The sequence below is a fragment of the Elephas maximus genome, chromosome 7 (assembly GCF_024166365.1).
Source record: "Elephas maximus indicus isolate mEleMax1 chromosome 7, mEleMax1 primary haplotype, whole genome shotgun sequence".
In the NCBI taxonomy this organism is placed as follows: Eukaryota; Metazoa; Chordata; class Mammalia; order Proboscidea; family Elephantidae; genus Elephas; species Elephas maximus.
The window spans coordinates 33,435,205-33,579,383 of NC_064825.1; the positions used below are offsets into that span (position 1 = coordinate 33,435,205).

Sequence of the window (144,179 nt, forward strand, 5' to 3'; positions counted from 1 at the left end):
TTTCCTCTTTGAAATAACATTTTAGAAATGCATTCTGAGAAGCTTGGTTACACAGTCAAAAAGAAGTCCACAATGCTAAAAAACTTCAAGCACTTTCAGAAATAGGGAAACAGCATCTTGTAATGTTTTATTTTTTACTTGTGAAAATATATAAAATATATATTACAAGTACAGAAGAGCCCCACAGCTTGAGTCAGAGGAAGCTGACAGAAGGGCATATGGGGGGGCAGGCATTTCCACACAGCTTTCAGTTAAGCCAACATTCAGGGCACACAAGTGACAAAGAAAGCAACAAAAGCACAGGGAGCCTGTGTACATGACACTGAAGAGCTAAGTCAGAGATGACTCTTAGGGCTGTTGAGAATAGAGGTCATCTCTGGAGCAAATGCCGTTTTCACTGTCAGACCATCTGGAAGAAGGTACCATGGGCACAGTGAAAGCCAATGCTTAACCTGACAGCTAGTCTGTTCTCCCCACTTCTCTTTGAGGTCTGAGGTCTTTACTGATTTAAAGAAACGAATAACAAGACTGGTTCTGGCCCTGCAGAATTTTGGTCAGCGGATAATTGTAACAGATTAAATATTTCAAAAGCTTGTAAACACTGTGCTGATGGTGGGGGAAAACATCAAAAACAGTTGCTTTTTCTCTCTTATAGGAGAGATACAGGCACAGATCTCTGGCATGCCACTTATATCCCTCTCCTGACATTTACCTGAAGTGGTAAAAATCAAGGCACAGTGGATGGGGTGATGCAGTTACTTCCATCATTTACCAAGAAAGGAGGCCACTAGGATCTGGCACAGCTGGAGCAGTTGACAACCCTGGATGAGGTGAGATGGGGCTTCACGATGTCCGGTTCAATAGACTCCATGAGGTCACACTCGTTTGCCAGTATGTGTTTCACCAGGCATCTGGAGGCTTCATCAATGTTTATATTTTCCTAAGGGGGGAAAAAAGCTTTTCTTATTCAATATTCTAAAATAACTCTGGAGCAGAGTCCTATGTGTAAAGGAAGGACAGTATTTTTGACAATTCATTTAAATATCCTTTGCTATACCCAAATAGTATTAAAAAAAAAAAAAAAAAAAAAAGCTGGACAATGAATAAGGAAGACGAAGAAGAATTGACACCTTTGAATTGTGGTATTGGCGAAGAATATTGAATATACCACAGACTACCCAAAGAACGAACAAATCTATCTTAGAAGTACAACCAGAATGGTCCTTAGAAGCAAGGATGACGAGACTGCATCTTACATAGTTTGGGCATGTTGTCAGGAGGGATCAGTCCCTGGAGAAGGACATCATGCTTGGCAGGGTACAGGGTCAGCGGAAAAGAGGAAGACCCTCAACGAGGTGGACTGACACAGTGGCTGCAACAGTGAGCTCAAGCATAACAACAATTGTAAGGATGGCTCAGGACCGGGCAGTGTTTTCTTCTGTTGTACACAGGGTCGCTATGAGTCGCAACTGACTCAACGGCACCTAACAACAACAACAACATACCCAAATGGAGCCCTAGTGGCACGCTGGTTAAGAGCTTTGCTGCTAACCAAAAGGTCTGTAGTTCAGATCCACCAGCCTCTCCTTGGAAACACTATGGGGCAGTTCTACTCTGTCCTATAGGGTCACTGAGTCAGAATCAACTCAACAGCAACGAGTTTGTTTGCTTGTTTTTTATACCCTGAACACGCATTTTCTATCTCCTGCACTCTTACTTATTCCTTTCAAAGAACTCTACCTTTTAGGCCTTCACAAATGTAAAAAGATTAATCTTGTTTTATCATATAGGAAGAACAGTGTTTGCTGGACTCACTTCTTGTTGTCTGGGGCCGTCAAGTCAATTTCAACTCATAGTGAACCTATATGACAGAGTGGAATATCCCCATAGGATTTTCTAGGCTGCAAGCTTTACAGGAGCAGATCACCAGGTATTTCTCCCGAAGAGCCACTATCCAGTGCCGTCGAGCCGATTCCAACTCATAGCGACCCTATAGATGAGGTGAAGAGCCACTGGGTGCACTCAAATTGCCAACCTTTGAGTTAGTAGCTGAGTGCTTAGCCATTGCATCACCAGGGCTCCTTTGGACTCACTCAGCAGGGTCAATTTAAGTTAGACATCAATTTGCTTATTTTTACCTACTCTTACACTATAGTATAATATTGCATAGTAACTATAACTTAGGATCGCTATGAGTCGGAATCGACTAGAGGGCACTGGGATTTTTAGTATATAATTACCCTTTGCCATATATTATTTGGTATGAAATACAAATAAGGTGCTTTCATATATATTTCCCACTCTCTTACAGTCAAATGGTAGGAGTGCACTGTTTGACCTCTTTGGACATGTGACTTTCATTGGCCAATAAAATGTGAGAAGTAATGTGTGTCATGTTCATATAAAAGCAATGAGCCAGTGCTCGATTCACAACGTTCTTTTCTCCCTGATTCTGCAATCATGGAGCTGGAACTTCCCTTGGCCTGGGTCCATAAGTCAGGATCAAGTAGAGCCAAGTACCCCAGTAAGCATGTGATAAACCGGCAGCTTGAGTGAGAATTAAGCCTTTGTTGTTTTAAGTCACTGAGATTTGGGCATTGTTTACTACTGTGGCAGAACCTAGATAATCCAGATGGATTCTTTTTAAGGAGGGAAGTATAAAATCACAAATATGAACCTAGTTTCAAGAAAAAAAATAAGCTTTAATTTGGGGAAAATATAGAGCAAGCTTTCGGACCTAAAACATATTGTTTATTCAGTTACTACAGATTTAATTTGTTTTTTCTGCTAGTCAGAAAGCTGAAAGATACAGAATATTTACTATAAAGAGAAGATGACCGGTCAAGTTAGACTTGACTGTTTTTATCACAATTTGCAGAACCTTTCTAATGTTTCCTCATAATTAATATAAAGAGAAAAAAGACCAACTTGTTAAACTGTTTAACTATAAAATCTTGTTTTCCAAACTCAAGTGTAACTACCCATCGCTGGTTTTTGTATGTTATGTCAAGGTTGTTGACATATTTTGAGATCATGAAGTCATATCACAAGGCAAATGTAAGAGGTCGGAATGGCTTCCGAGTGGCATCTCTGCCTAATGACATCAGGTGTAAATATTCATTAGCATGTTCCTCACCCTTCACACCCCACCCTGAGTTTGCCTACTAAGAAGGCTTAAGATAACTCTTGGAGTTCCAGACAACAAGCCCACGTATTTATCTCCCCTGTCTAGAGCTTCGCCTGGCAATCTACTTCCAAAAAATCAGTCACTGAAAACCCTATGGAGCACAGTTCTATTGTGACACGCTGGTGGTGGCGGTGGTGTAAACCTGTTGCCTTTGAGACGATTCTGACTCATAGCGGCCATACAGGACAGAGTAGAACTGCCCCAAAGGGTTTCCAAGGCTGTAATCTTTAACAGAAGCAGACTGCCAGGCCGTTCTCCTGAGGAGGGGCTGGTAGATTCGAATCTCCAACCCTTCAGTTAACAGCCAAGCACTTTAACCACCGAGCCACCGTGGTTCCTTAGGTAGTGGTATACAGCCTTAATAAAAATGCTTTTTAGAATTTCTAAACCTAAAACATGAATTGAAGTTCTGAAGTTGTTCCTTCACTTGCTTGCTTTTTTGTTACGCTGTTGTTACTGGTTTTTATACCAGAAGACTCCATGTCTCTGAGCCTCCCTTTCCTCATCTATAAAATGGTGTTAAGATAATACTGTAAAAGCTGTGAAAGCTGGAACCTGCGTACGGCAGAAACCTGTCAGAGAAGGAAAACTCTAATATTTTCCATTAATAGGGAGCAATAGAAAAGTGGCAAAGCTGCACCCTGCCAAAGGTGGAAAACTTGCAAGACCTGAAAAAATAAGGCAGCCCCATCCAGTTCCAGCTCTCACAGGTTTCACTGTACTTTCCTAATAAAAAATTGATTCTCTTTATATGGTGTAGCAGTCTTTGGTGCCCTCACAATGTAAAAGTGTGAGGGCTAGGTACTTTATACCCAAAAACCCAGTGCTGTCCAGTCGTATACATAATCTTACTTAATCTAAACTAAAGGTAAGGTTAGTTTTTAATTCTTACCGATTTTTGTTGTAGTTGCTGGGGGAGGAGGATGGCATTTCTACTTTCCGCTCAAGTGTCTGCCTCAGTCCACGGAAGCCAGTTCATAGAGAACAGCAGTGCTTCTGGCCCTCTCCCCTGCTGGGCAGGGTTATTGTACCTTAAAGTCATTACTCAGATTGGTATGCCTTCCCCCACTCTTCCTCTTCCTGGCATCATGCTCAGGGGCCACACTTGAGCTACCAGGTCCCATGCAGTAATCTGAACTAGACAGGGCCTGGATCTTTGGGACAGACCCAGCTCAGTTTAACTCTTGAGTCCAACCTCTTGTTTATATGACTGACTAGAAGCCTAATCCATAGGGCTGTGCTCTCTCAGGAAACCCTGATGGCGTAGTGGTTAAGTGCTATGGCTGCTAACCAAAAGGTCGGCAGTTAGAATCCACCAGGTGCTCCTTGGAAACTCTATGGGGCAGTTCTACTCTGTCCTATAGGGTTGCTATGAGTCAGAATCGACTTGATGGCAAAGGGCAAGGGTACTCTTTCAGATTCAGGGAAAGTAAGGATGGGTAGCCTCACTTAGCCTTCCAAACCTTGGCCTCATGAACTAGCACATTTCACTAAAGAAGCCCTGCATTTGGGTAGTTTTAAGAAAATTGCCCAGCCATTAATAAACCAATACTTTGATACCCATTTGGCTATTGCTTTTTCACTGGAGAAGAAGCAACAAAATCGTACTTCAAATAACAAACATGGGATATTATCATATCTATTTACAGATTGAAAATGCAGGTTTAGAAAGATTAAGAAATTTCCGCAGGATCACATGGTGGGTGAGTTGGAGGGCCAGATCTCACATGCAGGTTTTTTTGATTCCAAAGCCGGGCTTACTAAACTATATTCATTTTCAAGACTGTTTTAAAGACCAAGTACAATAACACGTAAAAGTTTTTAGCCCTGTTAGTGCAACGGTTAAATACTCAACTGCTAGGCAAAAGATCGGTGGTTCGAACTCACCAGTCACTCTGTGGGAGAAAAGACCTGGCAATTTGCCCTAGGAGGCAGTTCTGCTCTGTCCTGTAGGGCCACTATGAGTCAGAACCAACCCGATGGCACACAACAATGCAGGCCCAGTAGGTACTAAATAAATCTTAGTTCCTTTCCAAATCCCACTGCCTAGCTGATTCCAATTCATAGCGACCTTGTAGGACAGAGCAGACCTGCCCCACAGGGTTTCCAAGACTGTAATCTTTCGTTCTGTTGTACATAGGGTCATTATGAGTCAGAGCCGACTCAAAGGTACATGAGAACAACAAAATCTTCACAGGAGTAGGCTGCCACATCTTCCTCCCACGGAGTGGCTGGTGGGTTTGAAGTGCTGACCTTATGTTTAGCATCTGAGTGCTTAATCACTGTACCACCAGGGCCCCTTCTTAGTTCCTTTATTTTTCACATATTATAATAAAAATATGCTTATATGACAGGCAAAGTAAGTTCTAAACATTTAAAAGTTCCCTTCTTCACACCCAGTGTAACTTAGATTTGCCAACAGTATTTTTAAACCTCCACTCATATGCTAATGTTCAAGTTAAGAAGGATTTTCTTTTAATAATGTGCAACTTGGCAAAATCTACTAGTAAGGAGACTTAAATGCTAGTGCAGACAAATCAATGAAAATCCGTCATCATGATGTGACAAACAACTAAAACTTAAGCCCAACTGGTGTCAGCCTAATAGCATTATTTTGGTAAAACATAATATGATGCTGGTGAAAGATTACTTGTGAAGTTTAACACATTAAACAAAATTTTACACCTAACTGGTGTAAGTGCTAGGATATGAGACCATGGGGGAAGAGATTCTAGACCACGGAAATGGGAGGAACAAAGGAACATTTGTTACTTGCCATCAAGTCCATTCTGACTCATAGAGATCCAATATGTGCAGAGCAGAATTAATCCATAAGGTTTTCATGGCTCTGATCTTTTGGAAGCAGATTGCCAAGTCAGTCTTTGGAGGCACCTCTGGGTGGATTTGAACGGCCAACCATTTGGCTAGCGATGAGGAAAAGGATTCTAGACCAAGGAAATGGGCAAAACAAAAGAATGGTGGTACCAGTACCTGCTTTTAGACTGCATATATGAAGAAAGTATCACTTCATTGGGATTGGGCCACATTCATTTATTCAATCAATATTATTTCAGTCCCCACTAACTACCAGAAGTACAAAAATAGACATGATAGAATAAGGCCCATCCCTAACTACGCTTATATACTAGAAGAGCTTTTGTAAATGATAAGGCTGGAAAGAGCATCTGGGGCTGGATCACTATAGAGCCTCTAATGCTCAGTTGGCCAGGTAGAATCACAGAGGTTTTTTGCACGGAAATCTCAATAAATCCAACACTATACGAATCTGTTACTAGACAGGATTATACAGACCCCTTAGTCTGTTTTATCAATTAATCTGTTGGTAAGGATTTAGTGACTACCTATAATGCATGGTGCTGGTCATCATGGCATACATATTTCAGATTAGAAATTTTAAGAGGAAGCCAAGGAGAAGAGAAAACACCTGTATTTGCCACAATATGTAACACAATCTTACTACAAAAAGGCAAGGTATACAGTGGTTAGAGCACTGACTTGAAGCCAAACCCATATCACAGCTCCTACACTTTCTGGTTGTGTGGCCTTGGGATACTCTACCACTCTGTGAAAACGGCTTGGGGGCTGTGTCTGACCTCCTCCATCCCCACCGCGGGGAAGGAGAACCAAGATCAATAGCACAAGGCTGAATCCCATGAGGCAGAGGCCAGACAGCCTCCTTTCTCTGCCATCTTTACCGATTCTGGTATCAGCTGTCCCTCTCACAGCACTCTCTATTGGGTTGGATAATTTATTGCAATGGCCACACAGAACTTACAGACCATACTCACAATTTTGGGGTTTATTAGGGAAGCGACAGTTACAATTCAGGCTCAGAGACACTCAGGATACAGTTCTTCCATCAAGACAGCCTTTTCCAAGCCATGTTCACAGACATGCCCCTCCCTGGCCCTCAGACTCTGCCCAAAAGCACTCAGCTTTCTTTCTCCATGGGCCAGGAAGCCCACTGTGAAGTCTCCTGCTGCCAGGTCTCTGCTGCTGGGTCTCTCCTGCCACTGCTTCTCACTGTCTTCAGGGTTACAGCTTGCTTTCTCTCTCTCCTGCTTCCAGGAGCTCCTCAGTACAAGGATCCCAGGTCCAAAGGACACACCTTATGCTCCCAGCTGTTCTTCCTTGGTGGTGGTAGGATCCTCCTCTCTGGTCTGGAATTCTCATTTAAGGGAAAACTGACCAATCTCCTTGGTAGGCCACAATTACGCTATCACACAGTCCCACCTAGTCACCTGGGTGGGAGTTATAAGACCATGGCTAGAAGGGCCACACACAAAAGTAATTAATCCACTACACACTATGCCAAGCATTTAACTGAGTGGTAAAGTAGGATTAAAAAAACACTACCTCACAAGTGATTGTAAATTAATATATGTTAATATTTTGAACATGTGAAATACTTAGGACGAGGTGGGGCATAAAATACACATTCAATAAATGTTATCATATAATACATCATTTAATTATCAGAAGAACACAACAATCTGTATATTCAGTTCCTTCATTTTGCAGCTGAGGAGAGTGCAGATTGAGAAAGGTTAAGGGGCTGGCCCTAAGTCATACACTAGTAAGAGATGGGCCAGGTGTAAGCCCAGAGCTGAATGATCCCATAGCCTGTTCTCTTTCCACTGCATATATTATTTTCCAAAATAAAGAAAGAAACAGAATGGGCAGACAGTTGGCCAGCATGAAAAGAGTTGTTAATGTTGTTGCTAGGTGCCATCAAGTTGGCTCCGGCTCATAGCGACCCTATGTACCACAGAACGAAACACTACCCAGACCTGTGCCATCCTCACAATCGTTGTTACGCTTGGGCCCATTGTTGCAGCCGCTGTGTCAGTCCACCTCATTGAGGGTCTTCCTCTTTTCCACTGACACTATACTTTACCAAACATGATGTCCTTCTCCAGGGACTGATCCCTCCTGACAACATGTCCAAAGTATGTAAGACATAGTCTTACCACCCATGTTTCTAAGGAGCATTATGGTTGTATTTTATCTAAGACAGATTTGTTCATTCTTTTGGCAGTCCATGACACATTCAATATTCTTCGCCAGCACCACAATTCAAAGGAGCCAATTCTTCCATCTCCCTTATTCACTGTCCACCTTTTGCATGCATATGATACGATTGAAAATACCATGGCTTGGGTCAGGCGCACCTTAGTCTTCAAGGTGACGTCTTTACTTTTCAACACTTTAAAGAACTCCTTTGCAGCAGATTTGCCCAATGCAGTGTCTTTTGATTTCTTGACTGCTGCTTCCATGGATGTCGACTGTGGATCCAAGTAAAATGAAATCCTTGACAACTTCAATCTTTTCTCCATTTAACATGATGTTGCTTACTGGATTTTTGTCTTCTTTATGTTGAGGTGCAGTCCATACTGAAGGCTGTGGTCTTTGATCTTCATCAGTAAATGTTTCAACTCCTCTTCGCTTTCAGTAAGCAAGGTTGTGTCATCTGCATATCACAGGTCGTTAATGAGTCTTCCTCCAATCCTGATGCCCCGTTTTTCTTCATATAGTCTAGCTTCTCAGATTATTTGCTCAGCATACAGATTGAATAGGTATGGTGAAAGGATACAATCCTGACGCACATCTTTCCTGACTATAAAAAAAAAAAAGCAACATGCAAGCCCACAGTATAACAAACTGACAGACACATGGGGGATACAAAGAGTAGGAACATAAACCAGAGTCTCAAAGAAAGACTGGTTTGTGATGTTGGCAGATTTCTCTCTTTTTTTTTTTTTTCTTTCCTTTTCTCTTTTTAAACACCACTGGAGTCACAGCCAAAGGGCCAAATGAGAAGAAAGGATAAAAACACAGAGCAAATTTCCCTCTGCCTTCTGTCCAAGGCCACCCTTGCTAATCAAACTCTGGCTGATAGAATTGCAGGTTCAGACCTTTAGCCAAATAGATTGCAATATAATTGAATGCACTCCTTGGCATCCATGGAGACGCAGCGCAGCCCGCATTTTCTAGGTGATTGTGTAGAAACGGATCTGCTGGCTCAAGTGTAAAATACTACCTGAGAAGTTTTGTTTGCATCTGTTTTAGGGAGTAGTGACAACATCCCCAGTAGCATTTTTTGCTCTAAAGGAAATTTAAATATTCTGTAACTTCCAACACATATACCCTTGAACTGAATATAGCTGCAATCTATTTACATATTTGCAATATGATAAGATGGTCTATTGTGCTGACTACTTTAGGTTGATGCATGCTAATCTTTGTGACTATGCTCAGAATCTTTCCATTTATATCAACAAGCAAGCGTGATTAACAGTCTTACAATTCCTAAGAAAGCATTTTACCAAAAACCAAATGGTAGTAACTACTAAAGTTATTTTTGAGGGCCTACTAAATGCTGGGCATATAGCATGTACTTTATGAAATCATCTTCACATTCAATCCTCACAATAATTATTAAAAACCAAAAACCAAACCTGTTGCTGTCGAGTCAATTCCTACTCATAGCAATCCCATTGGATGGAGTAGAACTGCCCCATAGACTTTCCAAGGAGCACCTGGTCGATTCAAACTGCCAACCTTCTGGTTAGCAGCCATAGCAATTAACCACTATACCACTAGGGTTTCCACAATAATTATTAAGGAGCTATTATTGATATTTTAAAGATAATGAAGCTGAGAGACAACACAGTTAGGAAACTTACCCAGAGCAGAACAAGACCTTGGCCAATCTGTCATTCTAGCCAAGACTGGCCTAATTCCAGTTCCCATCCTGCTCCGATACATTACATTTTGGTCTCTCCAAGTTAAAACAGATTTAATTCTAAATCAGTAGCTGTCAATCCTAGCTGCATATTCAGATCATTTGAAGAGTTAAAAAAAAAAAAAAAATCTGTTACCAGAGGTCTACTCTCAAACATTGATCTAATTGGTCTGTGGTGGGGCCCAGCGTGGGTATTTTTTAAAGGATCTCCACTTCCTTCAAATATGCAGCGAGGTTTGAGACACATTCTTATAAATTAAGAATGTCTTTAAAATCAGTGCCTTTATTTCAATTGCAGGCTTTCTGGAAATATCATTTAATACTGCAGTTCAAGTTGACTCTGATCTTCGTATAGAGGAAGACATATAAGTCTAATGATCTGAGGTCCTGGGTACTTGGCAGTTCTTTAATTAGCTCTTCAGAACATCTGTCCGGTGGCAAATTATTTAATCTCTAACCCCCAGTGCCAGAGGGCAAAAAATCCTAGCAGAAAACCTTTACATCTGCCTGGTCAGAAGCTGGCAAAGAATTCATCCTCCGTAATCTTTCCAAATACATGAACCTCAAACAAAACACCAAGTGGACCCGAGCCTCTGAGGTTAGGGCACGAAATTCCTCAGCCCTGTGAAATTTTAATTAGAGCAGATGGCTCACTGGATAATAACATCACACTAACAAGTCTTACACAGAACAGGGATTTTCAAATTCTTTCTCTATGAAGATTCAGTACTCGTTTATTGAGCGCATAAGCGTCAAACATTTTACTAGCTTTCATTCACCTTAGCTAATACCTAACATGGGAGCTAGCACAGTGGCCACTTGTATTATGGTCTGCTTAGCATTTCTGCCCTTACTCTTCCCTACACCACCTCCTCCCTTCTCTTTGCAAGCATGAGCTTCTATTAGGGCTCCCCAGTACTGTGTCCTTTGTCTCAGACACTGTTCCCCAAACTCTGCATTCCACTTAATATTCACAGTTAACACTGAGGTGAGAGTTAGTACCTTCATTGTACAGATGAGGAAAGTGAAGTTTATAGAAGCTAAATGGCATATGCAATGTCTCAATGATAGTAAGGGTCAGAACATGCTTCTAAACTCCTATTCTTTAAGCTCCTACATTTTCTCTTTTTCTTCACCTTGCTGCCTTCTTAGGGCCTATGACTAAGAGTTAGTGCCCAATTCAAGGTCTACTTGAACTCAAAGTCCATGGTTTTTCACTTTTACACATTTTCTCCATGAAGCAAAGACATAAGTGGAGGCTGTGGTGGCAGAGAAACAAGGTCTGAATGATGCCCTATTGTCTGAAAGTTATCAGACTTTAGTCTCACAGGCACTGGGAGGTGCAAGAAAAGTCGCATTGTCATTGATATCAACACAGGTCATAATCATGTTGTCTGACTGGAGGTTTGGAATAGCTTCAAAAATAAAGTGAGCCCCAAAGATTGTGTCCCTCTGACAATCTTTGTGTCCCCCCGACAATCTTTGTGTCCCCCATCCCCACTAGGACTCCTTAGAGGGAAATTAGACATTGCTAATTCAACCGGCTCTCTTTGGCACATCAGGAAATTAAGGCAGAGAGGGGAAGTGACTTGCCTGGCATCATACAGGCTACTGAACCTCACAGGGAACATGCTAGCATGCTTCTCACCTCCTCTGTCCTCAAATGCACTTAGCTCTGCTGCCTGCACACCCCCTTGTTTCTGGAAATATGCTCTTCTCTCAGCGCTATGAAACCTGTCTTCAAAGCTCCCAGCACTTGATCCCCATTGGCACTTAACCACTGTATCATTACTGCCTGTTATCTGTCTCCTTGAAGACAGGAATTATATATGATTATATTTGTGTTCCTGGCTCCCAGCACAGTGCCTAGTGCATAAGAGGTCTCTAAACAATAACCCAGTACCCAGTGCCGTCGAAACAATAACGTAACCAAAATTGTTGTTGTTAGGTGCCATCGAGTCAGTTCTGACTCATAGCAACCCTATGTACAAGAGAATGAAACACTGCCTGGTCCTGTGCCATCCTCACAGTTGTTACTATGTTTGAGCCCATTGTTGTAGCCACTGTGTCAGTTCCTCTCATTTCGCTCTCTACATTACCAAGCATGAGGCCCTTCTCCAGGGACTGGTCCCTCCAGATAACATGTCCAAAGTACATGAGATGAAGTCTCACCATCCTTGCTTCTAAGGAGCATTCTGGCTGTATTTCTTCCAAGACAGACTTGTTGTTCTTCTGGAAGTCCGTGGTATATTCAATATTCTTTGGCAACACCGTAATTCAAAGGCATCAACTCTTCTTTGGTCTTCCTTATTCATTATCCAGCTTTCACATGCATATGAGGCGACTGAAAATACCATGGTTTGGGTCAGGCACACCTTAGTCCTCAAAGTGACACCTTTGCTTTTTAACACTGTAAAGAGGTCTTTTGCAGCAGATTTGCCCAGTGCAAAATGTTGTTTGATTTTTTGACTGCTGCTTCCACGGGTGTTGATTTTGGATCCAAGTAAAATGAAATCCTTGACAACTTCAATCTTATCTCCATTTGCCATGATGTTGCTGATTGGCCCAGTTGTGAGGATTTTTGTTTTCCTTTTGTTCAGGTGTAATCCATACTGAAGGCTGTAGTCTTTGATCTTCATCAGTAAGTAACCAAAATTAGCTAATATTTATTGTTGTTAGTTGCCTCCGAGTCAGCTCAGATTCATGGCAACCCCATGTAAATCACAAGAAAACATTGCTCAGTCTGGCACTATCCCCACGATTGTTAGTATGCTTGAGGTTTTTGCTGCAGCCATTGTATAGCACCTTCCGACCTATGGGACTCATCTTTCTGCTCTGTATGGGACGATATTCTGTTGTGATCCATAGGATTTTCATTGACTAATTTTCTGAAGTAGATTGCCTGGGTTTTCTTCCTAGTCTGTCTTAGTCTGAAAGCTCCACTGAAAACTGTCCACCATGGGTAACCCTGCTGGCATAGCTTCCAGCACCATAGGAACATATAAGCTACTATAGTAAGACAATTGACAGACAGGTGGTAGACGATTTAAGTCCATTACTTATATTAACTAAGGTAATCATCATAAAAACCCAGAGAGGAAACTGAAGTATAGACAGGTTAAATAACTTGCTCAGGGTCACATAGCCAATAAGTCAAATTTTCTCCACCTGGTTTTCCCACCCATGCTCTCAGCCTCTACCGATACTGTCTCTGAAAGTTACAACATCATCAAATGGCAGAGCCTGGCTCATTCCCAGAACTCCCACTCTTAGCTATTGTCTCTACTCTTCTCTATGAATGTTGGCTGGAAGAATAAAGAGTCAAGTCTCCTAACTTTTTGGCCAGTGCTTTTTTTCTAAATCTCAAAACTATGAGCAAGCGCTCCACAGTATGTTATGTTTGGACCACAAAGTTACTTATTTACTTATTTTAATTTTAAATGCCTTTAAATTGTGGATACATACTCCCTAATTTGCCACCAACTTACTCATGTCTGTTAAGTTCCTGGCCCCTGGAAGAATTTGAGTTCATCATCCCTGCCTTTTCTCCTAAACCATAGCCTGCAACTGCAATATGGGCAGACACACTTCCCAAGATCTTTTTTAAAGTCTATCATTCCTTAGATACATTTGCCAAACCCAATATGTAATGTATGACTTACCACTAATGATCATTAAAAAATCCAAACACTTAAAGATTTTGCCTCTATTAACATCTTTTTTTCTCAATTTACTGTTATTTTCTTTGCCCTCACTGTGAGTCTTATATTGAAACTGTGCTACAGCATCCAATAATTGGTCTTGAAAGAGAAGAAAAAAATAAACACAAACAAAAAAATTAGCATTTAGCTAGACTTAATAAAGCCCATTAGTGAAGATATAGCAGCCTTCAGTTAAAATACTTTCTCATCCATGAGCTTGAGAACAAAAATGCCCCACTAAATTCATAATATTGATACAGTAATAATTGCTAACATTTATTGAACACTTACTACTGAATATTTACTCAGGCACTCTGCCATGTACACCATGTATACTATTTCATGTAATCCTTTGCACACCCTAGGAAATAGATATGCTATTAACCCTGTACTATAGATCAGGAGACCAAAACAAATACAGGATAAGCTATTTAGCCATGATGTTTTCTGCATGCACTGAATTCAATTTAAAATGATGTTTATTGAATGCCAACTATGGGCAAAAACAGTCTGTTTTACAATTTATTTCTGTCACTATTAAATGTTTTTATTTTGACACCTCTATGTGCCAACTCTAAGAATTCAGAGTGGAAGATCATTGTACCACTGCAGAGTGTAATGGAATGAGAATAGGCTTTGGAGTCAAGCTTAAAACCTGGTTCTGCCACTTACTGTGGGATCAATGACAAGTCCAAAGCCTAAGACTCCATTGTTTAATTTGTAAAACAAGGCCAACGGTACCTACACTTCAAAGAGTTCTTGTTAGGATTAAATGGTACACACAGACAGAACACCTAGACATTGCATAGCAGATCCTCAAGTGAAAACATGCTTCTTTCTAGTGTTTTCTTCTCTTCATCTTCTCCCTTCAGGTCATTGTTTAATGATCACCTCTCATAGGAAGTTACTTCTGACTCCTCCAAGTTGGAGCAGACATTACTCTACTGGTACCTATCACTTGTCAATATGTAATGGCCTGTTTGTCTGTATCCTCCACTAGACTGGGGATTCTTGGAAGCTTCACTGCTCTATACTTGTATCCACCACAGTGTCTGGCAGACAGTAGGTGCTCAGAAGATATTTGTTCAGTGAATGAATGGATGAACAAATGAACAAAGTCTGCAGAAGAGTGACAAGTTCAGGCTTCAGCTTGAAAACCCTTTTCAATGTGAGTGATTTCTGTGAAGAGTGAAAAGGGAAACATGTTTACAACAGAATTTACTTCACAGGCGAAGCTGCCTGCTCTTATCTTGTTCTCCAGTTACTATTTGACACCATTCTTTCTAGGTGAAGTGAAAGGAAGTCTGACCAAACCTATTTATAAAAACTGAACTGAATTACTAAAGGCTTTGCAGTCAAGCAGACCTAAGTTGGAGATCTAATTTTGCTCTTAAAAAAATTGTTTACAACCTGTTGTTCCAGAAACTATTTCAGGTGACTTCTGTTTTGTAATAGCTATTTGTACTTAGGCAAGGTACTTAAATTTTGGGGGGTCTCACCTATAAGATAGAGATAATAGTACCCATTTGGCAGAATTAGGGGGATTAGAAATATTTAGGACAAAGTCAAAGTTGTTAACATTATATATTATTTTATGATTATATATCATATATGATTATTTTAATATAATATTAAGAATGTATGGAATTGACTGAACGGCCAATTCTAGCTTAACAATTTCCTTTCAGACTCCTAGTTTTGTCCAGTCCTCAGCTAACTCTTTAGGAGAGAGTCTGAAGTTCTTGCTTTTCCAGATAACATAAATCAAACTACTTTTGCCACTCTTGTTAGAATAATTTTAGCTTGGGTAAAAATATATTAGAACAAGAACTCTGTGTAAAACTTGATGTATTGATAAATCAAAAGAAATTCATCTTTTAAACTTTTTTTTTTTGGTATATGGAGTGTCAATGATATTAACTAACTACCAGCACTCTGGTCTCAACCCTAGAACTTAAGTCTGTCCCTCCCTACCAGCCAACAGGGCTGCCACTTAACTCTCCTGTCTCACTGTCTCATTTCCCCTGACTCCCCTTACGTAGCTAGGTTCTCCTTGAACTAGACCATAGGCCATTCCCTAGATGTGCCCTGCATTTTCTCTCCACTACAAGCCTTTGCTTGGGTTATTCTTAACACTCATCTCTATTTATAGATCCACTGCCCATCCAGTACAAACATATCTCATTTGGAAGTATTTAGCTGCTGACATATCTAACTGATTTACCAGGATTTCATTTTATCCTCCCTTGAATTTTGGGATAAAATCCAAGTACACTTCCCAGCTTCAGGATCCCTCTGGTCCTACTGAGTTTTCACTATTTGTGTGTTAATTTATTTATTTAAGGGGAAAGGTATAGTAGGAAGACTCAAAACTATCCCACTCTGCCAACGGCCAGCTGTGTAACTTCAGGGAAGTCACCATAACCTCTCCCTAAAGTCTGTATCTTTATCTACAGTCTGTGATAGTACCCATTTCACAAGGTTGTTGAGGATGTATATAAAATTATTACGAGGTATGTGAAAGAACTCTGTAAGACTGTCGACATACAACCGGCCCTGGAAATAAAATGTGTACTAAATAAAATACTTAGGAAATGATACATTATATAAATACGTTAAGCTGTGTATGAGAAATCTAGGAGGGACAAACTTTCTCTTTGCTAGGATAAAATTTCCCAAAGTGGGTTCTAAAGTTTTATAGGATGGCACAAAAGAAAAAAGGCATCTTATGGTTAAATAAGGTCCCTGGGTGGCACAAATGCATAAGTGCTTGACTACAAAGGTTGGAGAGTCAAACCCACCCACAAGTACCTCAGAAGACAGGCCTCATGATCTGCTTCTGAAAGGTCATAGCCCTGAAAACCCTATGGAGCAGTTCTACTCTGCACACATGGGGTCCCTGAGAGTCGGAATAGATTCAATAGCAACGAACAACAACAGAAACATGGTTAAATAAGTTTGGGAAATGTTATGTTAAAGATAATTCAAAAAGATTTATTTATCACAAGATTACTCAGAGCCTTAGAAGCTCACAGCAGTTAGCATATGTGACTGACCTTCTTGCATTAAACAGAAATAGGTTTAGCATCTTGGGTCGGAGGACATGAGGGGAACCCAAGCAACATGGCAGAAGTAGGAGCAGAGGGGAAAGATTCGCAACAATCAGGTATAAATTGAGAACGGGCCAGTTGAGTTTGGGGTACCAGGGTCAGAAAGAAGCAAGAAGTTCCCTCTCTTCCCCCCAATACATTTAAAATGTGAATAGTCATTGTGAATCTCCAAATAGGAAATGAGTGTGCAGTATTCAAAAACTTATCTAATCAGAAAATGCTTATGTCATGCAGTATCTCACGGGGCTAGTGTTCCTCTTGGCACAATTTGAGAACTCTTGACCCCGAATGGGAGGGGAGTGGTCGTGGACGGGGGATGAGTGGATAGAGAATTTACTAACTGATTTTGTATTACCCTTGTGGTTTCTTACCCTTACCTAGGTAGTGCAACTCTCATTTTTACCTTTCTCCATTTTTTTAAGCCTGGTTCAAAATGAAGTACATATATATTTTTTAAATATGACTTTAACAGAGTAGGGTGAGATAATGCTAGTAGCAAAGTTTGTAACACTGGGCCTGGCTGGTTACAACGTGGTTCTAATATTATCCACTCTGGTGAGCCTTATTTGATCAATGTCCGCCACCCCTAGCAAGGGCAGGTTGGGTGCCTCTTCCAGGGGCTTTCATAGTTGTCCCCTAAAGTAGCTATTATCATCCACAATTGCAATTACTTTTAGAAATTTACTATTCCACTAGATCGTAAGCTTATTTGGGGCAGAAATGGCACTATGTATGGGAGTGTTACTAGCCATTAACATAGGGCTTATTGGCACATACGTACTCAACAGGTAATTTATGAATGAATGGTCCTGTGAAGAGAAAAGGAAAATGGACTAATACCAATTAATAATCACAAAGATATTGTGGACTTCTCTATGTTGATATATATTAATTATACAGGACCTCAGGACAGCTTAGGTTAAGGGATTAGGAGACCTGGGTTCTGTCCCCGATGTTGCTGCAAACTAAATTGGTCACTATGGGTAGATTAAGTTCTCTCTCTGGCATCAGTTTCATCAAATGTGAAAGGAGAGAATTTATAGTGTACCTTTTTCTAAACAGGACTGAAGGTGACCCTTGAGACTATCTCTAGCCCTTGACCGATATAGTGAAACTTGCGGGAGGCCTGAGAATAATGCTCACTTAATGGGAAAGATTTCTCAATTTGGGAGTTTAAGTATAAAGCATTTGTTTAAGCAGTCATTTACCAGAGCAAGTGCACTTTATCAACATGATTAGCCATAAGTTTTTGGTTGCAAAAGTTAAAAAACCCATTGAATTGCCTAAGCCATCTGGAGGGTAGCTCCCAGGAATGATGACAGAACCGCTGAGTGACTCAGGCTACTCAGGAAACCTTAAGAAATAAAATTAGACTCAAACACTGACAGGTCAGCTTCATTTTCTCTATCTGCCCAGCAGGATCATGGCTGCCAGTAGCCTCTGGGCTCATATCCTGGTTGCTTTGCTACATAAGCAAATAGAGATCCTGTTCCCAACCTCAGATGGGAAAGTTGGGAGGAAGAACTCTGATGAATTTTGTTTCAATCATGTGTTTACAGTCAAGACTAGAACAACTTGGGGCCCAGGAGAAAGTGATGTCATGAGTGGCCACACTGAGGTTATGTGGATACTCTCGACCAATTACTGTGACTTGAGAGAAGGAGTATGCAGGAGATGTCATCCCCCCATTTGGAAAACCCGTGCAGGGGAGAGGAAGAGAAGAAATAGTTTTTACCAAGAGATGTATATACACATACGGTGGATAATGGGGGAGTGGCACAAACCTGGCCATGGGGAAGTAGTTGAGAACTGAGAACCTTCCAGGTTGTATTTACTATAACAGCTTTATGGGCATTTGCCTCATCTACACCAATGCTGATGTACATATCTGTAGTTTAGACAGACCTAAGCAATGTATGATTCAAAAAAGAAGTAAAAAAAATCTTTTGCATTAAGTTGAGCAACATCAAATATATATATGTATAAATGTATATATAAATATATACATATATATGTTTATATATTTAAAAAACAGCATATGTATAGCCAAAAGGGATATAAACATATTTCTGATTAGATGGAAATAGACCAAAATACTAATAGAAATCAATTGGTGGCTAGATTAGAGATTATTTTAATCTTTTATATTATAATTCAAGTTATTTTCTCTATAAGGAAAATATACTAGTTTAATACTAGGATTCAAAGGTTGTGAAAAAAGAAAAAAAGAGCAATTAGTTTTGAACCAAGGATAGTGTAGGAAATAGTGTCCTAACACCTTTATTTTACCCCTGAAGTCTACATAAGAGGAAGAAAGCAGCCCATTTATAAATATTCATGAGCTGGAAAACAGGAATATATAAGAATGAATGGAAAAAATATCTAGGTTTTTTTCACAGATGAAAAATATTCCATTAGATTGAGTCAGGAGAATAATAAGGTCAGGAAGCTGAGAAGCAGAAATTCTAACTATACAATCATGAGTAATCCAATGAAGAAAAAAGAGGAAAGAGATTTAAAAGAAACTAGTGCGGCTACTGAGGGACCTATCAGGAAAGATCGGCTGTTACAAAGAACATGTGCAAAATATAGGAGAAGGGAAGTAAAATTAGAACAGATTTAAGGGTGGTTTGAACCCATCCAAGTAGGGCCAGGAGACTCAAACCAAGTTCAAGGACAAGCCTGGAGGAAATGCTAATGGCAGAAAAAGACAGTATTGGGTTTATTCAGAGCGAAGGTATAATCAGTCAAGGGATAAACCAGTGCTTGAAGAAGACAAGATAGTGCAGGGTTTACAAATGACACAGGGAAGATCAGTCTAAACACAACAGGCTGACTTCCTTTTCTTTCACAATAAAGATTTCAGACAGAGCAATCAGGACGCCTTGAGCATCTTATCTTTCTAATTTATGTACAAATCATACCCATCATGATATTATAATAGTGCAAATGGAAATCCACCTAAATGTGCAATAAGAAAAGGAGGGCTAATGATAAGGAAAATTATGTGTATATTTATGACAGAATATTATCCATTTATTAACAATTTTATTTACAAAGAGTTCACCGTGAAAAATATTTATGACACATTTTTAATTACATATAATATGAAGTGGTTAAGAAACATGGCAAGCTTAGCAGTGATTAATCCTCGGTAGAAAATTATATGTGATTATATTTTCATTATCAATTTCCATTTGCCTAAACTAGAAAAGATTTATTTTCTCCACATTGGCATTTCTGTTCTTGCCCTGGTTATCTACTCAACAGGCAATGTCTCCTCTTCCTTTCTAACAGAATCCTGATTCTATATGGGTAGCAAAAATTTGACTCCCCTGCCTCCCCTTTTCTAAGGGTAGCTGTTGTTGTTAGGTGCCGTTGAGCTGATTCTGACAAATAGCAACCCTACGTACAAGAGAATGAAACACCACCCAATTCTGTGGTGAACTAAGGGTAGTTCTGATTAAGGAAATGTAAGCAAAAGTTTACTGGGTGAGGCTTCTAGTAAAACTATCGTTTCCTGAACTTTAAAAATGAGAGGGAGGGCAGATTTGGTTGTTACATGCCTTTTTCCCTTTCCAGAATACTTCTTCCTGCCCAGAATGTGTTAGGATCGGAACTGGAACAGTATGGCAGGCAGAATTCTAAGATGTTCCCAAGTTTCCCACCCCTGGGTACAAGCTTTGTATAATGCCCTCCGGCAGAGCATGGGTGGGATGTGGGATAGTCATTCCCTTGATTAGCTTACTTATGTAAGACTCCATTGTAACAGACTAGGGAGAGATTCTCTTCTGAAATTGAAGAGATAAGCTGCCATACTGTGAGAAGGGGAAGTGGCTAGGACTTGAGGGGAGTCTCTAGGAGCTGAGAGCAACCCCTACCTGCCCACTCCACCTCACTCCCTAGCCAACAGCCAGCAAGAAAACTGGGACCTCAGTCCTACAACTGCAGGGAACGGAACTCTGCCAACAACCTGAATGAGCTTGAAGAAGGACCCCATGCCTCAGATGAGAACTGCAGCCCCAGCTGACACTTCAATTTCAACTTGGCAAGACCCTGGACAGAGGACTCAGCTAACCAATGCCTGGACTCCTCCCACGAAAACTGTGAGATAACTAATTCATGATTACATTTGTAGAAACTCGTTACAAAGCAACAGAAAACTAACATAAGCAGGAATCTTGTAACCATGAGGAGTAAACCCATATGCTTACGTTGGTGAAGCAGGATGGTAGGAGGCTGATGGGCCCTTCATGATGCCCTTGAGTTGATGCCCTAGCCCTGTATGCCTCTGGACTTGGTCCATGTTAACTCCAATTTGGTTAGGTCGCTATTTTGAGGTCTTTCAAATATAGATGAACACAATCCTAACTGAAGTTGACAGCTTTTACTTTATAAGCAGAAATAATAGATTAAAAATAAAACTGGAATAATAGATTAAAACATCAGAGTTAACATTCAATAGAGATTAATATGAAATACTTCACTTGGGTTCAAAATATCAGTAGCTTAAATGCATAAAAACCTATTTTACAGTATATTATTTGCAAGAAAAAATAATGAGGCTTTTAGCTGAACATAAGTATTAAAAAAAAAACCAAACCCTGTGCTGTCGAGTTGATTCCGACTCATAGCGACCCTACAGGACAGAGTAGAGCTGCCCCATAGAGTTTCCAAGGAGAGCCTGGTGGATTCAAACTGCTGACCCTTTGGTTAGCAGCCGTAGCACTTAACCACTATGCCTCCAGGGTTTCTGAACAGAAGTATAGTATATGGCAAAAGTTTGATCCAACTGCTAAAAAGAAATTAATATAGTACAATACTACATAAAGTAGAAATACCGTGAGCCAGGTGAGGTAGATTAAAATCTGTTCAGTTCATACCTGGTATATTGTCAACAGATCTGGACACTACCCTTACAATGGCACATGGACAGATTACAGAACATCTAATAAGGCTACCTGAATGGTGAGAGTTCTTAAAGCCATGTCATGTGAACAACAGGCAGGTATTCTTAATAGAGTTTTTACAGAAGGGCAAAGAATCATTCTATGCGGGGAATGTAAATGCCAAACAACAGATATTAGAAACTTTCTAGACTTGAAAGTACTATGAAAATGTTATATATTATTATTATTTTCAATGTTCTGGGCAAATAACAAAAGTTTTCAAGCTACGTAATAGAAACTTATTCACAAAGTTTTTAAATATTTTGGCCATTTTGTAGACCTGAAATTTAACATTGCATAATATGCTCTTAGAGTTGATTTAAATGTCTTCAACCATAATATACCCTGGTCAAAGTCTTCTTTCCATCACACCTTAGACACCTCTGACAGGTGTTAGAACTCTAGTGATTTAAAAGAAATGTTGACAGCATTGAGAGAGAGAGTTAAAGCCAGTTACCATCAAGCTGACTCCTACTCATGGTGACCCCAGGTTTGTCAGGGTAGAACTGCATTCCATAGAATTTTGAACGGCTGATTTTTCAGACATAGATCACCAGGCCTTTATTCCGATGTACCTCTGGGTGGGCGTGAACTTTCAACATCTCGGTTAGCAGCCAAGTGCATTAATCATTTGCACCACTTGACTACCTTCCTGACAATCATTCTTAGATGTCTAGCAGTCTTCTAAATTTTCACATACACAAAACTGAGTCTTGATCTCTCCTCCCACTGATCCCTCAACAGAACTCTCCATCTTAGGAAACGGCAACTAAATTCTTCTAGTTCCTTGGTCAAAACTGTGGAGCCATCCCTGAATCCATGAATGTCTCACTGCCTTCATCCAAATTGTCAGGAAATCCTGTCTGCTTTACCTTTAAAAACAGATGCAAAATTTGACTGCTTTTCACCACTTCTCTTTCTTGGATACTTGTAGAAGCCTCCTAACTGATCTCCTGCTTTTACCCTTTCCTACTACCATCTAGCTGTTACGCATCTCCACATACTAAAATACAGCTGCAAGAGGACAGAGGTTTTTACCTGTTTTTTTCCCACTGCTATAACCTTAGTGCCTAAAATTTCTTGTCACATAGAGGTGCTCAATAATTATTAGAAGAATGACTGACTGAATGAATGAATCTTTAAAAAAAGGAGTTCGATTACAAGTACTCTCCCAATTCTAAGAGTCTATGTTTCCATGAAAATGGAAGAGAAAGACATAATGACTTAACAATTTAGGGTTAAGGGTAGGTTTCTATTGCTAAGGTAATTCTGGACCCTTTTAGGCTTTGATAATTTGATTTTACTGCTCAAGTCTGACCCTTTTTCCAAACAGAAACATGGAAACTAAACTTATAACCTGATGAACCAGAAGGTGAGAATTGTCTTCCCAAAGGAACTCTTACTTTTGAAAGGGACTTAATCAGGGGGAGCTGCCATAATAAGCCTTTTGGGGGACTGTTCAAAAATGGTATTTAAACATGATGTTTCTGAAACATAGTGTATGAGCAATGCCAGGCACCCCAAAGCTGACACCCCCCCTTTCACTTTGGGAACTCCAGGGAACATGAAAGAGAAACGACTTGCCTTATGTTTCACCAGAGACTGTGCCTACAAACGAAAATTCAAAGTGGTCAAGAATTACAAAAGTTTTCATTGGAGTTCCTGTCTCCTGGAATAATCTTTGACAGGCAAAATTATTCTCAAAGGATGACTCCATTTCATGTAGTTCAAAGAAAGGATTTATAGCTCTGACTTTTCTGTCATTGGCTTTTGGACATTATTTTTAGGACAGTCTAATTACTTCAGCGTATCCCTGGACATGGCAGGCTAACTCAGTCTTTGAACAGTGTCCGGGTATGCTCCGTCAGTGGACAGGCTGCTGAGTAGCTGTTGCCACTGCTCCTCAGTTATGTCTAATGGGATATTGATTTCTCCTCCAATCCCAGCAGGCTCTCCCAAGAAATCAATACCTCACGAGGCAGTGAAGCAGACAGAGATGAAAAGGAAGGCCATCGGAGGGCAGGGCTGTGACCACACATCTAAGAGTGCTTCAAAGCTGGCAAACAAGACACATCAAGGAAAGCAGAGAACCACAAAACAGGAGCAAGTAAAATCAATACTGAAAGAAAAAGAAATGAAGAAATACAGGGAGGCAGAAGGCAAACATGTCTTAGTAATGAAACCCCTCCTGAAAAAAGGAAGCAACCTGTCCCAGGAGTGAAGGGAAGTAGACATTAGTTCTGACAGAGGAGACAAGGCCTTTGCCTATTGCTTTGCTGTTGAAAGTAAAATGTTGGGATGGGAAGCACCATGGTGAATCCAGAATCAATCAAACCTGAGTTTGAATCCTACCTCTGATATTCACTAGCTTTGGGATTTTGACCAAGTTACTTAAATGCTGCTGCACTTCACTCTCCATGTTATAAAATGAAGGCACAGTAATATATAATTTAAGAAGGAGCTGTGATGAATTAAATTATATCATAAATGGGAATGAGTGATTGATAAGGTAGACAATCAACAATGGCTCAAAAGCATGGGCATCTTTCAATTAAAAATGGCAGACTAATGGAATGTGTTTATATCCTTTCCCAATCAAGACTCTGCAAAAGCAATTTAAAATAAACAAAATATTTCAAATAGAATCTCAAGAATTAGGAGAGTCAGTAAGCATGCACCAACATTAAAGAGGTTTCAACAAGTTTTTAGAATTCTGAAGTTAAATGGAGGAGTAGTAACAGATTTACTAGAGACAGCCACAGCCTAAATGGTTATTGTAGAGGGAGGTATGGACCATAAGGGAGCCAGTTCATTTCCACAGATCCCAAAGAGTCTCAGGACTCACATGTTGAGAGTGGCTGAGATCAGGGGGGCTGGTTGAAAGTCATAATGGGGAACATCAACCCCATTTCTTCCCCATTCCTCCACATAGAATACCAGCAGCTAGTCACGTATATGTCAATTAAAATACTGGTTTATTCTCCAAATATACTAAAGAAAAGAGACTTGAGACTCAAGAGACAATAACTAGTATGTATATATTAGGTAGTGGGGGCTGAAAAAAGGAGTCAACTAAAAGACTGCAAATACAGCAGCTGAGCTCCTCTTTCCCCACACGTGGAACTCAGTCATCTTAGCCCCTAGCATGAGAGAAGAGAGTTCTTCTTTAGAGGAAACACTCCAACAACTGACATTTTGGAGTTGAACAATTGACATTTGGTAGTACCCAATGTCTTTCAGGAGCCCTGGTGGTCTAGTGGTTAAGAGCTTGTCTGCTAACTCAGAGGCTGGCAGTTCGAATCCAGCTGTTCCTTGGAAACCACAGCGGACAGTTCTATTCTGTCCTATAGGGTTGCTATGAGTTGGAATCGACTGAACGGCAATGAGGTTTTTTTTTTTTAAATGTCTACCAACCTAAGGAAACCCTGGTGACATAGTGGTTAAGAATTACAGCTGCTAACCAAAAGGTTGGCAGTTAGAATCCACCAGGTGCTCCTTAGAAACTCTATGGGGCAGTTCTAGTCTGTCCTATAGGGTCGCTATGAGTGAGAATTGACTCAATGGCAGTGGGTTATGGTTTGGTTTGGATCAACCCAAAATGAAACCCACTAATCAATAATCGACAAAACCACTAATCAACAAGCCTGCCTACACACACAGAGCTTAGTATAAGCTTTTAATATCTCACTACAAAATATAAGTGTTCTACCAAGGATCGGCAGATGTTTAAGATAAATCATAAAAGAGAAGACCAAAAATGGACTGAATAAAATAACTCTAATGAAACAGCCAATGTGAGAAACAGAAAAAAAAAATTATAAAGTTAATATCCTCACTGACAGAAGAAACAATTACATTCTTATCTAAGAACAGGATGCTACGAAAAACAGCAATCAGAGAACAGAAAAGAGCTCTTCAAAATTAAAAATATGACTCGAGGTTAAAAATTACAACAAAAGAATGGAAAGTTAAATTAAAGAAATCTGCTTGCAGAATACAATAAAAATCACAAAGTGCTGAAAACATGATAAAAAAGCACAGTAGGCTTACATACTTAGTTCAGGAGGTTACACTAAACCTATAGGAGTTCCATAAGAGAAAACAAAGAAAATGAAGGAGGAAAAAATAGCGAATAAATAAGAATATTTCTCAGAACACAAGTTCCCAGATTGAAAAGGCTCACGAAGGCTACAATAAATAAACCAAGGTTCATGTAGAGCACAAGGCTGTGGAATTTCAGATTATCAGGATTTAAGAGATAATCCCCCCAAAAGTCAGAGAAAAACAGCTTATACCCACAGCATTTAAGAATCAGAATGGCATAAGATTTCTAAACAGCAATGTTAAATGCTGGAATACAATGGAGCAATGTCTTCTAGTTATAAGGGTAAAAAATTTCAACCTAGAATTCTAGATCCATCTAGACAATTAAGGATGTGTGAGGGTAGAACACATATATTTTAAGATAACAAAGACTCATACTTGTCCATGTAGCTTTTCCAAAGAAGTTACAGGAGACTGTGTTTCAGAAAAACAAGAACAGATACCTGGGATCCAGGCAACAAGGAACCCCACACAGAAGAATGGTGAAGGGAAGACCCTTGTAGACCCTGTGTGATGGCCTACAAGGAGCCTTTTTGACACAGTGGTTAACTGAAAAGTCAGCAGTTCAAACCGACCAGCAGTTTAAACCGACCAGCAGCTCTGTGGGAAAAAGATGTGGCAGTCTAGTTCCATAAAGACTTACAGCCTTGGAAACCCTATGGGGAACTTCTACTCTGTCCTGTAGGGTCACTCTGAGTTGGGATCAACTGGACCACAATGGATTTGTGGGGTTTTTTTTGTTTTTTTTTTTTTTGGATGGGTCTACAGGGCAGTCAAAACAAATTGGTGAAGGCAATAGAGGACTCTGGGAATCTCAGTAGAATAAATGACATGGTAGAAAATTTTTCAAAATGTTGTTGTTGTTGTTGCTAAGTTGCATCGAGTCGGTTCTGAATCATAGAGGCAAGATGCACAACAGAACGAAACACTGCCCGGTCCTGCGCCATCCTTACAATCACTGTTATGCTTGAGCTCATTGTTGCAGCCACTGTGTCAATCCACCTCGTTGAGGGTCTTCGTCTTTTCAGCTGACCCTGTACTCTGCCAAACATGATGTCCTTCTCCAGGGACTGATCCCTCCTGACAACATGTCCAAAGTATGTAAGACACAGTCTCACCATCCTTGCCTCTAAGGAGCATTCTGGCCGCACTTCTTCCAAGACGGATTTGTTCGGTCTTAATATTCTTTGCCAACATCACAATTCAAAGGCGTGAACTCTTCTTCGGTCTTCCTTATTCATTGTACACCTTTCACATGCATATGATGTGATTGAAAATACCATGGCTTGGGACAGGTGCACCTTAGTCTTCAGGGTGACATCTTTGCTCTTCAACACTTTGAAGAGGTCCTTTGCAGCAGATTTGCCCAATGCAATGTGTCTTTTGGTTTCTTGACTGCCGCTTCCATGGCTGTTGATTGTGGATCCAAGTAAAATGAAATCCTTGACAACTTCAATCTTTTCTCCGTTTATCATGATGTTGCTCATTGGTCCAGTTGTGAGCATTTTTGTTTTCTTTATGCTCAGGTGTAATCTAAACTGAAGGCTGTGGTTTTTGATCTTCATTAGTAAGAGCTTCAAGTCCTCTTCACTTTCAGCAAGCAAGGTTGTGTCATCTGCATAACGCAGATTGTTAATGAGTCTTCCTCCAAGCCTGATGCCCCATTCTTCTTCATATAGTCCAGTTTCTCGTTTTATTTGCTCTGCATACAGATTAAATAGTTATGGTGAAAGAACACAACCCTGATGCACACCTTTCCTGACTTTCAACCAATCAGTATCCCCTAGTTCTGTCTGAACAACTGCCTCTTGATCTATGTAAAGGTTCCTCATGAGCACAATTAAGTGTTCTGGAATTCCCATTCTTCGTAGTGTTATCCATAGTTTGTTATGATCCACACGGTCGAATACCTTTGTATAGTCAATAAAACACAGGTAAACATCCTTCTGGTATTCTCTGCTTTCAGCCAGGATACATCAGACATCAGCAATGACATCTCTGGTTCTATGTCCTCTTCTGAATCCAGCCTGAATTTCTGGCAGTTCCCTGTCGATATACTCCTGCAACAGTTTTTGAATGATCTTCAGCAAAATTTTGCTTGTAAGTGATATTAATGATATTGTTCTATAATTTCCACATTCAGTTGGATCACCTTTCTTGGGAATAGGCATAAATATGGATCTCTTCCAGTCACTTGGCCAGGAAGCTGTCTTCCATATTTCTTGGCATAGACGAGTGAGCACCTCCAGCGCTGCATCTGTTTGTTGAAACATCTCAATTGATATTTCATCAGTTCCTGGAGCCTTGTTTTTCACCAATGCCTTCAGAGCAGCTTGGACATCTTCCTTCAGTACCATCAGTTCCTGATCATATGCCACCTCTTGAAATGGTTGAATATCGACGAATTCTTTTTGGTATAATGACTCTGTGTGTTCCTTCCATCTTCTTTTGATGCTTCCTGCATTGTTTAATATTTTCCCCATGGAATCCTTCACTATTGCAACTCGAGCCTTGAATTTTTTCTTCAGTTCTTTCAGCTTGAGAAATGCCAACTGTGTTCTTCCCTTTTGGTTTTCCATCTCCAGCTCTTTGCACATGTCATTATAATACTTTACTTTGTCTTCTCAAGAGGCCCTTTGAAATCTTCTGTTCAGTTCTTTTACTTCATCAATTCTTCCTTTTGCTTTAGCTGCTCGACGCTCAAGAGCAAGTTTCAGAGTCTCCTCTGACATCTGTCTTGGTCTTTTCTTTCTTTCCTGTCTTTTTAGTGACCTCTTGCTTTTTTCATGGATGATGTCCTTGATGTCATTCCACAACTCGTCTGGTCTTCACTCACTAGTGTTCAGTGCGTCAAATCTATTCTTCACATGGTCTCTAAATTCAGGTGGGATATACTCAAGGTCATATTTTGGCTCTCATGGACCTCCTCTGATATTCTTCAGTTTCAGCTTGAACTTGCATATGAGCAATTGATGGTCTGTCCCACAGTCGGCCCCTGGCCTTGTTCTGACTGTTGATATTGAGCTTTTCCATTGTCTCTTTCCACAGATGTAGTCAATTTGATTTCTGTGTGTTTCATCTGGCAACGGTTATGTGTATAGTCGCTGTTTATGTCGGTGAAAGAAGGTATTTGCAATGAAGAAGTTGTCGGTCTTGCAAAATTCTATCATTTGATCTCCGGCATTGTTTCTATCACCAAGACCAGATTTTCCAACTACTGGTCCTCCTTCTTTGTTTCCAACTTTTGCATTTCAATCGCCAGTAATTATCAATGCATCTTCATTGCATGTTTGATCAATTTCAGACTGCAGCACCTGATAAAAATCTTCTATTTCTTCATCTTTGGCCCTAGCAGTTGGTGGGTAAATTTGAATAATAGTCGTATTAACTGGTCTTCCTTGTAGGCATATGGATATTATCCTATCACTGACAGCGTTGTATTTCAGGATAGATCTTGAAATTTTTTTTTGACGATGAATGCAACACCATTCCTGTTCGAGTTGTCATTCCCAGCATAGTAGACTACATGATTGTCTGATTCAAAATGGCCAATACCAGGCCATTTTAGCCCACTAATGCCTACGATATCGATGTTTATGTGTTCCATTTCACTTTTGACAATTTCCAATATTCCTAGATTCATACTTCGTACATTCCAGGTTCTGATTATTAATGGATGTTTGCAGCTGTTTCTTCTCACTTTGAGTCGTGCCACATCAGCAAATGAAGATCCCGAAAGCTTGACTCCATCCACATCACTAAGGTCGACTCTACTTTGAGGAGGCAGCTCTTCCGTAGTCATCTTTTGAGTGCCTTCCAACCTGGGGGGCTCATCTTCTCGCACTATATCAGACAATGTTCTGCTGCTATTCATACGGTTTTCACTGCCTAATGCTTTTCAGAAGTAGACTGCCAGGTCCTTCTTCCTTGTCTGTCTTAGTCTGGAAGCTCAGCTGAAACCTGTCCTCCATGGGTGACCCTGCTGGTATCTGAATACCGGTGGCATAGCTTCCAGCATCAGAGCAACACACAAGCCTCCACAGTACGACGAACTGACAGACACGTGGGGGGTTTTTCAAAATATTAAAGGTCAAACAGGTTGGTGCATTGAGGTCACCTGAGGAGCTTATTAAAATTGCAGATGTCTCAGACCTACTCTCAGAGAGGCCTGGAGGGGGGCTTTCAAAACATTGGAAAATCAGAGACAGCAAATTATGTGAGTGAACGAGGTTTTCATAGTTAATGGTATAAATCATGGTTTTTGTTATAACTGAAATCAGTGATAAAACTCTACTAGGAGGATGGAGGAGCGGTAGTCTGGTAATGTTAAATTCTAATCTAGCATAGGTATCAGTGGGTACATCTAAACCTACTAAATCAAGAAACAGCAACATAAGATTATTATTTAGATACAAAGAGGTTAAAAAAATTAGAGAACAAAGGATTTGAGTACAGAGATCTGAGTCCTAATTCTAGCTCTGCCACTTTCTACCCATGTGATCTTGAGTAAATCATTTAACGTCTCTAAGACTCAGTTTCTTAATATGGAAAGTGGAAATAATAATACCACCTACTTCATAAGGGTTTATGAGAAGTAAATAAAATAATTAAAGCACTTAGGGCAAGGCCTGGTAGAGAATAAGTATTCAACAGATACAAGTTTTACTATTACTCTTTTTTTTTATTTTTATTTTGCTTTAAGTGAAAGTTTACAAATGAAGTCAGTCTCTCACACAAAAACTTATATACACCTTGCTACGTACTCCCAATTGCTCTCCCCCTAATGAGACAGTCCGCTCCCTCCCTCCACTCTGTCTTTTCGCGTCCATTTCGCCAGCTTCTAACAACCTCTATCTTCTCATCTCCCCTCCAGGGAGGAGATGCCAACATGGTCTCAAGTGTCCACCTGATCCAAGAAGCTCACTCCTCACCAGCATCCCTCTCCATCCCACTGTCCAGTCCAATCCCTGTCTGAAGAGTTGGCTTTGGGAATGGTTCCTGTCCTGGGCCAACAGAAGGTCTGGGGGCCGTGACCACCGGGGTCCTTCTAGTCTCAGTCAGACCATTAAGTCTTGTCTTTTTATGAGAATTTGGGGTCTGCATCCCACTACTCTCCTGCTCCCTCAGGGGTTCTCTGTTGTGTTGCCTGTCAGGGCTGTCATCGGTTGTAGCCAGGCACCATCTAGTTCTTCTGGTCTCAGGCTGATGTAGTCTATGGTTTATGTGGCCCTTTCTGTCTCTTGGGCTTGTAATTACCCTGTGTCTTTGGTGTTCTTCATTCTCCTTTGATCCAGGTGGGTTGAGACCAATTGACGCATCTTAGATAGCTGCTTGCTAGCATTTAAGACCCTAGATGCCACTCTCCAAAGTGGGATACAGAATGTTTTCTTAATAGATTTTATTATGCCAGTTGACTTAGATGTCCCTGAAACCATGGTCCCCAAACCCCCACCCCTGCTACGCTGGCCTTCAAAGCATTCAGTTAATTTAGGAAACTTCTTTGCTTTTGGTTTAGTCCAGTTGTGCTGACCTCGCCTGTATTATGTGTTGTCTTTCCCATCACCTCAAGTAGTTCTTATCTACTATCTAATTAGTGAATACTTCTCTCCCACCCTCCCTCCCTCCCCCATCTCATAGCCATCAAAGAATATTTTCTCCTCTGTTTAAACTATTCCTTGAGTTCTTGTAATAGTGGTCTTACACAATATTTGTCCTTTTGCGACTGAGTAATTTCACTCAACATAATGCCCTCCAGATTCCTCCATGTTATGAAATGTTTCACAGATACTATTGCTCTTATTATCAAGGTTCTCTGTGGTCTTATACTGACAATTTTCTGATGACTGATAAAACTAGCTAACTCTGTTACAGTGACATGCTCTTACATACCTTATTAAAAAGTTGAGAGGCTTGTTTTTGCTTTTTAAAGTACTGAAGGGCTCCCAAAATTGAGTTCTCAATGTCCCTCTGGACAAAAACTCATTGCCATTAAGTTGACTCCAACTCCGAGTGACCATATAGAACAGAGTACAACTGCCCCATGAGGTTTCCAAGGCTGTAATCTTTATGGAAGCAGACTGCCACCTCTTTTCCCTGTGAAGCGGCTGTTGGGTTCAAACTGCCAAACTTCTGGTTAGCAACCTAGTGCTTTAACCATTGCACAACCAGGGCTCTCTGAGCAACATTCTTTAAAAAGAAGTTCCTGATTTTTGAGTCTTTCTTTGGGAACCATTTTATCCTTGGTGATCCAGCTCGAATGTCAAGAAATCTGCCTCACTCCCAGGTAGAGATGGCAGTTTTGCCTTCAAGTACTCTCACAGCTGTCTGTAGAAGCCACTGATTTTTATAGAACTTCATACTGTGCTGTAATTATTTATTTTGATCAGTTTTCTTCCAGGAGATTGGGAATTCAGTGCTGCAGCACCTACCAAAATACCTACCCAAATACGCAGTAGGTGTATGCGTATTTGCGTATGCGTATTTGTTGTATGTAATGAAAATTTCATGAATTAATAAGTGAATGAATGAACAAACAGAATCTAACACAATGCATCTTAACCAGGTTGCACGTCAAAGTTACCTTAGAAGTGTTTTCCAAAAACACACATTCTAAGCCCCGCTCCACGCCTCTCTCAGAGTAGGGCAGAGACATCTGCAATTTTATCAAGCTTCTCAGGAGATCCTGATGCACAGTCCTGTTTAGGAATCCTTGTCATTAGATAGAGCACTAGACTATAAGTGAGGAAATCTGAAGTCTAGGCCTGGATTCTTCAATCATCAGCACAACTGGACAAAAGCAAAAGCACAGAAGTTTCCTAGACACCTCCAAACACTTTGAGGGACTGGGTAGCTGGGGCTGGGCTCTGGGGACCATAGTCTCGGGAGATATCTAGGTCGATTGGCATAACATAGTTCATAGAGAAAATGTTCTGCATCCTGCTTTGGTAAGTAGTATCTGGAGCCTTAAAAGCTTGCACGCAGCCATCTCAGATACATATATTGGTCCCATCCTGTCCAGAGCAAAGGAGAATGAAAAAAACTGAAGACACAAGGAAAATATTAGATCAAAGGACTAAAAGACCACATGAACCAGAAGAATTAGATGGTGCCCAGCTACCACCACTGACTGTTCTGACAGGGATTACAAGAGAGTCTGGGACAGAATGGGAGAAAAATGTAGTACAGAATTCAAATTCACGAAAAAAGACCAGATCTACTGGTCTGACAGAGATTGAAGGAACCTCCAAGACTATGGCCCCCCAAAACTCTGCTAACTCAGACATGAAACCATTCCTGATGCCCACTTTTGAGACAACAATTAGGCCTATAAAACAAAAAATAACCGTGTGAGGAACATGCTTCTTAGTTCAATCAAATATACGAGATCAAATGGGCAACTCCTGCCCAAAAGAAAGATGAGAAGGCAGAAAGGGACCGGAACTGGATGAATGGACACAGTGAACCTGGGGTGGAAAGGAGGAGTGTGCTGTTGCATTGTGGGGATTGCAACCAATGTCACAAAAAAATCTATATAAATTTTTGAATGAGAAATTAAGCTGTAAACTTTGACTTAAAGCACAATTAAAAAAAAAAAAGACTTCTCTGGAACCCCATTTCTTTATTAGCACAAAAGACAAATATCATACTTACCGTTTGTGGCTCAAATGACAGCAGCTGAAACAAGGAGAGATACATGTAAAACAAGATTACGAGAAATTCAATGAGGGAAAAACTGCTGTATTCTGGCCATGGGGTGTGAAGAAGGGATGAGCTGGATAATCACATCCATAGGCTCATGTTAGATCCTTGCAGGATGCTAGGTGGCATTACAAACGAAGGACACCACAGCTCCCAGTCAGGTTTGGGTCCAAGGCATTCATGGGGGCTGCTTCTCTCATCTTCCTTTTTCTTTTCTATTTCCCCATCTACAGAGTGGGGCGCTATAATCTCTCTGCTGTGAAAAGTGTCTAGAGAGCTTTCTGGATGAAAGGAGTTACATAATGTGGAGTCCTTCTGGGAAATACAGAAGTAAATTAATTTTCTCTGCTTCTGCATGGTTCTCTAAGGACAGAAACACACACAAAGGCCAGGAAGAAGAGTAATACAGTAAAAGGATCTGAAAGAGTCTTTGGAAGACAGTGCAGTAAACAATTCTGTTCCATCTGATAAACAAACCGAAGGATCACCCTCTGGGTGCAAGTCACTGTACTGGTTGATAACCAGGAGGGCTTCACGGACCAGTGCAGGGGTCAGGCCCATATAGACATAATTTCAACATAATGTGGTGCAGGATAGGAGAGGCTACATGAAAGTCAGCAACAGATGACGCACGAGCTGAGTTCTGAAGGAAGAGTGAGAGACAGTTAAATCAAGGTAGGAAGTGTGTTCCACTCAGGAGGAACACCAAGGTGCTAAAAGGGGACTTGACAGAGTTTAGCATCGCTAGAGGATAAAAGGAGGGACAGAGTGGCCGGAAATAGGTCTGGAGAGGCAGAGAAAGCCTCATTATGGGGCTTTTTTATGGTCAGAAACTTACACTTCACGTGTAACAGGGTTTCTGAAGGACGAGGATCATGGTCATATGTGTAAAGCTTGGGTGTGTCAGTGGATGCAAGGTCTCCAAATCAGACGAGAAACATCCAGAGTATTATTTTGGTAGAAAAGCTACTGAATAGTTTCAGCCATATTGGGTTTGAGGAGTCATCTGTGTGATATCCAGGTTGAGATCCAGAGGGATAGGGAAGTTTGAAGTTCAGGAGAGAAGCCACGGCTAGAGATAGAGTTCCAAGAGGAACACTGCTTCAAGGTATGGTGGGCTGGCTATTGACCAAGGTCAATTCTTCAGTGGGGAGAAATGACCTGGAATCATGTGTGCAATTTTGTGTGCATGCGTGTTTTTTTAGAGATATCAACCACTTGTTGCATACTAACAATGTTCCAGGCATTTCGTGCTTATCCTCACTGATTCTCACAACAACTCTCTGAAGTAAGTACTATCCCCATTTTTCATATGAGAAAAGGAGGCTCAGAATGATTAAGGAGCTTGCTCAAAGCCACATAACCTGTGTCAAAGGAAGGTCCATACCCAGATCTGTCTGGCATCAAAACCCCCTCTCTCTATACACTGCCAAAGTGCATCTCTGCCTCTATGTGCTTCTACTGCCCTTTCTCAGGTTCACAAGTGCATGGTGATAACAGAGCCCAGGTTCAGCTTAGGAAAAGGTTGTTTTCCTGGGCATGGAAGAACATGGTCCCTCAGAGGTACCACAGTTTGGCCTCACCTGTCCAGGCACTGACCATCCATTAAAAGTAAGGGCTGAGCTGCACCATGTGGGCTGGCTGGCCATATATATACCTCCTAGCTGGTGACAGGTACATGAGAGGGATGGATGAAGCCCCTTTAAAGAGTCTGTGGATGTCATATGGTGTTGGGTAGGAATAGAACAGAGCTTGGAAAGTCTGGAGAATTTCCAGAGGAAAAGATGGAAGGGGAAAGGCATTCTAGGCAAAAGCATGCCTATAACTGTGGAGGTGAGAAAGAACAGGGAGTCCTGGAAATGCTTGAGTGAGGCTGAAGTACAAGTCCAATGGGGAGCAGAGAGGGAAAAGCTCTTCCATGGGTCAATGCATAGCCTTTAGGATAAACTTTTCAGGGACAGAATCCTTAATAGGCAATAGAAGCCTGAACCCAAAGACTCAACATTTTTTTTTGGTAATCATACAGAAATCAAAGGACATCTCATATCCCTACTTAATTTTTCTTAAAGGAAAAATGTTACTTAAATAACAGCAACTTTTACAGAATTAGTGCCTTTTCCTTAAATTTGGAAAACTCTAATATAAAACATGATGTCCAGGGTTTCTCAACCTTGCGTTACTGACATTTTGGGCCAAATAATTCTTTGTTGGAAGCCGAGGGGGTAAGGTGTGTGCCGTTAATTGTAGGGTGTTTGTCAGCATCCCTGGTCTCTACCCACGAACAGTCAGTAGCACCCCTCACACTCTACCCTCAATTGTGACAACAAAGATTTCTCCAGACATTTCCAAATGTCCCCTGGGGAAGGAGAGGACATATTTAAATGATACTGAAAACAAGCGTAAAAAAATATGTCTTGTGTGTTGTTGGGCCCGGCTTCGTTTGATAGGGTCTGAGGTCTGTCTTGATCCTCTCTGAGAACAAAGAATCCTTGTAGGCATTTTTTCATGGGTTTCCGGAAGACAAGAAACATCTGGAAAGTGAGGTAGTTTATCTTTGAGCCTATTGACATTTGATTTCTAAAGACTCCCTACACCTAAAGCCAGGGGCTTTTCTACTTTTTTCCCTCTTACACTCAGAGCTAGACTTCCTTGTATAAAATAGAATGCAAAGAAAGAACATGCATTCATACAGAGGAACCTCCATGGGCAACAGAGGAGGAGAAGGGGAGAGGGGAGAAAGGATGGCAATAGCTTGAGGGAAAGCACATGTGAGAAAGGACCCCTCCTCACCAGTCCTCTCAACATTTCCAGGTGAATCACTCTACTTTGTCACATATCCTAGAAGATCTATTTATATGTCTGTGCATTAGACTTGAAGCTTTTAGGGTATAGGGGCTACATCTTACCCAGTCCATACTTTATATCAGCCACTCAATAAACAGTTACTATATCAAAATATAATGGAGTCAAATTGGAAAAGGCTATATAAGGTAGAAGAATGTGGTGGGTGGGGAGCTAAACTGTGCTATTAGCACATGTGGCTTAATATCTCAACTCTACAGCATTAAAGAAAAAGAAAACAAAACCCATTGCCTTTGAGTCGATTTCACTCATAGTGACCCTATAGGACAGAGTAGAACTGCCCCATAGGGTTTCCAAGGAGCAGCTGGTAGCAGCCGACCTTCTGGTTAGCAGCTGAGCTCTTAACCACTGCCCCACCAGGGCTCCAGCCAACTATGAAATCCTCAGCTAGTCACTTAATCTCTCTAGTCTAAACTTTAATACCCTCATCTGCAAAACAGGAATAAAAATACTAACTACCCTACAAGCTTGTTTTAAGGATGAGCTAAACCAGCCCACTGGGCGGCTGGGAATGAAGGTAAAGTCATTAGCAAAATGCCTGGCTAAATAGAAGCTATTGTTACTGTAAGGCAGAGGTCAGCAAACTTTTTCTGTAAGGGGTTCATTAAAAACCCCTTTGCTGTCCAGTTGATTCTGACTCAAAGTAACCAGATGGTAAATCACAGCCCTTGAAAGCTCTAAGGTCTCTGTCGCAACTACTTAACTCTGCAGTTACAGCAGAAAAGCAGTCATAGACAATACATAAACCAATGAGCGTGGGTGTGTTGTGATAAAACGTTAATTACAAGACAAGCGGCAGGCCATATTTAGCTTGTGGGCTGTAGTTTACCAAGCCCTGTTGTACGTCATTTGGATTTGAATTGTCATAGAGTAACCACCCATACTCTGATTAGTGTAAAACTGATTTCCTGGAAAAAAAGAGACAGTTTCAACTGGGAATAAACAACTCCATGTGGTGGAATCCAGAAAGTTCAAAATGGTAACTCAGCTGTGACGTTTTATAGGAGAACAATGGATCGGAAACACATTACTTGATTGGTACTTACAAACTTAGATTATCAAATGGGATTACTCAATTGGTACTAGATCATTTTAGGGCAGGGCTTCCTGTGGAGGGAATATGTTAAAACAACGGTTTTGGTGGGAGGAACCCATGACGCAAGAACTTCCGTATTGGAACTTGTAAGGAGGGCTTCCTGTGCCAAGCTCTGTAAGGCGATTGGCTTAGAAGGGTATACTGTTTTTCTTAGATTGGTTATAGTATGGAAATTTCACAGATATGTGACAGGAAGGGCTCACAGCGTAGTTACTTCACAATCACCCGACATTCCTCTCTTAGTCTGGAAGATGGGGGCCGCAAGGGTGAAAATGGAACCACAAACAGAGAGTTGCACCCAATCCTCAATCTGGTCATTTCAGAAAATATCAGATGCCTCAATTTTTGTTGAATTCCTTTGCACCAAATCAGTAAGAAGTAGAACATACAGAAGTTTCTTGAACTAGGTGGTGACAAAATCAAATGGTTCTCTTGGGTGGCTGAGTTTTTAGTAGTAGCCTGCAGTTTAGACCACCACAAGATGAGTCTAGAGATGCGATATTACAGTTGTCCAAGCATGAAACAGTAAGGACCTGAGCTCTAAGTAGTGACAATGGGAATCATGACGGATAGAATGACACATATGATATCTTGCTTCCTGTACACCAAGCTAAGGGTTATGTCCTCTGAGAGTACTTTTTAAAAAAATTTTTATTGTGCTTAAGTGAAAGTTTACACATCAAGTCAGTCTCTCACACAAAAACTTAAATAGACCTTGCTACATACTCCCAATTGCTCTCCCCCTAATGAGACAGTCCGCTCCCTCCCTCCACTCTCTCTTTTTGTGTCTATTTCGCCAGCATCTAACTCCCTCTACTCTCTCATCTCCCCTCCAGGGAGGAGATGCCAACGTAGTCTCAAGTGTCCACCTGATCCAAGAAGCTCACTCCTCACCAGCATCCCTCTCCATCACACTGTCCAGTCCAATCCATGTCTGAAGAGTTGGCTTCGGGAATGGTTCCTGTCCTGGGCCAACAGAAGGTCTGGGGGCCATGACCACGAGGGTCCTTCTACTCTCAGTCAGGCCATTAAGTCTGGTCTTTTTACAAGAATTTGGGGTCTGCATCCCACTGCTCTCCTGCTCCGTCAGGGGTTCTCTGTTGTGTTCCCTGTCAGGGCAATTATCGGCTGTAGCCTGGTACCATCTAGTTCTTCTCGTCTCAGGCTGATGTAGTCTCTGGTTTATGTGGTCCTTTCTGTCTCTTGGGCTCGTAATTACTTTGTGTCCTTTGTTTTCTTCATTCTCCTTTGGTCCAGGTGGGTTGAGAACAATTGATGCATCTTAGATGGCTGCATGCTAGCGTTTGAGACCCCAAATGCCACTCTCCAAAGTGGGATGCAAAGTGTATTCTTAATAGATTTTATTAAGCCAATTGACTTAGATGTCCCCTGAAACCATGGTCCCCAAACCCCTGCCCCTGCTAGGCTGGCCTCGAAGGATTCAGTTTATTCAGGATCTTCTTTGCTTTTGGTTTAGTCCAGTTGTGCTGACCTCCCCTGTATTGCGTGTTGTCTTTCCTGGCACCTAAAGTAGTTCTTACCTACTATCTAATTAGTGAATACCCCTTTCCCACCATCCCTCCATCCCCCGTCTAGTAACCATCAAAGAATATTTTCTTCTCTGCTTAAACTATTTCTTGAGTTCTTATAATAGTGGTCTTATACAATATTTGTCCTTTTGCAACTGACTAATTTCACTCAGCATGATGCCTTCCAGATTCCTCCATGTTATGAAATGTTTCACAGATTCATCACTGTTCTTTATCAATTCATAGTATTCCATTGTGTGAATATACCATAATTTATTTATCCATTCATCCGTTGATGGACCCCTTGGTTGCTTCCATCTTTTTCCTATTGTAAACAGTGCTGCAGTAAACATGGGTATGCATATATCTGTTCGTGTAAAGGCTCTTATTTCTCTAGGATATATTCCAAGGAGTAGGATTTCTGGATCATATGGTAGTTCTATTTCTAGCTTTTTAAGGAAGCGCCAAATTGATTTCCAAAGTGGTTGTATCATTTTACACTCCCACCAGCAGTGTATAAATGTTCCAGTCTCTCCCTAGCCTCTCCAACATTTATTATTTTGTGTTTTTTGAATTAATGCCAGCCTTGTTGGAGTGAGATGGAATCTCATTGTAGTTCTGATTTGCATCTCTCTAATGGCTACTGATCATGAGCATTTCCTCATGTATCTGTTAGCTACCTGAATGTCTTCTTTAGTGAAGTGTCTGGTCATATCTTTTGCCCATGTTTTAATTGGGATATTAGTCTTTTTGTAGTTGAGTTTTTGCAGTATCATGTAGATTTTAGAGATCAGGCATTGATCAGATATGTCATAGCTAAACACTTTTTCCCAGTCTATAGGTAATCTTTTTGCTCTTTTGGTGAAGTCTTTGGATGAGCATAGGTGTTTGATTTTTAGGAGCTCCCAGTTATCTAGTTTTTCTTCTGCATTGTTAGTAATGTTTTGTATACTGTTTATGCCATGTAGTAGGGCTCCTAACATTGTCCCTATTTTTTATTCCATGATCTTTATCATTTTAGATTTTATATTTAGGTCTTTGATCCATTTTGAGCTCGTTTTCGTGCAGGAGTGAGGTATGGGTCTTCATTCATTTTTTTGCAGATGGATATCCAGTTATGCCAGCACCATTTGTTAAAAACATTGTCATTTCCCCATTTAACTGTTCTGGGGCCTTTGTCGAATATCAACTGCTCCTGTGTGGATGGATGTATGTCTGGATTCTCAATTCTGTTCCATTGGTTTATGTATCTGTTGTTGTACCACTACCAGGCTGTTCCGACTACTGTGGCAGTATAATAGGTTCTAAAATCTGATAGAGTAAGGTGTCTCACTTTGCTCTTCTTTTTCAGTAATGCTTTACTTATCCGGGGCCTCTTTCCCTTCCATATGAAGTTGGTGACTTGTTTCTCCATCTCATTAAAAACAGTCGTTGGAATTTGGATCGAAATTGCATTAAATGTATAGATTGCTTTTGGTAGAATAGACATTTTTATGATGTTAAGTCTTCCTATCCATGAGCAAGGTATGTTTTTCAACTTTTTTAAGTCTCCTTTGGTTTCTTGCAGAAGTGTTTTGTAGATTTCTTTGTATAAGTCTTTTACATCTCTGCTAAGATTTATTCCTAATATTTTATCTTCTTGGGGGCTGCTGTAAATGGTATTAATTTGGTGGTTTCCTCTTCGATGTTCTTTTTGTTGGTATAGAGTACAGCTGATTTTTGTATGTTTATCTTGTATTCCGATACTCTGATAAACTCTTCTATTAGTTTCAGTAGTTTTCTTGAGGATTCCTTAGGGTTTTCTATGTATAAGATCATGTCATCTGCAAATAGAGATACTTTTACTTCTTTGTTACCAATCTGGGTGCCCTTTATTTCTTTATCTAGTCTAATTGCTCTGGCTAGGACCTCCAGCACAATGTTGAATAAGACTGGTAATAAAGGGTGTCCTTTTCTGGTTCGTGACCTCAAGGGGGATGCTTTTCAGCTCTCTCCATTTAGGATGATGTTGGCTATTGGCTTTGTATAAATGCCGTTTATTATGTGGAAGAATTTTCCTTCTATTCCTATTCTGCTGAGAGTTTTTGACATGAGTGGGTGTTGAACTTTGTAAAATGCCTTTTCTGCATCAATTGATAAAATCATGTGATTCTTGTCTTTTGTTTTATTTATATGATGGATTACATTAATTGTTTTTCTAATGTTGAACCATCCCTGTATACCAAGTATGAATCTCAGCTGGTCATGGTGAATTATTCTTTTGATATGTTGTTGAATTCCACTGGCTAGAATTTTGTTGTGGATTTTTGCATCTAACTTTATGAGGGATATAGGTCTGTAATTTTCTTTTTTTCCGGTGTCTTTACCTGGTTTTGGTATCAGAGATATGCTGGCTTTATAGAATGAGTTTGGGAGTATTCCAGCCTTTTCTATGCTCTAAAATACCTTCAGTAGTAGTGGTGTTAACGCTTCTCTGAAAATTTGGTAGAGCTCTGCAGTGAAGCTGTCCAGGTCAGGGCTTTTTTTGGTTAAGAGTTTTTTCATTACCTTTTCAACCTCTTCTTTTTTTATGGGTCTATTTAGTTGTTCTACCTCTGTTTGTGTTAGTTTAGGCAGGTAGTGTGTTTCTAGGAATTCATCCATTTCTTCTAGGTTTTCAAATTTGTTAGAATACCATTTTTCATAGTAATCTGATATGATTCTTTTAATTCCAGTTGGGTCTGCTGTAATATCGCCCCTCTCATTTCTTATTCGGGTTATTTGCTTCCTCTCCTGTTTTTCTTTTGTCAATTGGCCAATGGTTTATCAATTTTGTTGATTTTTTTTCAAAGAACCAGCTTTTGGTCCTATTAATTCTTTCAATGGTTTTTCTGTTTTTTATTTCACTTAGTTCAGCTCTAATTTTTCTTATTTGTTTTCTTCTGGTGCCTGAGGGTTTGTTGCTCTCTATTTGTTCAAGCTGTAGAGATAATTCTTTGAGATATCTGTAGAGATAATCTCTTTTTGTATGTGTGCATTTATTGATATAAATTGACCTCTGAGCACTGACTGCTTTCACTGTGTCCCATAGGTTCTAATAGGAAGCATTTTCATTCTTATTGGATTCTATGAATTTCTTTATTCCATTCTTAATGTCTCCTACAATCCAGTCTTTTTTGAGCAGGGTATTGTTCAGTTTCTAAGTGTTTGATATTTTTTCCCTGCTTTTTCTGTTATTGATTTCCACTTTTATGGCCTTATGGTCAGAGAAGATGCTTTATAATATTTCAATGTTTTGGATTCCGCTAAGGCTTGCTTTATGACCTAATATGTGGTCTATTCTAGAGAATGTTCCATGTGTGATAGAAAAGAAAGTATACTTGGCTGCTGTTAGGTGGACTGTTCTGTATATGTCTATGAGGTCAAGTTGGTTGATTGTGGCATTTAGATCTTCCATGTCTTTATTGAGCTTCTTTCTGGATGTCCTGTCCTTCACCGAAAGTCGTATGTTGAAGTCCCCTACTATTATTGTGGAGCTGTCTGTCTCACTTTTCAATGCTGGTAGCATTTGTTTTATGTATCTTGCAGCCCTGTCATTGGGTGCATAAATATTTAGTATGGTTACATCTTCTTGGTATATTGTCCCTTTAATCATTATATAGTGTCCTTCCTTATCCTTTATGATGGATTTAACTTTAAAATCTATTTTGTCAGAAATTAATATTGCTACTACTCCTCTTTTTTGATTGTTGTTTGCTTGATATATTTTTTTCCATCCTTTGAGTTTTCGCTTGTTTTTGTCTCTAAGTCTGAGGTGTGTCTCTTGTAGGCAGCATATAGATGGACTGTGTTTTTTAATCCATTCTGCCACTCTCTGTCTCCTTATTGGTGCATTTAGTCTATTTATATTCAGCAAAATTATGGATAGGCATGAATTTAGTGCTATCGTTTTGATGTCTTTTTTTGTGTGTTGTTGACAGTTTCTTTTTCCCACTTAAATTTATGTGCTGAGCAGATTATATATTGTCCTTTCCTCATATTCATTGTTAATTTTGTTTCTGCTGAGTCTCTATTTTTTTTCTTTTCTTTTATTTTGATGTGTAGGATAGTTTGTCTCCTTTGTGGTTACCTTATTATTTACCCCTATTTTTCTAAATTTAAACCTAAATTTTATTTCTTTGTATCCCTGTATCTTCTTCTCCATATGGAAGGTCTATGACTATATTTCTTAGTCCCTCTCTATTATTTTAATGTTGTCTTCTTCTACATAGTATCATAGTTGTTTCCGTGTTTTAAGTTTTTTTTTTTCACCTTGATTTATCTTTGTGATTTCCCTGTCTGGGTTGACTTCTGATTGCTCTGCCCAGTGTTCTAGTCTTGGGTTGATGCCTGATATTATTGATTTTCTAACCAAAGAACTCCCTTTAGTATTTCTTATAGTTCTGGTTTGGTTTTTACGAATTCCCTAAACTTCTGTTTATCTGGAAGTGTCCTAATTTCACCTTCATATCTGAGGAACAGTTTTGCTGGATATAAGATTCTTGGCTTGCAATTTTTTTCCTTTAATTTTTTTATATAAGTCATCCCACTGCTTTCTTGCCTGCGTGGCTTCTGCCGAATAGTCCAAGCTTATTCTTATTGACTCTCCTTTGTAGGTAACTTTTCGTTTATCCCTAGCTGCCGTTAAAATTCTCTATCTTTGGTTTTGGCAAGTTTGATTATGATATGTCTTAGTGACTTTCTTTTAACAGTTACCTTATGTGGAGTTCGATGAGCAACTTAGATAGATATCTTCTCATCTTTCATGATATCAGGGAAGTTTTCTGCCAACGAATCTTCAACAATTGGAATCGACTTGATGGCACTGGGTTTGGTTTTTGGTTTTAATTTCAGGAAATGGTTTCCATTTTTCAAAGATGGCATTAAGAATCTTTCAGAAGTGGTGATTCAAATTGTTGAACTACAGACTGGTGGTCATTCTGTGAAATGATCGTGACTATTAATCACAGCCATCATTTTCTTTAAGTGATGCCTTCTAACTTTGCTCTTATTTCAGATTTCAGATTGGGCCCTTCCTTCCATGTCCCTAACTAAAACCAACTCTAATTAAAAAAAAAAAAAAAAAAAACCCATTGCCGATAAGTCTAGCCACCCAACACTAAATATGCTGTGGCCAATTAAATCCATGGAGACACATCCTACAACCCCATCTAAATTCTTTGGAGACGTGTGCCTAAAAACTAGAGTATTTGTTTTCCAGAGTGAATCTTGACATTTTAAGAATAATAAGCATCAACTAGCATGCTCTGAACACAGAAAGCACTTAACGCACACCACTCACAGTGTGGGGCTAGAAACAATAATCACTTGATACAAATCATGTCTATGAATGAGTGCACGAGTGACTGTGAAGCATGTTTTCATGATTTGACATTTGAAAAATAGAAATAATCAGAGATGGCCTACTCCCTAATTTAAAAAGGTTTTTTTTTTTTTTTAATGATGTCCTATACTCAATCCATTAAAAAATGAATTAGAATAACTATCTACACATACCCAATGCAATTAACTATGTATTCCCAGTTTGTATAAATACATTATAATTTTTAACTGAATTTTTTCTAGCAGCCTATAAAAAGGAATGATGTGTGTTACTACTCCTCAAACAGCCTCCAGAAAACCAGCCGCTTAACTGCTGTATATTTCTGCCTGCAGAACAACCGAACATAATAAAATAAAAAGAGCTCACTAAACCCAATAAGACACAAAAAACTTTCCCCTTATAAGAGAATTTTAGGCCAGCATTTCCTAAATGTGCTTCACTATTTTGTTATGTGTTCAACATGGCCAAGCACATTTAGGAACTGCTGCATACTGTAGTCTCCTTTTGGAAAAGGCAATAAAAAAGCCATTATTTGAAAAACACACCATCAGTTTAGAAAGTACGATAGGTCATATCACGATTCTGAAATGCTAACATATGAACGATAAAAAGGTTGAATTGGCAAATGTTTTGCTATGTATATTTTTATCCCAATAAAACAATAATAAAATGCATTTTAGAATCAAAGAATTTAAGTAATAGCTATATAGCTTTGGGAGAGTCATCTAAACCTCAATCTTTTCTTCTTTAATATAATAATAATTATTATTATTATTATACCTACCCTATAGGGTCATGCTAAGGACTGAATGAGTTATGCACATAAAAATTTTAGCACAAAGCTAACACATAGCAAGCAGCAAGAAACATAGCCATTATTATGTCTGGAGAGTCAAAATGCATATTAGAATAGCAAAGGTCCTGAGAAGTCCTGCAGAAAGGAAAGCAGTTGTTTAACTCAGTTTTCTCAAATGGATGGGACTGTGTAGATCAATGTGCATGCTCAGTTGCAAGGTAAAGAAGCTGATGCTGCCTGGTTAAATATGATGAAAAATTTGTTCAAGGAATATTAGGTAGTTTGCAGAAGTATTAGGAAGCTAGAGAATCAGGCTTGAGCCTAAGCTTCCAGAAAGAAAAGGCTCAATGATGAAACTGCTGTCCCCCACCACTGAGAACTAGGTCCTATAATCTGTGAAGCTCCCAAGATCTCAACTTGAATGCAGCTGTACCTAGAACGAGCACTGATGCTGCGTCCGTATCAAGGACTCTGCAAACCTTGCTGGTCTCCCAAAGCTGGAGCTGCTCTGCCCCACAATCTGTGAAGCTCCTAGGAGCTCAACTTGAATGCAGCTGTACCTGGAACAAGCACTGATGCTGCTTCTGTGTCGAGGACGCCGCAAACTTTGCTGTCTCCCAAACCTGGGACTGCTTTGCCCCACCCTCCTCAGAAAAAAATGGATTCTGCACTGTGCCTTCTTTCTCAAGTTGCTCGCTCCCACAACTGTCTGATTGATGGAATCTAGGCCGTATGCCTATCCCTAGCTGCAAAGGCAGTAAAGTAAGAAAGTTTTAAGGTTCTTCCCAGGAAAGTAAGGCTCCCATCTCTGGAACTTTCCCAAAGATAGTAAATGTGTTTAATAGTTGCTGAACAACCATAAAACATGAAAAGTGTCCACTATACTGTGAAACATCCACTCTTCTGACTAAATAGCCAATAATTTCTTAAAGAGAACCCAATAGGGTATAGTCCTTTTCCTAACATAAGGACACACATCATTTTCTTTTTAGCTTCAGGGGAGAGACCAAAATTGAGTAGAATTTAACACAAGAAAGCTTCTTCCTGGTGGCACTCATTGATTTTGTAATGTTGTAGGTGAGAAAAAAAGTACCAAAACCAAACCTGTTGACATCAAGTAGATCCCGACTCATAGTGACCCTATACGACAGAGTAGAACTGCCCCATAGGGTTTCCAAGGCTTATAGAAGCAGGCTGCAAGGAAGCAGACTGACACATCTTTCCCCCCAGCAGCTGGTGGGTTCAAATCACCAAACTTTAGGTTAGCGGAAGAACACAGCTATTGCACCACCAGGGTTCCTATCGGAGAAAAGGCAGACCGTGCTCCCCAGAAAAAAATCACTACATGTAGAATAAAAACATACTAGAAAATTTGCCAGGTGTACAACATGAGGCGGAAGGGAGCAAGAGCAAGGAGCATCGCAAGCTCTTTCTGTGAATTTGATTCTTGTCACCACTGTGGAATAGGGACAATTTGCTCCATTATTTCCCACCTACTGTTTTCCAGGCACCCTATTTCTGAACAGCCATACCTGAACCATTGTGCTATCAGGGCAGGATGGAGCAGCCTAGGAAGGACTGAGATATACAAACAGACCCTTCCATGGGAGAGTAACTGTGTATAGCATCAAAACCCAGACGAACGCTGTGGGGCGTGGAAACAGATAATAAGGATGGGATGTGTGCATTGTGTGTGTGTGTGTGTGTGTGTGTGTGATGGGATCAGAAGACGTAATGCATCTGGGGAACCCACATACATTATCTCACTTAATGGTCACAACAATCTTGGGAAGTAGTAGGTGTGGTCAAAATACCTAGAAAGTGAACCCCCAAAGCAGTGCCACATGGAGATTGAGGCAGTGGGCACCAAGAATGCACCAGGTACACTGGTTTAAGCAAGGAGCAAGGCCTCACCACTGAAATGTGCCCGGAAGATAGAAGTCCAAACTTTGGGGTTACACTAACAAGAGCAGGGTAGGGCCTTCATGCTAAAGGGACAAGTGTACAAATTCATATTGGGCTTAAGCACAGGAATACATAAAACAGCTATTATTAGAGTTAAGTTATGAAATAGAAAGATGGACTCAAGCTCCTGATTTTCAGGGCAACCAATGTAAATTTAAATTCCAAACAAGAAAAGGGGGTGTTATCAGTAATTATGCTGGGAAAGCAGGTATAAGCCTGGAAAATTCTGGACAAAACGGGACCTATGACCACTCTAACTATATATTGCCCGGCCTTGAGTCAGAATCAGCTCAACAAGTAACAGCAACAAGAAGAAAAAGAATTTAAGTAAACACAACTCAGAAAGGAGAAGAATGAAGAGGTGGAGAACCAAAGAAGACCTGACTCAGGAAAGACTGCTTTTTTTGCTTTTAATATTGGAAGAGATGGTATGAAAAATCAGAGATTCCAGCATACATTTCATTTTTAATTTTTTAACTTTTAATTCACTAGTCAGCCAGGGGCTACCAGGACTGTCCTAGCAGCAGCACTTTCCATGAGAGTTTTCATGCCAAAAGTCTCATGGAAAGCTACACAAGAGACTGAAGAGCAAGAAGGGATACTTCCCTTTGCAGTGGGGTCAGCGGCAAAAGGGAAGCTAGTCTCAGTGACAGACTTTTCTAAATCCTGCCAGTTTCAGCTTCAGAGATGGCTAAGACGATGGTGATACCCGCTGGATTTCTGCAGGATGTGGCCATAAAAACAAATGCAGAAGTCATAGCCTTTGACTTACCAGAAATTTCAGAGACGTAAAAAAAGGAAATCAGATGTTTATCACCAGACTGGTTATGACGTAGCTCAAGAGGACTCTAATTGTTAGTAGATTCACATCCAGGAGAAAGGTCTCTATGGGACTTGTTCCCTGATCCCCAAAGTAGTCAAAGAGTAAACTGGAAGCTGGCCCCAAATGCTGCCATGTTAGCTTTAGGCAGACAGTTTGATCTGGGATTCAGTTTTGTAAATGTTGTAATACTATACGTGGAAAGTAAGCAAAGCTTTGCCAGAGATCTTTAAGAAGACTTTCTAAACAGTTTGACACTCCAGCTTGTCAATGCTGTATTATTGACTCTGAACTTCTAGATGCTGACTTTGAATACTAACCTGGAACAATGAAGCCATTTTTATTATTAAGAAATTTAGAAGGACAACCTCAATAGTAGTATATTTGGAGGCAAGAGAAATGCTGAATGTGGATTTTACTTATCATAATGAAACCTTGTACCCTCTTGATTACATTAGAATTTCAGTGTACTTCAGGCTTGTGAAATGTCTCACCCCTGTACAAAGCTTCTCCTCAAAGTTTATACTTGCAGGGATTTGGAGGACCGGAAATTCAGTATCCAAGTACCATGGATTAAAAACCAAAAATCCATCGCCATTGTATTGATTCCAACTCATATCAACCTTGGATTTGTCAGGCCTTACATTAATGAACATTATGCCCTTAAGCAAGGAACCCTGGTGGCATAAGGCAGCCAATGGCTCCATGGGAGAAAGATTTAGTAATCTGCTCTTGAAAAGATCACAGCTTAGCAACCCCTATGGGGCAGTTCTACCCTGTCAATGGGGTCGCTGTGAGTCGAATGACATGCACTTAAGCAGACTTGAGCTGGTCCTGCAAGAGTTGATGAAGGAAAAGTCAAAGTGAAGTGAAAGAATATGTCAAAAAGGTGCTTTTACCCACAAAAAATTTCAATCCTCTCCACAAATTCATAGGCCTCTTTTTTTTTTTATTTTTTTTGTAATTTAGCACTTATCACTATCCAACACACTATGTATTTCATTTATGTTTTGTAGTTGCCGAATTGCAGTTGTAGAATTCTGTCCGTTTTGTAAACTGATATATTTCCAATATCTAGGACACTTGCCTGGCACATAACAGTTGTTTAAAAATTGTTGAATGAATAAATGAATGAATTATGGAAGACTCCACTCCTCATATAGATGTGGGTCATTTAGTCTAGTTTCCCCTTGAGACATAAAGTAACCAATTGAGGCAAGGATCTCTCCAAAATCCTACTCTTTTACCTCTGTCCCCAGAGGCCTCTGAGTTAGAGAATGACTCTTTTTGAAAGAATTTGAAGGAATATGCAAAAGCTGTGGAATGAAATTAGTGTGGAGCTAATAAAAAAAGAGAATAAGTGAATCCACCCACATTTTGAAATTAAAAAAAAAAGTAAGTCTAACATCCAAGAAAGAGAACCAGACTATAAAACATGTGATATTTCTTAAATTTCTGTAACTTAATCACAACTATGAATTTTGTTCCACCTATCTACCTTCCTATGCAACTTTCGAACATACAAACCAAAATGGTTCAACAAAAGCTAAGAAGTAGAAAATGATGGATACTGTATCCTGAACCAAAGGAAGAACCCTAAGAAATAGAGGAAATAAAGAATTTTAAAAGGAAAGAAGGAAATGAAGCATGCTGGGTTACTGGGGCCTCACAAAGGAGGACATGAACCCCAGAAATGAAGAGTAACACCTTTTCAAACATAGGTGCACACAGTGACAGGGGAGAGAAAAGGAAGGCATTGAGACTCTCGGTGGAATGGCTGAAACATGAATATTCCAACTGTGACCAAAAAAGCAGCATCACCCCCCTCTCCTCTCAGGCCAAACAGTTGCTTAATTCTGCTATTTTGTACTTTACAGATATTCTCAAGTTCAGTGTTTTCTTTCCAATCCTCATAGCCACTACCCTAGTTCAAGTCCTCGATGTTTCCCACCCAACCCAGTACTGTCGAGTTGATTCTGACTCATAGTGACCCTATAGAACAGAGTAGAACTGCCCCACAGAGTTTCCAAGGAACTCCTGGAGGATTCGAACTGCCAACCCTTTGGTTAGCAGACGTAGCACTTAACCACTACACCACCCACAGAAACACAGTAATCATTTCACTCTCTCTCTGGAATCACTCCCTCCAGTTCATCAACCTGTAGTTCCCAGGCAAATCGGACCATTCTGCTCTTCAGTGTAAAACCTTTCAGAGGTACCTCTCCTGCCTACTTGAATGCTGTCCATTCTCATTTTATTTTCACATCATTCTCTAATGATGTGCACAGATGTTCACAATAAGGCCTGCATGTAAGTTCCATAATGTCTATCTCATTCATGGCTAAATCCCAAACAAATACCAAGTGCCTCTGCTCCATAAAGATTTAATATTTGTTCTCCACAAATAAAAAAAAAGGTGGAAAAATCGTGATATAAAACTGCCTGCAGAACACAGTCCGATACTGTATAGACAAAATATCAGAAAATTACATAAAAACATTTATGCCTACCCTGTTTATAGTATTTCAAGTTGTCTTTATTTCTTTTATACCTGTCTTTTCTTTTTTTTGGTGAGATTTTCAAGGTACCCCACGAGAATTTTTTCCAGATACAGAGAAATAAAAACATAAACAAAACAAAAGAGAGTAAAGCAAAAACTGTACACCTGACAAATCAGACAGTAGTGTGAGGCCAAATGGGAAGTACGAAATCTTCCTCATGGTACCCAGATTCTTCATCTTCTGCCCCAACTTCTACCCCACCTCCTGCTACTCCACTGCTACCCAGTAAAGGCAGCAGTGCCAAGCTGTGCTATGTTCTCACTTTTTGTATTTGCTGTCTACTCTCTGTCACCCCACCATCTCCATATTCCCTATGTGGTAGTTCTCGGTTCTTGCTGTCTTTTCACTTCTAGGGCAAAGTACAATTCCTGGCACAGAGAGGCACTTATTAAATGTTGATGGAGTAAATTAACAATTTTACATCACTGAATTTGAGACCCATCTCTTTCATTTACTATAAAATGGAGACACTAATCATACTTATGAGGACATTGGTGGTTCAGTGGTAGAATTCCTGCCTTCCTTACAGGAGATCCATATTTGATTACCAGCCAATGTAGCTGACGCACAGCCACTACCCGTCTGTCAGCAAAGGCTTATGAACAGGCTTCAGCAGAGCTTCCAGACTAAGATGGAGGAGGAAGAAAGGCCTGGATATCTACTTCTGATAATCAGTCAGTGAAAACTGTATGGGTCAGAACAGTTTGATCTGCAACTGATCATGGGGATGGCACAGGACCAGGCAGTGTTTAGTTCTGTTGTGCACAGGGTTGCCATGAGTCGGGGCCAACTTGAAAGCAGCTAATAACAATCATACTTACCTCATAGAGCCATTATGAGGATTGAAAGAGAAAATACATGTAAAACATGCCTGGCACATAACACGCAATAAACAAAATAAGTTATTATTATCAGTGTGACCATGTATAAGTTGCTTGACTCCATTAGTTACCAAACCAAAACACGTTGCTGTTGGGTTGATTCTGACTCATAGCAACACTATAGGATAGAGTAGGCTGCCCTGTAGGGTTTCTGTGGAGCGGCTGATGGGTTTGAACTGTTGACCTTTTGGTTGGCAGCCAAGATCTTAACCACTGGGCCAACAATCATCTTAAATTGTGGATGATAATTCCTGCCCTGTCTATTTCATCAGCTTGATCATAGGAACGATTGAGATAGTAAGATTTTCAAGCAGTTTGAGAACTATAAATCACTAGACAAACACATCATTATGACGATGATGATGATGATTATGCGCCATTTTCTTTGTGACTCTTACCTAAAGTAAGTTTATCTTTTAAGGTCACATTACCTTTGCTGATGTTTCAAACCATCCCACGAAACCATGCTCCTTGCAGAACTGGTCCATCTTGAGGCCATTGTTCACGAGCATGTCCTTCCCCTGATCACATTTGTTGGCCAACAGAACTGCTGAAACTGGTTTGCCATTAGGGAGGGTTAACTTTGAGTCCAAATCACTTTTCCACTTTGCCACTGCTTCAAATGTGGCTGGCCTGGTGACGTCGAAGACGATAAATGCACCCATAGCTTCTCGGTAATAGACTCTTGTCATGTTTCCAAATCTTTCTTGACCTATCACCAAAAAGAAATAGAAATCAACAACTTAATACAACTGTAAACTGAATCACAGACTGTAACCTCATGAGGCCTCCAGGATGAACAGCTCAGTCAGTAAAGTGCTCTATTGGCAATCTTTAAAGAGTGAGCTAAACACATCATCATGCAGCTTAGTTCTTAATTTTTGTGTGCAGGAGGGAATTTATTAATTCAACAAACATGTATTGAGAAACTTCTGGGTACCATAGAATATTCCAGATCTGTGCTGTCTAATATATATCATCATTCAGCCACGTTCAGTTATTTAAATTTAACTTTAAATTAAGTAAAAGTAAATAAAGTTTCAAATGAAGTTCCACAGCACACTAGCTAATTACATTTCAAATGCTCAAAAGCCATACGTGGCTACTGGCTACTGTATTGGACAGTGCCAATATAAAACATTTCCATCATCACAGAAAGTTCTATTTGACAGTGTTGTCCTAGACACTTGGAATATAGTGATTAAAACATGTGACACTCTGCCCTCATGAAGCCCACATTTTAGTTAGTGGGAAGACAGATGATAAATAATAAATATAATAAATTACTAAATTATTTAGTATGTTAAAAGAGTATCCACAATCTACTCCAACTAGAGAGGGCAATAATAGTTAACATCTATTGTATATTTACTATCAGAGATGTGATTTACATAAATGATCAGGAAGGTACAATTATTATCCCCATGTTTCAAATGAGAAAATTGTGGCTTAGAGAGGCTAAGTAATTTGTTCATATTATACAGATGGTAAACTTTGGAAGCCGGGATTCAAATCTGACCTGTCTGAATCCATAGTCAAAGCCCATTTTCCACCATTACATGCTTTCAACTACTAAACCAGACTTATACTCACTCTCCTTCAGGCTTATATACCAGGAGTGTCTCATTCACTTCAACAGATATTTATTGGACATCTGCTGTATCAGTGCCAGTCACTGATCTAGATGCCAGGAATACAATGAACTAAACCTCTACCCTTAAGTAGTCTATAATCTATTGGACAATGAAGGCCCTCTGTTATAAAAAAAGAAAAAAGGATAAAGTTCAGAGTTTTGGAAACCGTTGGAATCAGCTAAAATCATTTTTTCTCTGATGCTTAATTTTCTAATTGAATATTAACAATATTGGTGGAGTTTCTTAAACGCAAGGAGCCCTGGTGGTATAGTGGTTAAGCGCACGGCTACTAAAAAAAGATCAGTGGTTTGAACCCCACCAGCCTCTCTGTGGGAGAAAAATGTGGCAGTCTGCTTCTGTAAAGATTTACTGCTTTGGAAATCCTATGGGGCAGCTGTACTCTGTCCTATAGGGTCGCTATGCGTTGGAATCAACTCGACAGCAATAGGTTGGGTTTGGTTTCTTAAGTACTCTAAGCTTTGCCATCCTTACCTGCAAAATGGCAATAATTATATGTACATCACAGACTGGTCATAAGGATGAAATGAATTAACACATGTAAAGCACTCAGCACAGTACCTTAGAGCTATTTGGTACTTGAGTTTTTTCTTCCCTTTCCCCCCCAAAAAAATCATGTTCAAAAATATGGAAGACATTATGACCTGTGTTCTGAAATCAGAATCCCAGAAAAGAGTTTGATGAAAAATTATAGGTATTTCAGATGACTAAAAAAAGTGAACAAAATCGTATTACTTTTAGCCCTGTCTACCAGTGGCTGCTGAAAGCAGTAGCTAATGAAGACAGGGTTCATAATTTTTTAGACAAAAACCCTTTAAATATGTAACCAGCGAAAGAATTTTTATTCTAATTTGGGAATTTATTTAAGATTCTTATAAAGTTATATAAATTAAAACAATGTTAGGTGCATATTTAACAAGTCACCTTTTCTTGGAAGGAATAAAATGCTGAAAATAGGGTGCATTTAAGAAAATACAGGTCAACATACCTCAAAGAACGCTTTGAACTTTACATTTAATTTTGAGCTCGAGATTATTTTCTAGGTTGCTCTATACACAGTGACACTGCAGGTTGTGAGGAGAGAATGATCCCTAAGCATTTAGTGAAAACAGGTAGAGGTCAAGGGTTCCCCATCCTGGGGAACTGACAACCTGGATGCTCACATGAGCACTGTACTCCCATGTGTCTGGTGTGCGCTGAAAAGAAGAGCATTTTGTCAGGACTAGCATGGGACAATCCTAAAAACATTTCTTACATGGGTCGTATCACAGAAGCATTTTTTCCCCCCGGTCATCCAGTCAATGAAAGAAAGTTGCAAAATACTCTTCACATGACATAAAACCCACAGATGAACTTCCGTTTTTCCTAAATGAGCTTTAAATTTCTCCCCCCCTCCGCCCTTTTTTTCATATTTGATGCAAACAGTGATCTCTTTTGATAATGCTCAGGGTGGCCATGACATCTCAGGTAAATAGGGGAAAAAAAGGCCTTTGTGATCATTCAGGACTCTGAAGGCCTCTAGGCTTTTCAGGGATGTCTCATGATCCCTTTCAGGGACTAATCAGATAAAGGGCAAAGTCATGGGTTATTCAATAATCTGATTGTGCAGAAAGTTTCGTGGTAGAGTAAGGTGGCCCTTGGGAAGAAAGATTTTTCCATTTCAAATACATGGCATAGGATCATTTTTAAGACTAATTCGAAAAGCAATGTACGGGCATACATCTTCATAACCAAGAAAACTGAACCTATTGCCATTGAGTCAATTCTGACTCATCGCGACCCTGTACGACACAGAAGAACTGTCCCATAGGGTTTGCAAGGATTCAATCTTTACACAAACAGACTGCTACATCTTTCGCCCACAGAGCTGCAGGTAGCTTTGAACCACTGACATTTTGGCTAGCAGCTGAGCTCTCAACCACTGTGCCACCAGTGCTCCTTTACACCTTCACAGGGGTTCACGAAGTAAAGTGTGTGTGTGTATGTGTTTGAGCTTGTGAGTGTATGTGTGTCCAATCAGAAACAAGGAGAAAAAAACTTATTTCTAGAAAGAAAACACCTTTGTATATTGAGGTCACTGGGCCAGCAGACTTTGAAAGCTTGTATTTTTGGCATTCCAGCCCAGGGTCACACTCAGATCAAGGCATTGCCAGTACTCACATTTTATCCTTCTTTTGTCAGCTGACAGCCTTCTCTGCTGTGTCTTATTAAACAAAAAAAAAAGTGAATCATGTAACTCTTAGTGTGTGTCTACATACAGGCGAAGCAGAGAGTTGAAGTATTTATTTTATGTGATTTACTTAAAAAAAAAAAAAAAAGACTACATTCAAAAACAGCCTTTCAGCTTAGATCATTCTTTTAACACATCTACTGAATAACTAATATGGTCCAGGTGTTGCGCTCTGTGCTTCAAATGCATACGTTGTACCCTTGAGGAACTTCTAACCTAAGGACCATATTGGACGCCTGCACTGAAAATGATCAAATTCACAATGTAGGTTCCACTTAGCCTCCGAAGTTATACTCCACAGCCGTGTAATTGTGGCTCATGATTTACCTTTGAAGGGTGCTAAAAGACAAAGCAATCAGCTGAACTGCAAAAATTAACATGATGGCTTCAGTAATGATCAAACAACCTCGTGGCAGAAGGCACTGAATTAAAGGGCTGAAAGACATGAGTCTTTAGCCATGGTTCCCAGAGCACCCTTAAACAAATATGATTTTCTCCCTGAGACTCAATTTTCTCCTCTGTAAAATGCAGTTGGTCTGGCTGATCTCTAAGGTGTCTCCCCGCTATCATATCACCCTACTGGCTCTATAAAGCACCATTAAATCAATACTTGGCCCTCTGTCCCAACAGCCTGAAATGTACACTTGGTACCATGGATTTCCAGCTGAAAATACACACAGGCAATACAGCTATAATGTGCATTTAATGATATTTTCACTTGGTAATTTGTACTATACAGATGCTCTCAGTGGGCCTAGCAAAGCAGTGAATCTTCTGGTCAGGTGTAAAAACAGTGACAGTGTCAAGTTTTCTGTTAAACTGGGTGCACTCTTTTACCATTCTGTCCCTAACAGCTACCTCTGTGACCTCAGAGCAGTCATTCTGCCACTCTGAGCCTCACTTTTCTCATTGGCAAAATAAGGAAATTGGATTAGATACTCTAAAATAAATTCATTAGTGCCTTGGGCAACCCCTCTAATCAATCACATACCCCACACCCCCCATATGCAGGCATCTGATTTTCCACCTCCTGCTCCTATATTCCCCACCCTGACTCACAGTGTCACCATCTACAATGCCACCTGGTGTGACACCTTCAAGTGATCTTCTAACTGCTTCCTCACTCATACATCCAGGGGTCTCTAACATCCTACCAACACTTATACTTCAGAAATGGCTATTGACTCTGTCCCTGCCTCCATCCAGTTCAGGCCCCCAGTGGTCCACACCTGGACCCCTGACAGCTCCCGAACTCTCAGCATCTAGGCTCTTGCCAATTCCATTCTCCCTTAATATAAATTGTTTTAAAACACAGGACTTCAGACAGTTGTCATTCTGGCAGCATAAGAAGTCACCTGAGGAATTTGTAAAATACCCCTTCATGGGACACACTCTTCAGAAATCCAGATTCTGTTGGTTGTGTGTGGAGCCCAGGAATATGTATTTCTAAGCACTGCTGGGTGAAATGGATGTACAGCCTAGTCCTGAAATTTCTATTCCTATCAGAGTCCCCTTTTAAAAATGTAAATCTTGGCATTACACTCTGCTGCTTTGGCACTTCAACGGCTCTTACATGCTTAAAAAGAAAGGCAGCTTAATTAAAACAACACATGATGTCTGTACTTTGGATTTTCTCACGCGTTCACATCTCTGTTCCCTCATCTGGAATGCTGTCCACATCTCTCCTCCCATTCTGTTCAGTGAATCCTATGCATCCTTCAATTGTGCCACATTTACACAGCCTTCCCGGCCTTCCAGCTGGAATCTGTGACTCCCTTCTTCACAACCCTGCACATTGTCTTTATTCTACACCATTGACACTTCTCATGCTATGTATTCATGCATTGGTCTCCATCACGGCATCGTAAATGCCTAGCTCTCCACCTTTTGAACATAGTAAGAGATCAAGAAACTATGACAGAAATAAACTCAAATTAAGGTTCCTTCTTCTGCAGTACAATATCCTGGCAAGTAAGGTTTCCTCCAGTTTTTAGAGCTCTCGTGACTCTATGGCAGTGGTTCTGAAATTGTTTCATCTTCTCTCTTCACTACTTTGCCCACCCCCAAAACCAGTGACAAAAGGTATCAATTTATCACCATATTTGCAAGTCATCTAGAATTATGTATTGGAAATAACCTTATTTTATCTCCTCCGCCACCACCTGTTTGTCAGTTTATCATACTGTGGTGGTTTGCATGTTGCTGTGATGCTGGAAACTATGCCATCAGTATTTCAAATACCAGCAAGATCACCCATGGTACACAGGTGTCAGTGGAATATCCAGACTAACACAGGCTAGGAAGAAAGGCCTGACAATCTACTGCCAAAAATAAGCCCGTGAAAACTTCATAAATCACAACAGAATATTGTCTGACTCATTTTCTTTGGACATATCATCAGGAGAAAGCAGTCACTAGAGGAGGACATCATACTTTGTGAAGCAGAGGGCCTGTGAAGAGAAGGGAGACCTTTGGTGAAATGGACTGACACAGCAGCCAAAGCAATGGACTTGAACATGCCAGAAATTATAACATTGACACAGGACTGGATATTTCATTGTTTTACATAAGGTTTCCATGAGTAGGAGTTGATTTAATGTCAGCTATCTTTATGTCTTCTCCAAAAAATTACAAGCTGCCCTATGACCAGAACCAAATTTCTGTAGAACCATTGATAAGCACTGCACTCTGTACACAGTGAGTGTTCAGTGAGGTCTCCTTGCTGATGAAGGAATAACCCCTAATTTCTTACCCTTCCCCTCAGCAGACCACCACTTGTCTGTGTATTGTACTGAGGTGGCTTGCATGTTGCTGTGATGCTAAAAGCTATGCCACCAGTATTTCAAATATCAGCAGGGTCATCCATGTTGGACAGGTTGCAGCGAAGCTTCCAGACTAAGACAGACTAGGAAAAAGGACCTGGCTTTCTATTTCTTAAAAAAAAAAAAAAAAAAAAACTGGCCAGGGAAAACCTTATGAATAGCAGTGGAACATAGCTTGATATAGTGCCAGAAGATAGCCCCTCAGGTGGAAAGACACTCAAAATACAACCCCTCAAAGTGGGGTTGACCTTAATGATGTGGACAGAGTAAAACTTTTGGGACCTTCGTTTGCTGATGGAGGAAGACTCATTAACAACCAGCAACATGCAGATGACACAACCTTGTGTGCTAAAACAAGAAGACTTCAAGCACTTACTGATGAAGATGAAAGACTACAGCCTTCAGTATAAATCACGCCTCAACATAAAGAAAACAAAAATCCTCACAATTGGACCAATAAGCAACGTCATGATAAACAAACGAAATAATGAAGTTGTCAAGTATTTCATTTTCCTTGGATCTACAATTGACGGCCATGGAAGCAGCAGTCAGGAAATCAAACGACCTATCGCATTGGGCAAATCTTCTGCAAAAGACTTCTTAAAATTGTTAAAAAGCAAAGGTGTCACTCTGAGGAATAAGGTACACCTGACCCAAGCCATGGTGTTTTCAGTCACCTCACGTGCATGCAAAAGCTGGACAACGAATAAGGAAGACGAACAGACACATTGATGCCTTTAAATTAATGGTGTTGGCGAAGAATACTGAATATACCATGGACTACCAGAAGAATGATCAAATCTGTCTTGGAAGAAGTACAGCCGGAATGCTCCTTAGAAGTAAGGATGGCAAGACTTTGGATTTCTTATCAGGAGAGACCAGTCCCAGAAGGACATCATGCTCAGTAAAGTAGAGGGTTAGTGAAAAAGAGGAAGACCCTCAATGAGAAAGATTGACACAGTGACTGCAATGATGAGCTCAAACACAGCCCCAATTGTGAGCATTGCCACAATTGTGAGGATAGAGCAGTATGAGACAATGTTTCATTCTTTTTTACACAGGGTTGCTATGAGTTGGGACTGACTCAACAGCGCCTAACAACAACCCAGCAGACCCATGCAGGCTTACCAAATCCTTTAGACTTTTCCTCTGTCATGTCTGTTGCGTTTATCCCTTTTTTCCACTCCCACTGAAATCACTCTAGTTAGAATTTTTGCAACTCATCTCATTCATTCAACAAAAAATTTTTTGAATGATTATTGTTCAGGCACTGTTCTAGCCACTAAGAAAGAAAAAAATTAATGATTAAAAATCTGTGCCCTCATGAAGCTTATATTTTAGTTGAGAGAGATAAATAATAAAATAAGTTAAAAAATATACATTGTACTACATTAACTGCTAGAAAGTGCTATGGATAAAAATAAAGCAGGAAAGGGGAACAGAACATGTTGGAGGTGGCTGTGGTGGTGGTGAAGAGCTCGGCTACTAACTAAAAGGTCAGCAGTTTGAATCTGCCAGCCACTCCCTGGAAATCCTATGGGGCAGTTCCACCCTGTCCTATAGGTCACTATGCGTCAGAATCAACTCAATGGCAACAGGTTTGGTTTTTTCTTTTTTTGGAGGTGGGAGCAAAATTAAAGAGGGTATAGTGGCAGTGGGATGCAGACCTGAAATTCTCGTAAAAAGACCAGACTTAACGGTCTGACTGAGACTGGAAGGATCCTGGAGGTCATGGTCCCCAGGCCTTTTTAGCCCAAGACAGGAACCATTCCCAAAGCCAACTCTTCAGACAGGGATTGGACTGGCTTATGGAATAGAAAATGACACTGGTGAGGAGTGAGCTTCTTGGATCAAGTAGACAAAGGAGACTATGTGGGCAGCTCCTGCCTGGAGGGGACATGAGAGGGCAGAGGGGGTCAGAGGCTAGCCGAATGGTCACAAAAATAGAGAGTGGAGAGATGGAGCGTTCTGCCTCATTAGGGGGAGAGCAACTAGAAGTATATAGCAAAGTGTATATGAATTTTTGTATGAGAGACTGACTTGATTTGTAAACTTTCACTTAAAGCACAATACAAATTAAAAAAAAAAAAAAGAAAGAAACATATGTCCACACACACACACACACACACAAAGAGGGTATAGTGAGGGCCTCATTGAGAAAGTACCATCTGAGCAAAGACCAAAAAGACTTAAAGCAGTATGGCATATGGATATTTAGGGGAAGAGGGCTTCAGACAGACGGCACAGCAAGTGAAAAGATCTTGAGACACAAATGTGTCTGGCAAATGTTTGGAGAATAACCAGGAGACTGGGGGGTTGCTGGAGAGGACTAGCAAGGGGAGAATAATATAGGATGAAGCAGAAAGATCACCTGGTCTTGGGCCAGTATGTAAATGTTGTCTTTTATTTTGGTTGTGAGAGGAAAGCACGGAAGGATTTTGAGTGGATAAGAAACAAATCGACAGCAATAAAAGAATAATTATGGGTGCTTCAATGAGAAATGACTTCTGGGAGTCAAGATCAGAATCAGGGAGACCATTTAGGAGGTAGTGCAATAACACAGTACAATAATACAGAAAAAATGAGGATTTGGACCAGAGTGGTAGTAATGAAAATGGTAAAGTTTGGATGGTTTCTGGATATATTTTGGGGGTAGAGCTAACAGATGGGATATAGAGTATCTAAGTTTTTTTTTTTTTTTTTAAATTATCTAGTGCTGCTATAACAGAAATACCACAAGTGGATGGCTTCAACAAATAGGAGTTTATTCTCTCACAGTCTAGTAGTCTAGAAGTCCATATTCAGGGTGCGAGCTCCAGGGGAAGTCTTTCTCTCTCCGTCAGCTCTGGAGGAAGGTCCTTGTCATCAATCTTCCCCTGGTCTAGGAGCTTCTCCATGCAGGGACTCCCGTTCCAAAGGATGCTCTATTCTTCTGGCTCTTGTTTCTTGGTGGTATGAGGTCCCCGTGTCTCTCTGCTCACTTCTTTCTTTTATATCTCAAAAGACACTGGCTTAAGACACAGCCTAATCTTATAGATTGAGTCTTCCCCTCATTAACATCATAGAAGTAGGATTTACAACACATAGGAAAATCAAATCAGATGACAAAATGGTGGACAATCACACACCCATGGCCTAGCCACAGTGACACACATTTTTGGGGGACACATTTCAGTTCATGACATAGAGGATGAAATTATTCAAATGTGACTGCAGGGTTTTAGTCTGTAAAGCCTAATTCTGAATTTGCTGCTAGCTAAGATTGAGATAACTTTGGGAGGTTCAGTTTTTGTTGGGTTATTGGGAGTTCTAATATTTTAAGTTTGAGATGTCTGTTAGGAAGACACGTTGAGTAAGCAGTTCGTTCCATGAGTTCCAAGGGGAGGTCAGGGCTGGAGATACAAGTTGTACCTTAATTTCTGCACACCTCTGCCAGATTCACCTTCTCAAAGCTCTGTTTCACCCTATTACCTCACTAATTAAACACCATCAGAAAGTCCATTACTGCCTATAACCAAAAAGTTGTTGCTGCCAAGTCGACTTCAACCCATGGGGGGCCCTATGTGCGTCAGAATAGAACTGTGCTCCATAGAGTTTTCAACGGCTGATGTTTTGGAAGTAGATCACCAAACCTTCCTTCCAAGGAGTCTCTGCGTAAACTCAAACTTCCAACCCTTCAGTTAGCAGCCAAGCATGTTAACCATTTGCACCACCCAGGGACTCCTTACTGCCTGTAGCAGACACCAAAAATTAAGGCCCTTAGTTGGTCTGCTAACGTGTTTTGTGGCTGCCAGAGGATTTAAAAAACAATTTGAACTATTTCTCAACAGTTATAAATTGGAATATTTCTTATAAATATACAGATATTGGAATATCTTGAAAGCTCAAACAGTCATAAATCCTGTGTCCACATTTTAGGAATACTGTCTAGGAGTTAGTTCATTTGAGCTAACCAGTATCAAACTCCCTATCTTAAAAAAAAGTGCTGAGGTAGTATTTCTTTCACATTGTCATGTATTACAAACTGTCTTAAATTAAAACTTATATACTGATATCAATTTTGTAAGAACAAATCTAACCCAGAATTGAGAAATCAGTGAAACTTATAAAATTTCATTTTAAAAGAAGTCAATGCTATTCATCATCTTGATAATGGTTACCTAGGATCTCATGATTCCTTTCTCCAATCTTTACATAATAAAGTAACAGTTAATACTTTGGCTTGTCCCAGTACATCCATCTAGGTTTATAAGGAGCTTTGTGGTGAAACAAAATGGGAGTCCAAGTTGTGAATAAGCTTTGTTCCCATTTCCTAGGAAAGTATGGAGCAGTAGTTTGGATGTCCAGAATTAGGAACATCTTGAAGGATTTGGAGACCATCTTGAAAGATGACCAAGTGTTGGCAGATGGAGAAAAGAGATCATATGTCTTACCCTCTGGGCTCTAATGGGATTTTTGAGGTTGCACATCTTGGGCTACAAGTTAGAGGCCGAATCCTCAGACTGAGTTCAGGCTCCTTCCCAACACTATGCCAAGCTAGGCTGTGCTAACACTTCCCAACACTATGCCAAGTTCTGCTTCTTCCTTTCACTTATTCTTACTCCAAGGTGCTCCCACACCTACTGGAACATATCCTCTCCCTTCTCTACCTAACGAAATCCTGTCTATTGTTCAAGGTCCTTCCCAAACCCCACCATCTTGGAGCCTTTTCTGAATACTTGGCCCCACAGTCATCTCTTGCCTCCTCTATGTTCCCATGTCACTGACTGTATCACTCACCCATTTAATCAGACCTTGCCTTGTACTACTTTTTACGTGCTACAAACCTCTGAAGCCTATATCCCCCATTACACCGTAAACTCCTTGAATACACTGTTCCCTTGTGTCTCCATAGCACACAGTACTCTGAGAGAGAAGCTCTTAGCCTGTCCTCTCCATGGACTTGTGAAATATAATGGAACTGGTAACATAAGTGCTCTTTACATAATGAAGTAACAAATAATATTGATTTCTTATTTGCAAGAGAGAATCCCATCAGGGAAAGGAGTGGACAGAATAAAGCAAGATCTCTTATCCAACTCACTTTTTCTGTCTTGCATGATCCATTCCGAAAAAAATCATCCTCAATTCGGAACCACTCAAGCTCTTTGCCTAATTTTCTTAGTTCCCCTATAAGCAATGCCTCTTATTTCATCTCATGGCTGGCCATCACTTCAAGGACTCCAAATTTAAAAGATAGTCTTTGAATTTATATTTAAATTTAAAGCAGTGTGTATGTGTGTGTGTGTGTATGGGAATCCCTGGTTGGTACAAACTGTTAATATTCTTAGCTGCTAACTGAAAAGTTGGAAGTCCTAGCCTACCCAGAGGTGCCTTGAAGAAAGAAAGGCCTGACAGTTTACTTTCAAAAAACAAAACCAATCATTGAAAACCCTATGGAGCACTGTTCTACACTGACACACGTGAGGTTGCCATGAGTTGGAGCTGAACTCGATGTGGCAACTGACGGTGGTGGTGGTGGTATGTGTACGAAAAGAATGGTAGTACAGTATCCCAGCATGTGTTTTTGTCAGATTTTTTAAGACTGAGTCATTTAGACTGAGCTTAAATGAAGTAACTCATTTGGATGGAAAAAGGAGATGATGCAATGTAATACTCAATGGTGGGTGGAAGGGATAAATGAAACAAAGTCACAGGCAAGAGACTGGTATGAATCAAGATAGAAGGACCAGCATCTCATGCTTTTAATTAAACAAACTAACCAAAAATATCCCACTGAATTAAAGTCTGTGTAGGCTCAAATGTATTCAGTAAAAAGCTATCTTTGAATTATTTAACATTTGACACAACACCTCTAAGTAACCTCTAAAAATATTTTTATGAAAGACTCAAAAGAGATCCTCAACTCCAAGGGTTTCACTTTTAAGGAATTTCCAGATTCCTCTAGAGTTATAGTCCCTAAATGTGTGCCAGGGTGCTCTGGGGTACCTAGTGAACTCATAGGGGTACAGCAGGATATTTGACCTTTTCAGGGCAAACCCAGCATTACTCAGCATCAGTTAGACTTCACGAGAACCGCTAGTTTGGTAATTCACAGTTGCAGCATTAGGTCATACTACCCTCCTTTTGATGTCATCATATCTTTGTGAAACTGGGGTTTTGGCAGTTTCTGTGATAAAAAGAAATAATCACCTGAAAATCAATATGAAACAGGAAATGAGGGTGGCAGTGTCCACTCTGATTCAAAGGTTTGAGATGCTCAGTGCCCCAAAGGCACACACATGGCATTAGTAAGTAATCGTAGTTTTTAAAACCAGAATACAAATGTTTTTCTTTCAATTTATGTGTTCTATTTTTTTTTTTTTTTTTTAATGAGTCTTAAGTTGTTAGAACATAAATACTTTTTAAGCTGTTTGGTCCTGACTACTTAGTAAACACTGTTAGATATTTCTTTTGGCCTGGTGACACCATGAACTTTGGTGTTAAAAATTCTGTGAACTGAGGGCGTTTGGGAATCTCTGCTGTAGTCTTTAGAGTCTGGTCTAGAATAGTATTTTCTTTAAGTTTAACACACAGACATGCACATGCACACACACATGTGCACTTCTATCACCATATAGGACTTAATTTTCCCTCTCATGCCATTAATAATCACAGGTGTTCTTAGCCTTAATTCTCAAACTTCAGATGTGTGTCCCTAAGGCACTGGAGCTTTCCTGGCTAAAAGTAATTATGATGATAAGAGCTAATAAGCCAAACCAACTATATGGTCTCAGCGATGATGTGGACAAAGACTTTGGCTCATTTGATTCTTAGCACTATGCTAAAGAGTAAAGATTCAAACAATAATAATTGACTGCTTTAAATATATAATGTTTATATCCTTTAAATCCAACTTAAACAATCCATGAGCTGTGAAAACTCTCGCACTGTTTAATATGCATTAGGAGGTAGTGAAAGAAGCCCTAGTATTTCAATGGTTAAGTGCTTGGCTGCTAACTGAAAGATTGGCGGTTCAAACCTGCTCAGTGGCTGAGCAGGAGGAAGACCTGGTGATCTGCACCCATAAAGATCACAGCCTAGAAAACCTATGGGGCAGTTCTACTTTGTCACATGGGGTCACGAGGAGTTGAAATTGACTCGACAGCATGCAACAACAACAAAAGAAGGCAGTGGAATGGGGTTGTAAGAAAATGGGATTTGTAGCTAGACAAACCTTGGATCATGTGCCACCATGACTACTTACTATCTGTGTGACTTTTAGAAAGTTCCTCTGTGTTTGTTTGCTTGTCTGCTTTCTATTTTGTCTGAGCATGTCTCTCACCTCTATAATGGGACTAATAGTAACTCCTACCAGATAAACTCACTGTGAGCAGTAAGCAAAACAACACATAGAAATGTTTAGCACCATGCCTGACAGAGAAAGTACTCAGTAAATGATACTGCAGTAATAATATCACGATATTGCAAAAATACTTACCAAAACAGTATTAAATAATCATATTCATGATTATTTTTTAAATATCTTTATGGCCCCTCGAGACCAGGAGATTCCATAAGAGCAAACAACAACACATCTTATTCACCCCTAAAGCCCTCTGCCTGTCAGCTGAATGAACACATTTTCCCAAGCAGATTGTATACCTCTCAAATCCCCCAAGTTTCAGAACTACATTTTGAACAAGTAAAACAAAACAAAATCAAGTATCACTTCAGACCCCAATGAGAGTTGCTGTGTTTCTGATAATAAAGCTACAATAAGATCTTGGCTTTCCCTTTAGCCTGGCCAGGCCTCAAGGACTCCAGTCACTTCTTACTCACACGGACACCGCAGGCTCCTCTTTCAATAGCTCTAGGATTCGGTCTAGCCTTTTCTCTACCTATCAGCCTTCCCATCACCTTGTCCCCACCTATTTCATTGTTTTCATCATGACATATATACTACACAGGCCATAGGGAGGCACTGCAGTGATTTTCTGGGAAGATAAACCTAGCTTTGGTACACAATGAGAACTGGAGGGAAAAGAAACGAGAGCTTAGCTAGGTGGCTATGACAGCAAAACAGGTAATAATATTTTTTTATACCTGGTCTAGGGGAGTGGCAAAGAGAGGCATAATTACCATTAGACTTGGAGATTGATGGCATATGAGGGTCAAAGGAGAAGAAAAGATGGCAGAGATGATAAATCCATGTGCCTGGGAGAAAGGTAGTGTAGTGAACACAAACTAAGAAGTCCAGTGCACGGTGAAAGATGTGTAGTGTAGACTGCTAGGTAAGAGCACTGGTGGCAAAACAGTTAAGAGCTCAGACTGCCAATCAAAAGGGTCAGCAGTTTGAATCCACCAGTTGCTCCTTGGAAATCTATAGGGCAGTTCTACTCTGTCCTATAGGGTCACTATGAGTCTGAATCAACTCGACGGCACACGACAATAGGTAAAAGCACACGAGACATCACGCTAGCTCAGAGGCTTTGTCCTGCTTACTCAGTTTTAATTTGAGAGTAGAAAAATGTGGTATGGACAGGAGCTCTTTGAAATTACCTAATCAGTACACACTAATATTAAACAGTGATTTGCTTACATTATCATGTATACTAAACTGTGACCTTCTTGAAACCAAGGATCAAGTCTTATTCAATTCTGTATCCCTCTTTGTTTTCCCCTCAGCTAGCACAATGGCAGGCTGGCACATACAAAGCATTTAATATGTAATTGCTCAATAAACCAACAACACGTAAAAGAGCTGATCCTCCCCACCCCCATGTTCTCTCAAGCGACTTGGCTTCCCTTAGTCAAGCTGCTACCTGCTTTCTTATCAGAACCAGTCCTATAAAGCCCTACGTACCTACTGCTCACCTATCTTTGACAGGTGCAAACTCCATCATCAATAGCTCCGCAAGAATCCCTGAGGTGCTTTCCCCACATACCCCACACCGGACTTTGAAAGTTCACCACTTTTGCTCATTGTACATATTATTTACCTTAAGCACAGCATGTTATTCCACATGGTGTTTAGAAAATCTGTAATTAGCCAGGCCAGAAATGAGGCAGTCAACTGCCAAGCAGAGAGTGACTTAAATGTAACATGCTTTTTTTTTTGCTCGACATAAAAAAACCCAGTGCCGTCGAGACATACTCGTTGCTAAGTTAGCTTTCTACATTCCTGGATCTATTAGCCGTAATATTTAAGACCCCTGATTCTTATAAAACTCCACAGAGTATCAGTCTTCCATAGTTAGGTACTAAGGAAATGGTCGAGTCCAACCCCTTCATTCAGTGGAATTTTACAGCTGATGCAAAAGCACTCTAAACCCAAAAACCAAACCCACTGCCGTCCAGTTGATTCCAACTCATAGGCACCCTATAGGACAGAGTAGAACTGCCCCATAGAGTTTCCAAGGAGCAGCTGGTGGATGCAAACTGCCAACCTTTTGGTTAGCAGCCAAGCTCTTAACCACTGCACCACTAGGACTGCTACAAACTCAAAATCACCACACCTGTGTGACCCAGGTAGGTCTCGCAGTTCGTGATGGGAGGAGTCCACCATCTTAGGGCTCCTGACTGAGCTGGGGATACCTGCACCTTCTTTGCCTGTTGGATAGCTAATGTACTCTTCTGCATCGTAGTCACTTGGCTTACCTTGTAAAATAGATGTGCCCCGCATGGAAATGTTTTTCTTGTCAACTGGATCTTGTTTTACATGTTTAGATGCATTCGTTATTTAGGAGAACCCTGCAGTGAATCTTTTACATGGTAAAGAAGCACTCTGTAAAGTGTCTGCCAAATTGATTTTTTTTCTATTCTACTCATTAAACCTAGAGTTGGATTTTCTGGTGACCAACAGACTTGATCATCTCTTTCCCATGTACCTCAAATACACATGCACACACATACATATACACACATATGCATACATAAATAGTACACACACATAAAAGCTGGAGTTAAACAGACCTGCTGCTCCTGTTCTTCTCTGCCACTTGCTAGCTTTTGTGGCCTTGGGCAAATTCTTTGCCTCACTAATTCTCCATTTTCTCTAATATAAAATGGGTTTAACACCATCTGCTCTGTCTACACCTTCAGCAATGCCAAGAAGGTCAAGCAAATAGTTTATAATAATCACAATTACCACAAAAAAGTAATAGCTAACATTTATTCAGCATTTATTATATGCAACTTTATTATGTATAATTTTATATGAATTAACTCATTTAATTCTTATAACAACTCTAAGATGCAGGTTCTGTTTTCATTCCCCATTTTACAGACAGGAAAGTAAGGCATAGAAGTTAAGTAATTTGTGCCAGTCACAAAGCTACTAAGCAAAAAAGTTGGGATAAACGTCACGTACTAGCAACACCAAAAACACTGTGAGAACAACAGATATTAGAGCTGATAGCTATAACACAGTCCAAATGTGTGACATCAGAAAAAAATAAAATAATCACCATTTTACAGATGGAACAAATGAGGCCCAGCAAAGTCTCCAGGCTTGTCCAATGTCAATCAGCACCTGAAGTATTCCATTTTTAAATTAAAGGAGGCAGGAGAGCCTCCTGGGCTCTAGCTACCTGGGCAATAAAAAATAGATTCCAATTTTTAAATTCCAGCACTTCCACTTAACTATTTTACTTGGAAATTAAAGATTAAATGTGCTGGACAATTGTAAGAATAAATGCTCAAGAAATGGAAGCTACTATTACTATGACTATCCCTACTCTTGCAGCAGAATCCAGAGGCTCAAACTTGTATAATTCTCTTTGAAAATGCTAACAAAGTAATTATATTACTTTGGAGGGTATGAGGGAAGAAGAGTCTCAAGTATAAACTTACTGGTTACTTTTTTCCTGATAAATCTATGAAGACAAAAAAAATTATATATTCATATTCCCTAGAACAAAATTTTCAGAAATAGATTTTCATGCCACTTCCACTGTCTCTGCACAGTGGTACTGTCTAACATCCAAAACCCAGTCAGAAATAGGAAGGAAAAGAATACCCCACTTATTAAAGAAGCAACACCTTTAAAAGTTAAGAGGGTATAGACCTGTGGGCTGACTGTGTGCAATGCACCCACAGGCCTGTGGTCGTAAAGAGCAGGGCTTGATTTCAAGTCAGACAGAACTGGGTCAAATCCAGCTCTTCTTCTTATGAACTGGGTGGCCTTGAGCAAAATTGCTTAATATCTCTGACTCTATCAAGGGCTTCTGAATACAGAGCTGACTCAGCTACTCCTTAATGGTGGCATTCTTGGGATCCAAGGCAACTGCTGTCCCCTATGGAATTTGTGAGATTCACCACCTGCTCCACAGGCCTCTAAAAGGTACTTTTTGGAGTATTTCAGGATCAGACTGGCCAACCTGAGTAAACTACAAGAGATATATTATGGGAATTCATTGGAAAAGTAAGACCCAACTTGGTATTGAACCAAATGAATGTCTAGAGTTTATTGCAGTACTATTTACAACACACAAAAGATAGAAACAACCTAATGCCCATCAAGACGTGAATGAGTAAACAAAATGTGGTACATGCATCCAGTGGAATATTTCTTAGCCATAAAGAGAAATGAAGTTCTGATGCATGCTTTGACATAGATGAACCTTGAAAACATTATGCTGAGTGAAATAAGTCAGACATAAAAGGACTCTACTTGTCTGAAATATCTAGAATAGGCAAGTGTATACAGACCCAGGAGCCCTGGTGGCGAAGCGCTGAAGAGCTCAGCTGCTAACCAAAAGGTCCGCGGTTAAATCCACCAGCAGCTCTTTGGAAATCCTATGGGGCAGTTCTACTCTGTCCTATAGGGTCGCTATGAATCAGAATTGACTCAACGGCAACGAGTTTCTTTTTTTTTTGGTTTATACAGACCTAAGTTTATCAGTCATTACCAGGATTGGGCAGGAGGAAGGGGAAAATGGCAATTCATTGCTTAGAGGACACTGAGCTTCTATTAAGGGAGATGGAAAAATTTAGAAACGGTTAATGGTGATGGTTGCACAATATGATGAGCACAATTGATGTTACCAAACTGTACATGTGAAGACTGTTAAAATGGCAAATATTTTGTTACATATACATTTACCACAATGTAAAAAACGAAAAAGCCAAGCTGAGCAAAGATTCCCTCCATAGCAGGCATAGTTATATCCTATCATGACAGGGCAAGTGACTGAAAAATCCCCTCTACCTCATCCACACCAGCCCTCTCAAAGCTAGGCTCACTAGCCGTCACTGCGTGTTCTTCCAGGCATGCACCAGAGTAGAGCACAAAGGAGGGGGAGCTGTATTCTTATCCTTGGGCGGACAGGCTGTGGTTTGAAGGTGCTCTAAGGTACACTTAGCTCACTGGAGTTTAGGTGAGCAGTTCGGGTTGAGTTTCATATGAACTCACTCCCCACAATACCACCTATGCAGTTTGAAACATGCCAGTGCTGTGTTCCAGCCATTCTTTCCCACAATGGCCCTGCTTCCCCCCAAACAGCTTTGCCTGCTGCCCAATCTCTCACCCAGGCCGCAGGGCCTTTGGGCTTAAGGCTGTTAAAGACAAGTAACCACTAGCATCAGAACTGTGGAAAAAAGCAGCTCCCTGATTAGGATTTCTGCACACCACTGTGTCTATAGAACTGACTCCCAAGCCTGCTCAGATTTCTTATTTACATAAACTTTTGTGACTACAGCCCCTATGAGCAGGGAGCAGAAACCTCGGCCCAGAACCATGGCTCAGGAGGCATTTCTAAGCTTGGGAGTTAAACTGTTCATAACTCTACATTATATTATGAGTAAGGCTTAAAAATGGTGCTGGTTGTTTGGGATAGAAAATAAATGTAATATTGGGATCATCATTTATTAGGATTTAATTGGAATATGTGTATCAAGCCCTTCTTGCCTAGTATTACATTCACTGAAAAAAAAAAAAGAAATAGTAGCTAGTGCAGTAGTAATCCTTGCAGCTCTCCAAAGCAGTAGGTACCATAGGTACCATGACCTTTAGCTAGCCCTCTCATTTGCTGGTAGAAAGCATCACCTTGGTTTATAGATAAGAAAACTGAGACGAGGAAGTTAGGGAACTTGCCCAGTTCCTATGGGGTAGAACGGGGACTTAGATGGTGGCAGTTCAACTCTGGAACTTAGGTTCCTAATCACTACACCCTTCTATCTCCTCTGTTAGGTGAGAAAACCGAGACATAAGACATTATGTAAAATGCTTGAGGTCACATTGTCACTTAGATTTGACACAGAAATCCACATCATAGCTACATCCACTTTTCAACAGTAAGCTAATTCTAAACCAGAGTCCTGGAGATTTTTAGGCAGCCAGTAAGCATAGTTTTATACACTAAAATATGGAGCAACAAAGCACCCAGACTCAAGGTGGATTTTCTAGATGAAAACCGCAATCAGATAGTGCCTTATCACTTCTTCCAGTCTCTGACAACCCCCGTGCTACTGGAACTGCTGAAGATGATGCCAGCTGTATGAATCTGTCCACAAGCCAAAAGCTTTATCATAAGACCTGGCAGCTCAGGATTCAAGAGGCACCAGAGTCCCCAGAACCAGAACGCCCTTTCAAAAATTTCCACATTTGTCTTGCTTCAAGCCATGACTGAGTGTTTCCAGTCAAATGCACCAGCTCAAATGAACCTATTTTCTAAGAGACATAGAAGCTAGTTTGGGCTCAGCATTTACAAAGATTTCTGGTGCCACAGACCATAAAATAGAGGCAAAGTTGAACTGTTTGAATTGTCCCATGAAGAATCCCAGATGACCCTAAAACTTCTAAACAGGAAGGTTGTTGGATCGTCGTCATCCAACCTGCTTCCATTTACAGGGAGGAAACTGAGCTGAAGGCACTTGTTCTCAGCCGCTGAGCAGGTTACTGACCACTGAGTCAGGACCTGTCATGAGGGCTTGAATACGCCAGGTTTCAAACAGCAGCTCTAAGTTTAGACCACACACTTTGCACTCAACATTTCTGGTACAAACCCCTGGAATCCACTTCTGAGTTCAGTGAATGTCAAGAAGCTTCTCGTTTTCCAGATCGTGCAATGTAAACTTCAAAGACAAATCAAGAAAAAGTGGCCTTAAGATACATAAACAACCCCCTTCTGATAGGCTACAGAAAGCCAGAGAGACCGAAAGAGAAATAATACTTTGCCCATAATATAGACACAGGCAAGTCCTTGGCTTCCTCACAGCAGAGAACTCAAAACTCTCTTGACTCAAGGCAGAAATGAAGGTTGGCAAATGGGGACGGGGGAAAAAGGCGCTACTGAAAACAGGAATTGGCAAACTGTAGCCACGACTACCCCGTTCCAGCTGTTAACCCGGATAGGGGCTTCCCCTCTACTGGCCAGTGCACAGAAGGGCGGGCCTGACACTCTGCGTGGTGTCACTGCAGGGTTGCCGCCTGGAAAACGAGGAGCCCAAGAACGAATGCAACTGCGGACCCGCTCCCTCTGGGCCCCTAGGGAGGCCGACTCCGGGCAGACAGAACGCAGGGTAGGGTGCCGGAGGTCGCTAAAGCGATAACCCCAAAGCGCCAGGGAATGCGCCTGAAGAAGTTTCAGCTAGAGGGAGAAACTTTTTCTTTACTTTGAATTTAAGTTTCCAACGCACCAGGAAAAGTCTCTTAAGACACAGCGTCCCGGAGATCTGGGTCGCACGCCTGGCTGCAACCCAGTCTCCGGACTGGAGAAGGGAGACAAGCCACTCCCGCACCCCTCCCCGGGCGCTCACCTGCGATGTCCCAGAGCTGCAGGCGCACCACGGTCTCCGGGTCCCAGTGGAGCACCTTGAGCGCGAAGTCCACGCCGATGGTGGCCCGGTAGTGCGAGGAGAAGTTCTGATGCACGTAGCGCTTGATGATGCTGGTCTTGCCCACGCCCAGGTCTCCGATCACCAGAAGCTTGTACAGGTGCTCCTTGTTCGGGGCCTGCATCCTGGCGGCCGGCCCGCTGTGCCTTGCCGGGCGGGGGAAGCGCAGCCGAGGCTCGGGGGAAAGAGCCGGTTCAGAGAGCGCTCCTGAGGCGCGAGGGAAAGGAGGCGGCGGGGCGGGCTCCCAGGGACGGAACTCCTCCCAGAATGCCCGAAGAGACGCCCAGAGAGGCGCCCGGGAGTTAATCCTCCTTCCTGCCCTGTGCCGCACGGTCTTGGAGAGGGGTCGAGACAGGAGCAACTCTCAGAACTGGAAACTAGGGGGCTCCTGTGTTAATGCCTGGTGCAACACTTATTTGCACGACCCTTTACAGTTTCCTTCCAAAGGACTTTCCTCGCCTGTGATCCTGGCCACAGAGCTGTGAGGTGTTGATTTTATTTTCCACGTTCAGCGTGTGAGAAAACTGAGTGTCAAAAGTTAAGTGATTTACAGGCTATGTCAGTCATGGACAGGCATAGCTGAAGACAGGCTTTTGGGGCCACCCACACCTCCCCCACTCCCCAACACCACACTGAAGGAGGTGAGAAGGTGAGCATGCAGAAATCTAGGGGATGAGCACTCCTTACGAAAATGAGTTATTTTTTGCTTGGGTTTGCTGGGAATGGAGTTCCATGCACACAATCTCATTTTTTCATTCCTGTTGCCTTATGAGTGGGGTATTTTGTTCAATTTTTAGATGAGAAAGTCAAGGTTGACAGTGGCGTTCCCAAAGCTGTACAGTTAGTAAGTGTTAGAACTGGGATTTAAATACAGGAAAACAGAATGCAATGTTTGGGATGTCCACTGTCTTTCTGCCTTCCTCCTCCTACATTACAAATATTATTCTTCAGCCTCCACCAGCTCCTAACAAGCAGAAGGATTCCCCAGATGTGTGACCTGTACAACTCACATGACCTCTCAGCAAAATGAGAATAATATTTATTTTATGGAGTTGTTGAGAAGATGATAGTTATTGTGTATAAGAAAACTCTGAGCCCGTTGTAGATATTAAACACATGGAGTCACCAAGAGTTGGTTGTGTATAAGAAAACTCTGAGCCCGTTGTAGATATTAAACACATGGAGTCACCAAGAGTTGGAATTGACTCCAGAGCAATGGGTTTGGTTTAGTGTTGGTATTAATATGGAATGAAACCAAGCATAAGCTCTCCACGCCACATTCTTTGATGGAAACACTATTGATAGGCATTATGTCTTATTAGGCTCCATCTTCCCTCAGAGGGGAACTCAGGCACTTTCTTCATAATGGTCATTAAGTGAAGGTGTGTAGAATTGCATTGATTTGAGTTTTATTGACGTTCTCAGATAAATAGGCCTCATTCATTGGTTTCATCCCACATAGGAACATACCAGGCAGATTATATCTAACAAGCGAGACAAGCCATCTGCCTGTTTAAATTGTTGGCCAACACTGTGACTTCACTTTACAGGGAGTGGAGTTTAGGAACCTGGGGTTCTTAAGCCATTTGTAGTGCCTACAAAATTAGGCATGATGACCAAATAAGACTCTTGCCAGATCTAAAATGCCATTTATGTATATCTGAAAGACAAGTTTGGTCTGGGCAAAGAGATGATGGTGGTAGAAAGAAGAAGAGGGAGGAGGGGGAGTAGACATTTGTGACATAATGTCGGCCGGTGCTCAGTATTATATCTGAACCACCTTCTTCACAGGCCACAGCTTGTTTTCCTACCCAGATCCAGCTGAGTCACCCTCACTTTCACCTGGTCCCCCCTTCTGATCAGGAGCATACTGGAACATCAGATGACAGGATTTATAAGGAATAAATAGGGTAAGATCTGAGTTTTCTGGGATATGAAGCACGTGATATTTGAAGGGCCCTCTTTAAGCAAAAGGATACAAAATTAGGTCCAGGGTCTTGGAAGGGGTCCTGAAGCTTCAGCTTCATTGGCTCTCAGCTAATTTACCCATAGGGGCAGGAGATTCTTTTGTCAGGGACAGTGGCCAACCATGGTGAGTAAGCTCCCTGACAAGGCAGGAAGTATGTGCAGTTTATTTCCAGAGGCATTCATTTAGGTCTCATGACAGTTCTTCACAGTGGGAAGAAATTATTTGTGGTTTGAATTTTTAAGTCTCTTCTACTAAAGTTGCTTGGTGTAACACTCCAGGCTAGCAGTTCAGTAATATCTTTATAAAAATCACTCTAGGTCTCTAAACCTGAAAGTTCCCTGTGTAAAATGAGGGAGCTGGTTGCCAGATTTCTGGAGAGTCATTTTGATTGTAAAATATCAGAATTCTGGGTTTTCTAGACATCCTCTGGTTGGAGTGACACCTCAGTTGATTCTAGTCACCCCACAGTGACACTATTACCCAAGACATGGAGTCTGCTGTACTGCATCCCAGTTGTCCTCTCTTTAGAAATGTTACTGATGAGGACAGAGACATGTGGGAGAAAGGGTGTGGAAGGGTCATTTCAAAACAAACATTATGCTGTAATTCTAGTTTCACGACTCTGTTCTTTCCTCAACTGCTACACATTTTTTTTCAAGATAAGAGCTTTCCAAGCACATCATTTTGGAGGGCAAAACTTTATGTGCTCCCCTGCCTTGCTTTGAACTTATTTCCTTCTCTCAGAACTTGGCTGTAGACAGGAAGCTATATAGCTGGGGACAGGCTATAAACTAGATTCAGTCCAGAGAGCCTTAAGATGAAAAAATCACAGATGGAGAAGGCATTAGGAAGCAGGTAGACTATTCCCCATCTCCTGCCCCAAATATGATGCTTCATAAGAATCCATCTGCCCCAATCTGACAACCCATCTATCCCAGATGCCTCTGGACTGCCCATCAGGATAGCATGCTGAGCTTCATCCCGACAGGACCCCCAAAGGAGCTGGCTCTCCCTCCCTCCCGAGAGAATAGCTGGGGTTGTATCATGTGGCCCCTCGTCTCAGCACCATGGAAACCTGTTTTCCACAGAAACTCTCAAAGCATTTCTGGTGATGTTTTGACAATCTTCCTACCCTCAAATTGCTAAACCACAGCACACCCTCTCCTAAAGAACAGGAAGGCAGGTGACTCAAGTCTGTAAAGATACAGAGTGCTCAGGGTTCAAGCCTAGGATGCAATTTCAGAAGGCACGGAGTCAGATTTCTTTGCTCCATTCCCTTGCTGTCCAGTGTTGGTATACTTGCTTGCACTTATTAAATTGAAAAAGTAATTAAAATGATTGAAAATTGCTTTGAAAACATAAACTTGAAAGGACAAACCCTCATGCTTCTCTCCTAGGGCTGCTATATTAGGTGAGTCCCTGTGTAGTCACCTTATCTGCTTTTGCCAATAAGAGAGCCATAGGGAGTTATTCATTAGCTTATACGAGCTCTTAATTATTACTCCAAAGAAATACTTAAGTGACTGCAAGAGACAGTGCCAAAGGAATTGTTGTAGGAAAGATGAGCTAATTTCCCTTAGATAAATAAATGACTATGTCTAAAAAGAAATGGGCTTTACTCTGCAGAACACAAGAGATGTCATACAATTTGTCATCCAAACTGGGACCCCTGAGAGTGAAAGGGCTACAATTAATAATTACACCAAATAACAGACACAAGCCAGGGCTGTCCTAAAGAATGTTCATTCCTGAAACAGATTGCTTGAGTTCTCAAATGGGATCTACAAATAACAGTGGCATTTGAAAAATCTCCTAAGTCACTATTTCAATAAATAGTTCTGCCAAGTTAAGTCTGCAGCTCATTTCTCTGTTGTCTTCAAAAGCTCCCCTTTTATCTACCAGGCTTGTCTGCAGCCTGTGCTAACTTAATAGAAGTTACATCCAGTATTGCAGCAGTTTGCTGGAAGTGGGCAACAACTTTTAGATAATTTGGAGAGAAGGCAAAATGGTTTCTGTTTAGAAAGCACTTTAGATGAATAAATTTCAACCTATGAGGATTCTAATGTTGAACTTTTTCTCCAGAAAAAAAAGACTGTAATAGGAAATTCTGTGATTCTCATCAGAAACTGATGAGAGGTGAGTTGTTGAACTCAACATTAGTATGGGCTAAGAAAACCAGATTATACCCTAAACCATTTTAGCAGTAAATTTATTATCTACTAAAACTGTGTGTCATAGCTGCATGTATTAGGCTCACATGGCAGAGTTGGGCTTGTTTCCCTCACAGCTATGGACTGGCCAAAAGGCAAGCTTCTGAGGAGAACATGGAGCAAGATAATTCTATAGGAGCTCAGAGTTTCAGCTTCTTTGTACTGGGCACCTACAGTGGGCCAAACGCTTTACCTTAGTTTATTTAATCCTCACAACCACTTTATGTGAAGGGAATTGGGCTCAAATAGTTTAAATAATTTGCCCAGGATCACAGATGGGAAGTGACTGAATGAGACTTCTAACTTCCAGTTTCTAAACTCATGCTTTTTCTACCATCCACATGCCTTCAGCATGTTGATAAAACCCAAGTCTAGGCTCCTACCCAAGCTTTGTTTCTGCTATGCTATTTAGACATTTAGGCTGCAAAGAAAAGGGATTATTTCTTTTATCATCCTACAGAATCCTAAGTATCTAGGAAAATACTCAATAAAAAGAGAAATCTATGATTCCAAAGTAAAAGGATATATCCCACTCTCATGCAACAACTGAGGCAAAATAGGTACCAAAAACCAAAACCCAGTGCCGTCGAGTTGATCCCGGCTCATAGTGACCCTATAGGACAGAGTAGAACTGCCCCATAGAGTTTCCAAGGAACGCCTGGTGGATTCGAACTGCCGACCCTTTGGTTATAAGCCCTAGCACTTAACCACTATGCCACCAGGGTTTCTGCAAAATAGGTAACACAAGCAAAAAATACATACTACACCTTTGTAGGAGTGATCTTACCCAGCATATGTGGAGAACCAAGGGGTCTGTCTGTATTACTTTCAGAGGAGGTAATAGTTTAATAATATTGAGGATCTCCAGTGTAACAGCCCCTAGTCCATAACAGGTGAGGCCACAAGGACTAAATATGATCCAGCTCACAAGGATAACTCAAGATTATTATTGATCAAAAAAAAGAAAGGAAGGGAAGAAGGAAGGAAGGAAGGAAAGGAGGGAGGGAAGAAGGAAAGAAGGAAGGAAAGGAGGAAGGGAAGAAGGAAGGAAGGAAAGGTAGGAGGGAGGGAGGGAAAGAGGGAGGGAGGAAGGAAGGAAGAAATTATTGACGGACCATCAAAACATCAATCAAGAAATATTTTTGTGCAAAGTACTGTGAGAGAATCTTTTGAGGGGCAGGGGGCAGAGAAGCAGTCTTAACATTTATCTAAAAAAGTGTCTAAGGTATAAGCCCCTAACATAAAATGCTTCCATACTGGTTCAAAAGCATGAACACACATGGCTCTCTGCCTACCTCATTGACCTCCTTCTCACACCCCTTCGCTGGCTCTTTCCTTCCCTTTCAGCCCATCACTTAAGTTTGCTATTCTCTATCTTTGGGCTTCTGACTTCCCCTTCTTGAGCTTATCCACTCCTGTGACAGAATAACAAACTGGGCTAGTGATTAAAACTCTGGAATTGGGCAGGTTTTTCTGATTTCACATACAAGTTCCACCACTAAGAGTTGTAAGACCTTAGTAAAGTAATTTAACTTTTGTTAGCTTACTCCCTCATCTCTAAAATGAGGATAATACTTTCTGCCTCATAAAGTTGTTGGGAAGACTAAATGAAATAATTCATTAAAGGGCTTTCCACAGTGCTTGGCGCAGGATATGCACTGAAAAAAAAAAAAAAAAGCATGGTCAAAGTATCAAAAGTCTGCTGATAATTTCTCTGTCTGTATTTTGAACTCTTACCTTACTCCTGCAGTTCATATCCTTGTTCCAGCTGCCTATTGGGCATTTCTGCTAGGCTTTTTGGCAGCCATTTCAAATACAACATATGCAAAACTGACCTCATTATCTTCCTTAACAGACTTGTTCCTTTTCCTGTACTCCTGGTTTTGGGTCAGTAGTTCCACCCTCTCCACAGTCTACTCGTCTTGAAAACTCAGTCACACTGTCTCCTCCCTCCTTATTACCTGACATGTCTGATCAGCCAGAGCCTCTGATTTTATCTCGGACAAATTCCAGAATGCCTTTACTCTACTCCATAAAAATGCTGTTAGAACATAGAGGTGAATATCTATTCTATATTATTGTGCAGAAGGAGTTTTTAAGCATTATGCCAAAGGCAGACCATAGATAAGTAAAAGGGAAAAAAAAAAAATTTAAAGTCTATATATGAAATACCAATAAAAGCAAAATGGGGGGGAGGATTTTGCAACCTTTTAAATGGGCAAAAAGACAATATATTTTACCTATAAAACGCTCTATAAATTATTTTAGAACACTCAGGTAGAGGGAAAGAATATGAACAATTGACGACACGAGAATAACAAAAGGCCAATAATAACATGAAGAAATACTTAGCTAACTTTAGTAAGAAAAATATGAAAATTAAATAATTATGAGATGTCTTTTTTTCTTTTCAAATTAGCAAAGATAATTTTAAAGTAATAATGACCAATATTCATGAGGATGAAAAGTAGTGGATATTATTATGTGATCCTGGTGAGACTACAACTTATTTAAAACTTGTTAGAGGAAAATTTGGATATATGTACCAAAAACCTTAAAAATATATGTACTCTGACCCAATAATTCCATTTGAAGAAATTTACGATAAAGAAATCATTAAAGATGTATGTAAATTTTTAGCTTCAAAGATGCGAATTGCAGTGCTGCTTAAAATAGCAAAACAATTGGAACTTCCTAAATATATATCAAGTTAAATAATATAAAGAAGCCCTGGTAGTGCAATGGTATAAGCAACCAGCTGTGCTAATGGAGAAACACCTGGAAAACTGGTTCTGTAAAGATTGTTGTTAGGTGCCCTCTAATCAGTTCCGACTCATAGCAACCCTATATACAACAGAATGAAACACTGCCTGGTCCTGCGCCATCCTCATGATCGTTGTTATGCTTGAGCCCACTTTTGCAGTCACTGTGTCAGTCCATCTCCTTGAGGGTTTTCCTCTTTGTCAGTCACCTTCTAGTTTACCAAGCATGATGTCCTTCTCCAGGAACTGGTCCCTCCTGATAACATGTCCAAAGCATGTGAGACATAGTTTTGTCATCCTGGCTTCTAAGGGAGCATTCTGGCTGTACTTTTTCCAAGACAGATTTGTTCGTTCTTCTGAAGTCCATGGCATATTCAATATTCTTCACCAACACCATGTTTTTTTTTTTCTGAAGTCCATGGCATATTCAATATTCTTCACCAACACCATAGTTCAAATGCATCAACTCTTCTTTGGTCTTCCTTATTCATTGTCGATTCTGAATGCATGTGAGGCTATTGAAAAAACTCTGGCTTGGGTCAGGTGCACCTGAATTCTTAAAGTGACATCTTTGCTTTTGAACACTTTAAAGAGGTCTTTTGCAGCAGATTTACCCAATGCAATGCACCGTCTGATTTCTTGACTGGTGCTTCCATGGCCCAGAAAACTCTGAGGCAGTTCTGCTGTATCATACAGGGTCACTATGAGTCGGAATTGACTCCAGGGCACTCAACAATAACAACAAATAATATAATGATATAACTATGTGATGGCACATCACATTTTACCTTTAAAAATTATGTTAAAGAAAAATATTGAATGCCCTGGGGAGATGTTCACAATATTTTAAAACTGGAAGATAAAAAATAAAAAACAAAAAATTATAATAGCAAATTTTGTATGAAATATATATACATGCATACATTTAAATGCATACACATATGTATATATTTTATACCGTATATATGAGTCAGAATCAATTGGATGGCAATGAGTTTTTCGTTTTTTTTATGGTTTTATACATATGTATGGAGCCCTGGTGGCACAGTGGCTAAGAGTTCGGCTACTAAGCAAAAGGCCTGCAGTTCAAATCCTCCAGCCACTCCTTAGAAACCCTACAGGGCAATTCTACTGTGTTCTATAGGGTCACCGTGAATTGAAGTTGACTCACTGGCAACAGGTTTAGTTTTTGGTGTATACATATATATTTTTTATATAAAATATTATATACCAATGTTATCAGATTATCACTGGATGGTGATATTACTATTATTTTTTCATTAATTTTATTTTTTCTGATATTCTATATTTTCTAATTTTTCTACAGTGAACATTATTGATTTCAAAAGAAGAAAACAAAGCTTTGCTTCTATTGCTGTTTTGATTTTTAAATAAATATTCACTGAATGGGTAGTGGGTGAAGATTCCTAGCCCTTCCAGTTCCAGGCCTCAGCGTGCATCCTGTAATCACTTTTCCTAGGCCTCTCCACCGGGTGCTCAGTATCAATATTTCAGGTTTCAGTACTTTTCCAGCCAACCTTTCTCATCCTGATCCCATGGACCTTAACAGTGCTGAAAAGCTTGCCCTCCCAAGGGAAACAACACACTATTTAATGGGTGGCATAATTAGTCTGACACTCCAAACCAGTCAGACAAGGTCCCCACACTGCCCTGGAGTGACTCTGCCACAGCAGCCCAGGCTGAGCTCATGAGGCACTGACTGGAACTGTCACCACAAGCACCATGTGCCTGAAAGGAAACTGACTGCCTTTCCTCAAAGAGCCTCCTCTTTAGATCAAAATTCCCACCAAAAAACAAACAAGCCAAACCCGTTGGTTGCCATAGAGTTGATACTGACTCAGGGCAACCCTATAGGACGGAGTAGAACTGCCCCATAGGATTTCCAAGGTGGTGGATTCGAACTGCTGACCTTTAGGTTAGCAGCCAAGTTCCCACCAGGGTGCCCCATATTCAAGTCTTGATATCATCTTTGACTCCTTCCTGCTTGTGCCTTATTTTTTCACTCTGACCACTTTGTTTGACTTTCCCATTCATCCCATCCTTTTCATTTCAGTTCCTCTTGATACCTCTCCAAGGAGCACCTTCCCAAGGAGATCTTGATTCTGTTTCCCCTGCTTTGACTTATCTGTCACGACCCGCAGATCAGTCTTCATCAAAAATAAATTACCCCAACAGGGCACTTCTCTACTGACCACCTCTGAATTTATTTGATGTTTGAGAGAAATAAATTCTAATCTTATTTAACCCATCATTGAGTTGGGTTTTCTGTTGTATGCAGTCAACCAAATCCTAAATGACAAACCTTTCTTGAGTCCAACAGGAAGACATCATTTCACTCTCTAGCACTCCTATATGTTTATGTTTATATGCATGCACTTCACTGTTCCATCTCCTACCGGCATTCTTTCTGTAGATTTCCTCTCACTCCTTTTTGACTCTGCCTGTTAGACCAGAGGAAACCCTGGCGGCACAGTGGTTAAGTGGTACAGCTGCTAACCAAAAGGTCGGCAGTTCAGATCCACCAGGTGCTCCTTGGAAACTCTGTGGGGCAGTTCTACTCTGTCCTGTAGGGTCGCTATGAGTCGGATTCGACTTGACAGCAACGGGTTTGGTTTTTTTGGTTTTTATTAGACCAGAAGCCCAATCTGAGTTATATGCCCTACTACCACCTGGCACAGTACCTGCCATGTCATACCTGTATGCTCAAGACGTGTTCCGCTCTTGTTTGGGCCAGGTTCAGGCCTGGCTGCATTTGGTGCCCTGACTTGCACAGACACTCAGTAAATATCTTTAATGACAGTTAAATATGTGAACCATGTGAAACCATGTCTTTGATTACTACCAATCACTCTGAACCCTGGATGGAGTAAGGTGCCTATTTTGTTTTGTTTTTTTCCATCACAAGGAACTTGACCTTTGCTGCTGGCATCCACAGAAAGCAATGGGAAGGTGGAAGCCCACAGACTGGAAATTATAAGGGCTGACTTCCTTCTCTGGCTCTGCCACTAACTTCCAAGTTAGCCTCGTCCCTTCACCTTCCACTTCTCCCATCACCCTTTCAATAGCCAAAAAAAACCCACTGTCGTTAAGTCAACTCCAACTTATAGAAACCCTGTAGGACAGAGTAGAACTGCCCCATGGGGTTTCTAAGGAGCGCCTGGTGGATTCGAACTGCTGACCTTTTGGTTAGCAGCCAAACTCTTAACCACTATGCTACCAGGGTTTCCATTTTCAAAAATAGCCTGGCCTTACGCTTTGAGTCTTAAATATAAACATAAGTAATTATTCAACAAGTAGCAAGGGCCTTTTAATCAGTTGTTACTTTTTCAAGAATCAATCCTGAAGAAGTAATCAGAGGCCTTCTTCTCCTGCACTGAAACAGTCTGGTCTGGTTCTCCTGGTGACAACAATTGCTCAGTTTTTTGCTGCTGCCTTCTCCGTTTGGCACAATAGTTCTTCAGCCAAAGCTTTATTACTGACTCATCAAGGTGGAGTACCTCTAAGGCAATCTAATCTGGGTGCATGACCTTGCAGAACACATCTTCCAACACTCTCGGCTGTTCTGAAATAAAGTTTGTGCATCTTTGATGAGCACACTTTGGCTCTGCCGATGTGAGAGCCTTTGAGAGTGCAATAATTCAATCAACTGGGTCATTCCTGGAGGTCCCAGGTGGCACAAATGGTTTGTTCTCAACTACTAACCTAAACGTTGGCAGTTTGAATGCACCCAGTGGTACCGCGGAAGAAAAACCTGGTGATCCACTTCTGTTAAGATTATGGCCAAGAAAACCCTATGGAGCAATTTGACTCTGTAACACATGGGGTCACCATGAGCCGGAACCATCTTCAGGGGAATGATTTTGGTTTGGTCACTTGGGAGTCACTCTGTAGCACCTCAGTTTACTCTATATTATGTGATTATATATATGTATGTAAAAAAAAAAAAATGTATGTACATATATATAAATGAAAACCCTAGTGACATAGTGGTTAAGAGCTACGGCTGCTAACCAAAAGGTTGGCAGTTCAAATCCACCAGACACTCCTTGGAAACTCTATGGGACAGTTCTACTCTGTCTTACAGGGTCGCTATGAGAATCGACTCAATAGCAATGGGTTTGTTTTTTTTTTTAATATGTATGTATATAAAGGATTTTAAAGTGTGTTATCTCCTCCACTTAGGAAAAATTTCACAATGCATGGAACTTTCTTGAGCCATTTTTATAACAGTTTCCTTAAAGAATAACCATCAGACAAGCAAGGTCCTAAAACTTCCCCGACTCCATACTCATCAGGGTCGTGGCCTCTCAGGCTTACGGCACAGTCTCCCAGCTCTTGGTATGCAAGGCTGGCATTTTTTTCCTGCTGGTACAGACTCCTGAAGCTCAGCCTGGGGGATTAGATAGCCCTTGCCCTCCAGAGAAATGGGCCAAATAAATAATAATTGAAGATGAAAGGGATTTTCACAGTTTCAAGGAAGGCTAAGAAGATTACATGTATTCTAACTCTAATCACAGTGGTAGCTTTATTGCCACGTGGGTTCACAGTGAGGTCACAAGTCACTAGCAGTAAATAGGGGCCTTGGAAGAGTAAGAGTTATGTATCAACGTGCATTGTCTGCTGGTTGCTAATTAGCTAGATGCTGCCTGGCATTTATTATAAACAGAAGTTAGCAGAACTAGGAAAAACAAGATTTGGAACACTGAGCTAACAAGCATTCCTGAGCAGGCTTAATTATGGGTTCCAGCAAGGGAGGTGGTGGTCATTATGGCTGAGAGAAGGAAATACTTATAGCAGATCCCTAGTACCCGCTAAGCTGGGAGGCCAACAATAACGCTTAACTTTGCATTCAAGGTTCTTCAAATTCCAGTGAGCTAGACAAATCATTACATCCAGTCCCAGCTCTACAACTCACTTGCAATGTGACCTTGGGCACTCATTGGACCTCTCTGACCCTTAGTTTCACTAACAGTAAAATTAGTGATTAATATTATCTTACCCTCCCTGCTGGTCAAAATCAAATGAAATAAGTGACTCTACTATTGTTTTGGAAATTTTTTTTTTTTTTTATACAAATGTAAGCTGTGATTTCTCACAACTTCTATTGCCCATCCTAGAAGGACTGAAGTTCAACCTCCTTTAGGGAAGCATTACTGAACACTGTCAACTAGAAGAAAACTTCCCTAGCCCCTCTGGATTTCAGTAATACCTACTAGTTTTGTATCAAGCAGACCTAAGTTTGAATTTTGGTACTACCACTCATTATCTGATCTTGGAGAAGTCATTGAACAATGTGTCTTGGAGGTTTTTTCATGTCTGTAATCATTTGTAGTGCAAGCCCTTCACCTTTTTTTTATGGTTATAGTACCATTATTCTTACTTATTTATGAAGACAATCAGGCCAAGAGGTTAGGCTCCTTTTCCAAAAACACACTTCATGTAAATAACTTGAACTGAGATTTATACCCGGAAACATCTATATCTGAAGCCTTAATTCTTCCTATTAAGTTGTGATGCATAATCAAAAGTGCATAGCACATAATAGATATTTAGGATGTGTAAACATCATGTGCTGGTTAAGAGTGGGCTCTGGAGCTAAATTGCCTGGGTACATTCTATCTCTCTTATTTACTAGCTGTGTGACCCTGAGCAAGATACATAACCTCTCTGTGCCTCAATTTCTTCCTTTGTGTAATGGAAATAAAATCATGCTACCCCATAGGGTTATTCTGAGGATTGAATTAATGCATATAAAGTACTTAGATTTTGTACTGATAAATATGATAAAATTATTTCCTGAACTTCACTTCAACAATATGTAAGTATATTGCTGTCCATGTTATGAAGAAACAAAATATAGTCACTGAAGAGAAAGTAATTTATTTTTAGTTACCTGTTATTGTTGAGTGCTGTTAAGTCGCTTCCAACTCATAGCAAAAGTATATGACAGAGTAGAACTGCCCGGTAATGTTTCCTGAGCTGTAAACTTTACAAGAACAGGTGGCCAAGTCTTTTCTCCCATGGAGCCCCTAGTGAGTTAGAAATGCTAACCTTTCAGTTAGCAGCTGAGCACTTACCCATTGTGTGACTAAGCTCCTAAAAAAAAGATTCATAAATGCTTACACCAACTTAAAAAAAAAAAAAATTTTTTAATACATATTATTAAATGCTGAATTTTCATTTAGCATTCTGGGACAGGATGGGAGCAATTTTTTTTTATTATTATACATTTATACAGGCTTATTTTTAAGAGGTTTAGCAAATATGGAAAGTAGAAAAAATAAATGTTATAATTTCATCATCCAGTATAATCACTCCCAGCATCTTATTGCATTTTATTTCATTATTTCTGTATTTATTTCTTTGGAGTGTATATGTGTACATAGATATTTAAATACAGTTATAACTATACTGTATATTTAGCTTGATTTTTTAAATTCCACGTTTACATTGTTGTTGTTCTTAGGTGCCACTGAGTCAGTTCCCACTCATAGTGACCCTATGAACAAGAGAAGAAAACACTGCCCACTCCTGCACCATCCAAATCTTGCTATATTTGAGCCCGTTGTTGCAGCCACCGTGTCATTCCATCTCATTCAGGACTCGTTCCACCTGATAACACATCCAAGGCATGGGAGACAAAAGCTTCACCTTCGTCACTTCTAAGGAGCATTCTGGCTATACTTCTTCCAAGACAGATTTGTTCTTTCTTCTGGAGGCAATGGAAAATTCAATATTCTTTGCCAACACCACAATTCTAAGGCTTCAATTCTTCTTCCATCTTCCTTATTCACTGTCCAGCTTTCACATGCAAATAAGGTGATTGAAAATACCATACCCTGGGTCAGGCCCCCCTTAGTCTTCAAAGTGACATCTTCGCTTTTTAACACTTTAAAGAGGTCTTTTGTAGCAGATTTGTTCAATGCAATACCTTGTTTGATTTCTTGACTGCATCCATGGACAATGATTATGGATCCAAGTAAGATGAAATCCTTGATAACATCAGTCTTTTCTCCATTTATCATTAAGTTGGTTATTGGTCCAGTTGCAAGAATTTTTGTTTTCTTTATCTTGAGGTGTAATCTTTGATGTTCATCAGTGAGTACTTCAAGTCCTCTTCACTTTCAGCAAGCAAGGTTGTATCATCTGCATGTTGCAGGTTGTTAATGAGCCTTCCTCCAATCCTAATGCCACATTTGTCTTCATATAGTCCAGCTTCTCAGATTATTTGCTCAGTATACAGACTGAATAAGTATGATGAAAAGATAAAATGTTGACATGCACTTTTTTGGATTTTTAAACCACTCAGTATCCCCTTGTTTTGTTTGAATGACTGCCCCTTGATCTATGCCTGGGTTCCTCATGAGCACAATTAAGTGTTTTGGAATTCCCATTTTTTGCAATATTATCCATAATTTGTTATGGTCCACACAGTCGAATGCTTTTGCATAGTCAATAAAACACAGAGAAACATCTCTGGTATTCTCTGCTTTCACCCAACATTCATCTGACATCAGCAATGATATCCCTTGTTCCATGTCCTCTTCTGAATCCAGCTTGAATTTCTAGCAGTTCTCTGTTGATGTGCTGCTGCAAACACTTTTGAATGATCTTCAGTAAAATTTTACTCAAATGTGAGATTAATGATATTGTTTGATAATTTCCACATTTGGTTGGATCACCTTCCTTTGAAATGGGTACAAATAAATCTCTTCCAGTCGGTTGGCCAGGTAGCTCTCTTCCAAATTTCTTGGCATAGACACCTGAGTGCTTCCAGCTTTGCGTCTGTTTGTTGAAACATCTCAATTGGTATTCTGTCAATTCCTGAAGATTTTTTTCACCAATACCTTCACTACACCTTGGACTTTTTCCTTCAATACCACTGATTCTTGATCATATGCTACCTCCTGAAATGGTTGAATGTCAACTAATTCTTTTTGGTACAGTGAATCTGTGTATTCCTTCCATTTTCTTTTGATGCTTCCTGCATCATTCAATATTTTGCCCAAAGAACACTTCAGTATAGCAACTCGAGACTTAATTTTTTTCTACAGTTCTTTCAACTTCAGAACTGCCAAATGTATTCTTCCCTTTTGGTTTTCTAACTTAAGGTCTTTTCACATTTCATTATAATACTTTGTCTTGTCAAGCCACCCTTTGAAATCTTCTGATCAGTTCTTTTAGTTCATCATTTCTTCCATTTGCTTTAGCTACTCTGTGTTCAAGAGCAAGTTTTAGAATCTCTTCTGACATCCATTTCGGTCTTTTCTTTCTTTTTAATGACCTTTTGGTTTTTTCATGTATGATGTTCTCTACGTCATCTCACAACTTGTCTGGCTTTTGGTCATTCAATGTGTCAAATCAATTCTTGAGATGGTCTCTAAATTCAGGTGGGATATATTCAAGATTGTAATTTGGCTCTCACGGACTTTTAAAAATTTTCTTCAGCTTCGACTTGAATTTGCGTATGAGTAATTGATGCTCTGTTCTGCACTTGGCCCCTGGCCTTATTCTGACTGATGATTTTGAGCTTCTCCATTGTCTCCATAGATGTAGTCCATTTTATTCCTATGTATTCCATCTGGAGAGCTCCACATGTATAACGGCCATTTATATTGTTGAAAAAAGTTATTTCAATGAAGAAGTTGTTGGTCTTGCAAAATTCTATTGTGTGGTCTCCGAAGTCATTTCTACCACTGTGGCCATATTTTCCAACTACTGATCCTTCTTCGGAAGCCCTGGTGGTGTAGTGGTTAAGAGCTACAGGTGCTAACCAAAAGAAGGTTGACAGTTCGAATCCACCAGGCACTCCTTGGAAACTATCGGGCAGTTCTGCTCTGTCCAATAGGGTTGCAATGAGTCGGAATCAACTTGACGGCAATGGGTTTGTTTTTTTTTTTTTTTTTTTTGGACCCTTCTTTGTTTCCTACTTTCACATTCCAATCAGCAGCAATTATCAATGTATCTTGATTGCATGTTTGATCAATTTCAGACTGCAGAAGTTGGTAAAAATCTTCATTTTTGGTATTAGAGGTTGGTGCATAAATTCAAAATAATAGTCGTATTAACTGGTCTTCCTTGTAGGTGTATGTATATTATCCTATCACTGACAGAGTTGTACTTCAAAATAGATCTTGAAATGTTCTTTTTGACAATGATTGTGACACCGTTCCTGTTCAATTTTTTATTCCTGGCATAGTAGGCCACGTAATTGTCTGATTCAGAATGGCCAATACCAGTCCATTTCATCTCACTAATGCCTAGGATGCGTATTTTCAAGTGTTGCATTTCATTTTGACAGCTTCCAATTTTCCTAGATTCTTACTTCGTATGTTCCATATTCTGATTTTAATGGATGTTTGCAGCTGTTTCTTCTCATTTTGAGTTGTGTCACATCAGCAAATGAAGGTCCCAGAAGGTTGACTTCATTCACATCATTAAGATCAACTCTTTTTTGAGGACGCAGCTCTTCCTCCAGTCATATTTTGAGTGCCTTCCAAATTGAGGTGGCGTAGCGGTTAAATGCTACAGCTGCTAACCAAAAAGTTGGCAGTTCGAATCCGCCAGGCACTCCTTGGAAACTCTATGGGGCAGTTCTACTCTGTCCTATAGGGTTGCTATGAATCAAAATCGACTTAATGCCAGTGGGTTTGGTTTTTGGTTCAAATTGAGGGGCTCATCTTCCAGCACTATATCGGACAAAGTTCCATGGCTATAACCCTGGTGGCATAGTGGTTACATGCTACGGCTGCTAACCTAAAGGTTGGCAGTTCGAATCCGCCAGGCACTCCTCGGAAACTCTGTGGGGCAGTTGCACTCTGTCCTATAGGGTTGCTATGAGTCAGAATCAACTCGATGGCAATGAGTTTGGTTGTTTTTTGGGGGATTTCTTTGGTTTCAAACATTATGAGATATATTTTCTGAAGGTCACAGTCCATTGTCCCTTAAAAGCATATTTACAATAAAACTCAGCAAATTAACACTTTTGAACCTAAATTGAACCTTTTAAGTATAACATCACTAGAGTCTCAAAAAATTTTTTTCCTTTTTTTAACACATTGCATGGGAAGTGATACATCACAGGAAATGGCATTTTAAGAAAATATCATTTTCTTTTTCAAACGATAATGAAAGCATCTGTTTTTTTTCCCCCCAGACTGAAATAGGAAGTAATAAAAATAGTCTTCTTTAGCCATAGAAATTATCTTTCATATATTTTGGAAGTTCCTCCAAAATGCTAATGTTCACAAAAAATCAACATGGTCTTTGAACATAATTTTTAGCACATGCATATTTTCTACATCTAATTATGCCTAGCACTTAGCACTTTTATCTGGCGTGTATCAAAGCATTTCACACATCATAATAAGGTTTGAAGTTTTTTTAATGAAAGAATTAATTTGGGGTAATATTCGACAAAGAAATTCAACCAAAAAAAAAATTTAAAGATGTAACATATAATATATTGCTATGGACTCAATTCTAAGGCTCTAAAATGAATAGTCTATTTCTAAATGAATATACATCAAATGGAACCAAAGAGATACATCTATTTCCATTTTTTATCTGTCATAATTACATGTTAAAGTGAAATATATCCAAATGCTAATTTTTTTTTGAGTGTGGTCAATTGGATAAGTAGCTTTAAGGATTTTACTAAATCCTTGTGTTCTTCTTCCTTCCATTTAAAGTATTTCCCCTTGCCTTTTTTTTTTTTTTTTTTAGTTTTCATCCTTCTGTCAGCATTTGAATACCTATTTCTTATTCTCAGTAACACCTCTAGGGTATGCCTGGGAAGTGGGAATGGACATCCCTACTGGATGTTGCTATGTTAATTTTCTTATCTGTGAATTGAAATTGACTCCATGGTAACAGATTTTATGCTAATTTTAGAGTCTGAAGTCTAAGAGTGCAGTAGCCTAGGAGAGGAAGAAAATACAGATCTCACAGAGAATATTTCTATTTATATACATATTTTTAAAATTGTACTTAGATAAAGGTTTACAGAACAAACTAATCTCTCATTAAACATTTAGTACACATATTATTTGCTGACATTGGTTAACAAACCCACAACATAGCAACACTCTCCCTTCTTGACCTTGGGATCTCTATTACCAGCTTTCCTGTCCCCACCTGCCTTCTAGTCCTTGCCCCTCGGCTGTTGAGCCCCCTTGGTCTCATTTTGTTTTATGTACATGTCTAATCTCTGGCTGAAGAGTACATCTCGGAAGTGACTTCATTACTGAGCTAAAAGGGTGTCCAGGGGGCATACTCTCGGGGTTCCTGCAGTGTCTGTCAGGCCAGTAAGTCTGGTCTTTTTTTGTGAGTTCAAATTTTGTTCTACATTTTACTCCAGCTCTGTCTGGGATGCTATTGTGATCCCTGTCAGAGCCCTGCATCATCTAGTTTTACGGGACGGTCTGGTGGAGGCCATGGTAGATGTGGTCCGTTAGTCCTTTGAACTAATCTTCCCCTTGTATCTTTGGTTTTCTTCATTGTTCCTTGCTCACGAAGGAGTGAGATCAGTGGAGTATCTTAGATGGCCGTTCACAGCCTTTAAGACCCCAGACACTACTCACCAAAATAGAATGTAGAACTTTTTTTTTTTTAATAAACTATGTTATGCCAATTGAGCTAGATGTTCCCTGAGACCGTGGTCACCACAGCTCTCAGCCCAGCAATTCAGTCCCTCAGGGAGTTTGGATGTGTCTGTGGAGCTTTCATGACCTTGTCTTGTACAAGTTGTGCTGGCGTCCCCAGCACTGTGTACCGTCTTACCCTTCACCAAAGTTAACAGTTATCCATTGTCTATTTAGTGTTTTTCCATCCCCACCCCTCCCCTCCCCTCCCTCATAACCATCAAAGATTGTTTCTTCTTGTGTTCAAACCTTTTCATGAGCTTTTCTTTCTTTTTTTTTTTTTTTTTTAATTGTACTTTGGATGAAGGTTTACAGAACAAACTAGTTTCTCATCAGTTAGTATACCCATTGTTAACAGCCCCACGACATGTCAACACTTTCCCTTCTCTACCCGGGGTTCCCTATTACCAGCTTTCCTGTTCCCTCCTGCCTTCCAGTCCCTGAGCCAGGGCTGGTGTGCCCCTTTAGTCTTGTTTTGTACCATGGGCCTGTTCAATCTTTGGCTGAAGGGTCAACCTCAGGAGCGAACTCATTACTGAGCTGAAAGTGTGTCTCGGGGCCATACTCTCAGGGTTTCACCAGTCTCTGTCAGGCCAGCAAGTCTGGTCTTCCTTTTTGAGTTAGGATTTTGTTCTAAATTTTCTCTAGTCTGTCCAAGACACTATTGTGATCCCTGTCAGAGTAGTCAGTGGTGGTAGCCAGGCACCATTTAGTTGTACTGGACTCAGTCTGTTAGAGGCTATGGTAGATGTGGTCCATTAGTCCTTTGGACTAATCTTTCCTTTGTATCTTTAGTTTTCTTCATTCTTCCTTGTTCCCAAAGGGGTGAGACCAGTGGAGTATCCTAGATGGCCGCTCACAGGCTTTTAAGACTCCAGATGCTACTCACCAAAGTATAATGTAGAACATAGTATTTATAAACTATGATATGCCAATTGACATAGATGTTCCCTGAGACCATGGTCCCCACAAGCCCTCAGCCCAGCAATTCAGTCCCTCAGGGAGTTTGGATGTGTCTATGGCTTTTTTTATGGCACTATCATGACCTTGCCTTGTACAGGTTGTGCTGGCTTCCTAGTATTGTGTACTCTTACCCTTCACCAACGTTTCCACGTATCTCTTGTCTGTTAAGTATTTTTCCATCTCCACCCCACCCCTCCTTCATATCCACAAAAGATTGTTTCTTTTTGTATGTAAACCTTTTCATGAGTTTTTACAGTAGTGGTCTCATACAATATTTGTCCTTTTGCGATTGACTTATTTCACTCAGCATAATGCCCTCCAGATTCATCCATGTTATGAGATGCTTCACAGATTCATCATTGTCCTTTGTTGTTGCATAATACTCCATTGTGTGCATGTATCACAGTTTGTTTATCCATTCGTCTGTTGATGGACACCTAGGTTGTTTCCCTCTTTTTGCTGTTGTGAACAATGCTGCAGTGAACATGGATGTGCATAAGTCTATTCGTGTGACAGCTTTAGTTTCTCTAGGATATACTACTAGGAGTGGGATTGCTAAATCATGTGGTATTTCCACTTCTAGCTTTCTAAGGAAGAACCATATCATTTCCCAAAATGGTCGTATCATTTTACATTCCCACCAGCAGTGCATAAGAGTTCTGCTCTGCCCACAGCCTCTTCAACATTTGTTATTTCCTGTTTTATTGATTCGTGCCAGTAATGCCGGGGTGAGATGGTACCTCATCATGGTTTTGATTTGCATTTCTTCAATGGCTAGTGATGGTGAGCGTTTCCTCATGTGTGTGTTGGCCGCTTGAATGTCTTCTTCAGTGAAGTTTCTGTTCATTTCCTTTGCCCATTTTTTATTTGTTTATAAATTTATTTTTTGCGCTTTAGGTGAAAGTTTACAAATCAAGTCAGTCTCTCATACAAAAAGTTATACACACCTTGCTGTGTACCTCTAGCTGCTCTCCTCTTAATGAGACAACACATTCTTCCTTTCCACCCTGTATTCCCCATGCCCATTCAACCACCTCCTGTCCCCTTCTTCCTTCTCATCTCGCCACTGGGCAGGAGTTGCCCACATATTCTCAAGTGTCTACTTGAGCCAGGAAGCTCACTCCTCACCAGCATCATTGTCTATCTTAGAGTCAAGGCCAATCCCTGTCTGTAGAGTTGGTTTTGGGGAATGGTTCCAATCTTGGATTATCAAAGGATCTGGGGACCATGACCATCAGGGTCCCCCTGGTCTCAGTCAGACCATTAAGCCTGGTCTTTTAACGAGAATTTGAGATCTGCATCCTACTATTCTCCTGCTCCATCAGGGATTCTCTGTTGTGTTCCCTATCAGGGCAGTGATAGGTGGTAGCCGGGCACCATTTAGTTCTTCTGGTCTCAGGCTGATGGAGTCTCTGGTTTATGTGGACTTTCCTGTCTCTTGGGCACATCTTTACCATATGTCTTTGGTAGTCTTCATTTTCCTTTGCTCCAGGTAGGGCGAGACCAATTTTTGCATCTTAGATGGCCGCTTGCTAGTGTTTAAGACCCCAGACGCCTCTCACCAAAGTGGGATGCAGATTGTTGTCTTAATACATTTTGTTATGCCAGTTAACCTAGATGTCCCCTGGAACCATGGTCCCCAGACCCCTGTCCCTGCTACTCTGGCCTTCAAAGTGTTTGGTTGTATTCAGGGAACTTCTTTGCTTTTGGTTTATCCAGTTGTACTGACTATCCCTGTGTTATGTGTTGCCCTTCCCTTTACCTAAAAAATTTATGTCTACTATCTAGTGTTTTTTTAAAAAAAAAAAAACACCAGGTAGTATAGTGAATATCCCTCTCCCTCCCTCCCCACCCTTGTAATCATCAAAGAATGTTTTCTTCTGTGCTTAAACTTCATCTAGGTTCTTATAATAGTTCCTTTGCCCATTTTTTAAATTGGATTATTTTATTTTTTTTTTTTGTAGAGGTGTTGAATTTTCTTGTAGATTTTAGAGATTAGACCTTTGTCTGATTTGTAGTGGCCAAAAATTTGTTCCCAGTCTGTAGGTTCTCTTTTTACTCTTTTGGTGAAGTCTTTTGATGAGCATAAGTGTTTAATTTTTAGAAGATCCCAGTTATCTAGCTTATCCTCTGTAACCTGTTAATGCTGTGAACTTGGTCCTCTAGCATCGATCCTATTTTTTCTTCTATGAACTTCATGGTTTTTGGGTTTATATTTAGGTCTTTGATCCATTTTGAGTTACTTTTTGTGTATGGTGTGAGGTATGGGTCCTGTTTCATTTTTTTTGAAGGTGAACATCCAGTTTTGCCAGCACCATTTGTTGAAGAGACTGTCTTTACCCTTATTTGATAGACTTTGGGACCCTTGTTGAATATCATGTGACCATTTTTTATAGGTGGATGGATTTACATCTGGGTTCTCAATTCTGTTCCATTGGTCAATGTATCTGTTGTTGTACTAGTACCAGACTATTTTGAGTACCATAGCTGTATAGTAGGTTCTGAGGTCAGGTAGTGTGAGTCCTCCTATTTTATTCGTCTTCAATAGTGGTTTAATTATCTGGGGCTTCTTCCCTTTCCATATAAAGTTAATGATAAGTTTTTCCATCTCTTTAAAGAATGTTGTTGGTATTTGGATCAGGATTGCATTTTATTTGTAAATCGCTTTGGGTTGAATTGTCATTTTCATAATGTTGAGTCTACCTATCCATAAGCATGGTATATTTTTCTATTTATGTAGATCTCTTTTGGTTTCTTGCAGTAGTACTTTGTAGTTTTCTTTGTATAGGTCTTTTACATCCCTGGTTAGATTTATCCCCAAGTATTGTATTTTTTTAGGGGCTATTGTAAATGGTATTGTTTTCCTGATTTCCTTTTCATCATTCTCTTTATTGGTTTATAGGAATCCAACTAATTTTTGTATGTTTATCTTGTATCCTGCTAATCTGCTGAATCTTTCTATTAGTTCCAGTAGTTTTCTTGTGGAGTCTTTTGGGTTTTCTATGTATCGTATCATATCATCAGCAAATAGGGACAGTTTAACATCTTCATTACCAGTTTGGATACTCTTTATTTCTGTTTCTTGCCTTATTGCTTTAGCTAGGACTTCCAACACACTGTTAAATATGAGTGATGATAAAGGGCATCCTTGTCTTTTTCCTGTTCTCAGGGGGAATATTTTCACCCTGTCTCATTAAGAAAGATGTTGGCTGTTGGTTTTGCATATATGCACTTTATTGTGTTGAGAAATTTTCCTTCTACATCTATTTTATTGAGAGTTTTTCTTTAATCAGGAATAGGTGTTAGACTGTCAAATGCCTTTCCTGCATCAACTGAGATGATCATATGACTCTCTTCTGTGCTTTATATTATGTGGTGGATTATGTCGATTGATTTTCTAATGTCGAACCATCCTTGCATACCTGATATGAATCCTACTTGATCGTGGTGTATTATTTTTTTTTGATATGATGCTGCATTCTATTGGCTAGAATTTTGTTGAGAATTTTTGCATCTATATTCATGAGAGATATTGATCTGTAATTTTCTTTTTTTGTGGTGTCTTTGCCTGGTTTTGGTATCAGGGCTATGCTGGCTTATAGAATGAATTCGGAAGTGTCACTTCCTTTTTTGTGTTTTGAAATAATTTGAGCAGTGTTGGTGTAAGCTCTTCTCTGAATGTTTGGTAGAATTCTCCAGTGAAGCCATCTAGGCCAGGGCTTTTTTGGGGGGGAAGTTTTTTTTTTATTATCTTTTCAATCTCTTTTCTTGTTGTGGGTCTGTTCAGATTTTCAACATCATTTTGTGTTTGTTTAGGTAGGTAGTGTGTCTCTAGAAATTTGTCCATTTCCTCTAGGTTTTCAAATTTGTTGGAGTATAGTTTTTCATAATACTCTGTTATGATCCTTTTTATTTCATTTGGTTCTCTTGTAACGTCCCCCATTTCATTTCTTATTTGGGTTATTTGCTTTCTTTCCTGTTTTTCTTTTGTCAATTTGGCCAGTGGTTTGTTGATCCTTTCAAAAATAAACTTTTGGTTTTGTTGATTCTTTCTATTGTTTTTCTATTCTTTATTTCATTTATTTCTGCTCCGATCTTTATTATTTCCTTTCTTTTTGTGTCTGTGGGTTCTTTTTGTTTTTTGTTTTTTGCTGTTTTCTATTTGTTCGAGTTGTGCAGCTAATGTTTTGATTTAGTTACTTTCTTCTCTTTTGATGTGTGCCTCTCTTGGTATAAATTGGCCTCTGGGGACTGCCTTTGCTGTGTCCCAAAGGTTTTGGTATGATGTGTTTTCATTCTCTTTTGATTCTAGGAATTTTTAAATTCTATCTCTGATTCCTTCTATTACCCAGTAGTTTTTAAGCAGAGTGTTATTCAGTTTCCATGTAATCCATTTTTTTTTCCTTGCTCTTCCTGATTTTAATTTCTACTTTGGTGGTGTTGAGGGTTGCTCTGTGGCCTAAGATGTGGAGAACATTCCATGTGCACTGGGAAAGAATGTGTACTTTGCAGCTGTTGGGTGGAGTGTTCTTTATATGTCTATGAGCTCAGGTTGGCTGATTGTGCCCTTTAGCTCTTCTGTATCTTTGTTGAATTTCTTTCTGGATGTTCTGTCCTTTACCAAGAGTGGTGTGTTGAAGTCTCCTACTATTATTGTGGAGCTGTCAATTTCTGTTTTCAGTGCTCTTAGAGTTTGTTTTATGTATTTTGGAGCCATGTCATTGGGTGCGTAGATGTTTATTATGATTATGTCTTCATGATGGATCATCCTTTTAATCATTATATAGTGCCTTTCTGTCTTTTATGGTGGATTTTATTTTAAATTCTATGTTATGAGATTAGTATTGCCACCCCTCTGCTTTTTAGGTAGCTGTTTGCTTGATATATTTTTTTCCATCCTTTGATTTTTAGTAAATTTACATCTTTTTTTTTCTTAGATGTTTCTTTTTTAGACAGCATATTGATGGGTCCTGTTTTTTATCCATTCTGTCACTCACTCTGTGTCTCTTTGTGGGTGCATTTAGGCCATTTACATTCAGCATAATTATTGATAGGCATGAGTTTATTGCTATCATTTTGCAGTGCTTTTTTTGTGATGCTGACGTTTTCTTTGTTCTTCTTAGTCACCTGTGCTGAATTCCTGTTGTCTGTGGAATTTTTTTTTTTTTCATTTCTTTTGTTTTTGTGATTACTGAGATTTTATGTCTTTCTTCTTTATTTTGATAAGTTTGTTAACTTTTTTTTGTGGTTACCTTGAAATTTACCCATATCTTCCTATGTTTGAACCAGTCTATTATTACTTGTTATTGCCTTGCCTTTCTCTCCATTAGAAAGTTCTATACCTACACCGTTTATTCCCTCTTTTATTTTTCTGACATTGTTGTCATTTACAGATTAACCTCTGTGGTTCCCTGTTGTAAATCTTCTGTTTTTGGATAGTCCTTGAGAATTCCTTTCCTAGGTTGATATCTGAGTAGTACAATCTTGTGTCCTAGATTCAGGCTGTGGTCTGATGTTTGTTCTAAGACTGAAGGACTTCCTTTAATAATTCTCATAACTTTGGTTTGGTTTTTCCATATTTCCTTAATTTCCATTTATCTGGAAGTGTACTAATTTCACCATCATATTTGAACAAGTTTTTCAGGATATGTTATTCTTGGTTGGCGATTTATTTCTTTCAAGGTTTCATATATGTCATCCCATTGCCTTCTTACCTGCATGGTTTCTGCCACATAATCAGAGCTTTAGTCTTATTTTTTCTCCCCTGTATATGACTTTTCATTTTTCGCTAGCTGCTCTCAAAGTTCTTTCTTTGTCTTTGGTTTTACCGAGTGTGATTACAATATGCCTTGGTGATTTTCTTTTGGGTTCTATCCTATATGGGGTTTGTTGAGCTTGGAGGGTCGGTTTTTCATCTTTCACGATATTAGGGAAGTTTTCTGTCAATAATTCTTCAACGATTCTCTGTGTTTTCCATTTTCTCTCCCTGTTCTGGAACTCCAATCACTTGCAAATTTTTTATTTCTTTTGTATCTGACATAATTCTCAGTGTTTCTTCATTTTTCTTCATTCTTTTGTCTGATTTTTCCTCAGAGTTGTATCAAAGTGTTTGTCTTCAGTTTCGCTGATCCCATCATTTCAAACCTGCTCCTCAGCCACTCTATGACACTGTCCATTTTTGACATCTTGTTGTTTATCTTTTGGATTTTTAATTGTTTTTGCTTTCTAGTTGTGCATTTTTCTTGGTATTTTGTTCCTGTATTATTTTCCTGAATTATTCCATTTTTTTGGTCTGTATTTTCCATGAATTTTTCTTCCTTTTCCATGAATTTGTTTGTTTTCCTCATATTGTCTGCTTTTTGCTTCAACTCTTGGATAAATCTGAATATTTGAATTCCCTATAGTGGTTCTAGTGCCTCTTCTTCTACTGGAAAGTCATCTGGTGTTTTATTTTGGATGCTTGTAGGAAGCATCGTGTCCTTTTTTTCTTTTCTTTTTTGTATGTTTTGATATTGTCTGCTGTCTTCAGGACTTTCAGTAGTTATTTTCTTCATTTATTGATTATAGATATGTTTGTTTCATCCTCCTTTTTTTGTTTTATTTGGTTATGTCTGAGCAGGCGGGCTGTGCATTCTTTGTTGTTTGCTCATCTGTGGGCATGATACTTTTCACCTCCTTGTCCAATGGGCAGGGCCAGTAGCTCAGCTATGGTACAGCAGGACTGGTCCAGCTGAAGGGAAGGGGAGTGGGGTGGGTTGTTTGTGGCATGTACTAGGGCCACAGTGCAGGCTGGGAGTCAGTGCAGGGCAGGTTCTGGTAGGCTGTGCCTGTGCTGCTCAGGGGGCTATATTCAGTGCATGGTGCAGGTAGACAAGAAGGAGCTGGAGGTTGTGATGTGTGGAGCTAAGACAGATATGGGAAAGAAAAAAAATATAGAATGCTTCATGAATTTGCATGTCATCCTTGCGAAGGAGCTATGCTAATCTCTGTATTGTTCCAACTTTAGTATATGTGCTGCCGAAGTGAACACTCTATTTATATTCTTGATTAGATTATTCAAAGGTTATATAATTTGTGCTAAGGAGAATCTGTTGTGATTTCAATTTAGTATTGAACAAAATTCAGCCAATAGCATGCCTACCTGGAAAAAGAAGTTAAAAAATTGGAAAAGAAGGAGGGAAAACAGGTAAAGATAGAGGGGAGGAAAGGGAAAGTGAAAGAAAGAAGAGGAAAGATGAAAGAGATGGAATAAAGAAAGGATAGGGAAAAGAGAGCCTTCCTTTCACTCCTACTCTGTGCCAGGCATTGTGTAATTTAGCTATTACCTTAATCTTGAAATATAGGTATTATCTCCGTTTTACAGATAAAAAAAAATTGAAGATTGGAGAGGTGAAATTTAGTTTTACAAGGTAGCATAGTTTATAAATAATCAAACTGAAGTTTAAACTGAGATGAATCTGCCTTCAAAGCCCATATTTTTTACCCATATTACACTACTGTTCCTGAAATTGGCTAAAGGCTCTATGAATATTCCTTCTACCTCAATTATAACAGTAGCTCAATCTGGTTGTTTTCTAGTACATTGCAGAGCATCTGACATATAGTAAGCATTCAAGAAACACTTGTTGACTGAAGCAATGAATAAACAATTCCAAAAGCAGAAGAAAGAAATGGAGAAATAAGCTTCTATTCTTGTAAAAAAACAAACAGAGGTAGACACCAGAAAGTGAGAACTATGGTCAGCACTATTTTGGGCTACTGTGTTAGAAGGCCAAGTTGGTTAATTTAAAGACATGAGTTCAGATTGGGTATTATCAAGAATCATGGGGTTCAGATGGTCTCTAGCCTTGGTGGGCTAAACAAGCAAAAAATAAAATAACATAAAAAACAAACAGGAGTCAAATTTGAACCAGGGACTGATATATAGATTTTCTTTTGCTCTGAGAAAACTCAAAGATGTGGCCATAGGTTCTGATGGCTTTGTGGCCTGTAACAGACTACATTCCTATTATAATATTAGAAAAAAAAATTTTTTTTTTTTTTTTAATATTATTAGCTCTCCAATAAACATGAGCATGAATTCCAAGGGTTCTTTCAGCCCTGTATTCAAATGGGAATTAACTTGCTCACAAATTCCTGTCTTACGCATTTTGAAGTTCATCCTTTGAACTGAGCTGAATCTCTCAGGATGCAGGCCTGATACATCAGATTCTTTATTGGAAACACAAGTGCTAAACATTAAGACCATGCTTTAAACAACAGCTAACAGGAAGGCAGCAGGGGGTGTTCAGTTACTTAGCTGATGTTAATGGAAGATCCATCTCGCGGTGGTATTAATTACCATGTTTCACACGTTGTAGTTAGATGCCATCAAGTCGGTTCTGACTCGTAACAACACTGTGCACAATAGAACAAAACATTGTGTTATCCTCACATGGTTATGCTTAAGCCCATTGTTGCAGCTACTGTGTCTATCCACCTCGTTGAGGGTCTTCCTCTTTTTCGCTGACCCTCTATTTCACCAAGCATAATGTCCTTCTCCAGGGACTGATCCCTCCTGATAACATGTCCAAAGTATGTGAGATGAAGTATCACCATCCTTGCTTCTAAGGAGCATTCTAGCTGTACTTCTTCCAAGAGAAATTTGTTCATTCTTTTGGCAGTGCATGGCGTATTCAATATTCTTCACCAACACCATAATTAAAAGGCATCAATTCTTCTTTGGTCTTCCTTATTCATCGTCCAGCTTTTGCATGCATATGCGACAATTGAAAATACCGTGGCTTGCGTAAGGAGCACCTTAGTCTTTAAGGTGATACCTTTGCTGCTTAACACTTTAAAAATGTCTTTTGCAGCAGATTTGCCCGATGCAGTATGTCCTTTGATTTCTTGACTGTTGCTTCCATCAGTGTTGGCTGTGGATTCAAGTAAAATGAAATCCTTGACAACTTCAAACTTTTCTCCGTTTATCATGGTGTTGCTTATTGGTCCAGTTGTGAGGATTTTTGTTTTCTTTATGTTGAGACGTAATCTATACTGAAAGCTATAGTCTTAGATCTTCATCAGTTAAGTGCTTCAAGTCCTCTTCACTTTCAGCAATCAAGGTTGTGTCATTGCAGATTGTTATAGAGTCTTCCACCAATCCTAATGCCCCATTCTTCTTCACATATTCCAGCTCAGCATACAGATTGAATAGGTGTGGTGAAAGGATACAACCCTGACGCACACCTTTCCTGACTTTAAACCATAAAGTATCCCCTTGTTCTGTCCAAGCAACTGCCTCTTGATCCATGTACAGATTCCTCATGAGCACAATTAAGTGTTCTGGAATTCCCATTCTTCACAATGTTATCCATAATTTGTTATGATCCACACAGTTGAATGCCTTTGCATAGTCAGTAAAACACAGGTAAACATCTTTCTTGTATTCTCTGCTTTCGCCCAAGATTGATCTGACTTCAGCAATAATATCCCTCATTCCATGTCTTCTTCTGACTCCATCTTGAATTTCTGGAAGTTCCCTGTCAATGTACTGCTGCAGCCACTTTTGAATGATCACCAGCAAAATTTTACTTGCATGTGATAATTTCTGTATTTGGTGGGATCACCTTTCTTTGGAATAAGTACAAATATGGATCTCTTCCAGTCTGTTGGCTAGGTAGCTGTCTTCCAAATTTCTTGGCATAGATAAGGGAGCACCTCCTTTGCTGCATCCATTTGTTGACACATTTAACTTGGTATTCCATCAATTCCTGCAGCCTTGTTTTTTGCCAAACTCTTCAGTGCAGCTTGGACCTCTTCCTTCAGTACCATCGGTTCCTGATCATATGCTACCTCCTGAAATGTTTGAACATTGACCAGTTCTTTTTGGTGTAGTGTCTCTGTGTGTATTCCTTCCATCATCTTTTGATACTTCCTGTGTTTTCTAATATTTTCCCCCATAGAATCTTTCAGTATTGCAACTTTCAGCTTGAGAAATGCCAAGCATGTTCTTCCCTTTTAGTTTTCTAACTCCACGTCTTTGCACATGTCATTAGAATACTCTGTCTTTTCGAGCTGCCCTTAGAAATCTTTTGTTCAGCTCTAACCTGATTAAAACAACCTTAAACAGTAAAAGGAATGTTATCATAGTTTAGAAGTCTAGAGGTATGGTGAGGTTATGGGAAACTTGATTTAGTAGCTCAAAGATGTTAAGGAGGATCTCATTTTTTCAGTGTTGTTACTGTCTTCCACAGAATTGGCTTTTGTGTGCATACCAGCTACTACTTACCAGATGACTTGACAGCAGTGGGTTTTGGTTTTCTCAATGACACAACTTGACTATATTTCCTAGCCTTCCTTACAGTTAGGTTTTACCATGTTACTGAGTTCTTGACAAGAAGAGGTGGGCAGAATTAATGCCAACTTCCAGGACCAACCCATAAGTCCCTCTTATGCATGATTGTCCCTGCTGTCTCCTTCCACAAGCTGATGGAAAAAAGCAATTTTAGAAGCCATATATAGAAGATGGCAAGCTTGGGTTCTTGAATCATTAGTTGAAGGAGAATCGTCTGCCCATAAAGAACACCTCTTTGGACTTTATGTGCAACAGACATAAATTATAATATTTGAGCCACTACATTACTTTAGCTAATTAAAAAAAAATGATATCAGAAGTGAATTATGCCCCAAGAACAACTTAAATTATATAGCATTAGTTTAGTTGTTTCGAGCTAGAATACTGGTGATCCATGTCATGCAAAAGAAAAAACATTTGAATGCTTCAGTGATTTGGAAGATAGGTTCAGCGTACAGCACAGGGGAAAGTGGTTGAAAAGAGGCAGAATGCTAGTATGCGTTGCGACTATGTTTTGTTTTTGACAAGTTACTACAAAGAAGGTATCAGCTTATGTATCAATTAGCCAGTCTTCAAACAGAAATAAAAGGTAATGATAAGATCCCAGAATTTGGGGCATCAAACAATAGGCAAAGATGGGCCATTTCGAGATCTTAGGCAGTGAAAGATATGGTGAAAAAAGGCTTTGGGCAACAATAGCTCAAGAGTGTGTGGCCTTCCTAGAGATTGCTTCAGATGGCTTCTAGGTAATTATCATTAAGTTGAGAATGAGGGATATGTGAATGAGAAAGAAAAAATAAAAATGAATCAGCCTTTAGAATTGCATTTAGAAAAGAACTTTAGTGTTTATAGGCAGATGAAACTATGAAACCTGGAAGCAGATAAATCTCTAAAGTTTTGAGGATATTGAATTGCGAAAGAAGCCATGAAGTGATACGTATACATACATACATACATATATATATATATATAAATGCATTTGACAAAAAATACCTGTAGTCCCCAAAGTTCATGAGCAGAAGAGAGCTATTAAGTTTGTGCAGCCCCAGAAAAGGACTACTTCCCAAAACTAACTCAGCTGTCAGCAGTTGTCACTATGAAAGACAATGAAGGGTAATTAATAGAAATACATCAGAGGGAGTAGTCAGATGCTTCAGAAAAGAGAAGACGAAAATGTTCTCCTCGAAAAGCAAAATAAAAGTCTCATCAAGGTATTTTTCCGGATTGTTCAGGCAAGCAGACCTCACAGTGTCTCTCTGGCTGGGTTTTCACCATTGTTATGGACCATTGACTGAAGTGTAACCCCATTCTTTTCTGCCACTGTGCTACCTATTCTTTCTTCAGACAGGAAATGAAGTGATATCTTTTACATATAGCATGTTGTGTCCACCAATGCCCAAAAGAAAAAGATGTCTTGAAGGAGGTGTACCCAAGAAGGTTATAAGACTCAGTAATAAAATTTCATTCACTGTAGGCGACCAAACATAGCAGTAAACGTGTCACCAGGAAAAATAAATTAAAACCCAATTCTGCCACTGATTTCTATGGCCCTGTTTGTGTTCATGCTTATAATCAGTTTTGTGCTATGTGATGGCCTAAATTTGTATTAGTGCCATTTTAGTAGAGGTAAATTGAACTCACAAGAACCTGTGCCAGGAGTATCAATTCGACTTGCAAGCAAAGATATTGGATAGAGCATTTGTTTGTATCTACAAGTTTGCAAAAGTTCACTGGCAGCATGTATAGTAATAAATATAAAATGAAGGGATTTTTATTAAATGATACTTAAAATTTTTCAGTATTATATTTTATAATGCACCATTAAATTAACTGAGCCACTAAAACAATGTTTTAGTAGTTAACAAAAATGTTTCTAGTAAAAATAACATAAAAATGACAGTGATAATGAAAAATACTCAAAGGATAACCCAAGCAATTGAAAACAACAAAATTAAGGATATAAAAAGTAAAACATAAAACAAATAAATGTATATCTGTACTATTCAATTCAATATTTGCATTTAAATTTCAAATAGTAATAGCAGTCTTTGGGGAAGGACATGCTTGGTAGAGTGTCAGTGAAAAAGAGGAAGACCGTCAATGAGATGTATTGACACAGTGGCTGCCACAGTGGGCTCAGACATAGCAACGATTGTGAGGAGGGCACAGGACTGGGCAGGGTTTCATTCTGTTGTACATAGGGTCACTATGAGTCAGAGGTGACTTGATGGCACCTAACAACAGCAGTAAAAATCATATTAATTTAATATTTTAATTTTAACTAAATAAGTTTTATATTTATGCACTTAATCTACAAGTGTGTTTTGTGCTTTTTAGTTCTAAAAGAGCTAACAAGTTTATATTCAGTCTTACCTTTTGCATATTTTAGTAACATTGTATTAAAAATAAAGTCAACACTAGAAATCCACAAAGCTCTCATTTTAAGAGAAGTCTATATTTTATTCAAGTTTAAGAAACAATGTTATATAGAACAGTTTCTTAATTAAATTTAGAGTAAGAGGGCTTGCTTAACGTTTCTGAAATTCCCAAGCCTGTTGGGAAAAGTATGGAAGAAATGGGATCCAGGAGAGAGAGGTAGAAAAAGGTAAAAAAAAAAATTTTTTTTCGTAGAGGGAGGGAAATACACTACCCAGAAATACCTCACACCTTGAGGAATGAATGAAAAATCCTTGATGGACGAGGATGCCTCAGATGTGGCATGTGCCTTTTCTTCTGTTCTAGGGTCTAAGTTTCTTAAGAAAAGATTCATATCTGTTTCATCACTATCATGCCCTCTACCTTATTTATCAATGTAATTTTAAAGTTGGTCAAAAATAAGGAAGTGGAAAATTAGTCCATGCAATTAATTACTTTTGCATGTGACCTTTCTAGCCATGGCTTTGTAACTCCCACCCAGGTTTTTGGGTGGGACTATGTGATAGTTATAGGGTTGGACTATGTGATATGATTAATACCACATGCAAGCAAAATTTTGCTGAAGATCATTCAAAAATGGCTGCAGCAGTATATCGATGGGGAACTGCCATAAATTCAGGCCAGTTTCAGAAGAGGACGTGGAACCAGGGATATCATTGCTGATGTCAGATGGATCCTGGCTGAAAGCAGAGGATACCAGAAGAATGTTTGCCTGTGTTTTATTGACTATGCAAAGGCTTTCGACTCTGTGGGTCATAACAAATTATGGATAACATTGAGAAGAATGGGAATTCCGGAACACTTAATTGTGCTCATGAGGAACCTTTACATAAAAGGCAGTTGTTTGGACAGAACAAGGGGGTACCTCATGGTTTAAAGTCAGGAAAAGTGTGTGTCAGGGTTGTATTCTTTCACCATACCTATTCGATTTGTATGCTTAGCAAATAATCCAAGAAGCTGGATTATATGAAGAAGAACAGGGCATCAGGATTGAAGGAAGACTCATTAACAACCTGCGTTATGCAGATGACACAACCTTGCTTGCTGAAAGTGAAAAGGACTTGAAGCACTTACTGACGAAGATCAAAGACCACAGCCTTCCGTATGGATTGCGCCTCAACATAAAGAAAACAGAAATCCTCACAACTGGACCAATGAGCAACATCATGATAAATGGAGAAAAGATTATAAGTTGTCAAGGATTTCATTTTACTTGGATCCACAATCAACAGCCATGGAAGTAGCAGTCAAGAAATCAAAAGACGCATTGCATTGGGTAAATCTGCTCCAAAGGACGTCTTTAAAGTGTTGAAGAACAAAGATGTCACCTTGAAGACTAAGGCAGGCCTGACCCAAGCCATGGTATTTTCAGTCCCATCATATGCATGTGAAAGCTGCACAATGAATAAAGAAGATCAAAGAAGAATTGATGCCTTTGAATTGTGGTGTTGGCAAAGAATATTAAATATACCATGGACTGCCAAAAGAATGAACAAATCTGTCTTAGAAGAAGTACAACCAGAATGCTCCTTAGAAGCAAGGATGGCGAGACTGCATCTTACATACTTTGGACATGTTGTCAGGAGAGATCAGTCCCTGGAGAAGGACATCATGCTTGGCAAAGTACAGGGTCAGCGGAAAAGAGGAAGACCCTCAACGAGGTGGATTGACACAGTGGCTGCAACAGTTAGCTCAAGCATAATGATTATAAGGATGGCGGTGGACCAGGCAGTGTTTCGTTCTGTAGTGCATAGGGTCGCTATGAGTTGGGACCGACTCGACAGCACCTAACAACAACAACAACATGTGATAGGGTAATTGTGACCCACCAAGGAGATTGGTCAGTTTTGCCTTAAAAGAGAGTCAATTCCAGAGCAGAGAGAAGAGCCCATCACCACCAAGGAAAAAGAGACCAGCGGCAGAATCCAAGCAGCAGGAGATGGTGCTGTGGGCTTTCTGGCCCATGGAGAGAGAAAGCAGAGTACCTTTGGAGAGAGGACTAGGGCCAGGAAGAGGTGGGCCTGGGAGCAAGGTTGGGAAAAGGCTGTCCTGATGGAACAATTGTATCCTGAACGTTCCTGAGCCTGAATTGTAACTGTTACTTCCCTGATAAACCCCATAACTGTGAGTATGGTTTATGAGTTCTGTGTGGCCATTGCGATGAATTATTGAACCCAGCAGAAAAGCAGAGAATGCTGTGCAAGGGGCGGTTGGTGTCAGAATTATTAAGATGGTGGAGAGAGGAGCCTTGTCTGGCCTCCATCTTATGGGAGTCAGCCTTGTGCTTGATTTGATCTTGGTTGTCTTTCCCCCTTGTGGGGTTGGAGGAAGTCAGACACTTGCCCTGAAGATGTTTTTACAGTCCATAAGCTACATATATTTTAATTCAGTAAAAGTGATTAACTATATATTGAGAAAAGTTACTATGCTAGCTGCTATGAATATACACATGAAAATCATATCATATATCCCAATGAATGATCAAATAATCTACCAAGAAGGACCGACATGTAACTAAATTGTAAAACACCATGGTAAAATAAACTATACACACACACACGTATATGGAAACAGCAGTCAAGAAATTAAATGATGTATTGCATTGGGCAAATCTGCTGCAAAAGGCCTCTTTAACACTTTAAGTGTTAAAAGGCAAAGATGTCACTTTCAGGACTAAGGTAAGCCTGACCCTAGCCATGGTATTTTCAATTGTCTCATATGAATACAAAAGCTGGACAATGAATAAGGAAGACGGAAGAAGAATTGACACCTTTGAATTATGGTGTTGGAGAAGAATACTGAATATACCATGGACTGCCAGAAGAACGAACAAATCTGTTTTAGAAAGATTATAGCCAGAATGCTCCTTAGAAGTAAGGATGGCGAGACATCATCTCAGGTACCTTGGATATGTTATCAGAAGGGACCAGTCCCTGGAGAAGGACATCATGCTTGGTAGAGAGTCAGTGAAAACAAGGAAGACCCACGATGAGATAGGTTGACACAGTGGCTACAGCAATGGGCTCAAATGTAACAATGATTGTGAGGATGACACAGGACCGGGAAGGGTTTCTTTCTGTTATATGTAGTGTTGCTATGAGTCAGAATTGACTACACTACAACAGATTTGGTTTTTGTTTTTGCATATGTGTATATATATATATACATACATACATACCCACACACACATATGGGTACAAATACCCACACACACAGAAATTGTTCCAAGGATTTGGAGGTATCACAGTTCGAAAGTTCAAGGAAACTTTTACAGAGGAGGTGATCAGGTTCAGTTTTAAATACTGAAATGGCTTTCCTAACTGTATGGGGTAGGGATATCATTCTAGGCAGAAGGAATAGTACATGTTCTCTAGGAAAATAAGGGACAGGAGAACAAGAAAAAAATTAACTGGGCTGGGTTCTAAATTTTGTGACAGATTAAACTACCTGTAAAAATAATATGTTCACTAGGACTAAGTACCATATTTGAACTTAAAAAAAAAAAATTTTTTTTTTTTTAATGGCACTGGGTTTTTTTTAGACTAATGCATTCAACTTATTTAGCTCAATTCTGCTTCTTACTGAAACCAAAAAAAGGGAGGAATGTATTACAGAACTTTCTCATGTGAGCTGTGGCCATTCAAATTAAGTTCTTGTACTTTGTCATTTACTCATTGGTACATACTTTGTTCATATTTATTTTTATGTCTTGCAATAAGTTAGAGTGATAAAATAGGCTCACTGCAAATAATGCCAGAGATATTTATCTTAAAACCTTAAAACACACTATTAATGAAGATAGTTGAGCTAACTTTCCAATAATTGAATCCTTGATTTAGTGCCTTTGACATTAGTGAGCAAAGTTTTAAATTGGCTGCACTGAAACAGATTGAATGCATTTTAACAGACATCTAGCAAAGAAAAAGTAGGCCAATTAAAAAAATAATGCCTCAGAAGTACTATATTTTATTAATCATATGACAGTCAGTGATATTCTATAGCTCTAATATTTGGAAATCTGAAGCTTAAAAATTCTACCATTTTACCAAATTTATGAACTTCAGATTGTCAAAAGAAAAGTTGGCTGAAGAATTGAGGCACTGCCCATTCAGGCTTCTTTGATGACTCAACATTTTTCCCCCTTGTTGCATCACTAAATACCCCTCACACTGGGACCCACTCTGTTTTTTAATTAATTCCAGTTCTCTGCTACCACCCATTTATCCTTCTGCCCAACATTCACAGTCCCGCTACCACCTTCTGCCTTGAAGCTGTTAGAACAACTCCCATTGTGCCTTTATTCCTGTTCATATCCTTCACCTCACTAAGCTCAGGGCTTCCAGATCATTCTCCCTCTCCTGGAATCTCATCAGCTTGTAACTCTACATCCTCTAATCTGATCCCTTCTCTCATCAAGTTTCCAAATTTTGAAACCCTTCAGCCTGTCATCAGCAAAATCCTCTACTTCCTTAACATTGTCTCCGGGCAGTCTACATCTTCTGGAAACTGACTTTCCCTGAAGATCCTGCTTCCCCCATGGCTCTCTCAAATGCTGCCTGCTTTCTCTCCCACGCACAACTCTTTCCACTGAGTGTAGAGGTGGGCCACATGTCTCAGTGCTACTTCCTGATCATCGTTCCTCTCTCTTCCTTAAAACTCTCCAGCTTTGAAGTTTGTGTCATTAGGCAATACCATTCGCTACCATTCCTTGTTGCAGTCATCTACTAGTCCACTCTTTTTCCTTGAATACTTTTGATGCTGGCTCACTATCACTCTCAACACTACTCCTGTCAAAATTCTTAGTAATTTCAATATCTGCAAAGATGATCCTTCCAATACCCTGGCTTCTCACCTCCTTGACCTCCTTTCCTCTAATAATCATATCTTCATCCCCACCTTAGACAATCTATTGGTCATTGCTCAACTACAACCTTGCCACCATAAAACTTAATTTCAGGCATTCCACATTGTGAACACCACTACATGTCAAGACATCTCATTTCCTCTAATGTCCCTACTCCAACAACTGTCTGTGCCATAACACATTGGAGGCTTGTCCCAATAACACGTTTATTGCTAACTCTCATTACTGGGGCTGTGCAACTATAGGTGATGTGGGAAAGCACTTTACGGTGCCCTGGGCCATAGTAAGCCATACAAAATCTGAATGAAGCAGACTTGGGCCCAGTGGCATAGATACCCCAGGAAGTATTTCTGCTACATCACTTTCACACCATCTTGGGGTAGAGCAGAGCTCCGTGCTCCTGACACTACTTGGTGCCCCACCAAAAATAAGGCACATATCCCTTCTGCTCTCAGGCCCTCCAAATTATACGGGGGTGTGAAGCCTCTTCTTGGTGACACACACTTGAATTTGACTATGACTTTCCGTTCTTTTTCTTCTAGCCCAAAAGGGGCATAAAAGTCCCTCCATTATCATGTGTTCTTCCAAATCTATCTTTTATGGTATTAATGTTACGTTCCAATTCCTTAAAAGCTTGGCTTACCAAAATTCAGTGCCCTTTTCTCTCAAACTCTTTTCTCAGCCATGGCTTTCAAAATTCTATTTTGAACCTCAAAAGCTAACGGTTAGCTCCTATTCTGCTATTGCACCTCTTCCTGAGGCAATGAATTCCCTTTCTGCTGCCTCACAGGCAGAAAGACTCAGAGCAGTGAACTACTTATTGGAATGTTATGCCCTTTTGAACCCTATAAGTCTCTGATATGGATTTCTTTACTTAATCAAGTTAAATATATGAAAGTCTTAATTTAAATTTCTCTAAATATTGTCAAGGACAATTTGTTTTTACAAAAGTTCCAAAATATTTCTTTAATTATCTCCCCTGAGCATATAAGAACAAATTCAATTTGTAAAGCTCAGTTTACATAGAGATTTCTATAAGCATACCAAATGCACAAACTGAGGTGCCCTATAAGGGTTCATGAGTTTATAAAATTGGTGAAAGAAAATTCTTCAGAATTTGCAGTAAATAAGCTTATGATTTTTAATGAAAAATGTCACGGTCTGTGTACAAGTACTCTATAAAATGGCACATGATTTCATGAACCTGCATACTTTTTAAATAGATTTGTCCTTATTTCAAAATGTTCGTAGCTAATCTAAACCTAAAGGTTTCAGCATTAACTAATCCAACACTAACTTACTACTAGTTGAGAGAAAAGGTCATTTCAGAGGGAGACATCCAGAATGGTTTCTTTTAACCTCCAGGCAAAAGGAGCTTTTGCGGCCATGCAATTACAATAGGAAACTATCCTGCCATTTCTTTTGGCACTTTATGCTACAACTGTAACAGGGCAGACTACACAGACTCCTTGAGTTATAACTTCATTTCTCCTCCAGTAAGACTGTGATCAAGAAAAAGCCCTTCCTATAGTGGTTCATCTCAGAGTGACTCATAACCACCTTTTAGGACAGAGGAGAACTGCCCTATAGAGTTTCCAAGGAGCGCCTGGTAGTTTCGAACTGCCAGCCTTTTGGTTAGCAGCTGTAGCTCTTAACCACTACACCACCAGGGTTTCCAGTGGGGTGGCTATGAGTCGAAATTGACTCAAGGGCAACAGGTTTGGTTTTTTGGTATAGTGGTTCAAGGAGCTTAGGTTTGCAGCTACAGAGACTTGAATCCTGGCTCTTTAGCCTACTAAGTGTGTGAATTTGTGCAAGACTCTTAATCATTTGAAGCCTGAATTGCCTTATTTTTTAAAGTAATATCTTTGAGACTCTTGTGAAAATTCAATGAGATCATTTAGATGAAAGCATCTTGTATGAGGCAGAGGCTGAAAATTATATTGTGAAACTCTGAAGGACAGAGTTGAATCTCCCATTTTTTCAGTCCTGAAAAGACAAAACCCTCAATCACTCAATTGAAGCCCCAGGATGGAGATGCCCTAAGGAATAGGGGCAAACTAGAGGTAGGCTGAGTCTTGCTGCAACCCTTCTACAATCCAGATCAATCTCAGACTGAGTTAAAGTGAGCAGTCTCATCCTGTCTGCTTAGTAGGAAAGAACAGACTGGTAGAAGATCTGATTATCTAGAGTGCAAAGTACATCCCATCCCTATATGGTATTTTGCAAATATATTCTCCCAACCTGTTGCTTGTCTTCTTTCTCTTTTTTTTTAACCTTGATCTTAACTTCACAGTGCACATGTTTTTAATTTTATCTAGATATTTTTTTCTTATGGATTGCACTTTTGTTGTCATCTAAGGAATTTTTGCCTAACCCAAGATCAGAAAGAAATTCTTCTATATTTTCTTCTTGAAATTTTGTAGTTTTTTTTTTTTTTTTAACATTTGATCTATGATTCATTTTGTGTTAATTTTTATACATGGAATGAGGTATGGTTTGAAGTTTATTTATTGTGTTTCACTGTTCTGTTGCCAGCATAATTTGTTGAAAAGACTGTCTGGTATTCATTGAAATGCCTTTGCACCCTTGTAAAATCAATTGACCCTGTATATGTGAGTCTGTTTCTGGATTCTATTCTCTTCTATTTTGTTGATCTTTTCAAAGAACCAGCTTTTGGTTTTATTTCCTCTTTTTAATTCCATTGATTTCTGTTCTTATCTTTATTATACACCTCCCTATTCTTTATCTGAATTGAATTTGCCTTTCTTATTTCTTTATTTCTAGTTTCTTAAAGTGAAAGCTTAGCTCATGATTGGAGACCTTTCCTCTATTCTAATATAAGCATTTACTACTCTAAACTTCCTCTTAAGCTGTACTTTTGCTATATCTCAAAATTTTAATATGCTGTGTTTTGATTTTCATTAAATTCAAAGCATTTTCTAATTTCCCTTTTCAATTCCCATGAGTTACTTGGAGATACACTGTTGAAACTCTCCACCAATGCAGAGTTTTCAAATAATATAACTAAAAAGCCACTCCAAGTGTTGAGATTGTATGGCCAGAGAGAATTTTTTGAAGGAATGTATTTGACAGTATTGTGGTATTTTTCTCCCACCACTTTCAAGGTGCTTTTCGCTTCAGGTCTATTGAGAATGGTTTCGAAAAGACAACTCAGATAATTTGATATGCATACCTTGGGATTTGGAGACTACACAGTAAACTGCTTTCAACTAATGCCAGAGAAATCTAAAAGAGAAAGGGCGTGACTATTGTCCTGGGGCCAGAGTAAAGGAAAGTGTCTACATTGGGAGCCAGCTCAGTCTCTACTGATGACAAAAGGAAGATGCATATTACTTAAGGACCCAATATGGATTGTGTAGTAGGGAAACAGCCTGGAGATTGTTTCAAAAGACACCCTGATATTGGGATTCATTGGCCTCTGCAGCATGTGAGCCAGCAGCCTGCTATTTTATCTGCTGATCTTGGATTCATTAGCCTACACAGCCCGTAAGCTAGCAGCATGCAGTCTGACCTGCGGATCTTGGGTTCATCAGCCCCTGCAGTTATGTGAGTCAGGAAAGCCTCCAGCCTGATGGGTGACCCATGGACTTGAGACCTGCCAGCCTCTACAACTGTGTGAGCCATTTCCTTGAGCTAAATCTCTATTTATGTATATTCACATACATAAACATAAACATATATATATATATGCTTCACTGGTTTTGCTTCTCTAGAGAACCCAGACTAAGACATTTGGCACCGAGAGTGGTCCTAGAGAAAGAAAATTGTAAAGGTGAGTTTTCCAAACTGGTTCTCAAGTCTGGTTAGTCTTCAAGATGTTGCTGACTCTGCTTCCAGTAGTAAAGAAAGCACTGCTAATCCATGGCCTGAGTTGCCAATAGAAATGTGCAAAATATCACCACCAATAGCTCAGATATTGGTGAGAGGCAAGGCTCTGGGTGATCACATGTTAATACTTTTCTACAATTTTGTCAGAATGAGAAGTATAAGGAAGCTATTATTTGGTCCTACTTTTGCTAGAAAAAGTGGTGAAAGAAAGAGATGAGTTCAGGGCTTCTGAGTCACAGCTCAAGCACTGCATAAAAGACCTCTTAGTTGCCACTTGTGCCCTGAACAAAGCTTTATTTCTTGCCATAGCAGAGCTGATAGTGCCAAAAACCAAGCCCAGAGTCTTACCATAAGAGTGGGAGAATTACAATGCCAATTGAATTCTCAACCTCGAATGGTCTCTGATGTTAACGTGAGGGCACTGATTGAGAAGAAATGGGATCCTGAAACTTGGGATGGGCAAATATGGGCAGATAATCAAGAATCTGGCGACACCGAGCCCTTAAATTCCATTGAATCACTCCTGCCAACGGAAACAACCCTCTCATGCCCATCTGAAGAGATTACTCCATCTTTGTCTGCTAAGTCACCCTCCCCAGTAAAATCAGCCCTTCCACCCCCATCTGATGATATTAATCAGCTGTGTTTGAAGAGCCTTTGTCTGAGATATCACCTGTGGCAACATCTGAGTCATTGCCTGGGGAGGCATCTGAGTCATTGCCCGGGGCATTGCCTGAGGCAGTTGCATTACAAGGCATTGCTGAATGTTCTCAGAACACATCCCTGCGCACATTTTTGCTTGTAGGCTTACAACTAGACTTAAGTCCCAGTGAACTCCAAAAGGTGAAGTACAAAGTGTGACCCAGGAGAAGGTATGCTACGCTCCAAAAGAACTACTTGACTTCTCTAATATGTACAAATCAAAACCTGGGGAATATGTTTGGGAATGGCTATTAAGTGTGTGGGATAATGGTCCAAGGAACATAAAGTTGGATCAGTCTGAGTTTATTGAAATGCATCCATTAAGCACAAATTTTTCACCCAATGTTTCAGCTTGAGAGATTAGGAAAGAATCTAATAGTTTATTTGGTTGGCTCACTAAAACATGGATTACGCAGTGGCCTCCACTAAATCAAGTTGAAATACCAGGCCTGCCTTGGTATTCTGTGGAAGAACGTGTCCAAAGGATTATTAAATTGGCATGTTAGAGTCGATTTATCAGGTTAGACCCACAAATGCACACATGGAGTGTCCAGAGGACACACCTTTTACCACAACAATGAGGAACAAATTTGTGAAGGGAGTTCCAGCATCCTTGAAGACTGCTGTGATTGCTATTTTCTGTAAATCAGATTCGACAGTGGGAACTGCCGTAGCTAAATTAATACACCTAATCACAACGGGGTTGATTGGACCCCATGGTAGTAGGACTAAGTGGTGGCACTCAAACAGCAAAGACAGTGTGGGTGTAATTACTGTAATGGACAGTGAAGTGAAAGCAGCAATCAGAATAGACTGACTCATACGGACTTACGGCACTGACTACTTAGTCATGGTGTCCCTAGGAGTGAAATAGATAGGAAATCTACTAAATATTTACTTGACCTGTACAAGGAAGAGTTCTAGGTCAAGTGAATGGCCATCTAACTTGAATTACTGGGGTAGAGTCATGGCTTCTCAGTCAATTCTCAGACTCCAGCCAATTTACAGACCCACGACCCCTTGAATGAAGGGGCAGCCAGGTTCCCTTGAGAAAGGACCTCAGTACACTGCCTTTCACGAGAGTGACTGCTCACAGGGGAAAAGAAAAGAAAAGAAGACAATTCTGGGATTACTAGGTACTAACTCTAAACTGACAAATTTTAGGAGACCCAAAACATCACAGTAGCCCACTAGTTAGAGTGGGGGCATATGAAGGTCAGGTTATTAATGGAGTCTTAGCAAAAAAAAAAAAAAATTTTTTTTTTTTTTTTTTAGCTCAGGTTCATCTTATAGTGGGGCCAGTGGCTCCCTGACCCTGAACTCTTCCTGTAGTGATTTCCCCAGTGCCAGAATGCATAACTGGAATAGATATACGCAGTAACTCATAGGACCCCCACGTTGGATCCCTAACAAGTGGAATAAGGGCTACTGGAGTAGGAAAACCCTGCAGAAATCATTAGAAACTGCCCCTACCTAGGAAAATGGTAAACCCAAAGCAATACTGCATTCCTGGAGGGATTGCAGAAATTACTGCCACCACTAAGGACTTGAAGGTGCAGAGGTTGGTGATTCTCACCACATTCACATTCAACTCACCCACTTGGCCTATGCAAAAAATGAAGGATTGTAGAGAATAACAATCAATTATAGTAAACTTAACTAGGTTGTGACTCCAATTGGAGTTGTAGTTCCAGATGTGGTTTCATTGCTTGAGCAAATGAATACATCTCCTGGTACCTGGTATGCAGCTATTGATCTGGCTAACACCTTTTTCTTAATTCTGGTTTTGTAGGACCACCAGAAGCAATTTGCCTTCAGCTGGCAAGGCCAGCAAATCACCTTCACTGTTCTACCTCACAGTTTTATCAACTCCCTAGCCCTACTTCATAATTTATTCTGTGGGGACTTTGATCACCTTTCCCTTCTATAAGATCATCACACTAGCGCATTACATTGATGATATTTTGCTGACTGGACCTAGTAAAGAAGAAGTGTTAATGACTCTAGACTTATCAGTAAGATATTTGCAAGCTAGAAGGTGGGAAATTTATCTGACAAAAATTCAGGCACCTTCACCTCAGTGAAATTTCTAGGGGTTCAGTGGTGTGGGTCATGTCTATATACTCCTTCTAAAGTGAAGGATAAATTATTGCTTCTGGCCTCTCTTACAACAAAAAAGGAGGTACAAAGCCTGGTGTGCCTCTTTGGGTTTTGGAGGCAACATATCCCTCACTTGGTTGTGCTACTCTGGCTTATTTATCAAGTAACTTGAAAAGCTGCTAGTTTTGAGTGAGGCCCAGACCAAGAAAAGGCTCTGCAACAAATTCAGGCTGCTGGGTAAGCTGCTCTGCCACTTGGGCCATTGATCCAATGGTGCTTGAATTGTCAGGGGGCAGATAAGATGCTGTTTGGAACCTTTGGCAGCTTCTATTGGTGAATCCCAGTGCAGACCCTTGAAATTTTGAGCAAAGCCCTGCTATCATCTGCAGATAACTCTTCTCCTTTTGAGAAACAGCTTTTGGCTTGTTATTGGGCCTTAGTGGAGACTGAACACTTAACCATGGGCCACCAAGTAACCATGCAGCCTGAGCTGCCCATCATGAACTGAGTGTTGTCTGACCCCCAGAGCCATAAAGCTGCACATGCACAGCAACATTCCATCATTAAATGGAAGTGGTATAGACGAGATTGGGCTCCAGCAGGACCTGAAGGCACAAATCAGTTTCATGAGGAAGTGGCCTAAATGCCCATGGTTTCCACTCCTGTCACATTACCTTCCATCTCCCAGTCTGTACCTATGGCATCATGGGGAGTTCCTTATGAACAGTTGACTGAGGAAGAAAAAACTCGTACCTGATTTACAGATGGCTCTGCATGATATGCAGGCACCACTCAAAAGTGGACAGCAGCAGCATTACTGCCCCTTCTTGGGACCACCCTAGAAGGAAGTGTTGAAGGGAAATCCTCCAAATGGGCCAAACTTTGAGCAGTGCACCTAGTTTTTCACTTTTATTGGAAGGGGAAATGACCAGATGTGTGATTATATACTGATTCATGGGCTGTGGCAAATGGTTTAGTTGGATGGTCAGGGACTTGGAAGGAACACGATTGGAAAATTGGAAACAAGGAGGTACGGGGAAAAGGTATATGGATAGACCTCTCTGAATGGGCCAAAAAAGTAAAGATATCTGTGTCTCATGTAAATGGTCACCAAAGGGTGACCTTAGCAGAGGAGGATTTTAATAATCAAGTGGATAGAATGATGCATTCTGTGGAAACCAGTCACCCTCTTTCCCCAGCCACTCCCATCATTGCCCAATGGGCTCATAAACAAAGTGGCTATGGTAGCAGGGGTGGAGGTTATGCATTGCTCAGCAACATTGACTTCCACTCACTGAGGCCAATCTGACCACAGCTACTGCTGAGTGCCCAATCGGCCAGCAGCAGAGACCAACACTGAGTCCCCAATAGGGCATCATCCGTCTCAGTGATCAGCCAGCAACTTGGTGGCAGGTTGATTACGTTGTGCCACTTCCATCATGGAGTGGGCAGTGTTTTGTTCTTACTGGAATAGACACGTACCCTGGGTAAGAATTTGTCTTCCCTGCACGCAATGCTTCTGCTAAAACTACCATCCGTGGACTTATAGAATGCCTTATCCACAGCATCGCCTCAGATCAAGAGGCTCAATTCACAGAAAATGAAGTGTGACAATGGGCCCATGCTCATAGAATTCACAGGTCTTACCCTGAAGCAGCTGGCTTGATAGAATGATTATGGCACCAGCTAGGTGGCAATACCTTGCAGAATTGGGTCAGTATTCTCCAGGAGGCTGTATATGTCTAAACCAGCATCCGGTATATGATGCTGTTTCTCTCATAGCCAGGATTCATGGGTCTAGGAATCAAGGGGTGGAAATGAGAGTGGCACCACTCACTATTACCCCTACTGGTCCACTCTCAAAATTTTTGCTTCCTGTCCCTGCGACCCTTTGCTCTGTGGGTCTAGAGGTCTTAGTTCCAAAGGGAGGAATTCTCTCACCAGGAGACATGACATTGATTCCATTGAATTGGAAGTTAAGAATGCTACCCGGCCACTTTGGGCTCCTTATGCATCTGTATCGACAGGCAAAGGAGGGAGTTACTATATTGGCTGGTCTGATTGATCCTGGTTACCAAATGAAAATCAGATTCTTATTACATAATGGAGGTAAAGAAAAGTATATCTGGAATATAGGTAATTCCTTGGGATGTCTCTTAGTATTACCACACCCTGTGATTAAAGTCAATGGAAAACTATAGTAACCCAATTCTGACATAACTACTAATCCCCAGACCCTTCAGGAATGAAGGTTTTGGTCACCCCACTAGGCAAAGAACCAGCTAAGGTGCTTGCTGAGGGCAAAGGTAATATGGAATGGGTGGTGGATGAAGGTAGTTTTAAATACCAATTATGGCCATGTGAACAGTTACAGAAATGAGGACTGTAATTATGAACATTCCTTCCTTGTATGTGTGCATCAAATATTTTTGTTTTCTTTACTTATGCAATATAAGATGTAAACAGGGCTAGTGCATTTTCAGCTGTATGCATGTTAGTTTTATCATGTTAGGTTTAAGTAGGACTTTGTCATTGTCTTTATTTAGAGATTGTGTATGGTTTAAGGAGATGTATAGAGGTGCCAAGTTGACAAGGGATGGACTGTGATGGTTAAAGTTGTGTCCACTTGGCTAGGCCATGATTCTTGGTGGCTTGGCAGTTATATAATAATATAATTTGGCAGTTATTTAATGATGTAGTTATCCTCCATTTTGTGATATAACATAATCACTTTCATGATGTCATCTGATGTGATCAGTCAATCAGTTGTATGGGGAGTTTCCTTGGGGGTGTGGCATGCATCAACATATATGGATGTTCTGGCAAAGCTCACTGGCTTTTGGTTGCTCTGAATTCTGCATCCAACTCATGATCATCTTACCTCCAGTTCATGGGATGTGAGCCAGCAGCCTGTCATATTGCTTACCAGTCTTGGGATTCATCAGCCTCCATAGCTTATGAGCCAGCAACCTACCATCTTACCTGCCAATCTTGGATTCATCAGCCCCTGCAGCTACATGAGTCAGGAGAAGCCATCAGCCTGGTGCCTGACCCACAAACTTGACACTTGCCAGCCTCTACAACCACATGAGCCATTTTCTTGAGATAAATCTCTCTCTCTGTCCATATATATATATATTTGAATTTATATATACATATGTGTATGTCATGGGTTGAATTATGTCCCCCCCAAAAATGTGTCAACTTGGTTAGGCCATGATTCCCAGTATTGTGTGGTTGTCCTCCATTTTGTGATTGTAAGTTTATGCTAAAGAGGATTATGGTGGGATTGTAACACCACCCTAACTCAGGTCACCTCCCTGAGTGTAAAGGGAGTTTCCCTGGGGTGGGGCCTGCACCACCTTTTATCTCTCAAGAGACAAAAGAAAAGGGAAGCAAGCAGAGGTTTGGGGACTTCATACCACCAAGAAAGCAGCACCAGGAGCGGAGCGTGTCCTTTGGACACAGGGTCCCTTCTCCTGAGAAGCTTCTCGACCAGGGGAAGTTTGAGGACAAGGACCTTCTTCCAGAGCTGACAAACAGAGAAAGCCTTCCCCTGGAGCTAATGCCCTGGATTTGGACTTGCAGGCTACTAGACTGTGAGAACATAAATTCCTCTTTGTTAAAGCCATCCACTTGTGGTATTTCTGTTATAGCAGCACTAGATGACTAAGATGGAATATATATATGCATATATACACCCATATGTATGTAATATGTATACATACATATGTATATACTGAGTTGGTTTTTTTCCACACACAAACATATATATATACGTATATATGCTTATTATCTGGAATATCCAAAAAAAAAAAAAAAAGTGTTAGGGAAAAAAGATTAAAAAAAGATTACTAAATATTAAATATTTGTCACAATCCACACTGTGGATTCACATGCGAATGCTATTGTTTTAATCATATTTTTCAGTAAGCAGTTGCCTTCTTTCTCTGAAAATAACTGATAAATTAGAAATATTGTTATTCATTTCTACTTGTTATGAAGTATATATCCTAAATGGCTTTTTTCCATTTTCACTGAACTCTCTTTCTTAGAATAGCGAAAAGAATAATAGTCCTTTTCCACAGAGAGTTTAAGACTACCTTGTCTTTTCAATTTCTAATTTCTATTGCAATTTTCTTCTCAAAGTGAAGTTACTGTTCATATTTATTGAAAAACAAACATTTGCTGAGTACCTACTAGATGGAAGGCACTGTGTTAGGGATTATAAATATAAATTGTAAAGTAATCAAATTCTTTAAGGGTCTTATATTCCAGTGAAGAATAAAGATATTTATACAGAAACAATGTGTACAAATCACCACAAAACAATGATTATTATTCATGCCATACGAAAATTCTTCAGCGGGACTAAGGACACTGAGTTGAATAGTGAAGATATGTAGGATCTAGACAAATAGGAATGAGAAGTGAGGGAGAAGGAATGTTTCTCTGACAAACTAAGTAATTATGAATAATTAAAATTTAGAATTTTATTTTTCTTATTTGTACAAAACTAATGTAAAATATTTATGTATTACATTAACAAATATCAAAGGGCTTATATTTATCCTCTTTATTTTGAATAAGAGTAAAACATGTTTTTATTTAACCTTATTGAATACTCTAGATTATAGAAAACTTTTAAAATAACTAGCTGTAAGTTTTTCATAAGCATCCTACTGTTTGAAATATACCTATCAGGTGTTCATGCAAAAATGGAAAGGAAATTATCTTTGATCCAATTAATCTGTCACCTACTCAGTGCAGGAAAAAATCCCTTTAGTGCAAATCCATTGACCACATGAATCCAACCCAGTCAAAATGGAAGAACTAATTTAGTTGCTAGCAGTTTATTTATGGTGCCTTCAGGATTTGTAACAATGGTTACTACCCGTTAAATAAATTAAGGTTTTATCCCATGTTGAATACACTGCAGGGATAAGCCAGTCCTCAGAGTTTTACAGCAAAAATTCCTTCTCTTTAAAGAATGTCATGGATTTTTCTAGGGTTTGTTACCAAGGGACTATAGTGGAAGGAAAATAGTCCAGTGTTCAGAATTTGCTGAAGTTCCTTTGTGGCATATCAGCTTACTAACATAATTGCTACTTCTTGAGAAAAAAAAAATTAGAGATATCTCTCTCTGCCATTTTCTGTACTTTCATTTCTCGTATAAATCATCTATAATTTTTCATAGGCATCCCTGGGTGGCATGAATGATTAAGTTCTTGACTGTTGTCATTGTATGCTGTAATGTTGATTCTGACTCAGAGCGACCCTATGATATTGTAGAAATATGCCATAGGTTTTCCTAGGCTGTAGTATTTATGGGAGCAAATCACCAGGTCTTTTCTCCTGTGTAGCTGCTGGTGGATTTGAACCTTCATCCTTTTGGTTAGCAGGTGACTGGTTAACCATCGCACCAAAAATGGAGCCCTGGTGGCACAGTGGTTAAGTGCTCAGCTGCTAACTTTTCATTGGTCCGAACCCATCAGCAGCTCACAGGAGAAAAGACCTCGTGATCTGCTTGCATAAAGATTACAGCCTAAGAAACCCTGTGGAGCAGTTCTACTCTCTCCTGTAGAGTTGCTGTGAGAGTCAACTCAACAGTACACAACAACTAACCAAAAGGTTTGTGGTTCCAACCCACCCTGAAGTGCCACTCAGAGACAGCCCTGGCAATCTGCTTCTGAAAGGTCACATATTTGACAACACTATGGATCAGTTCTACTCTGTGACACATGGGGCTGCCACGAGTTGGTTATTAACTCTACAGCAACTAACAGAAACAACAACAATTGTTCATAATATATGTTGTCAAGAAACAGCAATTCTCTATGGGGCAAGAGATTCTTGTTCTACTTCATTAAAAAAAAAAAAAAAGGACCTTCTCATGAGACTTATTTAGATAATAATAATGATAATAATAATATTTGATATTTATTGAATACTAATAATGTATCAGATACTGAGATGAACCATTTATCACATACCTCAGGTTTACAGTCATCATGGTTGAATGAAAAAGCATATGTATTAGAGTCAGACAGGTTAGAGTTCAAAACTTGATTCTTAACTATCTGGGTATCTTGAATAAGTTACATAGCCTGAGTCTCTTTCACTTGTCTTTAAGTTATGGATAATAATATCTAATAGAATAAATGAAACAATGTATGTAAAGCCTCATCTGCAGCACATGACACATAGCAGGCCCTCAAATTCATGAGCAAAATAGTATCCTTGAGGGCAATGGTAGTTCAGTAGTAGAATTCTTGCCTACCATTTGGGAGACCCTGTATGTCTGTCAGTTTGTCCTACTGTGGTGGCTTGCATATAGCTGTGATGCTAGAAGCAATGCCACTGGCATTTCATATTCCGGCAGGGTCACCCATGGTGGACTGATTTCAGCAGAAGAAGGACCTGGTGGTCTACTTCTGAAAAAAATGGCCAGTGAAAACTTTATGAATAGCAGTGGAACATTGTCTGGTATGGTGCCAGAAGACGAGCCCCTCAGATTGGAAGGCAATCAACATACGACTGGAAAAGAGCTGCCTCCTCAAAGTAGAGTCGACCTTGATGAAGCGGATGGAGTAAAGATTTTAGAAGCTTCATTTGCTGATGTGACAGGACTGAAAGTGAAAAGAAACAGCTGCAAACATTCATTAATAATCAGAACATGGAATGTATGAAGTATGAATCTAGGAAAATTGGAAGTCGTCAGAAATGAAATGGACACCATAAAGATCAATATCCTAGGTATTAGTGAGTTGAAATGGACTGGTATTGGCCATTTTGAATCAGACAATCATATGGTCTACTATGCTGGGAATGAGAAATTTAAGAGGAATGTTGTGGCATCCATTGTCAAAAAGGACATTTCAAGATCTATGCTGAAGTACAATGCTGCAAGTGATAGGATAATATCCATATACCTACAAGGAAGACCAGTTAATTTGACTATTATTCAAATTTACACATCAATCAGTAATGCCAAAGATGAGGAAATTGAAGATTTTTACCAACTTCTGCAGTCTGAAATTGATCAAACAGGCAATCAAGATGCATTGATAATTACCAGTGATTGGAATGCTGAAAGTTGGAAACAAAGAAGGATCAATAGTTGGAAAACATGGCCTCAGTGATAGAAATGACACTGGAGGTCTTATGATAGAATTTTGCAAGACTAACAATTTTTTCATTGCAAATACTTTTTTCAACAACATAAATGACAACTATACACGTAGACTTCACCAGATGGAATATGCAGGAGTCATATCAACTACATGTGTGAAAAGAGATGATGGAGAAGCTCAATGTCATCAATCAGGATAAGGTCAGGGACCAGCTGTGGAACAGGCCATCAAATGCTCATATCTAAGATAAGTTGAAGCTGAAGAAAATTACAGCAAGTCCACGAGAGTCAAAATATGACTTTGAGTGTATCCCACCTGAATTTAGAAACTGTCTCAAGAATAGATTTGACACACTGAACTTGAATGTCTGAAGACCAGACAAGTTGTGGAATGACATCAAGGACATCATACATGAAGAAAGCACGAGGTCATTTAATGGACAGGAAAGAAAGAAAAGACCAAAATGGTTGTCAGAAGAGACTCTGAAACTTGCTCTTCAACATCAAGTAGCTAAAGCAAATAGAAGATGAAATGATGAAGTAAAAGGGAATGGGGAAAAACAAGGCTCCAGGAATTGATGGAATACCAATCAAGATATTTCAACAAATGGGTGCAGCACTGGAGGTGCTCACTTGTCTATGTCGAGAATTTTGGAAGACAGTTACCTGGCCAAGCAACTGAAAGAGATCCATATTGTGCCCATTCCAAAGAAAGGTGATCCAACAGAATTACGGAAATCATCTAACAATTTCATTAATGTTGCACTTAAATATAATTTTGCTAAAGATCATCTAAAAGCAGTTGCAGCAGTACATCAACAGGGAACTGCCAGAAATTCAAGCCAGATTCAGAAGAGGACCTGGAATGCAGGATATCATTGCTGATGTCTGATGGATCTTGACTGAAAGCAGAGAATATCAGAAAAATGTTTACCTGTGTTTTATTGACTATGCAAAGGCATTCGACTGTGTGAATCATGACAATTTATGGATAACATTGAGAAGAATGGGAATTCCAGAACACTTAATTATGCTCATGAGGAACCTGTACGTAGACCAAGAGGCAGCTGTTTGAACAGAATAAGGGGTTTAAAGTCAGGAAAGCTATGTGTCAGGGTTGTATCGTTTCACCATACTTATTCAATCTGTATGCTAAACTAATAATCCTAGAAGGTGGACTATATGAAGAAGAGCAGAGCATCAGTATTGGAGGAAGACTCATTAACAATCTGGGATATGCAGATGACACATCCTTGCTTGCTGAAAGTGTAGAGGACTTTTAGCACTTATTGATGAAAATCAACGACTGTAGCCTTCAGTATGTATTCTACCTCAACATAAGGAAATCAAAACACCTCACAACTGGACCAATAAGCAACATCATGATAAATGAAGAAAATGTTGAAGTTGTCAAGAATATCATTTTATTTCGATTCATAATCAACACCCATGGAAACAGCAGTCAATAAATCAAACGATGTATTTATTTCATTGGGCAAATCTGCTCCCAAAGACTTCTTTAAAATGTTAAAAAGCAAACATGTCACTTTAAGGACTAAGGTGCACCTGACCAAAGCCATGATATTTTCGGTCGCCTCATATGCATGCGAAAGGTGAGCAATGAATAAGGAAGAACTAAGAAATGCGTTAGGATGCTGGTGAAGAATACTGAATATATCATGGACTGCCGGAAGAATGAACAAATCTGTCTTGGAAGAAGTACAGCCACAATGCTCCTTAGAAGCAAGGATGACAAAACGTCTCATATACTTTGGACATATATTATCAGGAGGTACCAGTTTCTGGAAAAGGACCATCATACTTGGTAAAGTAGAAGGTCAGTGAAAAATAGGAAGACCTTCAAGAAGATGGATTGACACTGGCTGCAACAATGGGCTCAAGCACAATGATTGTGAGGATGATGCAGGACTGGGCAGTGTTTTGTTCTGTTGTACATAGAATTGCTATGAGTCAGAACTGACTTAATGGCACCTTTTTTTTTTTTTTTTTTTAACGATGACAGTGTGGGAGATTAGTTTAATTCCTGGCCACTGAACGTCATGTGTTGCCACCACCTGTCTGTCAGTGGAAGCTTGTGTGTTGCTCTGATTCTTAACAGGTTTCAGTGGAGCTTCTAGACTAAGACTAGGAAGAAAAACCTGGCAAGCTTCTTGCAATGAAAACCCTACGGATCACAACAGTCTGCTACACAACCGATCAGGAGGATGGCATAAGACCTGGCAGCCTTTTGTTCCAATGCTCAGGGGGTGGTCATGAGTCAGAAGCCGACTCTAGGGCAGTTAACAACAGCGACAGTATCGTGCGCTGTTGAATAACATTGCTCTGAGGTTTCTCCCCATATGACCTTGGTTTCACTATTAGTTAAACCACTTAGGCTGAGGACTGACTATAAATGACTTTCAGTATACAAAAAGCTAATTTGGGTATGCCTGGTTGTTGAAATTAAAATCAGAAATTACTTACAATGCAATGCCTTGTTACAGCTGAAAAACCAAGTCAGATGACCTGCTGAGTGCCTTTGGTGGTTCTATACCTATAAATTAAGTTATTCCACTAATCCTTCCTCTTTTCCTGACCCTCCCTCATCTGTAATTGGAAGGCCACTATTAACACTATCTTCATAGCTCCTCTGATGTTCCAGGCATTCATAAGACATACCACAACCTTTGCTGCCACATGCGATCAAAGCTTTGAAGTCAATGGAAGTTTTTAATACAAGTTTTCAGACAGCTGTCTTGTGATGAGCAGTTTATAGGCCGTCTCCTTATTGAAGCTTGCATGCAATTAGTGCTAACGTTTTTATGAGTATCCCTAAACAGTTTTGCTTTTGATCTGGGTTTTATCTGGATACGTTTAAAAGCTCTAAATAATGTTTCATAGTGTTCTGTACAGAGGGAGATCGATCTTGTACATCCCTCATTAGATTTTTCTTTAATATGTGATTTTTTATGCCATTATAGATACTTACTTGTTAATTTTTTTCTAATTAGCTTTTTCTGGTATATGAAATGCAAATTGATTTTTGCATGCTGAATTTACTAAATTCGCTGACTAATTTTTGAGTTTGTCTGGAGAATCTTTTGGATTTTCCACATACATAATCATTTTATCTACAAATAATGACAGTTACTTCTTCCTTTCCAATGCTCTTCCCATTTTTTTTTTCCTGAAGTGATAGCTAGCTTCCTAATCTGGTTCCTGACATTACGGTGTAAACTTCTGAGATTTTGTCCTTAATTATGATGTGTACAGTAAGGGTTTTGTAGATACTGTTTGTCAGATTCAAATAATTTCTAGGTCTACCATGCTAAGCGTTTATAATAGGAATGAGTGTTAAGTAATACCAAATACAGTTTTTTTGGCTTTGCTGATCTTCTCGGTTGTTCCTGAATTTTATTTTCTCTCCTATCTTTGTTCCTTTCTTTTATTTTCTTTTGCCTTTCATTTTATCAGTTCTCGAATTGCTTTTCAGCCTTTCTTCTTTTCTAATATATGCATTCAACTATATAAATTTCCTTGTACAAATGACATTAGCTGCAACTAATAAGTTTTACTAGATTATATTTTCATCATTATTTGGTTCAAAACATTTGTGAATTTTTTTTATCAGTGGCTTATATGGAAGTACATTGTAGAATTTTCTTTTGATTATTTTTTTAAAGGTTTTATTTCTTTGCTGAAATTGCTCATCTTTTATATTGTACTGATTACAGTTATTTTAAAGTTTCTGCCGCATAACTCCAACATATGGACTTCCTGTGAGTTTGTTTCTGTTATCTGCTTTTCTCTCTCTTTTTTTTTTTTTTAATAACCTTTTCTCTTTTTACACACTTGTGCATGAAAAAGTGCAGATATTAGGCTTTGGATTACATTATCTGCCTCCAGTGCTGATTTGCTTCCGGTAGATAATGAGGCTATGGGAGATCACCTTAATTCAATTAGAGTCTGTGTTGATTCAAAGCTAGACTTAGTCTTTGTGAGGATGTATCTATTTTTTGGTTCATATTAATTCCTATCCCTTTGGAGATCCCAGCTGAAAGCCTGGGGTGTTTACCTGGTCCTCTCATCATGAGCAGATTTTGAACTTCAATTTTTGTCCCTATAGCTGCATGGCAGTGCTAAAAGCTCTGCTTAGGTTGTCCCTCTGTCATTTAGTACTTTCAAATCATCAAGTAAGTATCTTCAGGGAAAATGAAATGTCCAGGCTCAGACCCACCATTCTGCATTTCCCTTCTCTCAGAGAACCTGGCCACTCAAATTCTTGCATGCTTCAAACAGATTATATATATAGTTTTTTCTCAGTGGAAGGGCTCGTCTGAAACTAGTTAGTTTGCTCTATCCAGAAGTGAAATCCCCAAAACTAACCCCTTTTAATAGACGGTAATATCACCCGATTTGATAACAATTTGGGCAAATTCATAGAAAATAAAATGATAAGGAAGGATTAAAGAGATATTGAGTAAGTCCAAAGGATAGCTCATCCTTAAAACTTTTCAGTTTGCCTAACAATGAAAAGTGGTAATAGCATGGTCCTTTAGAATCAGAATGCTGAACTTGATGGACCACAGTTTTACATTGGCTTACATTCTAAATTATTCCTTAAATAGATGTCTATTCCATACTAACATATGTCACCAAAGAGTATATTCCCTGTTCCAACTTCCCAAAGTGTAAAATAATATCTACTACATATGGAATTCTTATAATATTCTACGTGTTTTCCATGAACAACCCTATGTAGTAGGTATTCTTTTCCCACTTTTACAGAAGAGGAAATGAAGCTCAAAGGACTAAGATACTGCCTAAGGATATTTAGTTAGTAAGCACAGAGCCAGGACTCAAACTCGAGCCATTAGCCTCAAAGCCCATATTTTCCCAATATGTTGCACTAGCTTCAAACATACAATGTATTCATGGCTATCCTGAATGTAGCCCTTTCAGGAAAAAATTCATATATCGGAAGAGGCTTTGTTCAAGAAAAAAAAAAAAAAAAATGGAGTAGAAAAAAAAGAAATGTCATTTTTTCAGTCTCTAAACACTCATGCATTTGTTACCAAAAATATTTGAATAATTTTCTACTTAACACGTGCTTTTATACACTGTTCAATTTTTTCTGAAGAGCCCCTCTTCATCCTATTAGGAAACGGAATTATTCCTTAAGTACCAGCCTGCATCTTCTGTTCTGTGATGGATTCCTTAACTCTCCCAACAAAATAGATTCTCTGTTGTATCGTAGCTATAAAAATCTCTATTATTGCTCATATATTTACATACAGCGTTGTGAATATGTTTATAAACATCTGCCTCTCCTACTGAATTGCAAATCTCTTGAGGATAATAGGAACCACGTCTCCTGCATCTTTCTATCCCCAGTGCTCAAGTTAATATCAAAGGAGGTACCCAGTGAATGTATTATCATCACTTTATATGGCTGAATTATTTTTGCGTGCTTTTCTTACCTCTCCTAAGAACTTTTCTCTTAAAGAATTTACCACAGCACCCAGCACTTTGATTGGCGTTCACTAAATATTCTTTACATATGGAATTTCTCAGAAGGAAGAGAAACCTGAACTACTTTCATCACTTAAGGCTCCAACTATAAATTTTCGAATAAAGAAATGTTAATGGTGGATATTAAAATTGAAGTACATTTTAAATGTTTGCAATTAAGAAGTTAATGCTAACACACACACGTGCACGCACGTCCACAGACCTAAAAGTTGTCTATATTACCTCAATGACATAACGTCAACATCTAAATCTGATATAATTTTGAGGCTTTTACTAAATATAACTCAAAACAAATGGTTGTCTTTCCGACTTTTGTATCGCTACCCCTCACCACCCTCCCCTATTCTGTTTATTATAAATGTGCCATGTGATGGACAAACAAAGGAAGCTATCCAGGGCACCTCACTGAAGGCCTAAGAAAATCCTGTAGAACTTGCTGCAATATGGGACAAAGCCACCAGGTGAAACCCCATAAAATCTGTGGTTGTCTTGGGCCCAGTATTAATCACATCAGCCCATAGAATGCTAACGCTGGAAAGGACCAAGGAAATCAATGAACCCCTTCATTTCTACAAAGGAGAAATCTGAAGGCAAGCCAAGGAAGGCACTGGCCTGGGTCACACACTGAATTACCAAACCCATTGCCATCAAGTCAATTCTGACTCACAGTGACACTACAGCACAGAGTAGAACTGATCCGTAGAGTTTCCTAGGCTATAATCTTCATGGGAGCAGACTGCCACATCTTTCTCTGCAGAGCCACTGGCAGGTTTGAACTGCTGACCTTTCAGGTAGCAGCCAAGGCTTAACTGTTGAGCCACCAGGGTTCCTTAAACGAGGACGCGCAAAATCAGCACCTAGAATTTATGTTGCCCTAGATCTTTTCACTTGACATAGTAATTGTTTTGCCACCGAGTTTGTGAAATGGGAAGGTGTGTCGTTGTTATTGGGTGCTGCGCATCAGTTCTGACTCATAGAGACCCTGTGTACAACAGAACGAAACACTGCCCAGTCCTGTGCCATCCTCACAATCATTGCTATGTTTGAGCCCGTTGTTGTAGCCACTGTGTCAATCCGTTTCATTGGGGGTCTTCCTGTTTTTCACTGACCCTCTTCTTTACCAAACATGATGTCCTTCTCCTGGGACTCGCCCCTCCTGGAAAGGTGTGTAAACTAAATAAGATAGGAGAAATGCCTTATCAACCACTGTATGGAGAGAGAGCGTATTGCCAGAACATTAATTAGCTTGTATTCTGAAATCATGCATACTCTCACTAGAGGAAGTACATTTCAATGTCAGTGCCTGCAATGGTGTACATTAGAATAAAGGCTTCTAGGTTTCCTCTTATTGGATGACCAAAGGGACCTTATATCTCAGGTTGGCTTCAACTATAGGAAACAGTTAGGAATACTAGAGGAGAGGGCTGTCTGTAGCTTTCCCAACAAGAAATTGGATGCTTCTCAGATGCAAGTTTCCTGCCCACTGCCCATGAGTAAAAGGGTGCCACTAGGGCAAGGAGATATGAGGATTTGGAGATAAAACAATTGCAGGACAAAACCGCGTGTGGTAAGTTATCATTAAGAGCTTCTCCTGCCCTTCAGTTTACTCTGTCCTAGAAGGCAATATGGCAAGTAAAACACAATTATATACAGTGATCTAAGAAATGGAGATAATACTACAGGTAGGCATAACTGTGATATTAAAAATAAGATGTGTCAGGTGCCTGGCACAACCTCTGGTATATACACAGCAGTGTTCAAAAACATGGTAGCTACTTCTATGCTGTCTCGTTCCTCCCAGATATACTTACATTTAAAAGAAAGCTAAAGTTCTCAGTGTTACTAAGCTTTGTCTCACCTAGAAAGGTCAGGCATTTGTCCCTGCTTCTGGTTAGTGGCATCTGATGAGGAGTAATGAAGTCAGTGAGAAGAAAGCCTCAGTTTCTAATGTCCCTACCTGGGGCTCACAGGCTTGAGAGGAGAGGGCCATTCCTATCTCTGTGGTGACAAGGTGGGAGATGACTCCATCAGAGGCAGGACTACTGCAGTAAACACCCTGCATTGAAACATGGCCCTTGAGCTTCTCCTTTAAGAACATTAAGTGAAGAAGGGAGTTCTGTAATGGTGCGGTCATTGACCAAGAATTATTTCTAACATTACACCCACTACCAGGCATATCCATCCCGTGGAGTCATACCAGGGCCTTGAGGGGATCTTGCACTGAACCAGAGAGTAGAAGAACAGAGATATGAGTGATTGATGCCACAGATTTCTTGTGGTTCCTCTGGGCAATCTCTTTCTCTCATTTAATTTTTTAAGAACCAAGAGAGAAAATTGTCCGTAATGGTGGATTATGGAAGACTCCTTTCTCTCACCTTTAATCCTTCTAGCAAAGGATATAAAAACAAGACAGGCAAAAAATAAGCCATTTTGTCACCGTAACAGTGAGTATTTTAGAGGAATAGGATCATAGGTGGTATGTGTTTTTTTCTCAGTTTTTTTTTCTCTTAAGTTTTATGTGTAGTTTTCCATATGTAGGTACATCACTTTAAAATTTTTTTTTTAAAGAAGAGCATTCAAATGACTGGAGCATTATGCTGTTTTAAGAATTATCTATATGGGATCAAACCGATAACAGCAACTCGAAATATTAGATAGGAACCTCAGGGGAAGTGAATTGATGTTAATAAGACAGGAACAACTCAGAAAAGGAAGATGAGATTGGTTACACAACTCGAAGGATATAACAGATGTTACTAAATAGTATGTGTGGAAACTGTTGCTGTGTATATTCTTCACAACAACAACAAAATAAATAAAACTATATATTGAAGAAAAATAGAGACTGGAGAGAAGTTCATGTAAAAGGATCTAAAAACCTTGAAATAGCACAACTTCTCTTTACAATTCCTTATGGGTCTGAGAACCTTTCTGGTTTGTTTGTTTTCCTTTTCCATTCTCAATATCTCTCCTTGTTGTTGTTAGCTGCCTTCATGCCAGTTCTGACTTGTAGTGACCTTATGTACGACAGAATGAAACACTGCCCAGTCCTATGCCCTCCTCACAATCATTACTTTTTTTGAGCCCATTGTTAAAGCCACTGTGTCAATCATCTCACTGAGGGCCTTCCACTCTTTAACTGACCCTCTACTTAACCAGGCATGATGATGTCCTTCTCTTGGGACTGGTCCCTCCTGATAACATATCCGAGGTACCTGAGAAGAAGTCTCGCCATCCTTGCTTCTAAGGAGCAATACCAGTCCATTTCAACTCGCTAATGCCTAGGATATTGATCATTATGTGTTCATTTCATTTTTGACTACTTCCAATTTTCCTAGATTCATACTTCTCACTTTCCACATTCCAATTATTAATGGATGTTTCTTCTCATTTTGAGTCATGCCACACAACATGGGTTGAATTGTGTCCCCCCAAAATATGTGTGGAGTTGGCTAGGCCATGTATTGTGTGGTTGTCCCTCATTTTGTGAGTATAATTCTATGTTAAAGGGGATTAGGGTGGGATTGTAACACCACCTTACCCAGGTCACATCCCTGATCCAATGTATTTCTTAAGAGATAAAAATGAAAGGGAAGTGAGCAGAGAGGGAGGACCTCATACTACCAAAAAAGCAGTGCCAGGAGCAGGACATATCCTTTGGACTAGGGGTCCCTGTGCAGAGAAGCTCCTAGTCTGGGGGACGACTGATGAGAAGGCGGACAGAGAGAGAAAGATTTCCGCTGGAGCTGACACCTTAATTTGGACTTTTAGCCTACTTTCCTATGAGGAAATAAATTTCTCTTTGTTAAAGCCATCCACTTGCAGTATTTCTGTTATAGCAGCGCTAGATGACTAAGGCACCACATAAGCAAATGAAGGTCCCAAGAGCTTTACTCTGTCCATGTCATTAAGATCGGCTGTACTTTGAGAAGGCAGCTCTTCCTCAGTCGTATTTTGAGTGGCTTCCAGCCTGAGGGGCTAATCTTCTGGCATTATATCAAGCAATGTTCTGCTGCTATTCATAAGGTTTTCACAGGATAATTTTTTCTGAATTAGGCCACCAGGCCCTTCTTCCTAGTCTGCCTTAGTCTGGAAGCTCCGCTGAAACCTGTCTGCCCTTGGTGACCCTGCTGGTATTTGAAATGCTGGCGACATAGCTTCTAGCATCACAGCAACACACGAGCCATCACAGTATGACAAACTGACCTACCAGTCTCAGTATTTTATATCCCTGATATTACACACACACACACACACACACAAAGCCACATTTCCTACTTTGAATTAGATAATGCACATTCAAACTGAACTTTGCATCTCTGAAATTGGCTTCCTTCTTCTTGGATTCCTTCTTGCTATATCTGGTCTGACCGTGGCCTGTTTCTGTCCCTCATCCTAAACTTTTTTCCTCAAACTTTACACTCTAATAATATGGAAACACATGCATTTTCCTTAACGTATGAGGATGTTCAGTAACTCTGTAAAACCTCTTCTTTGAAAAACATTTCCTCCACTTCTTCATTCAGAATACTTATACTTCAGGTTTTACCTCCACCACAGAGTCTTCCTTACATTATATTCCCTCTCCCCATCAGCTGCTTATTCTTTTATTCTTTCCTCAGGGCTCAGTACCAAAACAAAACAAAACAAAACCTGTTGCTGACAAGTCGATTCCAACTCAGTGACCCAATAGGACAGAGTAGAACTGCCCCATAGGGTTTCCAAAGCTGTAAATCTTTATGGAAGCAACTTGGCACATCTTTCTCCCGTGGAGCAACTGGTGGGTTCGTTAGCAGCCGAGTGCTCTAACCAATGTGCCATCAGGGCTCCTCAGGGCTCAGTACTCTCTTCCAATTGCCTGAAGTAAAAAATAACACAATAACTTAGACTCTTAACAGAAAATTAACTGGAATTAATTACTACATGTGGGAAGGGTCAATGCTATATCCCACGTTTGAGAACAGTGATTGTTTCTGAATCTTTACGTACTGCATCCATAGTCTTTGCCATATCCAATACCTATTAGAATAATTATTTTGTCTAAAACACACTAGGAATAATACAGAATTATGGGGGGGGGGGCTGGGAGTGTGCACCACTAAATAGAGAATTCTGCATTGCAAGCTGCTCCTTCATTATGCTTATGCCTTTAGGTGTTACTCACAATTCTCTCATTAATTGGATTTAAAATAGACACACAGCATGATATTACCCTACAGTTTGAAATGTTAAAAAACCAGTTTTAAAGTTTGTAGTACACAAAGTGTAAGTTTTTGCTTGCTTAGAATTTCAGAGTTGTACTGTTGAGGAGTGTTTCTCATTCAAGCAAAGACCTGGCAGATAACTCAGATCTCTAAGAATTTTAGTAGACTAAATGCAATAGAGGATAGAGATTTGTCTTACTTATATATGTATTCAAGGTTCCTAGTGATGTAAAAATTTGTGCTTGACTACTAGCTTAAAGATTGAAAGTTCAAACCCACCTAGAGCCACTGCAGAAGAAAGCCCAGGCCATCTGCTTCCATAAAAAGATTACAGCCAAGAAAATCTCATGGAACACAATTCTACTCTGTAGCACATGGGGTTGCCATGAGTCAGAATCAACTTGATAGCAACGGGTTTGCTTTTTGGTTTATTTATGTGTTTAAAGCCACCAATACTCTCTGCGCATTAATTTAATCACTAATTTGTGTAATAGTCAAGAAAGCCAAAAGTTTCAATTCATTCTGAGAAGCAGGGTAGTAGAGGTTTATATGTAGTAGTATGAGGATACCAAAAAAAGGTTTACTACCGGTTTTGCAATGAGGAAAGCAGGTGAGACAAAAACTTTGTTAATTTCTCTACAATTCATTGCAGCTTTGTTATCTCATGATACCCTGAGTAACTTAGGAAACCAGAGTTTCCTAAGTGGTCTTCCTGCTACTAGCTGAATTTATTTCTTCCAACTTCTACATAGCTGCTGTTTATTTATTCATTGAGTAAATATTTATTCAGCTTCTCCTATATGTCAGGTATTGTCCTAGAATTCTAATCATGTTACTACCCCACTCTGATCCACTCCCATGGCCTTTGGGTTAGAGTCCACATCCCTTTGCTCTTGTGTGGATCCTATTACCTCCTGACCACTCTTGTCTGTTATCTCACCTGCCTCCTCCTTGTCTTTTCTAAACTCACTTCTTTTAGGAAAAGGAGACTGTGAAATAGATAAAAAATCTGCAAAAGGTTTCTACTATGATGTTTTTCTTTAAAACAAACAAAGTTTATGTTATGTATGTGTCATGTATTGCATTGTGTCCCCCAAAAATATCTGTCAACTTAGCTGGGCCATGATTTCAGTATTGTGTGACTATCTACCATTTTATGTGATTATCTGCCATTCTATGTGATTTTCCTATATGTTGTAAATCCTATCACTATGATGTAATAAGATGGATTTGTGGCAGTTATATTGATGAGGTCTACAAGATTAGTGTCTAAGGCTGGGTTCTCTAGAGAAGTAAAACCAGTAATGTGTATAAATACATATACAGAGATTTATATTAAGGAAACAGCTCATGCCCGATTGTAGAGGTTGGAACGTCCCAAGTCCTTGGATCAGGATGGAGTCCTTTCCAAATTCACGGAGCCTCAGAAGCTGGTGAACCCAAAATGACCAGGTTGGAGAGCAGGGATCCTACTCACAGGTTGTGACGGTCAACGAATCCCCAAGGTCGGCAGGCAAAACCACAAGGTTTCTCCTGAGTCACTTAGCTGCAGGGACTGGCGAGCCCAAGATAGGCAGGTCAGGGAGCAGGACTATTGCTCGCAGGCTGTGAAGACTGGTGAATCCCAAGATGGACTGCTAGCTCATGTCCCAAGAACCAGAAGTCTGATAAGAGACAGCTTCTGGATCCAGAACAAGCCAACAACCTTTGCAAGGCAAGCAGGAAGGAGTAGGTGGCAGAAGGCAGAGAGATGAAGGCTGAAGGGGTGGTGAGCCCCCACAGGTCCCACTCCCGCTGGTACCACTCAGCAGATTCCATCATGGGGGTGACCACATATCACATTTCAACAGGAAAGTGATCGCAACGTTACACAACTGCCAAAACACTGAGAATCATGGCCCAGCCAAGCTGACACACAATTTTAACCATCACAATTAGGTAGTATCTTAGGCCAATCTCTTTTGAGATATAAAAGAGGCAAGCAGAAAGACATGGGGACATCACACCACCAAGAAAGCAGCACTGGGAGCAAAGCTCATCCTTTGGACTTGAGGTTCCCGTGCTGAGATGCTCCAGACCAAGGGAAGATTGATGACAAGGACCTTCCTCCAGAGCTGACAGAGAGAGAAAGCCTTCCCCTGGAGCTGACAACCTGAATTTGGGCTTGTAGCCTACTAGACAGTGAGAGAATAAATTTCTCTTTTTTAAAGCCATCCACTTGTGGTATTTCTGTTATAGCAGCACTAGATGACTAAGACAGTATGTATATAAAAAACAGTAAATGAAGGCAAGAAACATTGCATGATTAAAGTACAGGCATTCTTTGTTTTATTGCACTTCACTTTATTGTGCTTTACAGATAATGTGTTTTTTACAAATTGAAGATTTGTGGCAACCCTGCATCGAGTAAGTATATCGGTGCCATTTTTCCAACAGCATGTGCTCACTTCATGTCTCTGTGTCGTATTTTAGTAATTCTCACAATATTTCAGACTTTTTCATTATTATTATATCTGTTATGGTGACCTGTAATCAGTGATCTTTGATGTTACTATTGTATTGGGGCACCACAAACCCTGCCCACATAAGGTGAAGAACTTAACCAATAAATATTGTATGTGTTCTGACTGCTCCACTAACCAGCCATTCCCCTATCTCGCTCCCTCTCCTCAGGCCTCCTTATTCCCTGAGACACAACAATATTGAAATTAGGCCAACTAATAGCTCTACAATGGCCTCTAAGTGTTCAAGTGAAAGGAAGAGTTGCATGTCTCTCACTTTAAATCAAGAGCTAGAAATAGAGGGCATGTCGGAAGCTGAGAGGGGCAGAAAGGTAGGCCTCTTGTGCCAAACAGTTAGCCAAATTGTGAATGCAAAGGAAAAGTTCTTGAAGGAAATTAGAAGTGCTCATTCAGTGAACACACCAGTGATAAGAAAGCAAAACAGTCTTATTGCTGATATGGAGAAAGTTTTAGTGGTCTGAATAGAAGATCAAAACAGCCACAACACCCCCTTAAGCCAAAGCCTAATCCATAGTAAGGCCCTAACTGTCTTCAATTCTGTGAAGGCTGAGAGAGGTGAGGAAACTGCAGAAGACAAGTTTGAAGTTAGCAGAGGTTGTTTCATGAGGTTTAAGCAAAGGAGCTATCTGCATAATATAAAAGTGCAAGGTGAACCAGCAAGTGCTGATGCAGAAGCTGCAGCAGGGTGTCCAGAAGGTCTAGCTCAGGTAATCGGTGAAGGTGGCTATACTAGACAACAGATTTTCAATGTAGATGAAAACAGCCTTATATTGGAAGAAGATGCCATTATGACTTTCATAGGTACAGAAGAGAAGTCAATGCCTGGCTTCAAAGCTTCAAAGGACAGGCTGACTCTCTTGTTAGGGGCTAATGCAGCTGATAAGTTTAAGTTGAAGCCAATGCTCATTTACCAGTCTGAAAATCCCAGGGCCCTTAAGAGTTATGCTGAACCTACTCTGCTTGTGCTCTATAAATGGAACAACAAAGCCTGGATGACAGCACATCTGTTCACAACATGGTTTACTGAATATTCTAAGCCCAATATTGAGACCTACTGCTCAAAAAAAATCCTTTCAAAATATTACTGCCCATTGACCTGGTCACTCAAGAGCTCTGATGGAGAAGTATAAGTAGATTAATGTTGTTTTCATGCCTGCTAACACAATATCCATTCTGTAGCCCATGGATCAAGGAGTAATTTCAACTTTAAGGTCTTATTATTTAAGAAGTACATTTTGTAAGGCTATTTTTTTTTTTTTATAGGTGCCATTGACAGTGACTCCTCTGATGGATCTGGGCAAAGAAAATTGAAAAACTTCTGGAAATGATTCATTATTCTAGATGCCGTTGGGAACACTTGTGATTCATGGAGGAGGTCAAAATATCAATATTTACAGGAGATTGGAAGAAGTTGATTCCAACACTCATGGATGACTTAGAGAGGTTCAAGACTTCAGTGGAGGAAGTAACTGCATATGTTGTGGAAATAGCAAGAAAACTAGAATTAGAAGTGGAACTTGAAGATGTGACTGAATTGCTGCAATATCATGATAAAACTTTAATGGATGAGGAGTTGCTTTTTATGGATGAGAAAACAAAGTAGTTTCTTGAGATAGGATCTACTCCTGGGGAAGAGGCTGGGAACATTGTTGAAATGACAATCAAGGATTTAGAATAATACATAAACTTAGTTGATAAAGTAGCAGCAGGGTTTGAGAGGATTGACTCCAATTTTGAAAGAAGTTTTACTGTGAGTAAAATGCTATCAAACAGCAATCACATGGTACAGAGAAATCTTTCATGAAAGAAAGAGCCAATCCATGTGACAAACTTCATTGTTGCCTTATTTTAAGAAATTGCCACAGCCACTCCAACCTTCAGCACCTACCACCGTGATCAGTCAGCAGCCATCAATGTCAAGGCAGGACCCTCCACAAGCAAAAAGATTACAACTCACTGAAGGCTCAGATGATGGTCAGCATTTTTTAGCAATAAAGTATTTCTAAATTAAGATATGTACATTTTTTAAGACATAATGCTATTGGACAGTTAATAGACTACAGAATAGTTTTAACATAGCTTTTATATGCACTGAGAAACCAAAAAAACTCATATGACTTGCTTTATTGTAATATTTGCTTTATTGTGGTGGTCTGGAACCAAACCCACAATATCTCCAAAGTATACCTGTAGTTATTTGTAAGTAGTAGAAAAATTTGTATTATTTATCTTTCTACATTTCTGTGTTTTCCAAACTTTCTTTGATGATTATCTTTCTTAGTTTCCTAGTGTTGCTGTAACAAAAGTACCACTAGTGGGTGGCTTTAAAGAACAGAAATTTATTTTTTCACAGTTCAGTTGGCTAGAAGTCTGAATTGAGGGCATGGATTATAAGGGAAGGCTCTCTCTGTCAGCTCTGGGGGGAGAGCCTGGTCTCTTTCAGCTTCTGTAGCACCAATGTTCCTCGTTTCTTTCTGTGGCATCTGTCTTCCCCCATTTGTGCTTTGTGCTGTGTCTAATCTGCTCTTTTTATAACTCGCATATGATTAGCTTTAGGACAGGGCTTATGCTTTCATGGCATACTTAACATAACAAAAAATTCCTTACCCCCAAGTGGAATTACATTCACAAGTATAGAGATGAGGATTCCAACACATATTTTGAGAAGACACAATTCAATCCATAACATGATCTATTTTATTTCATAAGGGGTTTTTTTTTTTTTTTTTTTTTTTACATAAGGAAGCGTTGAAGGAAAAAAAAAAAGGGGAAAACAGGAAGGAAGAGAAATAAAAAAAGAAGGTATTATTATTGAGGAGTACTCAAAATTTTAAACTGAGGTTCTTAACCTGACAAAGATGACTGATGGCTACTTTGGTCCCAACTCCATTTTGAATTAAATTTAAGCTTGTTGTAAGCCCTTCTTTCTGCCTTCCTAAGAGCCTGTGATTCAGAGTCTAGTGACATGTAACTTCTTGTAAAACTTTAACTACCCTCAGCAAATGTTTGTCAAGAAATGTCTATCAGGATAGTCTCAGAGACTGCTTGTGCAGCATGTCCCAGGAAGAATGTATATGTAGATATCTCAAAAAATTGCTTACTCAGCCAACCCCATATCAATCTTTGCTTTCTTATTCTTCCAAAAATACTCTAGCTGGACTTCCTTTCTATCTAACTCATGCAGCTGGCAAGCTATTACTGAAATGCCTTTAAAAATTTGGCGCAGCCATCTAAGATGCTTCAATCGGTCTCAACCCACCTGGATCAAAGGAAAATGAAGAACACCAAGGTCACACGATAACTATGAGCCCAAGAGACAGAAAGGGCCACATGAACCAGAGACTTACATCATCCTGAGACCAGAAGAACTAGATGGTGCCCCGCCACAACTGATGACTACCCTGACAGGGAGCACAATAGAGAACCCCTGAGGGAGCAGGAGATCAGTGGGATGTAGACCCCAAATTCTCATAATAAGACCAGACTTAATGGTCTAACTGAGACTAGAGGAATCCCAGTGGTCATGGTCCCCAAACCTTCTGTTGGCCCAGGACAGGAACCATTCCTGAAGATAAGTCATAAGACATGGAAGGGACTGGACAATGGATTGGAGAGAGATGCTGATGAAGAGTGAGCTACTTGTATCAGGTGGACACTTGAGACTGTGTTGGCATCTCCTCTCTGGAGTGGAGATGGGAGGGTAGAGAGGGTTAGAAACTGGCAAAGCCGTCATGAAAGGAGAGACTGGAAGGAGGGAGCGGGCTTACTCATTAGGGGGAGAATAAGTGGGAGTATGGAGTAAGGTGTATATAAGCTTATATGGGACAGACTGACTTCACCTGTAAACTTTCACTTAAAGCACAATAAAAATTATTTTTAAAAAATAGAAATTAAAAAAAAAAGTATCTTGAAGGACAGATATTCTGTGGGACAAACTTCAAGGTTCCCTGATTTATATGAAGAAATCAGGGCCTCCATTAAAAGACAACACTATATTTCAGTGATGAGAAAGAATAATCACATGATAAAAACAGTCATGTTTTACCAAACACAACGATCTCTTCTAAATGTTTGTTATCAGCAAGCCTGACAAACAGCCTTTTTGAAGTTTGCCAACCTAAGATTACTGACTCCATCTCCACCCCTTCTCCAAGGCTGAGTACCGTAAGGTCTGTCTGCACTACCTGGTGTCCATTCTTCTCTACCTTGGGATCATGAGAATCACTCCTCTCTCCACAAAGACCACCTCCTATAAAAAACAAAGCTAAAAATCGTGACATATTAAGGAACTTCATTGGTAAACTCACTCTCTAACTAGTGAGTACACCCCTCCTTCCTTCCTGCAATGCAGGTCTTATAATAGCAAAAGCTTTATTTTAAAATTCTGAATCTGCAGTCTTCTTTTCTTGCAACATGACCTAGCACACTGCTGACATAAGAGAATGATTTGTTTTCAAGTCTTACTCTTGCTTTGTTTGAAGAAAAACACAATCCTGGAGAACATTTGTCAAATTTCAAAGAAAATCTAAAAGAACACACCTAAAACTGGAATTTACGAATTTCAAAGTGAGAGGCCATTTAACAACAACCTGATTTACAGATTGTGGTTATGGTATAATAGGGTTTTAGGCATTATTAATGTTTTAAATATACAAAGTTGCTGAAATCCATGGCAGCCCACGTTCCACTTCCTCTTGAATTGCCATATTTTTAGAATATAATCAAACATACAGTAAAAAATTACCCAATTTAATAAAAGATTTTGTAAATACGCATCTGAAAAGAAACAGAAGTCACAAAGACTTCACAAATGGCCTGGATTATAACTAAAACCAACTCTGATATTAGCTATTAGCTAGACATATCCTAAAAAGTTGTCATGGATTGAACTATGTCCCCCAAAATATATGTCAACTTGGTTACCCCATGATTCCAGTATTGTGTGGTTGTCCTCCATTTTGTGATTGTAATTTTCATTATGTGTTGTAAATCCTAATCTCTGCCTGTGGTTAATAAGGTAAGGTTAGATTATTTTAAAGAGGATTAGGGTGGGGTCTAACACCCTTACTAAGGTCACTTCCCTAATCCAATGTAAAGGAAGTTTCCCTGGGGTGTGGTCTGCACCACTTTTTATCTTAAACTAAGAAAACCAAACCCACTGCCATCGAGTCAATTCCGACTCATAGGGACCCTATAGGACAGAATAGAACTGATCCACAGAGTTTCCAAGGAGCGCCTGGTGGATCTGAACTGCCGACCTTTTGGTTGGCAGCCATAGCACTTAACCACTATGCCACCAGGGTTTTCATCCTTTTATCTTACAAGAGGTAAAAGGAAAGGGAAGCAAGCAGAGTTGGGGACTTCATACCACCAAGAAAGTAGTGCTGGGAGCAGAGAGGTCTTTGGATTCAAGATTCCTGTGCAGAGAAGCTTCTAGACCAGGGGAAGATTGATGACAAGGACCTTCCTCAAGAGCCGACAGAGAGAAAAGCCTTCCCTTGGAGCTGACGCCTGAATTCGGACTTCTAGCCTATCACGACTGTGAGAAAATTAATTTCTCTTTGTTGGGAAAAAAAAAAAAAATTGGCCCAGGAAGAAAACCAGACACAAGGGAAGGATTAGTCGAAAGGGCTAATGGACCACAACTACCACAGCCTCCACCAGACTGAGTTCACCACAACTAGATGGTGCCCAGCTACTACCACTGACTGACAGGGATCACAATAGAGAGTCCTGGACAGAGCTGTAGAAAAATGTAGAACAAAATTCTTACTCACACACACAAAAAGATCAGATTTACTGGTCTGACAGAGACTGGAGAAACCCCAAGAATGTGGTTCCCAGACACACTTTTAGCTCAGTAATGAAGACACTCCTGAACTTCACCCTTCAGCCAAAGATTAGACAGACGCATAAAACAAAACGAGACTAAATGGGCACAGCAGCCCAGAGGCAAGGGTCAGAAGGCAGGAGGAGACAGGAAAGCTGGTAATGGGGAAACTGAGGTTGAGAAGGGGAGACTGTTGACATGTGGTGGGGCTGGCAACCAATGTCACAAAACAATATGTGTATTAATTGTTTAATGACAAGCTAGTTTGCTCTGTAAACCTTCATCTAAAGTATATTAAAAATGATAATAATAATAAAAAAAAAATCAGCCCAGGGATGCTATGGAGTTTCCTTATGATTTTTGTCTCTTGGACTTGCATGGAACTACATGATATTGTAAAAAAATTTCCAAAAATTATGTGAGAATCTCTACAAATTTGCCAAGGAATTTAAAATTCTTATTGAATCTTACCAACCTGGGATTCAAGACCTATACCAGTTAGTCCATATTATAACAGGACCCAGAGAAGCCCGATTATGGCTAGAAAATATTGATTGGAAAGATCTTGAAAGTACTTTAGCTTTAAACATGGATAAAACAACCACCACACTGTCTGAAGAAACTCAGATAATGGGAAAAATATTTCCCCCAATAATAGATTGAACAAAAATTCGTGATTGTATACAAAACAAAGATGAGAGCATTTATGATTATCAAATTTGTTTATTCTGAAGGTTCTCTGAACATTCCAGGCTTGTTCTGTTAGAACAAGTGCTTCTGGAGCCTTTAACTCATTATTCTTTCTGGACTTGATCTAGAAATTTCTGTTTTAGTTAAAAGGCACTGATTACATTTGGAAACAGGCCCTATTAGTCAACTGAGCTGAGCTGACTAATCTAGCTCATGAGCTCTCTCAGACCTTAGAAACCAAACAAACTGGAAAAGCTAATATTCTGATGGCTATTCAGTTACAGCATTTACAATATCCTAGCCAGAAGAAATTTACTACAACCTTCAATGGCACAAAACCAGGCATATGTCACTATTGTAAAACACCTATTCACCGGAGAAATGAATGTTACAAGTTAAGGAATAAGAGAAAGATTTTCCAGTTAAAGATGAATGCCCCTCAACTTGATATGTAATGAAAGCAAAGGAAGCAACGGGTACTTTTCCTATGTTAGGCTTTAACTT

The 144,179-nt window shown here is 39.8% G+C and overlaps 1 protein-coding gene and 1 non-coding gene across 2 annotated transcripts; both read right to left on the minus strand.

Annotated features, from left to right (window-relative positions):
- Positions 1–722: 722 nt before the first annotated feature.
- RAB38 (RAB38, member RAS oncogene family) lies at positions 723–73,111 on the minus strand. Its single transcript, XM_049889586.1, has 3 exons — positions 72,831–73,111; positions 51,819–52,099; positions 723–940 (listed from the first exon to the last, which is right to left on the minus strand). Exons 1-3 carry the CDS (start codon positions 73,030–73,032, stop codon positions 788–790), a joined length of 636 nt encoding a protein of 211 aa, XP_049745543.1. The 5' UTR covers positions 73,033–73,111; the 3' UTR covers positions 723–787.
- A 26,290-nt stretch (positions 73,112–99,401) lies between these two features.
- LOC126081321 (U6 spliceosomal RNA) lies at positions 99,402–99,505 on the minus strand. Its single transcript, XR_007518367.1, has one exon. It is a non-coding gene; the product is annotated as a U6 spliceosomal RNA (small nuclear RNA).
- Positions 99,506–144,179: the final 44,674 nt, after the last annotated feature.

Excerpts from the sequence above, each read along its gene's own strand:
- RAB38 (XM_049889586.1), bottom strand. The coding sequence starts at position 73,032 with ATGCAGGCCCCGAACAAGGAGCACCTGTACAAGCTTCTGGTGATCGGA. Across the intron at positions 52,100-72,830 it reads GCAGCTCTGGGACATCGCAG|GTCAAGAAAGATTTGGAAAC; the intron begins GTGAGCGCCCGG and ends TTTTGGTGATAG. Across the intron at positions 941-51,818 it reads GGTTTGAAACATCAGCAAAG|GAAAATATAAACATTGATGA; the intron begins GTAATGTGACCT and ends TTCCCCCCTTAG.